This window comes from Myxocyprinus asiaticus, chromosome 21, assembly GCF_019703515.2.
Source record: "Myxocyprinus asiaticus isolate MX2 ecotype Aquarium Trade chromosome 21, UBuf_Myxa_2, whole genome shotgun sequence".
Lineage (NCBI taxonomy): Eukaryota > Metazoa > Chordata > Actinopteri > Cypriniformes > Catostomidae > Myxocyprinus > Myxocyprinus asiaticus.
In genome coordinates, this window is record NC_059364.1 from 9,494,171 (window position 1) to 9,596,555 (window position 102,385).

Below are 102,385 nucleotides of genomic sequence, written 5' to 3' on the forward strand. Positions count from 1 at the left end.
ACCTTTTTAAATGTATGTTTAATTTATGGATGAGCTCTGTATTACGATAACTAGAAGTCTCTGCTGCCACCTACCACAAGAATGTCTCTGTGGAACAATAATGGGTCTTTCCCAATCTGTGGGTGTTTTCAAAGCAATCCAATGAAAGTAGAGGATCTCAATGTCGTAATCAGTGGGCGTTTCTAAACGAGGATGGGTGTTATTAAACTATCCAATAAAAATAGAGGATCTCAATGTCGTAATCAGTGGGTGTTTCTAAACCAGGATGGGTGTTATGAAACTTTCCAATGAAAGTAGAGGAACTCAATGTAGTAATCAGTGGGCGTTTCTAAACCGGGATGGGTGTTATTAAACTATCCAATGAAAGTAGAGAATCTTAACGTAGTAGGCAAATCATGTAAAGCGGTTTAAAAAAGCCCACTGATTAAGAAACGCCCATTTTTGTTCTACAGAGACACAAGTCTCAAAAATCGGTGCATACTCCTCTTAGTGGACGAAGTCAGAATGACATGCATTTTTTTTTTCATTCTAAAACTATGAACTATTGTTATTATAGGTTATACAAATATTTAAACCAATAAACACAATATAATATAGATTTCATCCCCTGGTTAATCCAAACGAATGCAATAACTCAAATCAAATCGACTGTGGCAGTGACACATTGCCATACATAAGAGGGAAATCCTTGGGCTCATTGACCAAATTGGTTCAATGGAATTCTTTTCCTTTCTTTGCAGTTCTTTATCTTACAGGCGAGGCACAGGCAGGTCATATCTGTATCTGTTCCAATCTATCTAGATTTTCTTATTCATAAGCATGTTATCACACACAGTAAAGTCAGTTCAAGAAGCAGCTCTTAAAGACAATGGGGCTTCTGTGGCTTTGGTGTGAGATCATTTGTCTTGTAGGTTTTGTGTGTGTGTGTGTGTGTGTGTGTGTGTGTGTGTGTGTGTGTGTGTGTGTGTGTGTGTGTGTGTGTGTGTGTGTGTGTGTGTGCCTTTAGCACGAGGACACGGAAGAACAAAACGTTTTCAAATAAACTTGTTTTACCTGTATCTGGCATTATGTAAGAGTTATTACCGGACTCAAGTTTTTCCGTTAGCTACAATATTCATCCTATACTCTCAGGTACAGATTTCTAGACAAAAACAATTGAGGAAGCTATTGGTATAGATGCTCACTAAAAAAAAAAAACTTTTGTTAACTTTATGCCTGAAGTCTGGAGAGAAGACAAAATGAACTGTTAAAAAAATGTAGTCTTGTCATTTTTATGTTGAGAACCTGTAAAAAAACATGGAAAATAAATTCACCTTTTGACTATTAAACTTTGTATGAAACATACCTCTGGACCTTGATCTAACACACTCAACAAGCTGGTTATCCAGTGTCACTGTGAATAGTTAAAGCCAGACAAGCACAACAACAGGCAGTGAATAATTTCTAAAGATTTACCAGTATGGTTGATATAACATCCATTCCACCGACCTTTAAAGCACTGGTGTTTGTTACTCTGCTGTCTTTCCTGAATACTACTGATTATTAACCTGTTCTACACATTGTCAGATGCCTGAACAAATTAAGGCAAAAAAAAAAAAATTGTTTATGTGTACTAAAATGAAGCATTTTGGCATTTTAAAATGTATGATATAGTGGATGCTGATATCAAATATCAAGTGGTGATATATAAAGTATAAGCATTTAACCTTTATAAACTTATCATTATTATGAAGGAAACATTTTAGGCTCACAACCTCAGTATTTGCATACTAACATGTTTTGAAATAATGAGAACGATTGTATTTATTTATACATTTAAACATTCACTTAAAAAACTATGTTGAAAAGTATTAGAGAGAGAGAGAGAAAAAAAAGGTAAAATAAATAAATAAATTTTCTCTGTTTTTTTCCAGTCGTTTGTGATTACTGGAATATTTAAACATATTTTTTGTAGGGATTTCATTAACAAAAAGCAGTTTCTAGTCTTAATTATTATTATTTATTTATTTTTTTATTATTATTTTTTTTATTATTTTATTTTTTTTTTTTTTAGCTGAGTGTAATTTACATTCACTATAAAAATGCCTATGACCTTTTAGGATTTTATTAATTTCCATAACTTTTCCCGGCCTGAAAATACAAAAGCCTATAAAATGTCATGATATTTCCAGGTTTTCAGTGACTTTGGGGAAAAACGTGGAACAGCAATTCGCGTATTATTGCCTCATATGCATAAGTCTCTTTGGATAAAAGCATCTGCTAAATGAATAGTGTAATGTGTAATGTAAATATGGAGGGGAGTTCTTCTCAGTAGGAAAAAAAAGTAACTGGACTTGGGAGTTTTGTCGTTGAAAATTGCTCTGTTCAGGGGGAGGAGTTGTGGTTAATGGGTTGTTCAGACTCGTCATGGCTGCGGCTGTCCGGACAGTTCGAGCGCACAGAGGGTTTATTTTAGTGACACGGCGCTGCAACCACAGTACCACCCTCAAACCTCAGTATGACACCGTTTTTATCGGTGCAGGTAGGTTACAGACATTACGCACGGCCTGAATCAAAAAAATAAACTGAGCGACAGCGTTGCAAGAAACATGGGCGTGGCTTGTCGGCCGGAAGTTTTTTCAGATTGGTTAGTGGTTTCAGGTACGGTGGGTCTAAAAACCAGTAATAATTTTCATATTTGAATTCCTTATTTTTATCTATTTATTTATCATTATTATTATTATTTTGTGTGTGTGTGAATTCAATAGCTATTGAAGTTTTGTATGATCTTTATTTAGCTGTAAATTATTGAGCGGCGTTGTCATGTGGTTGCTGATACTTTTCTCAGCGCTACTGTGAATAGGCCAATCACAGTCGTTTGTGTTTACTGTTTAATGATTTTATTTTCTAAAAACAATGCCACAGAGACTTGGGTGATATTTTATTTGTATGTCAGATGTAAATTATGTAAATTAATAGATTTAAGAGATTAAAATTGTATGTGTAAAAAAATATCTCAAGTGTGTGTGTGTGTGTGTGTGTGTGTGTGTGTGAGAGAGAGAGAGAGAGAGAGAGAGAGAGAGAGAGAGAGAGAGAGAGAGAGAGACGTCTTGAGATTTGATTGGGGCTCAATCAGGGAATTCTGCTATCTGAGCCGTTTCTCGCCCCTGGAGGAAAAACATTGTGTCACATAGAAAAAAGTGATTTGTTGCTCAGTATTCAGTAAATCTACTGTGGTTGTGTTTTTCAGTCTTGGAGGAATGTTCAGTAACTGCACACAAAGCGTAGGCTACCGATTGTTGCACGTTTTTTGTGCATTCAATATCTACTTACATTATTTCTCAGAATGTTGTTGCACACTTCTGCATACTTTGAACAGCCAAATTCTGTTTCGTAATACCTTACTTTATTACATTTCAGGATTAGATCCAATAATGTTGTATATCCACCAGCTGTTAACCAGTTATTCAGCATCTAGTAAATGACTGTATCATTTTGACTACTCTGAACAGCTAAATAAACACCTTTCATACTCCTTTCCTTTCATTTAGGTCACAATGGCCTTGTTGCTGTAAGTACACACCAAACATTTTCTTATTTAATGTGGTTGGCCAATTTTTGCGCAACAGTTTTTCATGTGAATAAACTTTCTGGTGTGAACTGCAAAGGCAGCATATCTGCAGAAGGGCGGGCTGAAAACAGCAGTACTGGAGCGCAGACATGTGCTTGGAGGAGCAGCTGTATCTGAACAGATTATTCCAAGTGCAAGTTCAGGTTTATCACCCAGACCAAGGTTACTGTAATCCCTTAAAATCTGGCCAAAGATGAATTTCTCAAAGTATTCATCAGTAATTTCAAATTCAGAACTCATATCCCTGCTGAAAAACATCTTAAACCAGCCTAAGGTAGTTTGCTGGTCTTAGCTGGTCTAGCTGGTATCCGTGGTATGCTTGACCAGCTGACTAGTACAAGCTGACAAGCCCAAAACCCCTAAAACCAGCAAACTAATGCTGCCTTCACGTGCTGTTGGAATTATCATAAATACAAGTTTCCTTCTCGGAAGCTGCACATGAACGACCCCTTAAATTGTAATTATGACTAGGGATGGGCGGATCGATCCTAAAGTATCGATATTTCCGATACAGATGTAGTATCAAAAATATCGATCCTCTGGGGCCTGGGTAGTTCAGCAAGTAAAGACGCTGACTACCTCACCTGGAGTTGCAAGTTCAAATCCAGGGTGTGATGAGTGACTCCAGTCAGGCTTCCTAAGCAACCAATTTGCCCCGTTGCTAGGGTGGGTAGAGTCACGTTGGGTTAACCTCCTCGTGGTCGCTATAATGTGGTTCTCGCTCTCGGTGGGGCACGTGGTGAGTTGTGCATGGATGCAGCGGAGAATAGCGTGAAGCCTCCACAAGCGCTACATCTCAGTGGTAACGCGCTCAACAAGCCACGTGATAAGATGCGCAGATTGACGGTCTCAGACGCAGAGGCAACTGAGATTCGTCCTCCGCCACCCGGATTGGGGCGAGTCACTACGTCACCACGAAAATCAATTTAATAAAAGTATCGGTATTGGTATCAGTATCAAAGATATTGGACATTAAATTATTGGTATCGGATCAAAAAGAAAATAAGTGGTATCGCCAATCCCTAATTATGACTGGGAAAATCGGAGATAACTTTGATACCAGAGTTTCCAAATTGGGAGGCGATGTAAACTTTCAACATGGCGGAGGAGAGTGCGGTTCTGTAGTGAATGATACAACTAAATAAAAGCTAATTGTATTCTTTCTAAATACAGCTAATTGTTAGCGCTTGCCGTTTCAGTCATATACATTTACGTATATCAGCATCCATTTGATGCATATTGTAAATTTTTACTCAAAGAAAGTAGCATGTATGTGGCCAAAATACCATTATCCTCAGCAAGCTGCCTGAGTAATTACCACTTCAGAAATGGGAAATAGGATAATTCTGATAAAACATGAAGGCAGCATAAAACTGATGAGGTTAGGAGACCAGCTATGGCTAGCAAACCAACTTGACTAGTTTTAGTTTTTAATTTTTAATTTTTTTTTTTATTTTTTTTTTAACTGATTCAACATTATAGGGTGTTCAGCTTTGATGTTTAAGTTAAATTATTAAAACTCTGCTGTGATCTCTGTAGATTGCATGACATTGGAAATAAACTTTTGTTTATGTTTATTTGGGTAAGGGTTCCACTTTTCCAGGGCCTCCTATCTGCTCAGTTTACTGCGCCCACACATCTACCAGGACCTAGAGCTCAAGGTGCGTACATACATTAAGAAAATATTTAGGGTCAATTTTGATTTCATGTTGACATTAGCATTGGAATAAAACACACACTCTAAACCTTTAAATCAAACAGCTCATGCAAAGTTTTTTTAGACAGACCTGACAAGTGGCAGGATGATTCATAGCTTATTTTCTTTCTCTCAAGCTAAAATGACAGCAGTTCTCTTGTGTTTCTATGCAGAAACATGGCCTGAAGGTGTACATGAGGGACCCTTATTCATTTACCCCCATATTGGAGGAGGGTGCAGGAGGGCGGCCACCGCGCTCTTTACTGCTTGGAGCTGATATGGCAAAGAACCAGCAAGAGATCAGCAAATTCTCAGAGAAAGATGCCAAGGTTCTTTGTCAATGTCAAGAGGACTTTGATTTTCGCAAAATTACTTTTATGAACATGCATGTTACACTAGAGGCAAACTACTGTAAATCCTGCTCAAACATCCCTCAACTTTCACCTCTGATAATGAATTAGATGTTCATATGTTATTTTGTTATTTACACCAGTGGTTCTCAACATTTTTGACTCCAAGGCCCCCCACTGTCCAAGACAATATTTGAAGGCCCCCTCGCCCGAAACTAGACGTGTGATTAAAATAATTAATCATGGATAATTTTTGATTCTAGAAGTTTCAGAAAGAGTCTGTTTATAATTTGTAGACATACATCTTAAAGTATTTGTTTAGCATTTTAATTACATCCTGGGATCCTTTGAACAGTATTGAAGGAGTTCTGATGCATTATGGCCACTTGTTTGTTGCTTTTCCTTAGCTATCTAGTCCAACTCATACATTTACTTTAAAAAAAGTATTTTAAATGGTAGTTTTTATTGATTTATTTTCATCTGCAAAAGTAACTTCAAGTTTTTAAGCACAGGCCTTTAAATCAAAGGGTTTGTTATATCACGAGAAACCTAAATATCTGTCCAAACGTTTGACTAGAAGTGTATTTTCTCTGTCGTGTCTCTAAAGGTCTATCCTGATTTTCTGACCTATTTGGAAAGACTGGCCCGTGCCATCCACCCTCTTTTAGATGCTCCACCCGTAGACATCCCAGGGATGACTAAGGGTTCTTTGAGAAAGAGAATATCTGCCCTGAGGAGCTTAAAACCTTTGGTGAAATCCGGTAATGATAATGACTAGAATAACAAGAGTTGCCTCAACTTTTAAGCCTCTGAAATACTATTTTAAGCCAGAGACTCTTATAAAACTAGGATGTCTAAAACTGAAGTGTTATAAGAAAAATCCACGTGTTTCTGTGTTTAAACGGTTGAAGTTGGGAAAGAATATACTGGACTTTATCATTTCCGGTATAATTTATCATTATCATTTGTGTCAGATAATCTTGAGATTTTGTTGCTCAAAAGTTGCTTTTTGATTTATTAAATACATATGATTTTGCTAATTCAAATGAAATGGACCATGCACATGACATGAACACAGCATTTAAACTGTAATGGGAGCTTTCTTTGTTGAAATTTCTGTTTGAAAGCCTTTGTTCTTCTTGCAGGTGCTCAATCGTTGGTTTGAATCGGAGCCGTTGAGAGCCACTTTAGCCACTGATTCTGTTATTGGAGCAAACACAAGCCCAAATAACCCTGGAAGTGGGTGAGGGTACTTTGACATTAATACAGCCTAAATATTTGTATTAATCAGAATATGGTGATTGTTGTTGTGGATATGTTAAATAGTTTTTTTTTTTGCCCCATAGATATGTCCTCCTGCATCATGTCATGGGTGAGCTGGAGAAGGAGAAGGGAGCCTGGGGTTACGTAGAGGGAGGAATGGGTGGCGTTTCTCAATCAGTCGCCCGCTCTGCAGGCTCTCTTGGAGCAGATATCTTTACAGAGAGAGTTAGTACTCAGGGTGAAGATGTAACCATTTGCTTGAGCCATTGTTTCCATGTTTGTCACATTCATTGATTAGAACAATGTGTCACATTGTGTGATCTGTTGACTTCATGTGTGCTTTTAGGATGTTGGACAAGTTCTTATTGGTCAGGATGGTTCCGTCAGTGGTGTTGTGCTGCAAGATGGAACTGAAGTCTGTAGTAAATTGGTTCTGTCCAATGCCACTCCTTACATCACCTTTAAACGGCTCACCCCAAAGGTACACTAGTATGTTCCGAGGTTGTGTCAGTTCCGCTCTTTTCTAGATGTTTAAATGTGCTGATCATTAAGTGCATTTGCTTTGAAGTTGTAGATTAAGATGGTTGTGAACTCATGATTAGACTAACTGGTAAATTTCCAGGTCATTCAGTGCTGTCATCTAATGCCATCCAGTTCCAAATTGCAAATTTTTATTTGTATTTACTCAATTCTTTAACAAAATCCTATTCTGTCTGTATGCAAATGTGTTAGTTCAGTTTACAGCAGAATTATTTATAGTAAAAAAATTGGTTCAATTTTGACCAATGGACAAAATGGAATTTAAATTGTACCATAATCATAAAAAAGTGAAAAAAAAAAAAAAAATGTATCACAGTTTTGCTCAAATATTAATGACATTTATGAATAATTGATGTCTGTGTTGTAGGATGCCCTTTCAGAGTCATTCATCACAGCTCTAGATCAGATTGACTACACTTCTCCTGTTACCAAGATTAACGGTATGATTACAAATAATTTAATGCTTTATTTAATCGAAGTAGATGGAAATACCAGTGCTTGCAAGGCAACAAAAGAATAGTGTTAAAATTTCAGGTAAGCTTAGGTTTTAGGTTTTGGCTCTGTGTACAGTAAATGAAATGCCGCATCAGAGCCACTTTGTCATTGTCATAACACTAGCATGCATCTTGTTTTCATTCGGCTGTGTATGAGAGCCAACACAACGTGGCACTGTCTTTGTAATTTAAAGGCATCACTGTCAGTTATGTTTTGAATGGCAAACATTCTAAGGGGCCGTTCACACAGGAAGCATTGTGTCATACCTCTGCGCTTATTAACGTGCTAGACAGATGGTTTTGGTCGATATGACATGTTTCGCGACATCAGCGCTGCATTTTTAAGAAGTGTTAAGTTAAAAAGAAGTTTGTCTTTTAAAAACGTGTCCATTCCATTCCGTTACACTCCATCTAGCTGTTTATTGGATGCAAGAATGTATCCTGTGTGCACAGCTCCTAATAATGTATGTTAATGGGAGATTTTTAAACTTTAATTTCACATTTTTCAAAAAGTATAAAGTTTACAAAAACAAAAATATATAGCACACTCAACATAGTCTCATGACAACTAATTTGTTTGATGGCAAAATTGTACGACTTGGCTCGAACAAAAAGGTATAACTTTTAGACCAACGAATCAACAAATAGAATTTCAAACCGTTACAATACAGGCATAAAATTTTAGCTAGTCTCCCACCCAGCACTTTATTTTAACCCTCCTAGGATGTTCAATAAAGGTCGACACCTTGGCTGTTCACTGTCCTTTTTGACCAGAAACAGTACAGGTGTAACATTTTATAGAAATGATAACAGTTCTTCTTCTCTAAAGTAATACAATTATGCACTTCTTTTGGGATTTTATGCTTTTTAGATCTTATTTACCTGTAAAATTCTCAATTACATCAGTCATTTGCTTATGTAAATAACCAAATTTATGTTAACTTCCCCTCATTTCTGTGTGTGTGTTCTGCATTGTGGTTGATTTATTGATTTTATTTGACAAATGTAAAAAAAAAAAATATTATTTTTTTTCTCTGTTATAGTCTCACCAGTTCATTTGTCTGTGTGTGTTTGTGTGTGTATGTTTTGCACACTGTTTTATATTCCCACCTCTTAATTTATCTGTGTGTGTGTTCAGCATTGTGTCAGATTCTTTTATTTTATTCGACAAATCTCAAAACATTGCTCTGTTTTAGGGTCTCACCCATTTATTTCTTAAGGTCGGTCAATTTTAGATCGCAAACAGCAAAGGTGTCACTTTTGTATGACCACTTAGACTCATCGACTCAAGTGTTCAGATTGCAAGTCTAGGAAAAGTCAGAGTCACAAATTCTTGTACCACTCAGATTGAGGAAACCATATTTTGTTAAAAAAAAAAAAAACAATTCTGAAATCAGTCAAAAATGGCCGAATAGCCCAGGAAGGTTAAGAAAGGAAACATCTGTGAACAAATTTGGTTACTCATTCCATATTTCATTATGCAATATAAATGACTGATATATGTCAATAACCTGTAATATGCTTCCCTCGTCTCATTTCCAAACTCTGATATTTTCTTTCGTCACTGGTACACAAAAGTTATTTCCCTATTAAAATCATGGTTAGGTTTAGGATTTGGGTAAGGGTTTAACTTAGGAAAAATGGTAATAACATTGTTCATTTGTCCGTTTCTTTTTCTCAATGGGAGTCGTATATTTTTGTACGAGCCAACTCGTACAATTTTTTACAATTTCGCCATCTCGTACTATTATTATGATTTGTAATAGGACAGGGTTGGCACACCTAAGGCTGAAATTAACTACAAAACTAAGTTTAAATGGAGTCTGTACGTTAAACTGTTTGGCTTAAATTAATTGCAGAAGTTTTATGTGTATGATTAGGGATTAAGAACAAACCCCTAACCAGAATGTTTGAGGAATATCAATTCAGGGCTGCTTTGGAAGCACTTAAATGAATGCCATCCACGAAGAGTTTAAATTGGTCTTTTTTTCCTCTAGGTATTGATTGGGGACCCACTTTATATTAGGTGGCCTTAACTACTATGTACTTAACCATTTGATACAATGTACTTATTATGTACAAGCGTGTTGTTGCATTGTAATTACATTTAAAGTACTTGCATTTAATTACATTTGTAGTTACACTGTTAACTTCAGTTAACCCTTAACCCAACCCTTACCTCAAAACCTAACTCTAACCCCTAATCCTAACTCTACCCTTACTCCTAAACCTACCCGTACCTTAACCTCAGTAGCAGCAAATGTGGAAATTTTGCAGAACAACATGTAGTTACACAGTAAATACATAGTCTTGTATGTATTTAATGTTAGTACATAGTAGTTAAGGCCACCTAATATAAAGTGTGGCCTTGATTAGTTTTGATAATGTCTGTCTATGTCCTATGCAAATGAACAGTGGCTGTTGACAGGCTGCCTAATTTCTTGGCTGCTCCGAACAGTGGGGATGGAAAACCGGGTCCACATCATCAATGTTCATTCCATATGAACTGTGAGAGTGTGGAGCTGCTAGAAGAAGCCTATAGGGAGGGCCAGCAGGGACGCCCATCCTCCAGGTTCGTGGAACCTGCAGTGCTGCTCATAATGTACCAGCAAATATTTGCACATTGCACACACATCAAAACATCAGGACATCTACATCTGTTGCTCAGGGACAGGGTTTATGGTGATGGTTTTAGATTACCTCTTCATTCATTGCACCAAACCACACCAATTTACAGGCTCAAGATCTTAATCCTTCTGTTTTAGAGGAAATTCCAAACATATAATAACAGTTCAAGAATTAAAATTCTTACCTGCTTATCTGAAATGCCCGTCTGCTTTCATAACTCTGAAAAAAACAACTGATAATTTTTCGCTATATCGTGAAAAAAGTGTACGCTTAAAATGTTAAAGACTCTGTATACATAAGTCAGGCATATGAGGTATTTGAAAGCTTAGAATCTGAACTTTTCAGAGATAACAATCACTTATGCATTTATGTTAATAGATGGCCTCAAAACATTCACGTTGGAATTTAGCGCCCCCCAGAGGTAACTGTGTGTATATATATATATATATATATATATATATATATATATATATATATATATATATATATATATATATATATATATATACACAGTATATATATATATATATATATATATATATATATATGTATATACTGTATATGTATATATATATATATATATATATATATATATATAGTATATATATGTATAGACTGTATATATATATATATATATATATATATATATATATATATATATATATACAGTATATACATATACATATATATATATGTATACAGGTGCATCTCAATAAATTAGAATGTCGTGGAAAAGTTCATTTATTTCAGTAATTCAACTCAAATTGTGAAACTCGTGTATTAAATAAATTCAGTGCACACAGACTGAAGTAGTTTAAGTCTTTTGTTCTTTTAATTGTGATGATTTTGGTTCACATTTAACAAAAACCCACCAATTCACTATCTCAAAAAATTTGAATATGGTGACATGCCAATCAGCTAATCAACTCAAAACACCTGCAAAGGTTTCCTGAGCCTTCAAAATGGTCTCTCAGTTTGGTTCACTAGGCTACACAATCATGGGGAAGACTGCTGATCTGACAGTTGTCCAGAAGACAATCATTGACACCCTTCACAAGGAGGGTAAGCCACAAACATTCATTGCCAAAGAAGCTGGCTGTTCACAGAGTGCTGTATCCAAGCATGTTAACAGAAAGTTGAGTGGAAGGAAAAAGTGTGGAAGAAAAAGATGCACAACCAACCGAGAGAACCGCAGCCTTATGAATGTCAAGCAAAATCGATTCAAGAATTTGGGTGAACTTCACATGGAATGGACTGAGGCTGGGGTCAAGGCATCAAGAGCCACCACACACAGACATGTCAAAGAATTTGGCTACAGTTGTCGTATTCCTCTTGTTAAGCCACTCCTGAACCACAGACAACGTCAGAGGCGTCTTACCTGGGCTAAGGAGAAGAAGAACTGGACTGTTGCCCAGTGTTCCAAAGTCCTCTGTTCAGATGAGAGCAAGTTTTGTATTTCATTTGGAAACCAAGGTCCTAGAGTCTGGAGGAAGGGTGGAGAAGCTCATAGCCCAAGTTGCTTGAAGTCCAGTGTTAAGTTTCCACAGTCTGTGATGATTTGGTGTGCAATGTCATCTGCTGGTGTTGGTCCATTGTGTTTTTTGAAAACCAAAGTCACTGCACCCGTTTACCAAGAAATTTTGGAGCACTTCATGCTTCCTTCTGCTGACCAGCTTTTTAAAGATGCTGATTTCATTTTCCAGCAGGATTTGGCACCTGCCCACACTGCCAAAAGCACCAAAAGTTGGTTAAATGACCATGGTGTTGGTGTGCTTGGCTGGCCAGCAAACTCACCAGACCTGAACCCCATAGAGAATCTATGGGGTATTGTCAAGAGGAAAATGAGAAACAAGAGACCAAAAAATGCAGATGAGCTGAAGGCCACTGTCAAAGAAACCTGGGCTTCCATACCACCTCAGCAGTGCCACAAACTGATCACCTCCATGCCACGCCGAATTGAGGCAGTAATTAAAGCAAAAGGAGCCCCTACCAAGTATTGAGTACATATACAGTAAATGAACATACTTTCCAGAAGGCCAACAATTCACTAAAAATGTTTTTTTTTTTTATTGGTCTTATGATGTATTCTAATTTTTTGAGATAGTGAATTGGTGGGTTTTTGTTAAATGTGAGCCAAAATCACCACAATTAAAAGAATCAAAGACTTAAACTACTTCAGTCTGTGTGCATTGAATTTATTTAATACACGAGTTTCACAATTTGAGTTGAATTAATGAAATAAATGAACTTTTCCACGACATTCTAATTTATTGAGATGCACCTGTATACTGTATATATATATATATATATATATATATATATGTATATAGTGTATATATATATAAATAAATAAAAGTCCTTCACGTAGCACATAAATGAACAAGTCATATATCAAATGAAAGCTCTCACTCTCAGGAATGTGACTGTACAATGAATTTTGCCCTAATGCCACAGTTAGAAAGATTTTCAAATAATCACAAAGTGAAATATGATTTCTAAAGTCATCAAATTCAAATGTCTATTTTATGCTACGATAACTGCTGTTGTAAGCCCGAAATAGCAAGTTCTCTAAAAAGTGAGCCATTGTTTACTTGTCTGTGAGCTTGCTTGGCTGAATAATCCAATGTTATATCTTAGATGTCCAGAACAAAATGCCATCCAGAAGGAAAAGAATGCAAAACAAATCATCAGAAAATATGTTTTCGACTATTTATGATAAAATATCATTGCAAAGGGGAGGATCTCAGCTTTCTGTTGACACCTAGATTGAGCTTCTAGTCCACTCAGAGGCTAAGATATTTAATGAAACAACAAGGGTGGTGCTTGAACTGAAAATTAGACTGAATGTCTATGGACGAGCACATCTGTGAGGGCTAAAATGCGTTAGAGTGCCACCTACATTTCAGATCTGTATATTGTGATGGAATGTGATAGAGAAAAAAAATTTTTTTCTAGTGCTTTGTGCCACCTAGTGGAATAAAATGAGACTTTTCAAAGTGAGGTTTGGTAAACAGAACCAGAATTAAGTTTAAGTTTAAAAAAAATTCGGTTTATCATAAGATTATAAACACATACAATATTATTTATGAATAATTTGAGTATTTTTTATTTCATTTTTTTTTTTTAAATTTTATTTGGGTGGTTCTCTAAAAAATGAGACAAATTTTTTGCAATTTGTCCAAAGTATGTGTGAATGGTGAGCTTTTAAATTTGAGTGTGAAAAATTGTGGGCGGCAGCCCAAAAATGCACCAGAGTTTAAGGGGATAATCATATAATACAATATATTTACTTATTAATTTATTCATTGTTGTGGCACAATGCATTTTGACCAAATACAACATTAAGATACATTTTTTTGGACTGTTTTTAACTATTAAAATGGTCAAAAATTACTGGAACCTACAGGAGGATTAAATTTCATTTAGCTAATTCTTTTATAATTATTATTATTGTTCACTTGCATTTTGCACTTTTTTTTACCATGCAAATTCAAAAATAAATAAATAAGGCATTTTTGCTTGAAATTTTTCCTTTATTTTGATTTACATTATTTATTTATTTACTGTATGTTAATTTTAACCTAAAATATAAAGCTCATGGAAATGAAATGCATCAACTGTTCATATGTGTTTTTGTGCAGGCCTATGTTGGAAATGACTATTCCCTCTGTGCTGGATCCGACCCAGGTTGCCATGTGGTGTCTCTCTTCACCCAGTTTACACCCTTTTTGCTGGAGGGAGGCCGCGCTTGGACTGATGAGGACAGGGAGAGATTTGCAAACACAGGTATACAGTCTACATACACATAGTACCTAATTTGCATTTTGTGTGTTGTTGGCAGACACAGGCATTATTAGGCAAGAATGTATACAAAAGCTCTCAGATGGTTTGTTTAAGGGCTGTTTGGAATGGAATACCAGCTTACTACTTACTGGATTATACACAGTATACAGTATACTAAATGTACTAAAATGTATTTTAGAGTATTATGTGAAGAAATGCTTAATGTAATGATAAATGTTTCTATGGAATGTTGGCGTCCAGTTATCATCTTGTAAATAAAATTTTTATTTTAAATTTTTAATCCACTTTTGTGTAAAAATTTATTATTTGGCAGTCTGATAAAAAAATAAATAAAACATAATTTTTTTTTTTTGACAAAACCATGGCTGATATTACTTATTGTTCATTTGTCACACTGGAAATAGAAGGTCCAGTCAAGCGCATTGCATTATTCTGCATATAAGTAGGTCATCCAGGTATCCCATGAATACAGAAAATTTGCACATTTTGCACAGTATACACTAAATACAGCAGAAGAGTTGTATGCTATTCCAAACATGGTAAAGTGTAATCCAAATAGGCCTGATGAGTCCTGCGTGTCATAGATGGATACAAACTAACTACTTTTTAATGCCAGTGACACTGTCCGTGCTACTGTGCATAATGGTATCACATGCCTTGAAGTAATACGATTTTTGTTTTATTGGTTCTTTGTTTCCTGTCATGCAGTATTCGACTGGGTTGAGCGATACGCACCTGGATTTAAAAAGTCTATAGTAGGAAAAATATCTTGACCCCTTCTGATCTTGAAAGGGTCTTCGGTCTTACTGGAGGGGTATGAAAATGTAACTTTAATTAATCATGATATAAATAAAGCCATATAATAACTTTATTTTAATCCACAAAATTCCAATATTGATTTCATGGGTACTTTAATGTTAAACCCTTTTGTTCATCAATAAAAATGATGACTTTCCTGTATATTCATTCAACACTGCGTATTAATTAGTTGTTTTTATTTTAACAATCAGACAGAATCAAATCAATAATCATGTCTCTAAGTTGTATATCTGGAAGTTAATTGTTGTTTATTTGCTTTTTTATCATTGCAAATATTAATTACATGTACACTACTGGTCAAAAGTTTTGAAACACTTACTCATTCTTTATTATAATATATATATTTATATATTTATATATATATATATATATATATATATATATATATATATATATATATATATTTATATATTTTCACATTTTAAAATAATAGTAAAGTCATCAAAACTATGGAATAACATAAATGGAACTATGGGAATTATGTTGTGACTAAACAAAATCCAAAATAATTCAAAACTGTGTTATATTTTAGCATCTTCAAAGTAGTCACCCTTTGCCTAGAATTTGCAGGCATGTACTCTTGACATTTTCTTGAGGTATCACCCTGGGATGCTTTTTAAACAGTATTGAAGGAGTTCCCATCTATATTGGGCACTTATTGGCTGCTTTTCTTTATTATTTGGTCATCAATTTCAAAAACTTTTTTTTTTAATTACATTTTAGTTTTATAATGAAATAAATTAATATGGTGGCACAATTATATTTTTGTCTACAAAACTAATTTCAAACATTTAAGCAACGCCTTCAGATCGAAAGATTTTTAAGATCATGAGAAACATTTCAGTCAAGTGTTTCAAAACTTTTGACCGGTAATGTATTTTTATGCCACAGAATATATTCCATAGCTCAACATCTTTGGATCAGCTTTACCTGACGAGACCTTTGCCCTCTGTCGCAGACTATCGCTCAACAGTCAAAGGACTGTACTTATGTGGCAGTGGCAGCCATCCAGGTGTGTGCCTGAATAAATAAAAGCTAGTTTCTCTATTCATCTAGTGCGTGTGATATCACATTTCATGAATCCAGGTCAGGTGAATGTTGAGTTTGACATGCATGACGTTCTCTGTGTTCTCCCACGTTTATCTTGAGTTTGTCTTGTTCAGGTGGAGGTGTTATGGGTGCAGCTGGCTGGAATGCAGCTCTCACAGTCCTGGCAGATTTAAAGCGACAACGATCTTGCTTGACCATGTGTTTATGGCCTTCAGCTGGGAATATCACTTTTCGGTGGTCCACTGGAATATTCAAATGACAGCAGAGATCAAGCCAAATATTTAGTGATTGTTTTGTCTCACTAAGCCTTTGAAACACTCCCAAAATGTTTTCTAATTCCATATTTTGCTATTACAAAGTGCTTAAAAAATGTGGAATATAAAAACATGAAATAATAAATAATAAAACATGTTGTGTGTGATCGGCATTGAAACCACACTGAATGTTATAAAAAAAAAAAACACTGACATTATTTTGCTATAAAATAACTCCAAAATTTGGTTCTATCAAAATAGATCTGATTAGGTTGTTGGTAGTGTTGAGTGTATCTGATTACAAAGTAATTAGTTACTGTAATCTAATTTAAAGTTATGTAAGACATTACATTTTACATTTTTGTAATCAGATTACAGTTACTGACTTACAATTAAAGTAATTGCTTTTAAGTACATTACTTGCGATAAAGTAATATGTATAATACATTTATAATATGAATTCATTTGTACGTCTGTTAGCCTATATGTGACAGCTGAAGGATCTGCGACAGTGAATGAGGAGGAAATAAAAACATTTTGAATAAAAGTGGAAAACCAAAAACTTTTCTAGGAAAAGTGATTTAGAAAGTAACATAAAAGCAGTGTTAATCTCATCAGCGAAACCACTGATGAAAATGTTCATTGACAACAAAGGGTTTTTTGATTTCGTAAACGATAACAAAGACGAGATCGTCATGATGCGAAAAAGGCGCATCATGACGATAATTAAATGATTTTATTAAAGCATACTAATAATGAAAATATGACGAGATAAAAGTGAAACTGCAATATATTAACAATGCAAGATATGAAAAGGAGAAGAAACATCTATAGAATCTGTATATAGAAGAAGATATTAGATATAGATTCATTTAACCCATTAATAATTGGGGATTTCTCCACTTGAGATGCTTGAGTTGAATAAAGGCAAAAATAACCTCTTCAAAATGGGGTAAATACCTCATTCAAACGCATCCTATTTGTACAAGATTTTAATCACTAAAGTAGCCTATATCCACAACATATATGTAATTGTGACGAGGAGAAGGGCGTGGCCGGTCCATGAGGGTGCACGGCCGGCAGTGAGTTACCTAATCAGCGGGGGAGAGAGAGATAAAGGGGAGCCAGAGACGCCAGTTCGTAAGAGAGAGACACATGCGGCCGCTGTGTGTGTGCGTCTATGTGTTTTATGTTGTTTTAAGTTGAGTTTTGTAATTAAAGCTATGTTGACTGTTCTACCGGTTCCCACCTTCTCCTTGCCCATCCTTTACCCATTACATTGGTGCCGAAACCCAGGAAGGAGGAGGGATGTGCTGTCGTGGAGTCCTCGCCGCTGCCGTCTGCTAGGGGACGGAAGAGTCACTGCCAGCCGCTGGGAGTCGGAGGAACTGCTGCCATCCGCCAGGAAGGGGAGGATCCGTTGTGTCCGCCAGGGGTTGGAGGACTCCCTGCCGTCTGCCAGGGGAGGAGCGGCTGTCGTCTGCCAGAGGGTGGAGGTGTGGCTGAGGACCAGGCGCCGGTGTGTCCGGGGACCGGCGAGCAAGTTTTTTTTTCTCTCTCCTCTCTCTGTGTTCTTCCTGCTCACACTTTCCCTCTCTCCTCTCCCTCCCCTCTTCCTCCCCTTATCTCTCCCCAGGTTCCCAGGAGGCGGAGTGGACCATCGGCTGGTGGAACGGCCAAAAGGGCAGCGTCTCCCCTCCAGAGATTGGGGGGGGGGGGGGATGTGGGACTAGGCCAGTCTGGATGGTGCCCTGGCCTGAATTGGGCGTAGGAGGAGTGTGACGAAGAGGAAGGGTGCACGGCGCTGAGTCACCTAATCAGCAAGAGAGAGAGAGATAAAGGGGAGCTGGAGATGCCAGTTCAAGAGAAAGAGACACGCTGTGTGTGTGTTTTATGTTATGTTCAGTTGTTTTATGACATTAAAGTTATGTTGACTGTTCTACTGGTTCCCGCCTTCTCATTGCCCATCCTTTACCCGTTACAGTAATATAACAATTTACACCTGCACAGTGAAGCAAATTAACAGGTGAACTTGAACTAAATGATGCACTAGTCAGAATATGCGTAATTTGCATTGCGTGACTTGCGTTGTGAATACACTGTTTCCGTAAGAAACACGCTACACGCAATGTAATATCCTTTCACGGAAAATTAATAAGTCTCTGAAGCATGAAGAATTCAGAGTACAGTAGGTTAACTTCTAAAAAGTAGCTAATACTTCAGTCTATTCATTATTATTTAGAAGATCTTTATTTTTCACAAGAACAGTAGGCTGTGTATAGTTACATGTTTGATACATTTTTAAATTAGAAAATATTTACACATTTTTTCCCTAAATGTTTGAATATTTGATTAAAGTTTGGTCTGTTACAGTTTGACACACTGTTTTGTCCATTTTGCACATCGTCGTCAACTAAAAAATTTATTTTTGTTGACCAAAATTATGTCATTTTCATCAGACTAAAACTGACTAAAACTAATGAATACGAGATGACGAAATATTGACCGATTTTAATGGATATTTTTTCAAAAGACAAACTATGACTAAAACAAAAAACTGAAAAAATTAGCACTGCTTAAAATAATTAGTAATGTGTTTACTTTTTAGATTAAGTAATTAGTAAAGTAATCAGATTACATTTAAGAGAAGGAATAAGTAATTTGTAGTTGATTACTTATTTTGAGTAACTGTTGTGCTGTTTTCTTAAAACCCTTTAGATAAAAGCATCTGAATAAATGTTCTGAGGATTTGGAGGGGTAAGAGTGTGATATGGTAAAATTATTCATGACTTTTAAATGCAGAATTCAAATGGAATCTGAGAATGTCAGTTCATTATCCTTATTAAAATCTGATATGGAATATACTGGATTTTATACACATTCAACTCTGGAAAACATTTCCCATCTACAAATGAATACTGCAGATACATTTAGCCTATATTATAAACATGCATGTGCATTATTGAAATCATGATTTATTTGATACACGTAATGCTGAAAAAATGATCTAATTATTTAATAAAAGTAACAAAATATTAAGGACTTATATCATGCATATCATTTTCGTCAATTTATATATCATACAGTTCTCAAGAAAGAAACTCAAGATTATCTAGCAAAACAGAAATAATTCAAGACTAGATTTAAAAAAATATAATTTTAATTTTAATTTTTTGAAATTGAAAAAAATATTGTAATTTTTTTTTTTATTATTTAATAATAAGGATATTTATTTTTGATAGAGTAATCAAACAATTTTAAATTGGTCAGCCGCTTGGCGCTAGGGCCCTGCGGCTCTTAAAGGGGACGTTCACACCGAACACGTTCTTCAGCTACAAAAAAAACTTGACAGTGCCAAGAGCAAAACGCTGAAGTTATTTTTAACTTGACATGGCGTCTAAAACTCAGCACTCCTGCGCAAGTCGCTGAAAAATAAAACAACGAGACCTGCTCAACAGTCAAAGACGTCCGTCGAGTTTACATTGGAGAAAAACGGAAAAACAGCGCGGACGGACTCCAGTATGTTTGGCTAGCACTAGGGCCCCTACAGCCGTTTAAGTGGTCGTTCACACCGAACGCATTTTTACGTCTGTCCGCGCTGTTTTCCAACGTCTCGCGCAGGAGCGTCGCGTTTTTCAGACGCATATTAAGTGAACAAGACCGTCCAATGTTAAAAACACATCTCGAGACCCCTGTGTTCTGCTCTAGTCGTAGCATTTTGAACCGCAAAACACTTTCGGCGTGAACGGCCCCTAAGACGTTCATTCTGGGAGGTGCTTGATTGCAGCTCTGCACACTCCGCCTGACGCTCCCTTCGACGCCCAGGAAGAGCAATAGCACACATCTATCTCCATAAGTTTTAAAAGGACGATTCATTCGATGTTTTAACGCTAGTGTACGTGCAGTCTGTCGCCCATATGTTTCTGGAGTGGTATTGAGCGTAATAATGCTGGATGGTCGGACTGATGAAGTTCAGTTTGGATATCTGCCGGCTTCTGGGGCTCAGCGGTGAGTTTCATTACATGGGAACTAAGTTTCGCCCTCTCTCCGTGTTATAAAGTTACTTTCCATGAATCAGGGCCGTAAAACACACCATAATCCGCTTATCGTGCTTCAAAACGCTTTAGTGACGGAGATATAGTGTGAATCAGTTTGAATAGAGACTGATATAATAGCATAGCAAAGAAATCGCCATGTCAATTATGCAAATGCTGGTTTATAGTATAGGCTAAATAAATGTAAGTGCTGTTTTCATTTGGATAGCATTCATTTGTAGATGGCAAATGTGTTTTAAGTGCTCAATGTGTAGAAATTCCTATATAGTCAACGTAAATTCCGAATAAAAGAAGAATAATGAACTCCAGCTGTTTGCAACATTGTATCAGATTCCATATTCATTCTGCATTTGAAATTTTAAAATGAATGTAAAAGTCCCTAAAAAGAGCACATACATTAATCAGAGACTTTTAGTTAGTTTATTATTTAAAAACTGATTTAGTTGAACTTTGCTATTTTAAACTAAACCAAAAACTGAAGAAATCACTTGCAGCAGACCTGGAAATCTTAGAGACACTTTAAATGTGGATATAACAGCTGTTGAGTTTCAGTATAAATTTGTGTTATCAAGAATAAACAATTTTGTTGCCGTTTTTATACCCTCATAATAATAATAAAGGTTCTTCAATGGTTCTTTGCAGCACCTTATGTTATGTTAGGCATATAACCCTTTTCTTGACCAAAAAACATTTTTGATAAAAATAAAAAATAAAAAGTGCTTATTAAAAAGCATTAGTTTCTGGGATCTTTAAAGCTCCAGCACATAGATGAATTTCTACAAAATTAGATAATATTATGTTCTTGGTGGAACTTTAAAAGGCTCTTATGAAATTGGAACCTTTATTTTGAGGAGTGTGCTGTGGAGTGACATCTTTTAAATGTATTGTCTACTTTTTTTTTTCTTTTTTTCTACTTCTTTTGATTGGAGGGTTGGCATCATATAGTAAAATGCTGAATGCAGCTGTACATAATTTTTCTTCCAGGGTTGTTTGTGTACACACAATTCCCATGATCACGGAAAACTTGGAAATATCAGGGAATTTTTAAAGTGTGGTTTTCAGTCCTGGGAAAATCGAGCTTAATAAAATCTTGAAGTTGTGGAAATTTATAAAAAATTTTTTTTAAAAATTCTAGTTTTTACTTCTCTTAAAGTATTTCATTGGCTAGAAATGGATCTTTCTGAACTTAAAAAATCATTATCCAGTAATTACAAACAACTGGAGAACTCATGGAAATGAATCGGTCAAAAAGTGTGGGAACCTTGCGTACATCTTTGCCTATCTACTCATGCGAAAATATTCAGAGATATCTTATTCACATGGGAGGTTGAGTAGCATTCAACCTCAGTACAGCTTCATGTGTTCAGATAAACAGTTTTGTTCCCATTGTAACAGACCCCTACAATGTGCAATTGTCTTCTGTGGTTGCATTCTGTGACTCAAGTATATGCTTTGTCTTATCTGTATCATGGTTTGAGATTGTAGGCTACTGTTTTAACCAAATGGATACCGCATACTGACTCGCTGGATTGAAAACCTTAGCAGTTGGGATCATTTGCATGGAACAGTTTGCATGATCCAAGGAAGATGTGATTAGCCATGGGGCCGTGGCTGTTTCTGGACGTTACCAAGAGAAATCAGTTTTTGCGGACTGCCATTGTCACGAGATCACTAAAGTGTGAGATTAGTTATTTGAAGGGAAGTATGCTGGCCAGTGTAGCACTTACCTGGTACAACAGGACTCTAGCTCTCATCTCAGAGCACTGTCTGCTTTCTTAGCCAAAATAAAGTGTAGATTTTGCTCTAATCTGCGTATGGATGAGATTTGTGGTATTAGTTTGGCTGCGATTTATAATTCAAGACAAACTGTATGCCTCTTTGGTGTATGCGAGCTTTTGTAGGATATTAAGAGTGTTGTAATAGCTAATGGGAGTGGTTGAAGATGGGAAAACTGTGGTTTTCAGAGTGTCTAATACATCTGTCCTCCTGGAACATGGAATCCGTTAACAACCTGCTAAAGACTCAAAGTCCATTGTCTTTCTGAATCAGGAATGTCAATGTTTGGCTTAGTAACACGGAAAAAAAAGTTTCTGCAGAAGTAAGAAATTTCTCATCCCTCGCATGTTCGTTTATTAAATATTTTGCCTAGGGATACCGATTTTAGCTAAAAACCACATGCTGATACTGATATTTTGCCACTTACCTTATTTTGTCATCATGTCACTGTTTTACTTTGGAATTATGCTTTAAAAATGTACAAAGAGGCCTTTTCACTGTTCTAACAATAAATAATTTTCATTGAACATGGATTGGTTCTGTTGAACACATGACAGGCCAAATTTGAATGAGAGACACAATGAAAGATAAATAAAAGATAAAAATAAAACATTTTTGAATATGAAAGCATGATGATTGATATGAAATAAAAAGGTTATTTTGTACTTTTAAAACATTTTTGCATTTCTGTTTGTGCAGTTCAAAGCAACAGAAGTCTCATTTTACATGTATGTACTATATTTTATTATAGGACATTACAAATTCATACTGTGCATATATTGGGCAATTCCACGGAAATAATAAAAAGTTTTAACCAAAGGAACAAACCCCCCTTTTATTCTGAATTATAGTGGTATAATGGACAATTGATAATTCCATCCAGACCGTTAGAGGGCGCCGCTTGCTCACGCAACGCTGACTGAAGCGCTGAATGCAGAAACAGCTTTTTAAGGTACAGTAATCGCACAAGGCCATATTTTAATTTCAATCTTGATTCAATAAATTATGCAGCATTAATGGATATCAAACAGATATATCAAAAGTAAAAGTTTGCTGGTTTCAAAGCATTACTGGTTTCCCTCATCATGTAGCCTATAGGTGCGTGCCATTTTCACAACCGTCACGTCCATTTATGTAGTTTTTTCTGCATTAACATGAAAGAGAAAGAATAAAAATGTAATATTAAATGTTCTAAGGAGTGCCAACCCTTCTACATATCGTGGCTATTATTATTTTTAGATCATTTGAATTCAGAGTTTTTACAATATGTGTTGCTAATTACTTATAAATCAACCATAATTTTTTTTTTAAAATCTGCATTTTCATGCTTATAACCAATGGTTTTAATTTGGCCAATAACTGGCCGATAAATGTCGGCAGCCGATATATCGGTGCATCCTATTTTTGGCCAATTTGATTGTTTTTTAGCTGCCAAAGAGTGTAGTACTCTAAGCTTCATGTAACACATTTTACTGTTTAACTCCATCATGTAGAATTCTGCAGGTTTTCCTTTCAAAGTATGACAGAAAATGTATGCTCAAATGGAAAAAAATTTTGGCTGTAGGATGCAGATTTTGAAGTGTATTCGTCAAATCTCTGGGCTAAATCAAGGATAAAACTATTGCTGTGCTGTTAGGAATCAAATATAAGAAAATAAAGTTAGTCTGAAAGCTATCTGCTTAGATTAGCTGATGGCAGATCTCAAAATCACGGCTGTTGGATGATCTTCACCGAAAGTATTGCTTTACCAGGCTCATTTCTTGTGGAATGTTTTGTACGGTTTAGTTGCTGTGAGGCCCTGTAGCTTAGAGAACTGTTTGCAAGGTCTAATTTATCTGTTACATGGAAACTTTGGGCTAACTGACAATTGATTTGCAACCCTACATGGCTTTAGTTCCCATATTTGTTGACTACTGGGTGAGTGTTTCTCTTTTTAGAGATTAACTCATGTTACCCAGACTTTGGTTGGCTTGTTCGTACCAGAGATGATGTGAAATTAAAATCTTTTCACAAGTGGTCCCCATAAATGCTAGTAGCACAAAAATATGTGTCAAAGTAAAAATAAATAAATAACTATATGACACAGGCCTCAAGCTTGTGTACACGTTTCAGAATGGTATGTTTTCTGGGCCTGCTGAAGTTAATGCAATTAGATAACCAAAAATCAAGAAGATATTTCTAGAAAACAACTCAAATTTGAAGGGAGATTTTGTACATTTCTTGCACCCGGTTTTAAAAGCTGTCTAACCTGAAGTAGCCTATACAAAAACAAGGGTGCCTTTCATTCAGAAGTGATCACCCCTATGCCCTTATTCCCTTCAAAGACTTCATGATAGTGTGGCTTAAAAATAATGGTCATTCAGAACTCTAAGTGATTTTTATTGGAAATTCTGTTTGGAATGACCCTGCTACAGTATGGCTACCACAACTGTTCACCAGTTTGAATGCAGTTAGTCACAAAAAGTTATGATATTTTGTGTGTAACATCAAATCATGAACTATGGGAAATTAGAAATTTTGGGATTTGTCCACATGCTCTAACAGAAAAGTTGATTCTCATTTTTGCATTATTTAATGCAATATTCTTTACACCTAACAAAGTGTGCGGATGGTTGTACCCTGCTGGACTGCTTTAGTTGGCTTGAACTGGACTTTTTTGGACTATGTTTCTCCATCCTTCTTTCCACAGGCTCCAGTGATGAGACGCCACAGGAGATGGACGCAGGAGCCATTGCTGAGCAGAATGAAGACACACTCTCACAGGTAAAAGATCAGTGGCCATTTACCTCCACCGGCTCAAGATATCAGTGAAATTCTGAAGTTAGTTTGATATACAGTGAGGAAAGGTCGAAAGATCTTTATAAAATCTGTATTAGGGCTGGGCGATAAGACGATGTAATCGGATATTGATGATATCTTACAAATATCCCGATACCGATTGGGACATTCATTAACAGAGGTTAATCTGTATGTTCCTCTGTCTTTTTTGAACAAACTGATGAAACATGGTCAATATTTGACAGAAAACGTACACGTCTTGAAATGTGATTCATGTCAATTTACTACTATGACTTTAAGAATTGCAGGAAAACCAACTATTCCTGATTCTGCTGATCAGACTCATGTACAGTGGCCCTAAAAATATCTGGACACTTTAGCCATACAAAAATAAATTTGTTGGGTTTTAAATAATAAATATGTTGAGACAAATATTTGGACACTTTCTGGTTGTCAAACAATGGAACATGTCCATAGGTAATATGATTAATTATAACTGTGGTTACTCTGCAAGGACACCTGAGTGAACTGAGGGGGACTAACTTCATACATGCACTAAAAATGACCTTTGGACCAGTTTGTTAAAAGTAATTGGGAAAAAAAAAGTTGCTTGCAGATGCCATTTTATTTAATTTTATGGGGCCACTGTAGGTATCTTGGCTTATTTTTCTTTCCAGATCCAGTTTAGGTGTTTTATGTGATTTTCACGGGGTTTTGTTGGTGAATGAAGCTATGAACTGTATTTTATGTTCATGCCTGAACATGTCAGTCGGGTCAAGGTCAGATCGCTGTGCCCCAAACAGAGAAAGTCTGAGCACATTCTTTGCATTTATGTTTTTGTTTTTTCAAAGGAACACAGTGTTTTATGAATGTTTCTCATTCATGCAGAATGGTATAAATTTTATCTTATCTCTCCGTGATAGTGTTCATTTTTCTTTCTTCATCATACATTAGATGTCTGACATGGCTGCTATAGCTGTTACCCTGTGGTTCATTGTGAGCCTTGATTTAGATTTAGGTACTCATAGGAAGAGTAACACTGATGTTTGCTTTCATGTATTTTTGTATATTATCAGTCTGCCTGTGGATTTATGGAGGGTAAAGTCCCCTGTAATGGTTTTGTAACCCTTTTCAGCATCATACCAGCACTTACAGCTAAAGCAATCTTTCGCAAACAGGTACAGTTCACTTAGTTTAGCTTAGGATTAGTTTAGCCAAAAATAATATTTCTGTCATCATTTACTTAACCTCTTGTTGTTCCAAACCTGCATGAATGACGTTCTTTCTTCCTTGGAACATTAAAGGAATAGTTCACCCAAAAATGAAAATTCTCTCATCATTTACTCACCGTCATGTTATCCCAGATGTGTATGACTGACTTTCTTCTGCTGAACACAAACTAAAGATTTTTAGAAGAATATCTGAGCTCCGTAGGTCCTCACAATGCAAGTCAACAGGGTCCAAAACTTTAAAGCTCAAAAAGCATTTAAAGGCAGCATAAAAGTAATCAATACAACTCATGTGGTTAAATCCATGTCTTCAGAAGCAATGTGATGGGTGTGGGTGAGAAACAGATCAACATTTAAGTCCTTTTTTACCATAAATTCTCCCTGCCCAGTAGGTTGCGATATGCACAAAGAATGCGAATCGCCAAAAACAAAAGAAGAACTCTTAGGAAAGAAGAGCGCTTTGGAAGGCAGTTTGAAAGTGGAGATTTATAGAAAAAAGGACTTAAATATTGATCTGTTTCTCACCCATGCCTATCATATCTCTTCTGAAGACATGGATTTAACCACTAGAGTCTTATGGATTACTTTTATGCTGCCTTTAAATGCTCTGTGAGCTTTAAAGTTTTTACCCTGTTGACTTGCATTGTATGGACCTACAGAGCTGAAATATTCTTCTAAAAATCTTTGTGTCAAGCAGAAGAAAGTCATACATATCTGGGATGGAATGAGGGTGAGTAAATGATGAGAGAATTTGCAGTTAAAATGAATAGGGACTGTAGCTTCTAAGTTTAGGAAAGGATGAAAAAGCACCATAAATGGATCATAAAAGTGGTCCATATGACTTGTGCACTTTAGTTCAGTAAGCAAGTAAAATAAGCAAGTTTCATGCACACAAAATTGTTGAGAGAAATGAACAACTATTTTAAACAATATTTACTCAAACTCACTCAAAACCTGTTTCATTTGTGCTTGTGTGTGTGTGCTTGTGGTACAGGATGTGTTAATTGGTGAGGAAGGTCTCAGCGAGGATGAGAAAGCCAGACGGAAAGCTGAGAGGCGAAAAGCCAAGAGGAAGGTGAGCAGAGCTCTTTGACATGCAGAGATGAGCTTTAACATGCTAAACAAGAATTTTACACCTTTAATCCACAGATTACATTGAGGGCAAACTTTTGTTTTAGTTATTATTGTGCTTTATAGTGAACACACCTAAGGCAGCTGGACTTTATTAAATGCATTAAGTTGTTGCAAAACACATGAATTAATATTTGCTTTTGATTTCAGCGTCAACGGCAGCGTAAGAAACTGGAGCAGGTTAAAAAGGATGAATGCAGCGAGCAGGTAATTTTGAACTTGTTTTTTAAACTGGTATTCCATTTGAGGATGATGTAAGTGAAGTACAGGATGTTTCACCTGTTCTATTTTTAAATGTCTTGCTGTTTTTCAGTGATTATTGCATTTTTAAGAAGGCATGTCAAGTGGTAGTACTATTTTTGTTAAACAGCACATTAATGTCAGTTTTAAAGCAGTGGACTCTTTGGATTGTTCTAATGGTATGCGGTACTGAAATATTGAAAAGTATGTTTTATAGTTTCTCTGTGTAGGTTGCTCTCTACATTTTGAAACAGAGCCGCTTTGTTTATTTTGTTGCTTAACTCAAAAGCATATTTCTAGCTCGGCACTTTAACACACGTTAAAAATTTGACTTGTGTTTCGGGGAAGGAGAATGCCGGAGTTGAATCTGAACTCGAGGAGTCGGAGGAGTCTGAGCCAGAAGAGGTGGAAGAGAACGGCCTTTCAAAGGTGGAAGAGAAGCCAGTAGCTCCTCTGAGTAAAAGTCCTGCTGGACCTCCACTGGCTTCAGCGAACAAAAGCAGCCAGCAGCCGATGACCCGCTCCAGTGAGGAGGTACTGAAACTCGCACAATCAAACTGTGATAGGTGGAGGACTTCCACTATTTGACAGTTCACTCAGAAATGAAAATTCTCTCATTATTTACTCACCCTCATGCCAGCTCTTTCCATACAGTGATGGTTCATAGTGACCACAACTATAGGGCTCCAAAAAGGACAAAAACAACATCAAAGTTGTCTATATGACTACTGTGCAATTTTCCAAGTCTTCTGAGGCCTTACAATAGTTTTTTTGAAACAATTTAACGGAATATTCTGGGTTAAATACAAGTTAAGCTCAATTGACAGCATTTGAGGCATAATGTTGATTAACACAAAAAATAATTTCGACTTGTCCCTCCTTTAAAAAAAGAAAAGAAATCGAAGTTACAGTGAGGCACACACTGAAGTGAATGGGGCCAATTTTTGGAGGGTTTAAAGGCAAAAATGTGAAGCTTGTAATTTTATAATAACACTTGCATTAATTCTCTTGTTAAAACTCATGTATTATATGAGCAAATACATTTGTAAAGTTATTTAAATCATAATTTTACAGTTGTTTTAGGGTTTGTTGACATTGTCATGGCAACTAAGTTGTAAAATTGGCTATAACTTTACACAGAAAATGTTAGTGTACCAGGGTTAAGGTTGGGAAAGGAGGTGGCGGGAACTGGCTGAACAGTCAAATTAATGTTTAATTTAAACAAAAAGACAAAAACACAAATACAAACACGGCAGATGCGTGTGGTTCTCTCCCGAACTGCCGCATTCCGAGGCACTTATCCCTCTCCTTGGCTGATTAGCCCGATTGCGGGTCGGGTGTGCGTAGTCACGGCCTGGCCCCGCCCTCCTCCTTGTCACACTCCTCCCTCCTTTGCCTCAGGCCAGGGAATCCCCGGCTGCCCTTGTGGTCCCGCCTGCCGGCAGGCTTTCCCCCACCTCTCTAGGGCTGGGGAGGGGGACGAGGGGAGGGGAAAAAAAAAAAAAGAGAGGGGAGGGAAAGGGCAAAGCGGAGCGACAGCGAGAGAGAGAGGAATAACCTGGTTCGCTGGCGCCCAGCCCCTCCCCAACTTCTGGCAGACGACAGCCGCTCCTCCCTGGGCGGACCGGAGCAAGTCCTCTGAACCCTGGCGGATGGAACGCCCCTCCGAGTTTTGGCGGCCGGCAGCGAGCCCCTCCTCCCCTCGCGGACTGCGGCCGTTCCTCCGCTTCCAGGCGGCCGGCAGTGACTCTTCCGTTCCCCGGCGGACGGCCGCGTCTGCTCCTTTGGGTTGGCTGGTAGTGCCGAAGACTCCACGACAGCGCATCCCTCCTCGTTCCTGGGCTTCGGCACCAATGTAACAGGGTTACGGTTGGGAAATGAGGAGGCAGGAACCGGCTGAACAGTAAAAATAATATTTAATTTAAACAAAAAGACACAAACACAAATACACACACGGCAGCTGCGTGTGGCCCTCTCTCCCAAACTGCCGCATTTTGAGGCACTTATCCCTCTCCTCGGATGATTAGCCTGATTGGGGGCCAGGCGTAGTCACGGCCCGGCCCCACCCTCCTCCTCATCACACTTAGTAAGGGATTTTATCACACTAAAATCACGTTAACACTCACATTGTTTGTCTTGTGACTACACTTTTGAAATGGAGAGTATTTTAACGTTTACAGATTGGCTCCATTCACTTCCATTGTAAATGTCTCACTGGAACCAGATTTTTTTTTTTTTATTTTTTTAAAGGAGGGACAAGTCAAAATGTATTTTTGTGGTAATCAGTTTTTTTATCACAAATGCTGTCAATTGTGCTTAACTTGTATTGAACTCTGAATTTTCATTCGCAGAAAAGCTTCCCCTCTGCCATAGTTCTTAAATCAAATATGGCACCTGTGCTACAAATTGGAAGTCAATGACATATGAGGCATATTCATATGGTTTCAGAAGATCTTGAGTTGTATGGACTACTTTTATGGTGTTTTTTATGTTTTGTCCTGTTTGGAGCTTGACAGCCCCTGGTCACAATGAACTCTTAATGGATATGGAGCTACATGGAGATTATTAATAAATTCTCCTTTTGTGTTCCATAGAAAAAATATTTTTTGGAACAACATGAGGGTGAGCAAATAATGAGTTTTTGATCAACTATTCTTTTAAATAGCAAACATTGAATTGACAGTGTTTGCTCATTTTTATAGGACCCAGAGTGGGATGTAAACAGTGCTTTTGTTGCCAACGCTGTTAGTCACATCCGACCTAAAGCCAAGAGTAAAGGAGCTCACAAATCAAAAGAGAACAAGGAAAATGAGAGCAGGACTGGAGAAGTGACTGGAGAAGTGAGTCTTTGTTCTGTTCTCTGTTGCCACCTGTGTGAGGCTCATACTCTTGTGTTGTAAAGGTGGAGCCCATAACTGCTGAGACTGGGCGTTGGGATTCTTTGACATTATATTTGCACATAAATTCAGAGATGGAGTCACTTCCGACTTATAATAACTTTTATTCTTGCAACTTGTTGTATCACAACTAAACTGAAAAACTGCCTGTTTTACTGTAGGCTACTGTGCATTTTGCTGTCATCCAGTTCCAGATATATAATAATAAATATACACATATGGTGGTAACATGCACTTGAAGGGATAGTTCACCCAACTCTGGACACCCTCAGTCACATTTACTTTCATTGCATAGAAAAAGAAAACAATCTGCCTAGTGCTTAACATCTGCTTTGGTGTTGATGGTTCACCCAAAAATGGGAATTCTATCCCTTTAACGATTAAAGTTCAGTGTAAAGCTGCAATGACCCTGGGACCTTATATCTGGGTACTCAGTTTTGGGCACAGATTTTGAGCCAACCATCTGAGCTGCAAATGACATGTTCACTCTGGAGCCGCAGGAAATATGATTCCCTGACAATGCATATTGGCTGATGGCACCTCAATAATGTGCACAATCCCAAGTTTTTCACTAGCAACATGTGAAAAAGTTAGGTAGTGTGGTTTCGAAACAGTGCGATATTTGCATGTGTGAAATGTTTATTCATGAGGTTGCTTCAAATGTGTTTCCAATTTGCAAATTAAGGAAATAATTCAAAATAATCTAAAATAAATTAACTGGAGTGCACCAGCATGCTTCAGATGCAGAACTTAGAGGTTAAGTTGAAATTAATGAAGAATATTTCTTTAAATATCAGTGATCATTTTTTTTTTTTTTTGAACAGGTCATTGGTTTAGTTGATGCTGTAACTAAAAGAAGTGCCTTACTAGTAGGTGTGTAATTCTCTCTCTCGTCTCACACACACACACACACACACACACACACACACTATTGTGTTTCTTTTTAGATTAGAGAGTTTTTAGTTTGTTTTTAAAGGGATAGTTCACCCAAAAATTTAAATGTTCTCACTCTCATGAGTGTATGACAAACCTGTATGACTTACTTTTTTCTGTGGAACATATAAGATAAAATAAAAAAATTATATATCCTGGCCACTCTTTCCTATATAATGAAAGTGATCTGGGCCAGTGGCTTTTTATTGGTTTTTCGCCTTGCGAAACTCGCATTTATTTAGTTAAAGGAAATATTTTTTGGCTTCTCATTAATGATAATAACCTTTGTAACTGCACCGTTACTGAGACTGAGAAAAATGGCTTTAAAGGTTTTTGAATGTCCAGCCAAATGTGTTGTACATACACACATAGTAATGCTTTGATTAGACATGTACATAAATCTGATCATAGATTAGCCATTTAGTTGGTAACCAAACAAATAGTAACCATTTTGGTGATATGTGTAGTGACTTCATTTTGCCTTTGCATGGCGGTGTTCCGATTTACAGTGTTTCTTAGTAAAATGCATGCTTTCACACAGTATCACATCCACTCATGCATTTAGTCAAACAGCTGTTCTGTAACATTATTCTATACTCATACAGTCATCTAAACCTGCCTCCTCCATATCTGAGCTTTTCTTTCTCTTCACTCCAGAAAAAGGAATCCGATACGTACAGGAGGGACAGTACTCGCATGCTCTCAGTCTGTTTACAGAGGCCATCAAATGTGATCCAAAAGACTACAGGTGATGCTTTCATTCATTGTTTGATTTGAATGAAACCTGATCCATATGGGCCATTTGCTTTGTTTGTTTTACTAATTATCTTTGATTTGGGCATGGAAGGTTTTTTGGGAATCGCTCCTATTGTTACTGTTGTCTGGAGCAGTACCCTCTGGCCCTAGCGGATGCGGAGAAGTCCATTCAGATGGCTCCTGATTGGCCCAAAGGCTATTACCGTAGGGGAAGCGCACTTATGGGGCTAAAGGTACGACCCAATTAGTAATTTGTTGTTGTTGTTTTTTCTTCTGCTCCTTTATTTGTATTTAATGGTTCTGCATTCACGGGTATGTAAAGATGGGCATATAGCTAAACGTATTTTTTTTCTGGATAATTTGAGCTTTTTGACAATATTTTATATATACAGGTGCATCTCAATAAATTAGAATGCCGTGGAAAAGTTCATTTATTTCAGTAATTGAACTCAAATTGTGAAACTCGTGTATTAAATAAATTCAGTGCACACAGACTGAAGTAGTTTAAGTCTTTGGTTCTTTTATTTGTGATGATTTTGGCTCACATTTAACAAAAACCCACCAATTCACTATCTCAAAAAATTAGAATACATCATAAGACCAATAAAAAAAACATTTTTAGTGAATTGTTGGCCTTCTGGAAAGTATGTTCATTTACTGTATGTGTACTCAACACTTGGTAGGGGCTCCTTTTGCTTTAATTACTGCCTCAATTTGGCGTGGCATGGAGGTGATCAGTTTGTGGCACTGCTGAGGTGGTATGGAAGCCCAGGTTTCTTTGACAGTGGCCTTCAGCTCATCTGCATTTTTTGGTCTCTTGTTTCTCATTTTCCTCTTGACAGTACCCCATAGATTCTCTATGGGGTTCAGGTCTGGTGAGTTTACTGGCCAGTCAAGCACACCAACACCATGGTCATTTAACCAACTTTTGGTGCTTTTGGCAGTGTGGGCAGGTGCCAAATCCTGCTGGAAAATGAAATCAGCATCTTTAAAAAGCTGGTCAGCAGAAGGAAGCATGAAGTGCTCCAAAATTTCTTGGTAAACAGGTGCAGTGACTTTGGTTTTCAAAAAACACAATGGACCAACACCAGCAGATGACATTGCACCCCAAATCATCACAGACTGTGGAAACTTAACACTGGACTTCAAGCAACTTGGGCTATGAGCTTCTCCACCCTTCCTCCAGACTCTAGGACCTTGGTTTCCAAATGAAATACAAAACTTGCTCTCATCTGAAAAGAGGACTTTGGAACACTGGGCAACAGTCCAGTTCTTCTTCTCCTTAGCCCAGGTAAGATGCCTCTGACGTTGTCTGTGGTTCAGGAGTGGCTTAACAAGAGGAATACGACAACTGTAGCCAAATTCCTTGACACGTCTGTGTGTGGTGGCTCTTGATGCCTTGACCCCAGCCTCAGTCCATTCCTTGTGAAGTTCACCCAAATTCTTGAATCGATTTTGCTGGACAATCCTCATAAGGCTGCGGTTCTCTCGGTTGGTTGTGCATCTTTTTCTTCAACACTTTTTCCTTCCACTCAACTTTCTGTTAACATGCTTGGATACAGCACTCTGTGAACAGCCAGCTTCTTTGGCAATGAATGTTTGTGGCTTACCCTCCTTGTGAAGGGTGTCAATGATTGTCTTCTGGACAGCTGTCAGATCAGCAGTCTTCCCCATGATTGTGTAGCCTAGTGAACCAAACTGAGAGACCATTTTGAAGGCTCAGGAAACCTTTGCAGGTGTTTTGAGTTGATTAGCTGATTGGCATGTCAAAATATTCTAATTTTTTGAGATAGTGAATTGGTGGGTTTTGTTAAATGTGAGCCAAAATCATCACAATTAAAAGAACCAAAGACTTAAACTACTTCAGTCTGTGTGCATTGAATTTATTTAATACATGAGTTTCACAATTTGAGTTGAATTACTGAAATAAATGAACTTTTCCACGACATTCTAATTTATTGAGATGCACCTGTGTGTGTGTGTATATATATATATATATATATGTACACACACACACACACAAACAGTATAATATAATGTTTCCTCTGAAATAGCTTTACACGGTTAGTTGTTTTTTTCCCCCAATCACAGGAACCATTATTTCAACCAAACTGCCATTTGTTTGATAAAAGAATTAAAATAAAGTAAAAAATCTAGTTAAAACTAAACATTATCAGGTTTTTGTTCACTAATTGAACACAATAATAATATTTGATCTTTTTTATTGATATTCACCAAATACTGTAACGTTTTTCCAAAACATATGAAAAATTACATTTTTGATTGATGATCAAATGTATCGTTGAATCAGTGTTTTCAGTCAATTAATTGCAATGATTTGCAGAAATGAATCACATTTACCAACTCTTACAGTTTTTTTTTTTTTTTTTTTTTTTTTTTTTTTTTTTTTTTTTTTGCTACTGAAGTTTAAATCAGAGACTCTTTGTCTTAAAGGAATAGTTCACCCAAAAATGAAAATTCTCTCATCATTTACTCACCCTCATGCCATCTTAGATATATAGGACTTTCTTTTTTCTGCTGAACACAAACAAAGATTTTTAAAAGAATATCTCAGCTCTGTAGGTCCATACAATGCATGTGAATGGCGATCAGGCCTTTGAAGCTCAAAAAGGAGATAAAGTCAGCATAAAAGTAATCCATACCACTCCAGCCACTTAATCCATGTCTTCTGAAGCGTTCCAATCGATTTTGGGTGAGAACAGACCAAAATATAACTCTTTTTTCACTGTACATGTTGTCATTGCAGTCTCTTGGCACGATCATGATTCCAAGCTCGATTACACTTCCTAGTGCTTGACGCATGCGCAGAGCATTAGAAGCATTGTAGGAAGTGTAATTGAGCTTAAAATCATGATGGCCAAGGAGACTGCTGTCAAGATGTACAGTGAAAAAGGAGTTATATTTTGGTCTGTTCTCACCCAAAACCAACTGGATCGCTTCAGAAGACATGGATTAAGTGGCTGGAGTGGTATGGATTACTTTTATGCTGACTTTATCTCCTTTTTGCAGCTTTTGTAGTTCTGGTCATCATTCAATTGTATTGTACGGACCTACAGATTTGAAATATTCATCTAAAAATCTTCGTTTGTGTTCTGCAAAAGAAAGAAAGTCATACACATCTGGGATGGCATGAGGGTGAGTAAATGATGCATTTTCATTTAACATTGAACTAACCCTTTAACACTTTCATACTTGCTATGACTAGAGGTCGACCGACAGTGGATTTTGCCAATACCGATAACTAAAGACATATTGCAGCTTTTTCTATTAAAGCATAATTTTCTGTAAAGCTGCTTTGAAATGTGTGTTGTGAAAAGTGCTATACATATAAAAATGACTTTACTTAAAGTGGTGGAAAAGGTCGATAACTGATTAATCAGCCGATAGTTTACTTTAGAATGTTTAAAAAAAAGCTCTTAGTCTTTCCTTACTATGATGGGCACAGACTTAGAGGCTATAAAAGTCTAAAAGTAATCAATTCCAAGATGTCATTTATTTTGCAACCAATAATAACCCACTAATAACCAGAAAAAATAAAGATTTGGCGCATAACGCAAGCCCGAAATACACCGGAGACTCTTATTTTGAAATTATGTAGACTTGGCTTTGTTACAATGCTCCATATATGTAAGTATTTACCAAAGCTTTTTATAGCCTATATATTCACCAGATAAAGGGCTTTGTATATTTCAGCAAATGAGCTTTAATGAGGTATAAGGTTTATTATTATTATTATTCACAAGAAATTAATTTATACACACAATGTATGTGCTGACAAGACACGTTTCCATATAGTTGCATTTTTCTTTGCATACCCTCGCCTTTTCAATTTAGAACATTTGATTATCTAATCAAAATAACAAGATATAAGACAAAGGAACATGGAGGAATAAAAAAAAATATATATATATATATATATATATATATCAACATAGATTTTTGCAGATAACCAACTATCAACAACTATCGGCACCGATTAATTGGAAAAACCGATGTATCGGTCTACCTCTAATAATAAGTATCTATTCAGAAAAATTAGTGGTCTAATAAAAAGTGCATAAATATCATTGCGTACTTACACTGTTGCTTAATTTTGTATCGGCAGAGGAATCATCATGAATATTTGATATGTGTTTTTGTGTGTGATAGAGGTACAGTGAAGCTGAGAAAGCCATGGAGCAGGTGCTAAAGCTGGACAGAGATTGCGAAGAAGCCGTCAATGACCTACTTTACTGTAAAGTGCAACAGCTTACGGTAAATTATTGAACAGGATCTCTTATTAGAAAGCACATGTCTGAGACAGAGGCGCAAGATCATTATGGTACAGGACAGTGTTGCACACTCAGATGAGATCTTCAGTTTTACTTCCTAAGCAGCACATTTTTGTTTCATTATTTAAAGATTGTGATTCCACCAATTTTTCCAGCCTGGTAATTAATTAAGGCTTTTCTTTCTTTCTGTCATTCCTATATTAGGATCTGAGATATGACGAGGAGCAGAGCATCCAATTGCTGGAAAAATATAGCACCGTGCAGGCAGTTGTTGCAGCCAGGGGTAAACTCCTTCTCATTCTATCTCCTGTTTTGTTAATATCAGCCACTTGAGGTCACTATTGCTTGATTCCCATCTACTTGAGACATTTAAGAATTTTTATATATATATATATATATATATATATATATATATTACCAGATTTGTTCAATTCTTATCTCTAATTTGTCATTGCTGTTGTTTTATTGAAATGGTTCTCTTCCAGCATCAAATCAGGACTGTGCCTTCCTTCAGCCAGGGTGAGTCAATTTATAGCTGATTTGCATTTCAGGCTTTGCATTTTGCAATGTGTCTCTGAGGACAGTCTTATCTCTCTCTCATTCTGTCTCTCCATACGTCTCTTTCTCTCGCTCTCCCCCGGAAGTCCTTGCAGTTCCCTCTGGGTGGGTAACGTGTCCACAGAACTGACGGAGAAGCATTTGCGGGACCTTTTCAAAATGTGAGATCTGATTTACAAGCTACGTTAGCATATACAATTTATAGTTGGAATATTTAATACAGTTAAAATCAGTAATTTTCATGTTCTTGTGTTAACATTTGTCGTTTTTTTTTGCCAGTTATGGAGAAATCGACAGCATTCGGGTTCTGCACGAACGTTTCTGTGCCTTTGTAAACTTTAAGAATGCTAATATGGCTTCCCGTGCAATGGAGAAACTCAATGTGAGTGATTGTCTATCTGTCAGTCTGTTTATCTATCTGTATGTGTGTTTATCTATCTTTCTATCTGTCTGTCTGACCATAATATGTATTATATAATTTAACTACTTTATATACTTTATTTGTTCTTAGGGACATCTAATTGAGAATACCCGTCTAGTGGTTCGATATCCAGATCGACGGATTCAGAGAGCCCTGCCAACTCCTGCCATTCAACAGTCAGGATATGCTGGGTAATTAAATCAATGCTATTAATGAAGAACTGGGAAATAACTTACAATTAATGGTGCTTGCATCACTATCACTATTGCTCATACTTAACTTAAGGGGTTCAAATCCCTAATTGTGTGTTTTAAACTTTGGCACTTAACTTATCCTGCACCGTTTGTGGAATGGACATGAATGATGCCTCAAATCATGCGACTTGTTGAGGAGAGTATTATTTTTCTAAGCAACCAGTCTTTTCTGGTTCAGTGGATCTTTTTGGATTTTTGAATGATAAAACGGGTGGAAAAAAAATCACAGACTTGCAGTGAAAGAGAGACCCGAGCAATATCTAGGGACCACAATATCAGTCGGTACATTTACATGCAAGTTCAATTTTAGTCAGACTCCATTTCAAAATGTATGTAAACTAGGGCTGTCGGTTTAAAGGAATAGTTCCCCCCAAAATTACATTTCTCTCATCATTTACTCACTCTCATGCCATCCCAGATGTGTATGACTTTCTTTCTTCCACTGAACGCAAACATGGATTTTTAGAAGAATATCTCCGCTCTGTATGTCCATATAATTCAAGGGAATGGTTACCAAAATCTTAAAGCTCCAAAAACCACAAAGACAACAAAAAGTAATCCATATGACCCTAGTGGTTTAATCCATTTCTTCTGAAACTATCTTATCGATTTTGAGTGAGAACAGACCAAAATATAACTCCTTTTTTACTATAAATCTTGACATCAGCAGTCTCCTTGGCGATCATGATTTTAAGCTCGATTACACTTCCTAGTGCTTAACTCATGCGTGGAGCGCTAGATGGCACTAGGAAGTGTAAAAACACCAAAACACCTTAGCAACCACCCAAAACACCCAAGCATTGTGGCGGCAACTTCTGCATGAGCAAGCACTACTAATTGTCTTCAGAAAACAAAAATCTAGTTGAGATATCCTCCTCCTCAAGCAACTGTAACTATATTTAGATAGATGTATACTTTTTGTATTTCTTTCAGGCCTAGACGCAGAGGTCCTGTCAACGGAGACGAGTGTTATTTCTGGAGGACCTCTGGCTGTCATTTTGGAGATAGGTGTCGCTATAAGCACATTCCTGATCACAGAGGCAAAGACTGGCAACCTTGAGTCAACACTAGCCTCCCCTTCTGTCTCCCTCTGAACTCTGGGAGGTGCCTGCATGACTGTAGGGGAACTGTTATCTTCACTTTTATTTTCTGTAGGTCAGGACCAGTATTATAGATCAAGAGTGCAGCGTTATGTGAGTTCACTGTCAGGCTCTGAACCTCACAGGGGTATAAACGTAGAGCAGACTTATGAGGTGAGGTTTGGGTGGTGCACAGTGCCAGAGCATCGTTACACCGCATCACCGTCTGCTGAGGTTTGTGGCCTCTCATATTGTATGTTCTCTTCTCTCTTCCTGTGCCAACACCACCAAGCCAAAGAAGAGTCTGGTCTGACATTTGAGTTTCAGTCCGAATGAATGACTTTCATTCTGCATTTGGGGTTAAAAACTCAAAATCCCTTGAAATGAGGATCAGAGAGTTGTACCAAAGAATAATACTATGCCATCTGTGGATTTTATGTTAAGAGAGAGAGTTTGAAAAGGCATTGAACTTCAATCAGGGAAAATTAGCTTTTTAGTTTTGGCGTGTGTGTTTTGATTGGATCTTTTTTTTATAATTTAGCTCAAATTCCACCATCTTACACACACACTCCAGCTTTTCATTCTGTATGTTTGTTGCCATTTCAAATTTAACTTCAGCTATGATCCTAAATTCTCTTGAACTGCCCCAACTGCAAGACCTCTTAGGGCTTATCAGTATTGCAAAGGTTAGAGCTATTGTTTGAACCTTTCAAAGAATTGAAGTCCCTCTTGATCTGTTATTTTCACTTCTCCATTAGTTTTTCACAATCTTGCACTTTACCACAACATCAGACAATTAACTTGGGTACATGAAACATCAACTACAGGTAGTGTTCCTTGGCTGAAGAGCGCGGCGTTCCGCGTCAGAACAACATGTGAATGTTTTTTTGAAATAAGTTTGGTCTTTTGTTTATTTGCAGCCAGTCAGAATCATGTTGCTACATGTATTGATGACCTACATCATCAGTGGAATTTTCCTACAGCTTTTTTAAGATTTTCAATTTTGTATGTTTAAAGTATTTTCTAATGGCATGTCAGTGCCATTTAGATATAAAGTTTTTCATTCACAGATCACAAACACAGGTTTCAGCCATAAAATGTTTCATGCTGCTTTGTAAAATGAAAAAATCATTTGTTTCGATATTATGCAAGGGCTCAGACGCAGGAGGAAGCTACTGAATCTCCTGCCCTGGCTTTGACACTTCTTCCATCAGCACAAAATTGAATGAGGTTGTTTGCATCATTTTCTCCTCTTGTATTTTAAAATGCCTGTTATGGGTTTAACAGAAGAGAAGGAAATTAAGACTGGTCTTTAGTCTTCTACATCATCAATATGTAGTCTTTCTTGTAGAACAGAGTTTGTTGCTATTAGTAGTTAAGATGATGATAAGGGTTTTTGGTAAATAATGCTCTCTTGTTTAAAGGCATTTGAAAATTCTTAGATGACCTTGGTATGTTGAGAACGAAAGTCGGTTTCTGTTGTACTGTTTTATGACACACACTTAACCAAAGAAACACTAATGTTTACCTAGCGTTCCGCTGACAAACATATCTGCTATTTTTTTTACTAATGTATATTACACTATTTTGGACATGTCACTTCTCAGTTTTTAGATACAACTGCATTGGTTTTATGCAGTCATTAGTCACACTAGAGCTTTTAGTTGTATTGTTTCTCATTTAGGGCATTGAAGGTAATTTCTTATGGCTTTTTGTGACAATATAGAGTGCCTTAAAAACAATAATTTGCTATCAGATGAGTTGAGCATTAATATTTGATGCATAAATGCATTTGGTAGATGCTTTTATCCAAAGCAACTTGCAGTGCATTCAAGTTTTCAAATATTTTATTGGTATGCGTTAACTGGGAATTTAACCCATGACCTTGATTGATTCCTAGGGACAACACATGTTGATAAAATATGTACCTTGAATGCACTGTATGTAACTTTGGTAAACACATCTGCCAATTGCATACATGTAATGTTTAAATTGAGATTTTCCATTAACATGGTGGCTTTTTATTTTAGGCTACGAATTGGATGATAAACTGAATTATACAGCTAAAGTATTTTACTATAAAAGAACAGTAATGTATTCCGAGAAATGTCCCTTTTTGTGTGTGTGTGTTTGTGTGTGTGTGTGCTTAGTTGATTTGAAATTGAGGTGATTCTTCTTTTCAGCTTTAAGGAAAGAACTGCATTTTCAAATAAATTATTATTATTATTATTATTATTATTATTATTATTATTATTTTGTTCTGACAACAATAATTCCTCACTGTTGTGCTAAAGCACTTACTTAAAGCATGCATTAAATTACATTTATTGCTTATCATTTTGCTTGAATGTGTGACATTCTTAATTTTGCTTTTTGGAATATTGATTGAAGCAAACTGTACTCTGTGCTCTTTCATATTCTGTTAAAGTTTTATTTGCAACTCTTAGTACTGCATCGGGAAAACATTTTCGCAATAAATGTATGAAAGCTCAATTTTGTTGTTTTATTGTGCTTATGTCGCCTTGGAGATGTGTTTTTTTTTTTTTTTTTTTTTTTTTTTTTTTTTTTTAAACTAGCTTTCGGGTGCAATTCACAAAGGCTATGTTCACACTAAAAGGGTTTCGGTTGAAAAAGTTTTCAGTTTTTGTTGTCCAAAGTGTGCGGTACTAGAGGGCATTTTTGAAAGTCTCAATTGTGGATGAGAGATGGAAACGTAACAAAATAATTGCATTTTCAAACAAAAAAATTAGTGTGGACATGGCAGAGGATATGATTGGAATGGAATGCTAGCTTGTTTCATACTGTGCAATAAATTTTTTTTTTCTTATAGTACGTGGCACCATCTGCAATATGTAACAAAAACAAAAAAACAAAACAAAAAATGCAACTGTTGTATGCAGCATTGATGTCACATGACGTCTTTTATGCTGCTAGTTTAATTCAGCAAGTGGCATCCAGTTGTCATCCTGAGAAAAAAAAAAAAGAAAAAGGTTATTTTGCATTTAATACAATTTTGTTTAAAATTGTAACTTAATTTGATCAAAGAAAGCAGTTGAGATTGCTTCTAAAGCACAGTGTGCTCTTGTTTTATAATGCACATTTTTTTGCAAATGCAGTAGGTCATACATGTTCTTGCATAAAGAATTTGCATTCTGTGCATACTACAAAATAGTACAGGTAATATTCCAGTATGCAAAACTGAACATAGCCAGATTCCTCTTCCATTTTCGGTGGATAAGAAACTCAACATCCAATTGTATCTAGCTGCCAACACTAGAGGGAGTTCTTGCACAGGAGTCACCAATTCAAATTCTATGCCTAATAAAAGAAACTTATTGTAATGCACTGCAAATATTAGTTTCAATTATTCCTATTAAAGCTTAAGAGCATAAGTTGTTCCCTCTGCCCCAAAGATAACTGGAGAAGATCATAACATGTTGAAAGTTCTTCTCTGTCATCAATTACACATGAAAGTGATCTGTGGTTGGTGCATTCTAAAGCATGCCATATTAACAGGATGAGACGAATTGAGTTTGAAAGTCAGGGAGGGGTGGGAAAATCCTGCTTCATCAAAGAGCAACCATCCATTTTAACTGGAGAAATGACTTATGCCACCTACAGCATGTATGACCACCAGCCTGCTATTATGGCCTAGAGCCAGTGGTTTGTGGCCTCTATGTATTGTTTATAAAAGTCTATTGATAACGCAGTGGAGGCCACCGTGACTCCAGTCAGGCTGTTCCAGTAAATACTGTACTGTATGGGTGTTTTTTCTTTCTTTTTTGAAATGGGCTTGTGGGTTTATGCACTCAATTTGACACTTATTTATTAACACTTTATTCATATAAAGCAATTAAACAGCATGTATTCTAATTTACATTGAGTCAGAATCTCTTTGCTCTTACATAGCTCAAGACAACATGAAATTTAAAGTTAACATGAATAATACTGATTGACCCTATTACTATTTACTAAAATTGACCCGATTTACTATAATGCATGTTCCTGGTCTTATTGTGCATGTTTCATCAGTGTACCCCTAAAATATCATAAATCTCTAACCACCCCTCCAGCCACCTGTCACATAGAGACCACTTTTTACAATTTAATCAATCCACTATTGGTAAATCAAGTCCCACCCTACAAATGTTTCTTGTTGAATACCCATTTTTATAAAATACATCAGATTATAGAAGTAAAATGGATTGTAAATGATGTTTCATCACGACTTTAACCCTAAAAATGGCAAAAACATGAAGATACCACATTTGTTGACACATTAGGGCCCAAATAATACATTTTCATGGTGTTCTTCATAATATTGCATTTAATTTTACAGCTTGTATAAATCATGAAAAGATTGTCTGTATTAAGATAGTCTGGCTGCCTCAGGTGCAGTTGACTTCTCCCAAAATGCACCCATGTTAAAAGATTGTGTCGATGCTAGAGTTTTTATACAAAGCCACATGACCTCAGTATTTGCAGGGACCCCCCTTTCTCAGAAATTTGGCCCACTCACTGCTCCTTGCACCAGTCTCTCAAATGTTTGTTTCCCCCAGGATATAGAAAACCTTTTTAGAGTTAAGTAACTTTAACCCTAAACCCCTAAAACGTAGGTTACATAAAATCTGTCTTGGAAGTTTCTCCTTAAATTCCTTGACAATAAATAAAACTATTGAAATATCTGACTTTTCATTGCAGACATTTAAAGTAACAATCTCAGTGCTTTATGTTGTGCTTTGTCAAACCTTTTTTCAGACTGTGGTGCCCTTCTTGGACATGTAAGGCTGTTCCATAATGGCCTGCTTTATGAAACTTGCGAATCATGCAACGAGAGCGAAAACAGGAGGTGACGGTGAGGGTAAACCGGAGGAGGTGCTATAATTTGAAAAGGCAGTTGTTTATTGTTGAAGAACATGTATTTATTTCATGGCACCACAAATTGTGGCTAAGGGCAGAACCGGGTCTCAGTGGGTAATTACAGAGCTGGAGGCATCGCCCCACCACAGCAGCGTCTCTTAAGAGCCCATGCCTGCACTTTACACACACACACACACACACACACACACAGTTAGTAAGATGGCAGTTAGCCATCTACAATGTATCAGTGAGAGCACATTTCACACACTTGCTGAGGAACCATCATCAATTTCCAAGGATGCCTCTTATGTTATCAGCTATGATTTTAGTCGTTCTATACTTGTATTTCTTTTGCCTATGCTATAATTGAAGTCTGCACATGTAAACTATCAGTTTGTACACACATTAAACACTAAATGTGTTTCTCATTCTTTTGAATGGCTCATGCTTCGTTATTTGAAATTAGTTTGGTAGGCAAATATAAATTGTGCCTACATACCTGTATACACCAATCAGCCACAACATTAAAAACACCTGCCTAATATTGTGTAGGTCCCCCACTTGCCGCCAAATCAGCGCCAACCCGCATCTCAGAATAGCATACTGAGATGCTATTCTTCTCACTACAATTGTACAGAGCGGTTATCTGAGTTACCGTAGACTTTGTCAGTTCGAACCAGTCTGGCCATTCTCTGTTGACCTCTCTCATCAACAAGGCATTTCCGTCCACAGAACTGCTGCAACCAAACATTTCTTTTGCAAATAGAATAGAAGAACAGGGAGCCTTGCAACAGATGGCATGGCCCCCACAGAGCCCCCCGTTAAACACTGAGTCAGTCTGGGATTACATGAAGAGACAGAAATAATTGAGACAGCCTAAATTAGCTTTTTTTTTGTTTACTGGACTTTCTATGACGTTAATTGATAAATGAAAACTATTTATGGCATTATTTTTGAAAAAAAGTGTCTAAAACTTTTGCACAGTACTGTATATGTATGTTTTTTTTGTTGTTGTTTTTTTTTTTAGTTGGACCAGAAAATTAAAATCAGCCAACAAGTGTCTATTATACATGGGAACTCCTTTAAAGTGGTTTAAAAAAGGTGGCACCAGAGCTGTAATCTATTTTGAAGATAAAATATGGAATAGTTTTGATTAAAACATATTTTTTCACAGCATATTTCCTATACATCCATTTGTCCTCTTTCATAATTTGACCTTACTGTTATTTTTAAAACGTGGAAAAAAGTTGTAATAAAGATCGGGTTGTGAATGAGGTTTGTCCAAACCTGTACTGTATGCCACGCATGAGTCACATATTATGTATATTGTATTGTATACTGTATTACCATGGCAATCTTGTAGATTTGGGGTGCTGGATGTATATTTCTGGCTCTTTCTCTTCATGTCATCTGGCAAGATTTCTCTTTGATTACTTGACTCTAACAGGTCCCCCCATTTCCTGTCTTGGTTTACCCAATGAGAGGGACCTTCATTGAAGAAAACAGTCACACCAATCTTGACACAAAAACAACTAAATTGCTAGTTTTCAATTGAGAGCAAAAACATAAATGGGGGTTAGGCAATTAAAGAAATTGTTAAATATTTTCTCAAGCCGGTAGGACTTCAGAAAATGTTGTTTCTAAAATGGGTGCATTGGAGTTACGATAATTGTTATTGAGGTGCAACCCATCTGACACATAGTGATGGCATGTGATTGCTAAATATGTCTGCTTCTAAAAAAAAATGTGTTTTTTTTTAAGTTTGTTAAAACTAATTCTGTCACAAATTTTTCTCTCATAAAGCGCACAGATATGCAAACATTTAAAAAATGTACAAATAAAACAAATAGCTGTTCAGTGTTTGTTTTATCTATAGAATGACATAAACCAATGAAGATTTCTATATAAGACTATAGATGAGGTGAAATGTGAGTCTTGAGATGTTTAAGACAATCCTTACTGTGGTTAAAGGAGAAGGATGTCTTGCTTTTTTGGGAGTGAGGTTTGTGGTCAGCTCACTGAAGAAACATCTACTATGTGGTTATGTAGCTTCTTTTAGTTACTTGGAATTTGGACATATGGAGTTATTCAGGACACAAATCTTCCTGCATGTCACTTTAGGAGAAAATTAAGACGCAAAGGTACACTTTCAAAAAAATTAAAAATGTTCCATCTTATTTACAACTTATTTTACTTTCTTATACAAACTTTCAGTAAGTTTTATTTTTAATTGTTTTATACATACATACATATATATATATATTTTTTTTTTTTTTTTTTGTAAGAATGAATAACTAAATCAAAATTACTTTAGATGTACTTTAGCCTTCCAGATAAGCAGTTCGATAAGTGGCCCAGTGTGATTATTAATCACCGTAAAGCTATGAATTAAATAAATATATACATAGTCTGCATGTGCGGTGCACTTCAGAGTGCTCTGCTCTGTCATCTCACACACACAAGAGCGCTCATGATGTGGTGTTTTCAGAGTAAAAGTGGCCAGCTTTACACATTCATTTTGAAGCGTGCATCACTTGCAGATTATATATTTAATTAAATCAGACTTTTGTAGTTTAATCTATGATTCAGTCTGTGTTTTCCACATACTACATGTGATAACATGCGGTATAAGCAGACTCCGATCTTTGAATTTTTGAACATTAACATCTCGAAGTGTGAAGGTCAAATAACCAAGCTACCCACTGTCACTATCTGTTTTCCGTCCATCAAATGTTTTTGTGGTTAACATAACAGCAATGTTGGACTGAAAAAATAATATTTTGTTTTTAATATTAATACTTAAACTATTTCATTGGAGCAAAGCAGAGATAACAGCAGATAAGCAGAGAAAGTAGGTAACAGGGATTCCTTTATGATGTTGCAAATATTGATGTTGAAATTATTGATGTTGTTTCATAATGCGCAGCCACCGGCAGTGACAAAATTATACAAATGTGTGTATTTGACTCCTATTCCGAGTCCCAGTCATTACAATGTTTTTGTACATGTAACAAAAACCTTATTAGCAACACAGTCAAACAGTTCTATTATGCTAAAATATTTTCCAGGACAAATCATTATTTTCCAGGACATTAAGGTATTTTTCTATGTTTCAATGACTGGAAAACTGCACTGCAAAATTCCAGGTTTTCCAGGACATGGAGGAACAAAAACCTGTTTATGTCATTAAATATTTAGAAAGGTTAAACTATAATAAATATTTATTCCGGCTGTGAATGTGCAAATCTTTGTCCATAAGCAAAAAAAAAAAATAATAAAAAAAAATAATTATTACATGATTTCAGCACATTTTTGCCCATAAGCAACTTGTTTTGTTACATGTTTTAAAGTACATTTCTTACATTTTAATAACAGTGATTAGTTCCTGATTTCATCTGTTCACCCCCCCCCCCCCCCCAACAGACACACACAGTGTTTACTGATTTTATTTAACAGTTCTGTTGAAAAGTAATTGATGGGAAACACTATGAGATAAAGACATCTGTGGGAGGGATGTAGAAGTGATGGAGTAAAGGAAGGAGAGAGAGTAAGGGACAGAGTGTATGTTCAACTCTCTCCATTCATTTTCCTCCAGTCCCTGACTGACGTGACTTACGTGTGGCTGCCAGGTGAGTGACATTTGGACTTTTAACACTTTGGTGCATCTGCTTAGGTTTCTTACCATGTGATTGAATATGTACTATCTCTCCTTTTTGAAGATTTATTTATTTTTGTCTTAGTGGGTTATATTAGTGGGTTTGGCATAAGATCTGTTCGCAATTCTAATATTATATGTCTACAAGTAGTGTTGGTGACATTATAGCTCTATCGTTCTTAGTTTGTTGTTTGTATTCTTATATTATTATTAGAAAGCTCTTTCTTGTTGTTATTTATGTCCAAACACCCTAGTCTTTCTTCATTTGCATTATTTATCTTATAAACATTATTGTTCATACAGTGCGACAGTTTAATATGAGATATGGTCATACAGTATCTCTATATAATCATATCTCTTATAATTGTTTGCCTAAATGAATCCAATATGTTCAGTGTTCTGAATGAAACTGATGTATTTTCATCAGATTGGTAAAAAGCTATATTGGATAAAATGTCTTTATCTATTTTTAACTGAGCTGTTTACTGTTTTGCTCAAATGTGTCACGTTTTTATTATAGTTATGGCCATTGAAAATCCTATGGATCAGAAAACACACAACCTGCTCATTAAAAGTGTGACTGTTTAGTTGAGTTTGTACCATCTGATTATAGTAAAAGAAACGTACATTTAGACAAAAACGCGAACTTGTGTATAAATGAGTTCTTTTGGTAACAGGGTCCCTCTTGTTTTATGTTTCAGAAGCCTCACCTGTGCGCAGTCATGATTCGGACCGTCTGTTTCGGGTGCGCGCTCTTACTGCTTCTCTTCTCTCTTTGCGCGGAAGCGCGTCCCGAATCACCCCGCCGGTCAGCGCGCGCTCCCGCTGCCAAGGTGCGCCTGGCAGGTATTGGCCACAGAGAGAACGAGGGGCGCGTTGAAGTCCTGCACAACGGGACATGGGGAACCGTATGCGATGACGAGGTCGACATTAAACTCGCTAATGTGGTTTGCAGAGAACTGGGTTTCCAAAGTGGCATAACATGGGCACACAGCGCAAAGTATGGAGAGGGAGAGGGTGAGTTAATTTCTCCATTAAAACAGTGGGCTGGCCTTCAAAGTACTGTGATTTCTGAATCTCTTAAAGGTATAGTTCACCTAAAATGAACAATTTGTTATTATCTATGCTGATGTTATTATGTTTCTTTGCTGAACACAAAAGGATAATTTTTTTTTAAGTAACTTTACATAGCCGTACAAATACAGTTCATAGTGATCACGGCTGTCAAGCTCCAAAAAGGACAAAAACCCCAAAAAGTAGTCCATATGACTTGTACGTTGTATTCCACAAGTTTTGTGCGAGGAACAGACTTAAGTCATTATTCACTGATAATATTCCCCATCGCCATGTTTAGCCATCTTTCGCTTCCAGACTTTGGTTACTTATGGAAGGCCAGTGTTAAAAATTCTAACACTGCATGTTAACATTACATGTTAACCAATGCTGTTTTGGTGTCAGTGAAGTTGCCGCGCCATTTTTTAATCTGGATACGGGTTAGACTCGAGCTTTGGTGGAGGTAAAGTTTATCGGTGAATAACAACTGAAATTTTGATCTGTTCCTTACACAAAACTATCGTATGTCTTCAGAAGACTTGGAATATCCTCTAGCACACAAGTCATTTGGAGTATTTTATGGTGCTTTTGTAGATGGTTTATTTTTTTTGTCCTTTTTGGAGCTTGACAGATGTGGTCAATGTGAACGGCTTTGCACGGCAAAAGCTGCACAATTCTTAAAAAAAAAATAAAAAATAATAATCTACTTTTGTGTTCTACTGAAAACAATTACTGCATACCAGACTTGGAATGAAATGAGAGTGAGTAAATAATGACTGAATTTTCATTTTTGGGTGAACTAATCCTTTAAGTGTTTTCAACTTATTGCTGTCTGTACAGCTGAGGTTTAAGGGCTTTAATGTTTATTATTTTCACATTTAACTATGGATTATGTGACAGACTTGAGTGCACTTGTGTCTGAAGAGGCATTGCTGTTTAAATAACTGTTTCTCAGCAGTGCAAGTGCACAGAGCTACTGTTCTTTACATCGCCCAAATCCCTCCCTGTAATTTAACTTTAAGGCAGCTATAAAGACAGCCACTAACCCAAAGCATGTATAACACTTAGTTGGCAAGACAACGCTGTCATTAAAACTAAAACAAACCCTTTAGACAGCTTCACGAGAGCTCTGTAGTAATGCTTTTGATGGTGACTCTTCTTTCCTATGTCCATATTAACTCTTATTATATACATGAAGTCTGCAGAAATGTAATTTATGCCTATATATTATGTACCATTTCTTGGGAAAATAAAAATAGTTATGGTGCTGGCTGTAACTACTTTGGATTTTCTCCCTCAACACACACATATATAACTGTTTTACATAAGCCTTTATAGGAATAGTTCACACAAAAATTTTAATTCTGTTATTATTTATTCACCCACATGTTGTTTCAAACCTGTGTGACTTTCTTCTCTGGAACACAAAAGAAAATGTTACACAGGTTGCTGGGCTCAGTCACCACACTTTGGTTGTATGGAAAAAAGATGCAATGAAAGTGAACTGACATTCTGCCCAAGATCTCCTTTTGTGTTCCACAGAAGAAAGTCATATAGGTTTGGAAAAACAGAGGGTCAATTAATTATGAAAGAATTTTAATTTTTGAGTGAACTATTTTTTTAAGTGCATTTGTAATGTACAACATCTGTCACAGGCCAAATTTGGATGGATAATGTTAGGTGTGAAGGAACAGAGAAAACCCTAAAAGACTGCAAATCGAACGGGTGGGGTGTTCACGACTGTGCGCACTCTGAGGACCTGGGGGTGGTCTGTAGTCCAGAGAGAAGGTTGGACCAAGTGCATCCTGGAGTCTCCAGAAGAGGGCACACTATCGCTCTCAGACCAAACGCTGTCACCTCGAACCGTTGGCAAGACATGTACTCCAGTTCAAGGTCACCTGCACATCTCAGACAAGGCAATGGGCATTCACAGGATCAAACAAGATGGGATCAGTTCTCCAGACAGCAGTTTCATAATCCGGTAAGCAGTGGATAAGAGTGCAGAAGATCTTTTATGTGTATGGCTACCCCTACCCCTGTTTACGACTAACCCTAACCGACAACCTCTAATCTTAAAATGTTAACTCTAATTCCTGTTTTCTAACCATGATCTTTGATCTCCAACCCTTAACCTTGACCTCCACTCCATTGGTCCTGATTCCTATTCCTGATCCAAATCCCCAATTTCTGTCCCTGACCCATGCATCTTCCCATTTGAACCGGCTCCCAACTCCTGGCACTTTTCCCAATCCAAATTCCTTATCCTTATTCCCCAGTTCATATTTTGTAGAGGAAAACCATTACCAGTGCTGGCCCTAATCTTTTGATCAAAACTCTCAGTGCTAAAAACCTAACCCTTAACAGCATGTTTAATTCTTAAGAAATCATGATCTTCAGGAAAAATGAGAGCTTCTCTTCTGTCCCTCTCTGATCTGTATTTTGTTCAATTTAGTTTACAATGCATACAATGGTCAATGGATGGTACATCCTAAAATTTAGAATCATGAGTTTCCTTCCAAACATTTCTGGTATGCAATTGAAAAAACACAATCTTTCCATCCTCTTCTAGTCTGCCAGTAAGGTGAGGATTGAAGATGTCCGTCTCCGGCCAATCTTGATGGTTACAAAGAAACGCGCCCTTGTCACGGAGGGTGTGGTGGAGGTTAAGCATGCTGGAAGATGGAGAAATGTGTGTGATAAAGGCTGGAGTCTGAACAGCAGCAGAGTCATTTGTGGGATGCTTGGCTTTCCTGATGCAGAGAAGCCCAACATGAACACCTACAAGTGAGTCCTGCTCTTCTACTGAATATTGCAATGTGTACGATTGGTACCTGATCCTTGGCCTTGAAATATTGGATATTGCATTGAATCCCAACATTTTGAAATTATTATTCACAGTTCACTGTTAATGGCCAACATTAGTTTTGATTAAATCACTGTGTTAGTACAAGGTTTCATAGTCTACAGTATACAGACTATGTATACATCTATCTATCTATCTATCTATCTATCTATCTATCTATCTATCATCCATCCAACCATCCATCCATCCATCCATCCATCCATCCCACTCCATTATAATTTATGATCAATATGATTTATCGTCATTCATTTTTAATTGAAATTATTATGCAAATAGAAAGAACAGTATTTGTTCTTCAGTGGATCATCTCTTTCTTAGATTTGAATATTTGTTAAACCACACCAGATTTTTAGAGCATGACATTCCCTGCAATCATATCTTCAGCACAGTGTGTATGGAAAAGTTCATATCAAAGCACAGAAAGATGTTTGTCTCTGTATGTAGGAGAAAGTGAAAGATTAACCTCCTCTGTTTGCTGGAATAGTACTTCTATTTCCCTTATCTCTGTTCGCCAGGCACTTTTCACAAACCTGAGCACTTAAGCAAGGATTAAAAGATCTTTCAAACCTACTGATGCTATCTGTACCATAGCTTTACCAAATTGAGCAGTCTATTCTTAAACGCTTAAGTCTAAGTGAAAAGTCTAATATACCTGCTGAATGTTATTGTAAAGAGACATCAGTTTAAAGTCTTTAAAGTGCCTGTTGTTGGAGAGAGAGTTTCAGGCTTGTTTAATGGTTTTATCGGCATTGGCACCATTGACTTTGTTCTGCCTCCTCACAGAATATTGTCCCTGAAAATAGTATTCCATACCAATGGTTACTGTATTAATGTTGCCTTTATGTTATCATAATCACCCAAGGAACACTGCATAAGATACAAATATACCATTTAAATAGGTAAAGGGCAGATTCATGTCTGTCTGCCTGCCTGCCTGCCTGTCTGCCTGTCTGCCTATCTATCCATACATCCCACTCCATTATCATTTTTGATCAATATGATTTATCATCACTCATTTTTAATTGAAATTATTATGCAAATAGAAAGAAAGAACATTATTTGTCCTTCAATGGATCATCTCTTTCTTAGACTTGAATATTTGTTAAACCACACCAGATTTTTTGAGCATAACATTCCCTGCAGTCAGATCTACAGTACAGTGTTTGTGGAAAAGTTCATATCAAAGCACAGAAAGATGTTTGTCTCTATATGTAGGAGAAATTGAAAGATTAACCTCCTCTGTTTGCTGGAATAGCACTTCTATTTCCCTTATCTCTGTTCACCAGGCACCTTTCACAAACCTGAGCACTTAAGCAATGATTAAAAAATCTTTCAAACCTACCAATGCTACCTGGAACACAGCTTTACCAAATTGAGCAGTCTATTCTTAAACGCTTAAATCTAAGAGAAAAGTCTAATATACCTGCTGATTGTTATTGTAAAGAGACATCAGTTTAAAGCCTTTACAGTTTTTCTCAATCGCTTCGCTCATTTTTTTTTAAACAGTCTTAACATTATCTAAACTGTAAGCGCAACTGTCACAATGTTTTTGGGGACATCACAACTCTATTGCATGTCTGCAAAATGTAGTAACTCACCCAAAACATATAATTCATGCTTCAAAACCTAGTTATTGTGTCAGTAAATTGGCCAGTGTCACCAAAATGAAATGTTTTTTTGTCATCGTGTGAGCCGTACTGGCCAAAATGTTTAGATGTTTTTTCACCATTGCAGTCAACCCTGGAAATGTTTGTTATATACAAATTAAATTTTTGTTCTACGTTTTTGTTGACACTGACTGCTTACTGTACCATACATGAATGTCAGTTTTGTCTAGCTGAATGCTAATGTGCATCACACTGAGCTTTTTAGATACCGATTTCAACAGTAGGTAAAAGTTTACTGGGAAAAGTCAATACTGTACAATACTGTAGTACACAGAAAAAGGATATGCACATTTGTATGTATACTGTAAATTTATTTTTGTAGCAATGTGTTACATGTAAACAGTCCCATTTGCATGTCCATTTTTACACAATTCTTACATGTAAAGTCATATATATAGAACAGAAAAGTGCCACAAAATGACATCCATGCAAAAACATTCCATGTCATAGATATTTATGGAATATACATGTATGTCTGACAGATTTTGATAATTGAATGGATCATTTTGCATGTGATGGCTCACACGATGAAAGAAGATTAGAAGTTTTGAAAAGTATGACAATTTCACTGAGAATCAACTCATCAGTTTTGATCAGCAAGCCATGTGCATTTAGTTATTGTGCAAATTGTAGAAAATTGTACTTACTCTTTTGCACACATGTGCCAAAACATGTGCAAGTTGCTTAAATGAATAAGAAATTCAAATCTGGTGTGAACAAGAAAGTAATTGTTCAGAGATTTGAACTTAATGTTTTGAAAAAAAATATTCTCATTTGAGAATTGAGCCAAAGCGATTGAGGAAAACTGTAAAGTGCCTATTGTTGGAGAGAGAGTTTCAGTCTTGTTTAATGGTTTTATCGGCACTGGCACCATTGACTTTGTTCTGCATCCTCACAGAATATTGTCCCTGAAAATAGTATTCCATACCAATGGTTACTGTATTAATGTTGCCTTTATGTTATCATAATCACCCAAGGAACACTGCATAATATGCAAATATACCTTTTAAATATTGCCATATTTTGCACCTCTTAGTGGAGGCTGCTGCGGTTCAGAGGGATTTTTGAGTTAACACACTCACAGCATAACTGTTTCATTCCCACCATCTGAATGAGTTTTGGGTATGCTGGCATGTTGAATCATGTGTTTGTTATAAAAAAAAAAGCACCACATTATTCTTATAGGTCTGCGGTCACTAAGCTTTTTTAGTCATAGGTTTATACTGGGGCGTACGCTATATGTGTTATACGTGCCTCTTGCTGATTATTCTCTGCTCTGTGATCTGTGTCTGCTATACCAGAATTATGTGTCCTGGTAAACATACACATGCCTTGAGCAACATTGTTTGTGGCTGTTGGTATTTTGGCTTGATTTAAAAAAAAATGTCTCACCCAGCAGATAAGACTAATGACAGGTTTATGTTATCTAAAGGGATACACACTAATCTTGAGGCCACAAGTGCACCTATGCAAGCTTTTGTTTAAGCATAATTCAAAGACATACCACAAACAGCGACATGAAGATGCTGTTTGAACTTAAATTAGAGCTTATAGAGAGCTGGTTGCGGCTTTTGTGGCTTACTTTCCAGGGAATCTCCATTTGGCTCCTTCTCGTCAGTGAGCATGCCCAGTACCTGACCTCACCATGTCGTACGTGCATTCTGTAAAGGATCCACAGAGCACCAGACTTGACAGATGTACTTAAGAGTGATTCCTCATGAGCTGCCCCGCCAGCACACGCCCTCTGCTGGATCCTTCACTGAAGATGCTGTAATTAAATGTTGGGTCGCTCAGAAGATTTCCACGTTTCTGGCAAATAAGGGAAAGAAAGATTACAATTATAGCTGCGCCCTTTTGGCTGCTGTGTCAGCAGGACACACTCTGTCTATGTCACCGAGGAAATTTAAAGACTTAAGCCACAAAACAGGCTCAATTATTGTATTACTAACATCTAAAACATTTAGTATAATATTTTACCTACTTAGAATCTGCTTGAACTAAACAATGCTTCAATCAGACTACCAATAAAAGGAAGACTCACCTTTCATATTTGTGGATTTTGTGCTGAGATATTTGATAACCTCAGTGTCATTTAATGGCAGGGTTTAAACCTCTTATTTTCAGTCCAATGAATGTTGAGCACCATAATCAACACATTTGATCAAGTTTAGGTTGTTGGACCAACACTTAAATATTTAGTCTGGTCTGGCCTGGTGTAAGAGATTTGCTTTATTGTATCAAATAAATTGTACAGAATCAGACAAAATATTTTTTCTTCTAATCAGAGACAACAGATTTGGCTATAGTGTGAATATATGACCAGCATAGATTACAGGAAATACTAATTAATATATTTTAAATATATTGGTAACACTTTACAAAAAGGTTCCATTCATAAACATTAGTTAATGCATGAGGTATATAAAAATACTGTTGTTCATTGTTAGTTCACATTAGTTCATAGTGCACTAATGTTAACATATACAACGTTGATTTAAAAAATGTATACTATGTTGAAATTAACATTAACCAAGATTAATAAATGCTGTAAAAGTATTGTTCATTGTTAGTTCATGTTAACTAATGTTGTTAACTAATGTTAACAAATGGAAGATTATTGTAAAGTGTTACCAATATATTTTATATATAATATTATAAACAAAATTTTAGCATGAATAGTTCCGTTCCTCATTGATTATACTGAAGGTCAATACTGCGTTCCAGCCATGATAAAATATGCAACATAGAAACAGATATGACGTGAAATGGTAACCAGGATTTTGCCAAGTAAGATGTTTTCCTGGATCAAAAACGTTGTTGGTCCCCCAGTACCTGGTTGCTTAAATAAATGCTTAATAGCATGTTGTCTGAGATCTAGTGAGAGAGAAAAAGAATGTGTGTATGTATGTATAGACTAATGCTTACATTAATAACAGTGGCATGATTGTTGTCTTGAAACAGACCAGCCCTCTCTATCATTAACTTTTCTTGGTTCAGCAGTAAACTAAGGGTGGAACTCTAGGACTAATTACATGAGCAGGTGGGTAATGCAATGCCAGAGACTGTCAGAACAAATAAAAAAATAAATAAAAAACTTCAGACAGTAACATAGGGGAATGTTTAACTTTATCTTTTCTGGCCATTTTTTAAAGTCGTCTTACTTAAAGGTGGAGTATGTAAGATTCAGAAACCCGTGTTATTAATGACACCTGTGGCCGTTAAGTGAACTGCAGCCAGCGACCTGTTGCTCATGCTCGCGCTCGTGCACACACTCTATAGGGACGTGAGCATTGGCCAAAACAATGACGTAACGTACAAAGAGACAACATGATTCACCGGCATCATGCTGACAGATGAGGTAGCATAATTAAAATGACACAGTTATGACAGTTTTACTACAAACTTTGAGACTGTATTTTATATTTGACTCTCCAGTGCTGGAACAGGGCTAAAACAAAGTGTGGATATAGCTCTGGCTATGTGAGACTGTAGTTTTAAGTAATCACTTTTCTTTGCATGATACATTGACTGCATTTATATGACAGCTTATGTCGGCGTTAGCTAGCTAGCCAGCTTTATCAATAGCTGTTAGCTAAATTTGGTAGATGATGACAGTAGCTGTTTATAAAATAGACTGTACATTATAAATATGTTAACACAATTCAGTATTGATGTGATTCCATCACAACTGTCATTTTGATATTTCGATGCGCTATTGTTTTATAATAATAGAATGTATATATTTCCTGTATAAACAAGTTACGTTACACTAATGAATGGGTCTTTTTGCATTATCTTGAACATTGTCTAGCATTCATTTCATGTGTTATTGTAGTTTACCTTGCTGAATAATTACAGATTAACATTGTTTATGACAGTTACTGTGCAGGCAAGATCAAGTTAGCTAAAATTACACAGATCAATCCTTATTGCATTGTATTTCACATGCTTTGCAGTTATGTAAGCTTACCTGTCCAATAAGAAGAACCAACGTTTTGATCCCCAAAACTGAACGAAGGTCCCTCCAGGAGTCAAATCCCCTGCAGATGTTCACTCTAGTTTTCGCTCGACCACGATCACGTTCCCGGTAAGCCAGACTGGATTCAGTAGATAAATGTTTTTTTCTTTTCTGGCTTACTCGGAGTTTGTGTAGGAGTTGGTGTTGTGCTGGGAGCTGGCCGTTTGCTGGATTCCATCTCTAAGATAACGTTACCTAGTGTTGCAGTTTGTTGTCGCTGTTGAATAGCGGAAGAGAAACACTGAGTCAAGGCTCTCGGAAGCGCGCCTAAGCGTCACATACTTTGGATTTTCCCAGCAAAACCGACCCGCTCCCTTCGCATGAAAATCAGTCTACAGGCTTTAATAGGCAACCTAGGAAGTCCGGGAAGGGCTCATTTTTTAAGTTGCGTTACAAGCCGTTCACACATTGGCAAAAAAAATATTACATGAAAATTTTGCACCTTTAACCACAAAGCCTATAAAACTGATTCAAAATGCCATCTTGTTTTAAAGGTGCACTTAGAAACATTTGTCTTTGTGCCATCTTGTACTTACAATGACATCTAGCGGCTTGGATGCAGCATAAATTAAAATCAATAGTTTTCAGTTTCAGATGCCATTGTAGAAATGTATAATCATTTACTTTAATATATTAAAGTAAATGATTACTTTAATCAATGAGTGAAAGTGTCAAATAACAGGACGGTTACTGAGATTAAGCGAGTAGTATTCGGCTGGTCATGTGATTCTAACATGGCAGCCCCCATGTGCAGACCCTCTTCATGTAGAATAAAACAGCTTTTGTAAGGTTACTGATATGATAGGAGTCTTCATTTTAATGTGAGTGGTCATATTTTCCTACATTTATTGCAAAATTGCAATTCAACTTAAACTTTTGTAATAAGGAAAAAATTACTGAGTGCACCTTTAAGGATGTTAAGATATTTTTCCTGGAAAACAAAGATAAACAAAACATTTTTTCTTTAGATTGAAACTCTGTGATTAATAAAGTTTCTCCTTAACTATTCACGGTGCACAAGGTCTGTGTTGCGTATATGTTGCTGTGTATATTTAAAAAAATGATATGGTCCAAAAATTTTTTTATTTATGTTCCAAAAGTATATTTTGATATATGTTTACAAGCTATGCCATTCTGGATGTACAAATCTATGTCTTTTGGACTTTTGATTTTGTTGTATAATATTAGAATATTTACGGTAAATGCTTGTACTACAAATGACTGTAGGTGTGTCGCTTAAGGTATCTAGCACTGATGAAGGGGTAGTTCCGATAACATTTTGCAATTGCACTTGGCACTTTTTGCAAATTTTTCGCTCTGTTGGGGCCTCTGTATATTGTTTGAAGCTTGGACTGGTGTTTGGCACAGCATTGTTCGTTATGTTATGTTATATTACTTGTATCATTTTCTTCAGTGAAAAAATTATTAATGAAACAAAGATAAAAAATGATCGGTGGTATCATTCCCCTGAGCTTTGCTTGATCGATTTACTGTTTAAAATGGCTAGCTTGGAGTTAGTGTGGAGTATTCACTTTTAAGGGACAGATACACTGCAAAAAATGTTTTTTCTTGTTTTCCATTAAAAATATCTAAACATCCTTAAAAAAAAGATACATTAACTTAAGAAGCAAAATGACAAAAAATGTTTTGTTTATGAGTTTATGCTTATAACAAGTGAAAACTATTTTCCATTGGGGTAAGAAAAAATAAATGAAAAAACAAAACTTGATTCAAAGGGAAAACAATGTAATTTTTCTTACCTCTTTGGCCAAGAGTTTTTTCTTGTTTAAGCTCAAACCCCACTAAATTTTGTTAAGACTTCTCTGAAAACAAGACTTAATATCTCATCATTCTGCTTCTCAAGTATTCTTTTTTGTTTAGATATACAGGTGCATCTCAATAAATTAGAATGTCGTGGAAAAGTTCATTTATTTCAGTAATTCAACTCAAATTGTGAAACTCGTGTATTAAATAAATTCAATGCACACAGACTGAAGTAGTTTAAGTCTTCGGTTCTTTTAATTGTGATGATTTTGGCTCACATTTAACAAAAACCCACCAATTCACTATCTCAACAAATTAGAATATGGTGATATGCCAATCAGCTAATCAACTCAAAACACCTGCAAAGGTTTCCTGAGCCTTCAAAATGGTCTCTTAGTTTGGTTCACTAGGCTACACAATCATGGGGAAGACTGCTGATCTGACAGTTGTCCAGAAGACAATCATTGACACCCTTCACAAGGAGGGTAAGCCACAAACATTCATTGCCAAAGAAGCCGGCTGTTCACAGAGTGCTGTATCCAAGCATGTTAACAGAAAGTTGAGTGGAAGGAAAAAGTGTGGAAGAAAAATGCACAACCAACCGAGAGAACCGCAGCCTTATGAGGATTGTCAAGCAAAATCGATTCAAGAATGGACTGAGGCTGGGGTCAAGGCATCAAGAGCCACCACACACAGACTTGTCAAGGAATTTGGCTACAGTTGTCGTATTCCTCTTGTTAAGCCACTCCTGAACCACAGACAACGTCAGAGGCGTCTTACCTGGGCTAAGGAGAAGAAGAACTGGACTGTTGCCCAGTGTTCCAAAGTCCTCTTTTCAGATGAGAGCAAGTTTTGTATTTCATTTGGAAACCAAGGTCCTAGAGTCTGGAGGAAGGGTGGAGAAGCTCATAGCCCAAGTTGCTTGAAGTCCAGTGTTAAGTTTCCACAGTCTGTGATGATTTGGGGTGCAATGTCATCTGCTGGTGTTGGTCCATTGTGTTTTTTGAAAACCAAAGTCACTTCACCCGTTTATCAAGAAATATTGGAGCACTTCATGCTTCCTTCAGCTGACCAGCTTTTTAAAGATGCTGATTTCATTTTCCAGCAGGATTTGGCACCTGCCCACACTGCCAAAAGCACCAAAAGTTGGTTAAATGACCATGGTGTTGGTGTGCTTGACTGGCCAGCAAACTCACCAGACCTGAACCCTATAGAGAATCTATGGGGTATTGTCAAGAGGAAAATGAGAAACAAGAGACCAAAAAATGCAGATGAGCTGAAGGCCACTGTCAAAGAAACCTGGGCTTCCATACCACCTCAGCAGTGCCACAAACTGATCACCTCCATGCCACGCCGAATTGAGGCAGTAATTAAAGCAGAAGGAGCCCCTACCAAGTATTGAGTACATATAGAGTAAATGAACATACTTTCCAGAAGGCCAACAATTCACTAAAAATGTTTTTTTTATTGGTCTTATGATGTATTCTAATTTTTTGAGATAGTGAATTGGTGGGTTTTTGTTAAATGTGAGCCAAAATCATCACAATTAAAAGAACCAAAGACTTAAACTACTTCAGTCTGTGTGCATTGAATTTATTTAATACACGAGTTTCACAATTTGAGTTGAATTACTGAAATAAATGAACTTTTCCACGACATTCTAATTTATTGAGATGCACCTGTATTTACCAGAAAATAAGACAAAAATACTGGAGTTCTGTAGAGTTACTAGAAAGTTACAACAGAGTGTCATATGGTAGAAACATACTGAATATTTTATGAGGTAATTCAACTGGAAATCCCACACAGTATTTGGTTTTGGTTTCTTTTCTGTTGATTACTATACTAATTTGAATTTCATTCCTTTAGACGTATCAGAATATAATACAATGTTTATTTATTTTGCCAGTTTAATTTGCACATAATTTTTTATTTTGTCTTCTATTTTTTTCCACCAAATTGGAATTGCAAAAATAAGGATTGTTTTCAAACAGGTATCCTGAACCCTCATTAATTGGGCAAACAGATATTACCACCCCCAACTCACATCATTGGTTTAGCTGTATCATTACAGCTGTGATGGCAGCTGAGCTTAAACAAAAAGAGCAGTGTTTTGATAGCACTATACAGAGCTACAGTGTTTACACCTTTTGAGAAATCAACCTACGAATGGCTTACTTAGTTGTCCATCCACATTAAGCTGGGATATGAAAAGTTTTTTAACATCAAAATAAGTAACCCACACTTAATTTGACAAATGATGATGATAATGACAGTGATGATGTAATGTGTCACTGTGTTAACAAGTGCATTAGCAGTGGATGTTCTCATGGATGGATGGATCTTTCTCCCTCTTTTTCTTTCTCTCCCTTTTTCTTACTTAGACACTGGATAGATGTAGCTTTTGTGAGTTCAGTTTGTTTTTGGAAAGTCTTGCTGTGCCCATTCCTGGATGCCAGCACTCAGGCAAGTGGAAATATCTGTTTATAGACTCAACATTTTTGAAAGCCATTTAGTGGTAGATTAAAGTTAAAACATCTGTGTATGTGCTTAGATGGGTACTGTATGTCTGTGTGCCATTCATTTTTATTATAGTATAGTAGCAATGTTTGAACTGTTTCAGATTTAAACTCGACCAAGCAGTGTGATGCATGTTTTCAGAGTATACAGTATATACAAGTTTTGACTGTTAAATATGTAAAAAAAATTATCCTGAATGAAAGACACAATGGTAATTAAAAAGTTAAGACCAAAACCTCATGTGGTCAATGATTTGTTTTACGTGCATACATTTTTTCATATTACCAGTGTAATATAGTGTATGTATATATCTAAAAATGCTATTCACTTCTTTCCTTCACAGAAAAATATGGGATAAAAAAATCAAGGATTCAACAACTAGGTAAAATCAGTTCCACTTTCTTTCAGTTCCTTTTTTGTAATGAGACAAACAATGACATATTTAAAGTATTTGTAACATTATCTGATCAAAGAGCCACACAAGTATTACACAACTACTTTCATAATATATCTTTGTTTCAATACATCAAGAGTGTATATATTACATATATGGTATACAGTGTATTTCTAACAATGACTCCTGCTCTCTCTCTTTATCTCCTAGATTGAGTCAAATGGCTAAAAAGAAGGGATTTTGGGTTGAAAAAGTGCATTGTCTGGGCACAGAGCCCAGCCTGGCAGAGTGCCATGCCCAGCTCTCAATCCACCGAAGCCCCACCCCCTGTAAGAATGGCCGCCATGCTGTGGCCCGTTGTGTACCTGGACCCCAGTTCGCTCGTATGTCCTCTGGGCAATCCCAGGCCCCTCACCCTGTGGAGGTATCCCTTAAAACACACACAACAAAAGAGAAACATTTCATTATTTTGGATTCAATAACCATTATTAATAAAGAGATGATTTATTTTATTTTCTACATTTCATAAAAAAAAAAAAAAAAAAAAAAAAAAACTTTTTCATGCTAAGCTTACTTTTGTTACCCAATACTGAGCAACAGTCTCACGCCAGACAGTTTCTTTGAAAAGATATTTAGTCCTGTATATTTAAGTTGGCCAGCCATAAAGTGCAGTGATCAAACCATTTTAACCTTTAAAACTTGCCTGCTTGTATTTTTCATCTTCTCTCATAGCTGCCAGTGCGTTTGAAAGCAGGGCCACGTCTGGGGGATGGTAGAGTCGAGGTTCTGCGTGAGGGAAAATGGGGAACTGTGGTTGACCACCTGTGGGACCGTATCTCAGCCAGTGTGGTGTGCAGAGAGCTGGGATTTGGCACTGCCAAAGAGGCTCTTACTGGGGCATACATGGGTCAAGGTGAGAGGTAGTTTAAACTTAAAAGAAAAGTTCAACCCAAAATAAAAATTCTTCAATTATTTACTCGCAATCATGTTGCTCCAAACCAATTTACTGTTATTTATTCTGCATATTCACATTTGAGTCTGTTCATCACACAAGACTCTAAGGGTTAGTTCACCCAAAAATAAAAAATCTCTCATCATTTACTCACCCTCATGCTATCCCAGATGTGCATGACTTTTTTCTTCTGCTGAACACAAACGAAGATTTTTAGAAGAAGAGCTCAGCATTGTAGGTCCATACAATGCAAGTGAATTGTGAGCAGAACTTCGAAGGTCCAAAAAGCTTATAAAGGCAGCATAAAAGTAATCCATATTACTCCAGTGGTTAAACCCATATCTTCAGAAGCGATATAATAGGTGTGGGTGAGAAACAGATAAATATTTAAGTCCTTTTTACTATATATCTCCACTTTCACATTCTTTTTCTTTTGTTTTTGACGATTCACATTTGTTGGGCATATCGCCACCTACTGGGCAGGTAGGAGAATTTATAGTGAAAAAGGACTTAAATATTTATCTGTTTCTCGTCCACACCTATTAGATCACTTCTGAAAATATGGAATTAACCACTGGAGTCATATGGATTACTTTTATGCTGCCTACATATGCTTTTTGGACCTTCAAAGTTCTGACCGCCATTCACTTGCATTGTATGGACCTACAGAGCTGAGATATTCTTCTAAAAATCTTTGTTTGTGTTCAGCAGAAGAAAGAAAGTCATACACATCTGGAATGGCATGAGAGGGAGTAGATGATGAGAGAATTTTCATTTTTGGGAGAACTATCCCTTTAACATATGGCACATGAGACACTATAAACTGTCATTGATTCTTCAAAATTTCTCTTTTTACGTTCCACAGATGAAAATAACAACTTACAGGTTTGGATAAAACATAAGGGTAAATAGAGTCATTATAAGAGTAAATAATGACAGTATTTTCATTTTTGGGAAGAAGGTGACTCATAACTATGTAGACGATTAAGTTCATGCTGAGTTTGCCACACTGAGAAGCATTTGTAAGCCATGCTTATCTGTGGGATACGCCTGTCTGCAGCTTAATATACAAGCTGACTATGGGGTGTCACAGAGACGATGTGTTGAATGCTTATATTATATGATATTGAGCTCTCCAGGTGCAAAACATGCATTCCGTGGCTGTGATGATGCTTTCAGCTGAGGAACTTTCCCTGAACTTTCTGTGGTTCCCGGTTCAGTTCAAAGGCACACTGCATGCGAGTTTACTTTGGCTGAAAGAGACAAAGCTCTCCAGTGATCAGTATTCAGAGCTGCATAGGCCCACTCTAATGGGATGGGATAATTGCATTGCCAAAGAGAAACGATGACAGTAGCAATTTATCGAAGACTTCCCGATCTCGCTCTGATGAAACATAGCTATGATATTGCAACATAAACTAGTTTACAGTGAAAATATTTTCAAAAATAAAAGGAAGTGAGATAAGGGTGTAATTCATAGATGGTTTTTTTAAATCATGTGCCACAATTCAAAGAAGTGAAAGGATGAACTGTTGATTTATAGCTACTGATCTTACTGACTAACTGATCTGTGATCTGTTGTTGCTCTAAAGAAGCAGGCCAAGGCTGGGCCAAATACTTTTAAGCCCAAATCAGAACCAAAATTGTTTATCATATTCAGGTAAACATCCTTAAATCCAAACATTAAAATGTATTAATATTACCATGAACTGTATAGGCCCAACAATAAGCCAAATTATTAATATCACATAAGCTGAATAGGAAAATTGACTTCTTAGTGTTTGGTTTCTAAATGTCACTTGAAACACATTGTGGTCAACACTAACCTCATTGCAAGTGAACCCATATTTAATGTTGTCTGGGTCATATTTTCAGTATCATGGTTTTTGAGGATGTCATGCAAACTGTCCATGTTGGCACATGTCTAATTTTGCTACACATTAGCAAGTACCAAGTGACAGATGAATTTGCACCAAAATACCTCATAGTTAGATTTGACGCACAGCCTTTGACATTAACAACAAAACATATGGGAAGTGATTCTCCTCCCTTTTCAAAATTGATAAGCCTATTTATGTTGTTATCTTAACTATGTATGATTATATGGTTGCATTTAATTATTTGCATTTAGCATTGTTTTCTCCCTTCTGTCCACAGCCCTATCAGAACAGACTTGCAATTTTTGGGTCACAACACTCCAGTTGAGAGCCACTACTGAAGTTGTCTGTTGAGGCAAAAAAACTTTTAATGTACTGCCAAAATACATTTGGGTTTCTTCTGGTTCATATTTCAGTGTTCATATTACCGGAGACAGCTGTCAAATAGAAGGTTGCCTACTTTCGTCGTCTGAAATTACCATCCAGTTTATTAGCCAGTACTGTGTAAAGTGACTCCACTTGCTGAGTTTTAGATCCAGGAGTTTGGATGTAGAAGTGGTATGACTACTTGAGATCAAAGCTTATGATTTCCGCCCTTCCATAATGTAGAAGTCTTTAGGCATTTTATTGTCGTGTATAATTTTCCTAGTACAGCCAAGGCCACAAAAACATATATTGAGTGGAAAAAGGCATAAATTAGCATTTCGATGACAGAAAAGTGATGGACTGTTTGAGACAGACAGTTAAAATAGGAAGTCTGTTGAGATGGACTATTTGTACCCAGCTGTGGTCACCACATTTAGAAGTGATCCTAAATAATGGTGTCTGTACAGAATGCATTGCACTGCCAAAGAAAACATATGAATTCACAGGCCCGTTCAGTGAGACATAGTGTCATTTAGTGTTCAGTGTCATAGGTCAAAGAATATATGGGTCAAAGGACACCTGCATATCTAAAGAACGTACTTAATTAACGGTCTTGAAGTACGTTTTTCATCAAATTCAGTACATACTCTTAAAGTATGTGAATTCGGACGCAGCTATGGTTTATCAAGTCTGATCATGCATCTAGCACGTGGGCTGTATGATAATGCAGATCTTTTTTGAGGGACACTGCAGCGTAAAGCAACACATTCTGTTGAAGTATTCTCTAAGCCTGACCTCCCAGTAAGATGAAAGTAAGCCAATCTTTCCTGAAGTCCCTGCATGACCATGTCTTGAGATGTTATTAAATGCTTTATCACCAAGTAAATATGGCCTCAGTGAGGTTGTGTAAACAAGGGATGTCAAGTCACCCTCTTTGACACTTTACATGCACACATTCTGCATTAAGCACATTTCTATCAACATACAATATAAAGACCACAGACCAGAATAATAATGTTTCCACAGAGTTTTCCCTGTGGCTTTAAACCGACACTGACATATGCACTTGGCTGAGAGAAATATTTCTTATATAGTCATTTAATCTGCTCCTAAAATAGGGATTATGGCTACTCTATGAAAGAAAAACACCATTAATGTGGGATATATACTGTATGTTGTTTAATTTTAGAGAGAAGAAAATGTCAATTTTCCAAAAAACACAGTCTAGTGAAACTGTTCAGTGCAGACTGTCACAAAACAACTGCATTGGCCACTTCTGAACTACTTAAACTTACATTTTTCTGTTACTAACTTGCCTTTTTGAACTTGTAATAGTCATACACTCTTTTCAAGTTGATTTCTACTTATTTTACTTTACAGTGACAGCACATAATGCACATGATTAAGATTTTCTTACACTAGCAAATGACACAATGATTAAAAGTTTCCATTTTTGATTAATAACATCGTCAACATAAATTTAAAGAATTAAACCAATAGTGTATTTCCATTATATATATATATATATATATATATATATATATATATATATATATATATATATATATATATATATATATATATATAATATATATATACACACACACAGTATATGTATATATAGTGATGAGCCAAAACACTATGACCACTCACAGGTGAAGCAAATAACGTTGATAATCTCCTAAAAAGGCCACATGTCAAGGTCTGGGTAGATTAGATGGTGAGCGAACAATCAGTTCTCATAGTCAACGTGTTGAATGCAGGAGAAATGGGCAGGAGTAAAGACCTGAGCGACTTTGACAAGGGCCAAATTGTTATGGCCTGACGACTGGGTCAGAGCATCTCTGAAACAGCAAGGCTTGTAGGGTGCTCCCAGTCAGCAGTGGTGAGTACCTACCGACAGTGGTCCGAGGCCCAAGGCTCATCGATGTGCGAGGGCAGTGAAGGATATCCCGTCTGGTCTGAACCGACAGAAGGTCTACTGTGGCACAAGTCACAGAAAATTGTAATGATGGTTACAGGAGGAATGTGTCACAACCACTGATATAGATTGCTGATGCAGCGATAAACTGCCAGCAGGAGGTGAAGCCACCAGAAGTGTTCGAGCGGCCATTTTAGTATACCCAAACTGCTATAGAGCATCAATGACTGACAGGCAAAAACACCCCTGATTCACTGTCTCCGACCTGCGGATACGACAGTTGTATTTCACCCTCTACTAACAATCATGTTTAATTAGCTTGTTATGGATAATATTCGTTACGAGGGAGAAGATATATATGCGGATCACAATGTCGGAGCCATTTAAATCTATATCAGCTATATGTATCAGCTTAATTTTAACCAACTTTGCTTTGTCTCCCTCAATCTCAGCGCCCGCTTCACGCGTGATGTGATAGAGGGAGAGAGTGACTGCGAGAACAATGCACTTTTTGATAAAAACATAAAAAAGTAATTCTGAACAAACAACACTTCGATGATCAAAATAAGTTTGTATCTTACCTCAGTTTCAGTGAACTTGTTTACATTCAGCTGATCTGTTCACTGATGAAGTTTGTTAGAGGTGGATACTGTTTGATATAGTAGATACACATAACTTGCTCAGGCTTTCAAGAAACAGGAAAAATTCCCTACTTTAAATAAATAAATAATTACACGTGTGGGACGTTTGCATCTAGTGATGTACATGCCGATTTCAGATATAAAATCGGTGATTGAATGACTAATGTTTACTCACTGAAATGAGATGATTTCCTATTAAATCAATAAGGACATTGAAATGTTTGGGCATAATAATATGGCGGCGCAGTAGCTTCAATGGTATCACGTCATAAGCAGTCCAGTTCTATATATATATATATATATATATATATATATATATATATATATATATATATATATATATATATATATCCGTGGTCACAACACACAGTGCATCACACCCTGCTATGTATGGGGCTGCGTAGCCGCAGACCGGTCAGAGTGCCCATGATGACCCCTGTCCACCGTCGAAAGCGATTGAGCATCAGTGGGATGTGCTGGACCAACAAGTCCAGTCCACGGCGGCTCCACCTCGCAACGTACAGGACTTTAAGTATTTTCTGCTAATGTCTTCATGCCAGATACCACAGGACACCTTCAGGGGTCTTGTAGAGTCATGCCTCAGAAGGTTGGTGCTGTTTTGGCGGCACATGGAGGACCAACAGCATATTAGGCAGGTGGTCATAATTTTTTGGCTCATCTGTGTATATATGTACTGTATATATTGTAAATATAATAATATATATATACATTTATATTATATAAAATGTAACCACCATAGACATTAAGGGGGACACAGCCCATCCAATGTTCAGATTAGTGGTTGATCAATGGGGTTTTCAATGACTGATTCTTAAACTTTCACTTTTTGTCCCCCCTATTCTTGAATATATGCTTACATTCTTGATTATATGTAATTTTCTCTATGAGCAGGAAACATATGCACATTAACCCTCAGGGTTTTAGCCAATCTCTAGTGAACTGCTTCCCAGAACTGGGGCCAAAAAGGGAGCTGTGTTTGTATCTTGTGGCTATCATTTTTGTTTCAGAAACTAAACAGTTGGTCTAGGTTTCAGTGGCCTGTTAAGAAAATCGTTGTTTTGATCAGTAAGACTTTATGCACTAAACTTAGCCGAGCGCAGTGCAATAGCACATAATCACTGTTTTTCCACAGCATGCAGTTCATGCAGCTTTCAACTTCATTTACTCTGAATTTCCCCAGAATGTACTTCAGAGATGAAGACAAACGATATAATTAAATTTACACTAATGCTGCTCTGGTATATTTCTGCTGGGTGTAGTGGATTTCACATTCATAGCAGAATTTTTAGCACACTGCTCACGTGTTGCCGTCTGGTTTTGCAGCCAAATGAGAGTGAATTGAGCAATGTTTTTTCAGAACAAATAAACAAAGTGGGAAATGAGCTGTAACAGCTTTTAGAAAGAGCTTTTTTTCTCCTTATCTCCATTGAACTCCAAGATAGTGATGACAGTGATTTCATGCACGCAATGCACACCTTTGATTCTGATCAGATTTATATGTGGCCCACATAGGTGTATGACCTTAAGAGGAGAGGAATTCTGCTATTATATAGATTATATAGGCCTTTTATAGAGAAGTTAAACATAAAAAAGGGGTCTGCCTTGAACGTTTTCGCTGTCCGACCACCTTAAATATGGGACAAATTGAATAATTTCATCTTTAAGTACAGGACGATCCTGTATTTTACAGGACGGGTGGCAACCGTAAGCGCAATTCAATGATAGTCTACTGACAATCAGGTTTAGGGTTTGGGTTTGTGTTAGGGCATATGTTTAATCAAATATGCTTTCCTGTTAACTACATTACATTATTTACCACTCGCTTTAGAGCTTGCTTGTGGACATTTTAACTGGAAACTGGAGCTAACACATGCCCATACTGCCCATATGCTCAATAACACTTCCGTTTTCAGAGACTGGGGGCTGTAGTTTGATTAAGGTAAGTACTTAAAAACTTTAGACCTGCTGTCGCCGAATTCACAGTGAGATCAGTCTGGGACAGAACAGTTGCTAAAGCTGGATCAGACAGTAACATTTTCAAGGCTCCAGTAAGCTCAGGGTCATAAAAAAAAAAAAAAAAAAAAGAAAAGAAAATGCCTACTGTTTTTTATGGCTGAAAGTACCCAAATAAGCAGAGAATTATTATTTTATATTTTATAGTTGAAGACTTTTAACTCAGGAAACCCCAGTGACATCGACTGTTTGTTTGTTTTACAGGTACGGGGCCGATCCATATGAACTCAGTGCAGTGCACAGGCACAGAGCGGTCCATTTTAGATTGTTTCTTCCAGGAAGTTCCTCCCTGGACATTCAAACACAACAGGGATGCTTCTGTCAAATGCAATGTTCCTAAGACTGGCTTGGAGAACACGGTGAGCAAAAGACCACCTGTTATTCTGGTGTAATTGTAAATGCTGTGATGAATACATACCTGCACTTTCCAGTGTTTGGGAAGCTACTTTGAAACTGTAGCTTCCAAAGCTACAAGGTACTCATAACATCAAATATTTCACTACAGTCAAGCATTTCTTTTCAAAAAGTAGTTATCTACACTACAAGCTACTAAAAAAGTAATTAACTACATTGAAGCTAACTACATTGATCAGTTCTAATGGCAGAATTCATTAGGGTGACATTTCCTTATGGAAATTAACCATGATTGTACTACTGTACAGTTAAACCATGGTATTTGTTGTAAAACCATAGTATCCATGGTAACCAAATTTACCAAAATCATGATTACTACAATCATGGTTAGTTCAGTATTACTCCAGTAAAACCATTTTAGTAAATTTCATTAGAATTTAACAAATAGAGTGACAACATTAAAGTGAAAATAAATGTATACTTAAAGGAATATTCTTGGTTCAATACAAGTTAAGCTCAATCGACAGTATTTGTGGCATAATATTGATTACCACAAAAATGTGTTTTGACTTGCCCCTTCTTTCTTTAAAAAAAAATCTGGGTTCCAGTGAGGCTCTTACAATGGAAGTGAATGGAGCTAATCCGCAAACGTTAAAATACTCACTGTTTCAAAAGTTTAGCCACAAGACATAAACAATATGCGTTTTAACATAATTTTAGTGTGACAAAATCACTTACTAAACTTTTCTGTGTAATGTTATATCTAATTTTACAACTTCGTTGCCATGACGATGTAATGTAAACAAACCCTAAAACAGCTGTAAAAATGATGAGCTTCACAGCTCAAATAATACACAAGCTTTAACAGTAGAATTAATGTAAATGCTTTTATAAAATTATAAACTTCACATTTCTGTTTTTAAACCCTCCAAATATTGGCCCCATTCACTTCCATTTTAAGTGTCTCACTGTAACCACGGTTTTTGCTTTTTTTAAAAGAAAACAGTTTTTGCTGATTTTTGCTTTTTTAATTTTTTGTGGTAATCAACATTATGTCGCAAATGTTGTTGGTTGAGCTTAACATATATTGAAATCAGAATATTCCTTTAATATACTAGAAAACACCTTCATAAAACTGAATAGAAATATAGTGATAAACAGCAGCAATGGACTAAATATTTCACTTAAAAAAAGGCAAAGTCCCTTTAAGGCAGTGCGGGGCATAACTGAATCAGTGAATCATTTTTGTGAACTAGTTCATTAACATGAACCACCCGAAAAAACTGACTACAATGAATCAGTCTTCCCAACACAATATATAAGGACCTCATTTATTTTAACCAGTTCATTTACATGAACTGTCTGAAAGAACTGATTCACTGAAATTATTTGGCTTTCCCAGCGCTACATATGAGAGAGAAGACGATTATGTTTGATTACTCCCTCGTCACCATTGCAGCAATACAACACAGTGACAAATGTAGCATTTAGTGACGCTACAGCTCTACCTGTTTGAAAATGCAGCTTATTACTGGAAAAACGACACTCTACTGAAAAATTTAGTTAAATTAGTAGGGTCGCTACTTCTAGTTAACTACTCCTGAAAACAATGCACTTTCAACAACCCCTACAGATCCAGCATGATTCCTTTGGCATTGCTCTAATCATTCAGGCACATACTATATACAGGCCCCAAAACTATATGGAGACTTAAGACACACTTTAAAATGTATGAATGCAATTTGATTTTATAACAAAATATTAAAAGAAGTGGAAGGCTTTTTAAAGAAATATAGCATATGTGGTCTATTAGTTTATTGTGTTATTTATCTTCAGCATAAAAGGTCTAGTATCATTTGTTTGTCACCATATTTAGTTATCTAATGCAATGACATTCAGACTTAAGTGTCCAAAAGAGTCCAAATATATTTTGGGGCCATTGTGTGTTTGGTTTTCTCTTATGAAACTGTGTTTGTGTTTCAGGTGCGGTTGGCAGGGGGTAGGGATCCAGGCGAGGGTCGTGTGGAGGTGCTCATGGAGATGGGGGGCAGAAAGCGATGGGGGACGATTTGCAGTGAGAACTGGGGAATAAATGAAGCCATGGTGGTGTGCCGGCAGCTGGGCTTTGGGTTTGCCGCTCGTGCTCATCAGGTGAGACTTCTGAGGAATGTTGTGTTTTCCAGTAACCTGAATATATATCTTGTTTTATTTGCTTTGGTTGCCTCAGTCTGAGTGTGTTTGAGAGCTTCCTGTGCATGTTTTGGGCACAGGATATTTCTGGGCAACATTAGTTTTATACAGTATTTGTTTTGTAGAGGTGAAGGGGAGGGATAGGTTAACGGCAAACTGTGTATTTTCAGACAGAATTACCGGTACCTTTGGTATTTGTTGTGCACATTCTTGAACTAAAAAAGTTCAAGTACAGTATGTGCACAACAAACACCAAATGTACCTGTCAGTAGTTGAAGACATGTTTGAAGACAGTTATATTTTCTGTTCACAATACTGTACAACATGTTGTACCAATAATATAGTGCTTATTGGGTGAATCTCACAAAAAATGTCCAGGTCCTATTTCACCCGAAAATATAAGCATAAAGGATACCTATTTTTGGACCAGTAATAAAAAAAATCTATTTTTTGCATTGATTTCATGACAACTAAACATATTTCTCACCAATTCGTATTGCTGCAATGTGAAGAAAGCTCATTACCATTACTATAATGTACTGTAGTAATGAAAATAATCCTGTCTGTACACAAACTAACACAAATTACTTGTTATAATCATAAAAATCTCATCTGGACAATATGGCTCATTGCAGTTTAAAAAAGCCAGTGCTTGGTAACATATGCTTGGTCTTGTGTATAGGACACATATTATTGGCAAGGGGACCCTGCAGCAGAGGAAGTGTTATTGAGTGGGACTCACTGTGTGGGAACAGAAATCTCCATCCAGCAGTGTCGTCGTAATAGTTATGTCCACTGTCCTCGTGGAGGCGGGGCTAAAGCAGCTGGCGTCACCTGTTCAGAAAGTATGTGATTTGAACGATGACATCTGATGTATATTAAAGTTTTATCTGCACTAAATGATGAAAATGAATAAATCAACATCCTGTCTTTAGCGGCACCTGATCTTGTGTTGGATGCACAGCTTGTGCAGGAGAGCGCTTACCTGGAAGACAGACCTCTGCATTTGCTCACCTGTGCGCATGAGGAGAACTGTCTCTCCTCTTCTGCCAGACATATGAACTGGCCGTACGGTCACCGTCGTCTTCTGCGTTTCTCCTCCCGTATCATGAACCTGGGAAGAGCCGACTTCCGTCCCCGCGCCTCAAGAGAGTCCTGGACCTGGCACCAGTGCCACCGGTTAGATTTTTCTTCTGTTTTTCTTTCTGTCCATTGAGAAGTTTGAACATAATGAATATGTATTAATGTTGCTGAAAAAATATGGTCATTATGCCTTATGAAAATGTCCCATTGTTTAGGATTTGATGAATATAGAAGCACTCTAAGCAGATCCCAAAACTAACATAAGATTGGTCATTCCTTCAATGCAGTACATTTTCGGTCACACTTTATGTTAGGTGGCCTTAATTAATATGTACTAACATTAAATACATACAAGATGATGTATTTACTGTGTAACTACATGTTGTTCTGCAAAATGCCCACATTTGCTGCTACTGAGTTCGAGGTACTAGTAGGTTTAGGAGTAAGCAGTGTTGGGGAGTAACGGAATACATGTAACTGGATTATGTATTTAAAATACAAAATATAAGTAACTGTATTCCACTACAGTTACAGTTTAAATCATTAGTAATTAGAATACAGTTACATTCAAAAACATATTTTGATTACTGAAGAGATTACTTTGCATTTTATTGTCATTTTTTCATTTAATATTTAGTCTTTTCAAATGGAAAACATTTATACATATAAATGATGTGATCCAAAGTGCATTTGAACAGCGGTGAAACAATTTCTTATGATGTGTTACATTCATACAAGCAGACAGAGAAGTAAGTTTGAAGTAAGTTTGGAGCAGAAGAAATAGAAATTAAACTTGTGTAAATTGTCAGCTTTACACTAAGCTAAAATGCTATTTCTAGCCATTTTACATGCACATGTTACCAGGCACGATCATATTTTTTTATCAAGGAAATTCATGTTAGATCATAATTTCTTTTTTCTAGTAAGACTTTTGATATTAGGGCAAAAATCGTATTCTTGATAATAATTTTTGTATTGTTTTCCTGTAAAAATATCTAAAAATCCTTAAAACAAGATCAAGTAGCTTTATCATGTTTTAGAAACAACATTGCATTAGATATTTAGGTTTTTCAGAGAATGTATTTTTAACATGTGTATTTTGTCTTACTGTACTGGCAGAGTTTTTATAGTCAAAACAAGTGAAAAAATCTACCAGTGCTGACGAAGTAATCCAAAGTATTTAGAATACATTACTGACCTTGAGTAATCTAACGGAATACGTTACAAATTAAATTTTACAGCATGTATTCTGTAATCTGTAGTGGAATACATTTCAAAAGTAACCCTCCCAACCCTGGGAATAAGGGTAGGGTTAGGGTTAAGATTAGGGATTAGAGTTAGGTTTTGGGGTAAGGGTTAGGTTAAGGGTAAAGTTAACAGTGTAACTACAAATGTAATTAAATGCAAGTATTTAAATGTAATTGCAATTCAACAACATGTATGCACATAATAAGTACATTGTATAAAATGGTTAAGTACATAGTAGTTAAGGCCACCTAATATAAAGTGGGTCCCATTTTTTTGTCCCCATCATATATGTGATAATGCTGCATATTAAAGGGATAGTTCACCCAAAAATAAAAATTCTCTCAACATTTACTCATCCTCATGCCATCCCAGATATGTATGATTTTCTTATTCTGCAGAACACAAATGAAGATTTTTATAAGAATATCTCAGCTCTGTAGGTCATCACAATGCAAGTGAATTTGACACTCCAAAAAGCACATAAAGGCAGCATGAAAGTAATCCATATCACTCCAGTGGTTAAATCTATATCTTCAGAAGTGTTATGATAAGTTTGGGTGAGAAACAAATCAATATTTAAGTCCATTTTTGCTAGAAATTCTTCTCACTGCCCAGTAGAGGGCGTATGTATGAAGAATGTGAATCACCAAAAACACAAGAAGAAGAATGTGAAAGTGAAAATTAAAGTTGAGATTGACTGAGCAGGGAGGAAAATATTTGATCTGTTTCTCAACCACACCTATCAAATCGAAGACACAATTCTGAAGACATTGATTTAACCACTGGAGTCATATGGATTACTTTTATGCTGACTTATGTGATTTGTGGAGCTTCAAAATTGTGGCACCCATTCACTTGCATTGTATGGGCCAAAAGAGCTGAGAAATTCTTCCAAAAATCTTAATTTGTGTTCTGCTGAAGAAAGAAATTCACATCCAGGATGGCATAAGGTTGAATAAATCATGAGGGAATTTTCATTTTTGGGTGAACTATTCCTTTAAATTAAATATTAAAGTCACCATTTTTCTAAATTTGGAATGCCTAATTACCAATTGTCCTCGTGGCTTAGTGACTCACCTCATTCCGTGTGGCGGAGGATGAATCTCAGTTGCCTCCACATCTGAGACCATCAATCCGCGCATCTTATCACGTGGCTTGTTGAGCATGTTACCGCGGAGAATAGCGTGGGCCTCCACACGTGCTACGTCTCCGTGGTAACGTGCTCAACAAGCCACGTGACACAACTCACCACGCATACAACTCACCACGTGCCCCACTGAGAGCGAGAACCACACATTATAGCGACCACGAGGAGGTTACCCCATGTGACTCTACCCTCCCTAGCAACTGGGCCAATTTGGTTGCCTAGGGGACCTGGCTGGAGTCACTCAGCACGCCCTGGATTCAAACTCGCGACTCCAGGGGTGGTAGTCAGCATCAATACTCGCTGAGCTACCCAGACCCCTGTTCTAGGCATTTCTTAATTTTTCCTTCCTCTATTTGTAATGGTTCAAAGAAAACATGTTTTTTGGGGGTAATAGTGTTTTAATTGGTTATCCATTCATGTCCTCAATATCTATTTCCATCCTGTTAGTCTTTAGGAATATCCCTTTAATTAATAAAAGCTGGTCTCTTAATGACATCATCCTCCAGGAAGTGAAATAAAAAAAATAAAACAAATGTTGTGGGGGAAATCAACAGCACAAATATCAGTTACAAGTAATACCAATGGATTTCTGAATTCGGTAATGCTTTGTGGTATTGATTTGTCTCACTTTAAAACTTTCCATACTATTTGATAAAATTACAGAAATCGGTACAAGACTTTATCAATTACTCACTGATCAGTGGCTAAATTTAGCTTTATATTTCCATCCTGTTAGGTATCCTGTTAATACTCTTGCCATTGCATAAATACTTTATAATTTATATAAAGTTTAAGTGCCTGAGCTTCCCCAGCATATTCATTTTTTTAAAAGTTCAAAAGGTTCTGCCTAACAGAATTGACCCAGACATTCCACCTCCATTCCAAAACGTTAGGAATAAACCTGCCATACAGTATATCATTCTTTTTTTGTCTAAAATAATATTTGTGTAATTTGTTGTTACATTTCCTTAGACCCCTTCAATCCAGTCAGTCATTTCAGCATGCAAAATATGGAACATAGTCCCCTGTTAATGAAACAGGCCATGGCTTGTCAGAATGCTTGCTTTTGTCTCTCTAAATTAATTAGCTGCTTCAAACTAATTCCCTTTACATGTTTTCTGAAAATAATTGCAAAGCTGTTCTGTGGGAACAAGGCGAGCAGTTGTGGAGGAGTGTGGGCTTTGCGTGTTCAGGGGCCAAACCTGTTTTATTAATCTCTTAAAACAACACCAACGAGGTTGATATTTGAAAGCTGTCCATTCAGACGAGCTACATAAACAGTCCTGCAAGCGTAACCCTGTCAGCATAACAACAACTTCCTGTAAAGGGTGTCACCGTGGCAGCCAACACCTTTATGAAGGAGCAGTAAGTTCATAAGGCATTGGTCCATAGTGACCTTCTGTTCTCCTCATGTTCAACAGCCAGCATGAAATATGACATATCTGAACTTGATTTTTACATACTCTGAAGAAAATGTAAGTGGTGCTTGCCAGTGCAAAAATTGCCATTCCAATGCCAGGGTGTTGTGGGAGGTTGCCAGAGTGTTGCTGTGAAGTTGCTAAGGTGTTCTGAGTGGTTTTTAGCACATTGCTATGCAATTTCTAGTATGCTCTTGGTGGTTGCTTACTGGCCCAAATCAAAAGAGTCCACCCCTAAGTCCAACAATGATATTCTTGTCTCTACATATGGCTTGGTTCTAAGTCTAGGATCGGTTCAGCTAAGTAAAAATGCATAATGGCAGCATCAAAGTAATCCATATGACTCCAGTGTTTTAATCCATGTTTTCTGAAGTGATCGAAATGATTTTGGATGAGAACAGACCAAAATACAACTCCTTTTTCACTATAAATCTTGACAATCAGCATTCTGTTTGGTGATCATGATTTCAAGCTTGATTACACTTCCTAGTGCCCTCTAGCGCTCTGTTTATGGGTGCTTCTCAAACGGAAGGCTGCAGCCTAGCAAGGCTATGTCCTTCCTAGACCAGTCCTTCAGAGGCTGTAGGCTAGACTCCTCCTCAGCATTCAGCCCTAGAATGAGACGGTCTAGTAAGTGCACATGGTGAACCATAAACTTAGAATCATATGAAATTTTACTTTGTTTAGAAACCTCATATACTTGAAAAACGTGAATTATTCACAAAGCTAAAGTCACAAAAAAAAAAAAAAAAACAAAAAAGCCTTTACTTAATAATACATTCTGTAACACTGATCTTAGAATTTATATTTAAACCCTTTGAAATATGAAAAAACGGAACCCTAGACTTGTAAAAACTATAAACTTTTAAAGCTTTTCTTATTGCCCTTTTATTATTTTTGTTCCTTCTTTTTTTGTGCTTTGTATCTTCTAATTTATTGTATTGTCTAAACTATTTGCATTTTTTATTTTTCTGTATATTGTAATTTCTGCAAATGTGAATAAAAACGTTAAAAAGTAAGCTGCGTCATAAAGGTTTCTGCCTCTGCGGTCACGCGACTTGTTTTCCGCCCTTTTATAAATAATTTGGGACATGTGTAAAGGATTGTGGGCGACTGAAGGCCATGAAGGTTACACCTGATGCATCCTCCAAAATATGGCAAACGAAGGCTGCGAAACAAGGCTGCCTTCCAAGTGTCCTCACAATTGAGGCGGCCTTTGACAGTGCTTGATGACTTGGCAGCCGAGATATCCAGCCTAACAAGGCTGCAGCCTCCGATTGAGAAGCACCCAAATTGCCAATCACTAGGAAGTGTAATCGCGCTTAAAATCATAACCGTGCCAAGAGACTGCACTTTCAAGATGAAAAGTAAAAAATGAGTTGCATTTTGGTCTGTTCTCTCCCAAGACCGATTAAATCGCTTCTAAAAACATGGATTAAAACACTAGGGTCATATGGATTACTTTTATGGATGCTTTTTGGGATGGCATGAGGGTGAATAAATGATGAGAGAATTTGTCCTTTTTGGGTGAAATATTCCTTTAAACAAGCCAAAATTTGAGGTATAATTTATATCCGAAGCAAGAATGGTTCGGTGAGTTACACACTGAAGGTTAGTACTTAGGTTTACCGGTTTGTTCAAATCCCTAACCCTAAGTATGAGCAAGATTATTAGTGATGTTTGCCTTTGCAATCACTAAATATATGACTTTATTAATTAACATTAATCAATTGTAATATTGTTTATTCAGGCATTATCACAGCATTGAAGTGTTCACACATTATGATCTCCTAACCCTCAATGGAAGTCGGGTGGCTGAAGGACACAAAGCCAGTTTCTGTCTGGAGGACACCTACTGCCCTGATGGTAAATGACCAGTTACAGTATGTGAAATCTTGACATCCATGATTTAAGTTCAACCATTTTTCTTTTTCATCAGGACTTCACAAACGCTTTTCATGTTACAATTATGGAGATCAAGGGATCTCGGTGGGTTGCTGGGACACTTACCGCCATGATATCGACTGCCAGTGGATAGACATCACTGATGTGAGACCAGGAGACTACATCATGCAGGTGTGTTATTTTTTTTTTAAGTGATTCAAAATACATTATATGGCTAAAAGTATGGCATTCCTTTCTAGTAGGTTTGGATATTTCAGCTACATCCATTACTACCATGCAATCTCCTTAGATAAACATTTTCAGTAGAATGGGGCATTAAAAACTTTTAATGCGACACTGTAATAGGATGCCCCCAGTATGGTTTAAAATTAAGTGTAGTGTGGAAGAACCTGCCTGGCCAGAACCTAGAGCTGAACCCTACTGAACACCTTTGGGATAAATTGAAACATAGGAAAAATTGGAACAAATCTCCACAACCATGTTCCAACATGTATTTATTTGAAAGCCTTCCCAGAAAAGTGGAAGCAACCAAGAGAGTACCGACTCCCTCTTAGCGCACTTGAAATTAAATGGTTAATCATCACATATGGGTGTGTAGTTTTCAGGTGTCCACATACTTTTGACCATGTATTGTATCTGAACTATAGAAGATGTAAATTTTGCCACAACCTCTCATGGTAGTAAATGCACATAGCATTTTTCGCTTAAAAAACATTTAATAATGCTGTGACTCTCCTTAAAGGGCAGATTCTGCTTTCAGGATGCATTTTTAGCCATTTTCCCTCTGTTATTAAATTTGGAACGAGTTAATCTTCTAAATCACTGTGGGCACTGCAGTCTCAAGGGGCACTTCCACAGCTGAGTTTCACATGCAGAAGTAGCCAATCAAAGAGCTGCTCTGAGGGCCAATCAAGAGGCCTTTTATACATCCCAGTTGTAAAATATAGGCTGATGTGAAGCTTTGTTTTAATTACAGTGTACCTACATGCCTTGACCATTTTCAAGATTTAATGGCTCAACATGATAGATTTGCATGTATTTTAGGCATGCTTGGCAGATGCAAATTACAAAGCGGCATCAGGCTGCAGCTATGTATGGCACAGCAGGGAGTCATGGTGATACTTAAAGGTCAGAGTTCCCAGTTGATGCTCTATGTCTCCATATAGTGCGATGCCAACATGCTAGCTATCTCATGCCAACCCATCCAAGCAAAGACACAGTTCTCTCATCCAGAGCGGTGGCAGCATTCTGTGTAAATCTGTGTAAATCATTCTGTGATCCATCTACAATGGCCCTAAAAAAGTAGCCTATTTAAGATTTACACCACACTTAAAAATGTCAACAAATTATCAAACCAAGTGGCAGACCAATTCTCAAGGCTCTGACGTAGGGTCCAAGTCAAGTTTCAAATCCCTGAGGTAGAGTCCCAATTAGGGTTACCAACTGTCCTGTATTAGCCGGGACGTCCTGTATTTTGGCCGAATTTATAACATCCTGTATGGACGCCTCTAGTCCCATATTTAAGAAGCGTAACGCTTGTCCCTGGTCATTGGCGTAACATCCTGTATGGAAGGCATTGTGTCCCATATTGAAGCAGCAAAATGCTCAAGTGTCCCGTATTCATGTGACGAATAATCCAAAACCAGTCTCAAGTCTTTGAGGTAGAGTCTAAGTCAAGTCTCAAGACTCTGAGGTAGAGTCCAAGTCAAGTCTTAAAGGACAAGTTCAGTACAATCTCAAGCCTTTTAGTTTTGAAAACATTGTTGAAGTGCAATTTTATATATTTTGTTGTTCAAAAGTGTGTAATTTGTCCAAATCAAGTCTTAAGTCAATTGTTTCAAGTAAATTTCTCTGCGACTTAAGTGCAACTTGAGTTCGATTTGGAACCAACTTCACTTTTCTTTGCCATTTTTGTAATTAGCCTACTTTCAACCAACTGGTCCCAAGGTAATTTTAGTGGATCTATGAAGTCACACAGGTGACCTTGTAGAGTAACCACAATAGTATTTCATCCCATTGACTTTAGATCTGTTCCACTAGTGTTCAAATACTTTGTCTTCATTTTGAACAGTACATCTATTGTCTTATCATTTCAAACTTACATTTTGGGGCCACTATAGGGTACTTCATAATCCAGGAGAATCTGTTACCCTTTCCTTGAGCTACTTATCTTTAATTGTACAGCTCAGATACCAAAAATAACCAAATGCTGAGCATTCCCTGCTGGAAGAGTATTACGTGTTATATCCCCCTCTATTAGACATGGTCAATTAGGTTCAGAGGAATTCACTCCCACTTGTTTTACAGGCACTTTCTCACTCAAGCATATGGTTAGACAGACCCAGAACTCCACAGTCCAGAGTTATAGTCGCACACTGTCATTAAAAATGCAAAAAAAAAAAAAAAAAAAAAAAAAAGTGAGACTGATGCATACTCACATTTGAATGTGCTCAAAAAATTATTAGCTACTAAGAAAAATGCTTCTACATTATTATGGCAAAAATAAAACAACATAAATTTGTATAAGCATTTAAAAAAATCATATGCCCAATGGGCATAATCACATCTGCTCCAGCTCTCCCAGAGACACACTTTTTACCCCATATCCTAGTTAAACAGCAAATTTTTATACTGATAAACAATTATATTGCTATTATATAACTGTAATATGGGAGGCTTGTTAGGCGGACCAGTTTGTAAAATGGTTTGATGAGCAAACTGATTGCATAACTTTTCCTTATAAGCACCACATCCTTGTTGGTTTTGCATGTCTGCAAGTATGAAAGTTTTTCAAAGCTGTGATGAAATGACAGTATATGGTACTGTTTCATGTTGTCATAGTAAAAGATGCCTTTACTTAATACAGTTCATCCAGTGCATGTAATGTGCAGAACGCATTTGTAAAAAACTTCCAGTTGAAGGTGCTTTAAGTCTCTACTACCTGAAAGAAATCACTGAAATATGTGTCCTGAGAATTCACACCTGTCTTGGTGACAGCCCTAGGATCTGAAAACAGCAGACCAGAGTAAATTATTTATTTTTTTAAATCACAATTTTAGGAACCACTAGAATGGCATTTATTGATTTTTGTGTGTTTTGTCAGGTTGAGGTAAATCCGTCCCTGGACATGGCTGAATCCGACTTTATGAACAATGTCATGCGTTGTCGATGCAGATATGATGGACATAGAGTGTTTATGTATGGCTGCCATGCAGGTATGATCCTCATAACAATAAATGAATCACAACACGCATACATGCTCAAGCATTCCAGTACTCTACATTCCCTGTCTGATACACTCTGCCTTCACAGGTGACGCCTATAGTGCTGAAACTGAAGATTTGTTTGAGCATCAGCGTCAAATCAGCAATAACTTTATTTGAACCCAGTAAAAAGAGGTGGGAGGATGTTCCTAAAGCGATAGTTCATGCAAAAATGAAAATTCTGTTATCATTTACTCTCATCTTGTTCCAAACTTGTATGACTTATATACAAAAGGAGATGTTAGACACTGACAGCCTCAGTCACCATTCACTTTTATTGTATCTTTTTTCCATGCTATGACAGTGAATGGTAGGGTAAGAAAATAATGACAGAATTGTTAATTTTTGGGTGGAAATAGCTTCCAAAAATGCAGCTTTTTGGACAGTAAACTGATTGAAAGAGAAAGAGATCTACTTAACTGATCTCAGAACAGTATACCAGTAACATCACAAAGTGGAAGAGATCTGCTACAAACTATTGGCTCCACAGCATTGAATTTACATGGGTCCAAAAGGCCTGGTAAAATGACGAGAGATAAAAGCATTCTCTTCCATGTAAATCTGAGTTTGTTTTGTTTTTTAAATCTGAGTCCTAGCCAGCCATGACCACAAGCCTTCTGGCAATTGTTCTGTCAGTCATGTGGTTTCTGTTTCTGCAGCATCATACTGGGTAGCCCCGCCCACTGTGAAATCGCATTGACCCAACAGTTTTGTGTTCAGCGTGGATAGAAATTTGCTTGTTGTATCACGTCTGGTTAGGACATGGTGTTAACAGCCTAATAGCTCTATAGAGTCTAATAGGTATAGTTATAGAGTCTAATAGGTATAGTTATAGAGTCTAATAGGTCTTTGGAAATCAACTGAAAATATATAAGTTGTTATACGTTGATTTACAGTTAGGGACATTGTTTTGGTGACTTAATTATATTGCGGTAAAATGGGAATTGTTGTGATTTTATCATGTAATTGAAATTAAATAGCGTACAATATTTGTAGTTCTGGGGATCATGAAGCTAGCAATAGAAAATAAAAAAAGGTTCATACATGTACCCATATATTTATTTCCTGACAAGTTGTTATAGAACAAATGCCTCAGTATAATGTTGGTGTTTTCTGAGTGCAAAAGTCTTAGATATTACCAATATGATTATAGTAAGATCTAATTTTTTTCTGTTCAGTTTTGAGTTTTATATCTAATTTCAGTTCTTTTATATGAGTTAAGCACTTTATTGATGGACCGTCAGTATTCTGGTAGGAATGGGTCAGTCACTACCATGTATCAAAACACACTTCTGTTTGTTTGTTTGTTTATTGACATGTTCAGGAATTTGTACTTGCTTGCCTTTTTTGATAGACCTTTTCTTAATTTGTCAGTGACTTTCCTAAATCCTAAAGGATAACAAAGGATGTTGTATATGCTAAAGATTAATTTATTTAATAAATTGTTAAACAAATTTTCTGGGTGAGCGATTTATTAGTTTGATAACTGATGGTAGTATTAATAAACACTTTCTAAATGGTTGACTGCTTTAATATTCTTTAAACGTCTTGCCAATTTGATTTGTGGTTGAATGGAAATTTATGCCTTAGTTTAGCGTGCCATGTAATTTTTTTTTTTTTTTTTTTTACAATGTTGTGAAAAAGTCCTTGAAAAAATTATCTGATTTTCTTAGTGGATGCTGGGAACACTATATGGTGACTGGCATTTTATGCCACCATATACTGTACTTACTACAGCATTTTATGATGAACTCAAATCTAGCTCTAACTCAAGGGACAACATTTGGCTTGCCAGAGTATTGAATATATTCTCAAAGTAGTGAACACCTGCTGCATTCTTTGCCTATAAATAGTGAAAATAACTGTATGTGTCTAGGAATTATTTATGTTTTTAATTATTTGCACAGTATAAGACATGTATAACAGAAGTTATTGTGCATGTTATGAACTGATACATATTTCTTTTTTTCTCCTGTTTATCCCAAATCCTTATGTTAGAGTTTATTTCTCGATGTTCATCATTAATCTGTTTAAATTTTAATCCGTAGTGGAAGTGGATGACTTCATAAACACTTTTATTTGGCCAGGTTGGTCTTATGCCATTTTGCCTTACCTTTAATTTCAACAATATAATGTTATTATGCCATTTTTGAGATCACAAAGATGACTTAATCCATATTGTGTACAGTTACTCTCACCATATTACTCTTCTTGATGCATTAATTTACAGGTGCTTCTATTTATGACGCATGTTACTGTATGCTCTTAGTATTCCTGGTGCATAAATTGGTTTTAGTCATTGGTTTAGTCAGCTGGTTTTAGGTACATTGTGAACTTTTCTGGGAGTTTCTTATGGAGCAGTTGAGAGTTTAAGCTCTTACTGTTTATGTAATATGTAATTTGCTGTACTCTCAGGGATATAATATCGGTCTTCTCCAATTTGTTAAACATAACGTTTAAGATCACATTGCCAACCAGGATATATATAACTGGGAAAGTGATACTAAAATCATTCCAGCTACTGCAACATGATGTAAAACAGGTGTTACTGTTCTATAGTGGATGTTACAGTTATGTTACATTAAAGTAAACAAATGATCTCAAATGTGAATACATATCCCTCATCAGGTCTCAGTCAGCTGCCTGTACTCTTAGTTTTTCTGCTCATTGTATACAATGATCCATTGTACATTGACTTGGACTCCATTATAAATAAATGTGTGTTTGTGAAAGATTTTTGATCATGTTTATTTTTTTCAGTACCAAGAGCACAGAAAATGTGGGGGGAAAGTCTGTACATTCCGGCTGGGCCTGTCAATGACAGCTAAAAATGATGTGACCTTTATAAGAGCACAGGAACACAAAATGTAAATTCCAAAGTTAGCAAAATGTAATTGGACTGCTGAGAAATCTCAGTCAGTTATAAGGATGTTTTCTTTAAGGCTAGCTGTTGTTACAGCTTTACATGAATCAGAAGACTCAAGGGAACATCCTGTCCTTGCATTTGTTTTTCATTGGCTAAGCCACATTGTATCCATCTTGCTGTCCCTTAAGGCCAAAACAGTGAACGCCACACATGCAATGTCACCAACAGACATTCTTTTTCTGCACCTCCAGCAAAATGACATTTTGCGCATTCGGCATGCCAGTCTAATCGTAAGCGTTGCACACTCATGAGGCAAAACACAGTTCTATTGCTCATATTATTGCGTTGTCTATTCTATATGGCACAGCTAGATTGACGAATGATATGCAATCAGTGAAAGTGTGACATTTTTATGAGAGCATATGACAGTTCTATGGTCATTCTTTGTATTGGTTTGTTTTGTTTTCTGTTGCACTGCAATGAAAAGCAATAAAACAAGTGAAGGTTAAGTGAAGAATGCAATATAAGCTGTTATACATTCAGTTTCAGACTTGTTTATGAAGTCCACGCTATTTTGGATCACTCAATCATTTTATATATATATATATATATATATATAAGTGTGCGAGGAGAAGCTAAACAGACTTTAAACAAATGAGTCTAATCATTGTATAATAATTATACAATAATAGTTAGTAGTTGACCTGTGTGGATTTTTCAATGGCCCATTCCAATATAATCCTGATATATACTATGTACTGTAGGCTAATAGAATTTATTTTTAGAAATTAAGATGTACACGCTTTTGGCACCACAATCTTAATGAAAGAGACAATGATAAACTTGACATTAGTAATGATATTTTAAATCAACTTGTTTTTTATATTTACTCATTGCTAGTTCATAAAAATAAATGTTGTCTCTTTGTGATCTTCTTTTGAAAATAACAGTCTGCACACATATTAATTTGCAGCAATTTTTGTGTAACGTGTGTGCGTAAGAGTACATATCACCGGCTCCTTGCAGTTCTGCTCTAAAATTTACTGCAAACAGCAGAACATATGCATTGCTTTGGGAGTATTGCCTGACAATTACAGTTATATATACAGCAGAAAATAAGAGCTGTTAAAAGCACTGATTATAGGGTGGAATCGGGACAGAGACGTTTTCTCTGCCCATGCCACAGGGAAGAGCCAGGAGGCTTCCTCTCAGAGCTCCACAGACACACAAAGAGATTTTGAGTGACATGCAATTCACCATTCTGGATAGTCTGAAGCTAATAACCTTGTTAGTCAGGTGGACTTTGTGCTAATGTCGTTTATTATTGTTCCAATAGGGGGCGCAAGAGAGTGGAAAAGCTTTAAGGGAAGATTAGTGTTGGAAAAACACAAATCTTGTAAAATATTTAAAGGTGCACCGAGTATTGTTTTCACTTATGTTTTGCTGACCAATACGACGTGGTTTATAACTTTATACTGACATCAAGAGTGGACTCTGGATCATGCAAATGTTTTTGGTAATCAATGCCATTGTAGAAATACTCTGTTCACAAGTATATATCATCACCCATCGTTGATTTATTCCACATTCGAAAGTGTCCAATAATAGAGGGTTATAGAGATAACAGTTACAGAGAAGTGTGTAGTATTTGGTTGGTCATTTCATCTCAACCTAGTGTCCACCAGGGGAGAGGGGACCCAACCTTATGTAGAATAAAACAGTGAGTGAGTAGCTATTTTTTAAGTACTATTAATTTCCACAGACATAAAACTTTAATGTATGTTAATGGGTAAAAAGGTAGTTTACTGTAAATTGCTTTGGATACAAGCATCTGCTAAATGACTAGCCTAATTTCTGCTTACATTACAGGGTTACTAATTCATCCAGGGCAAATATCTCATTGGATATTTATTTAGGCTTTAGTCACTGTTACAGTACTTCGGAAAGCTATGCCATTAGTCAATTTCTTCTCTCCAGATGTAATAGCCGGTAATCTGATTGAGGGATAAACTGGTCAAGATTATTATACATATGCCTCCACCTAGTGGTCATGGATTCAAATTTCAAGTTTGATGAACAGCACCTCAGGGAAAACTGTTGTTTTTGGTGCACATGCCATGTACTCAGAAACAGTGAGGGATAATAAACTTAAAATTTAGATTTTTATATTTTCTGAAGAAAACGTGAGTGCCACTTGGCCACGCAAAAGAGGCCGCCACAAACCTAGGAGGTTGAGAATGGCTGCCTTGGCATTGCTATGCAGTTTCTAAGATGTTCTGGGTGATTGCTACTGCCCCAATAAAATAAAAAATAAAAAGGCGCATTTTTTTTATTGACAAATTATTGATTCCAAACATAAAACATACAATCACAACATACTGAATAACAAAAACTCCACTTTTCACGACAAAATAGTATTATATCTGTATTTCAATCGGGTCAATTCCCTGAGGTCATCAGATGACATTCGGCGCTTCAGTTCTGTCTCAGTACTTTTAATATTCCCTTCTAACTCCACAAGTTCTCATGCTTTGGGTTTTTTGATGAAAGAGGCATACTGTATGATCCAACCCCTAAGAACCGCCTTAAGTGCCTCCCAAGCCACGCCCACAGAGGAAACTGAGGACCAGTTGGTCTCCATATAAACATTGATTTCAGCCTTTAACATTTGTTGAAAATCAAGATTTTGCAAAAGGGATACATTAAAGCAGCAACTATATGATTTATTTTTCTCCATATGTTGCAACACGTCTAAACTCACCAGGTTGTGATCTGAGATTAAGATGTTTCCAACTGAGCAATCAACAACAGATGAAATGAGGGACTTAGATATATAAAAAAAAATCTATTCTAAAATAAATCTTATGGACTGATGAAAAAAATGTATAGTCCCTACCAGATGGGTTCAAAAGTCGCCAAATATCTGCAAGACCAAGATTTTTACACATCCTGTGAAGCATCAGTGTTGCTCTAGGGGGCTTACACACTTTTGCTTCACTATGATTAAGAACTGAGTCCATCAACAGATTAAAGTCTCCTCCCAATATTATATCATGAGGGGTGCCAGCCAGTAACATCCCTTCAAGTTCTATAAAAAAGCCCTGATCATCAACGTTAGGTGCATAAATATTAGCCAAAATCAACCTATGCCCCTGAGTTTCTGCTAAAACAATAATGACTCTTCCTAATTTATCTTTAATCTGTTTGAGACATTTAAATTGTAGATTTTTACTTATCAATGTAATGACTCCCCTGCTCTTACTTGAGCCAGCACTAAAGAAAACATGTGTTCCCAAATCTTTCCAAATTTTTCAGCTTCCTGCGGGGAAAGATGTGTTTCTTGAAAAAACACAATATCATATTTTTTACGTTTAAGAAAAGAAATAGCCTTCCTTCTTTTTATGGGGTGCCCCAACCCATACACATTCCACGTGGAGAGAGACAATTCACTCATATTAACAACATTTTGACATATTAGAAAAAATAAATTGTGTGTCAAAAATAAAATTATAAAGACCACATTCCAACATTAGTGCAACAATCAAACCCCGAACTTCCCCCCAAGCCAAACAAACAGAAAAAAGAAAAATGTGTGCATTAACCCCACGCACGACAGCATCAACTGGTGTCCATCCCTCTAAACTCAAAAAGTCCATGTACGCCTGCGAGAGTCCCCACGACAACTTTGCCTTCAGATTACTTAAGTCTGGTGCTTATATACAAATTTTGTGAGACAGAATTACACAACAAAAGATAGTCTATAAAACAAACTCCAGCCAATAGGCAGAATAAACACAAAGAACGTGTAGATTCATTCACAAAACTGTCTCAAAGGTATTTTCCTCCACAAAACAAATTCCAGCTGCTAGCGGAACCAGCACAAAAAAATAAAAAAATGAAAAATAAATAAAGCCGTTCTGTTACCTCAGACAGTCAAACAAATGTTCAGTGAGCCGGCTGTTTCATAAGTGCAGCAAATGACGTAATCATTGCAATGTTCTGCAAAAAATACTCCACGAAACACTCTCCATCCAATAGGAGGCATAAACACAAAGAACAAGCAGATTCGTCCACAACTGTCCCGAAGGAGTGTTATTCCACAGAACAAACTCCAGCCGCTAGGCGAAACCAGCACAAAAAGAAACAAAAAAGGCGCCCAGCTTCCTTGGATGGTCAGGAGTATATTCAGCGAGACAGTCCAATTGGAGGCACGTGAGAAACACACCATGACTTCCTCAGTCCATTGGTTTTATGAAAGACATTGCTGGCATGTAAATATTTTGCGGCCATCCTTAGTATCTGTTCTCACTTTGGCCGGGAATTTCAGTTTAAAAGCGTCCCTTCGTCGATGCAAAAGGTTTCTTGAAGGAGTGTTATTCCACAAAACATACTCCAGACATTAGGCGGAACCAACACAAAAAGAAACAAAAATGGCTCCCAGCTTCGTCAGACAGCCAAGAGTATGTACAGCGAGACAGCCTACCCGGGGGCTATATGAAAGTCACCAAAAGGTTTACTCACCCATTGACTCTAGGAAAGACAATGCTTGTTGTGGGCATGTAAATATTTTGCGGCCATCCTTAGTATCTATTCTCAGTTTGGCCGGAAACATTAGAGTGAAAGCGATCTTCCATTGATGTAAGAGTTTCTTGCATTCCTTGAATCGATCACGTTTCTCTCTTGTCGAATTCACAAAATCTGGGAACAAGAAAATGCTGTGATTCTTCCAAGAAAGCTTTCCTTTGCTCCTCACCTCACTCAATACAAGATGTTTATCGGATGATCTCAGAAATTTGGCCAGAATTGATTGGGGCCTGTCTCCCTCAGTGGATCTGCAAGCCGGGACTCTGTGAGCTCACATGATTTCCAATTTATGGCCTGTTATGTCGAGCAAACTCAGGAAGAGCTCATCTAGGAATTTCACCATATCTTGGCCTCCTTCATGCTCAGGAATTCCAACAATCCGTACGTTATTTCGCTGGCTACTATTCTCAATCTGGATGACTCCAGATAATTGATCCATTTCTCGACCTCCGACAATCTTGTAACCAACTCAGAGAATTTCGTTTCCATCACTGTAATCGATTGATGTATTACAGCGAGATCCTCCAAGTCAGCAACATCCTTCATCAGCATCACAGACATGTTGGACAGTTGACTTTGAATTTCTCCCGCCGCACCGTCCAAACTGAGTCCCTGGTCTGCAGGCCTGTCAGAGATTTCAGCTTGAGCACGTAAGTGTCTTTTAATATCTCCAGAGCCTGAGGATTTTGAATTCTTTGCCATGTTGACTTCAAAGAACAGATATGTAGCAGGGTGTATCGAATCTCACTGGATTATAACATAAAAATAATTAAAAACTAGCAAAGTACGCAGAGCTCACTGTTTACATATCCGCTCCCCGCATGGCATCACATGACTCTCCCGGCGAATTGATTTTTAACGATAACCAATACACCTTTAAAGACAGACCTACTGTGAGCTCCAACGTTGCTTAATCGATGGTATACATTTTTGTTAAAGCCATCTGTCTGCCCTATTTCATCTTTTCTTTTAAAATCATGTTTATTTGTGGAATTTAACTACCTATGTTCCAGCATATACAACCCCAATTCTGAAAAAGTTGGGACAGTATGAAAAATGTTAATAAAACAAAAAGGAGTGATTTGTAAATTATATTCACCCTTTGCTATATTGAAAGCACTACAACTACACATTATATGATGTTTTTCCTTGTGAATTTCGTTGGGACAGTCAAGTGTTTGACTGTCAAATCAATAAAGTGATTTGATTTGATTTGATTTGATTTTGATTTGATTTGTTTACCACTGTGAAACATCACCATTTCTTCTAATAACACTTAAGCATTTGGGCACTGAAGACACAAGTTTGTTAAGTTTAGAAAGTGGAATTTTCCCCAATCATCCATTAGGTAGGTCTTTAGCTGCACAATTGTATGGGGTCTTCATTGCCATATGGTGTGCTTCATAATGTGCCACACATTCTCAACTGGAGACATGTCAGGACTGCAGGCAGGCCAATCTAGCACCCACACTCTCTGTTTACACAGCCATGCACTTGAAATCCGGGCAGTATGTGGTTTGAAGTCGTCCTGCTGGAAAATACAGGGTAGTATTTTTTGCTCCAAAATTTTTATATATCTGTCTGCATTCATGGTGTTCTCACAGATGTGCGTGTTACCCATGCCATGGGCACTGACACACCCCTGGCCCATACAGACACTGGCTTTTGGACCTGATGCTAATAACAGCTTGGATGGGCCTTTTCCTCTTTGGCCCGGATAACACAACACAAAAACTTTTTGAAATGTGGGCTCTTCAGACCAAAAAAACACAGTTCCACTCTTCTACTTTCCATCTATGATGAGACCGAGCCCAGAGAAGTCGGCAGCGCTTCTGGACAGTATTGATGTAGGGCTTCTGCTTTGCATAGTAAAGTCTTAACTTGCATCTGTGGATGCAGCCGCGAATGGTGTTGACTAACAAAGGTTTACTAAAGTAATCCCAAGCCCATGTTCATGATATCCTTTACAGATGAATGCCGTTTTTAAGATGTCTGAGGGATCAGAGATTACACGCATTCAGAAATGGTTTTCATCTTGCTCTTTTTGCACCGATATCTGATGAGATTCCTTGAATCTTCTAATTATATTGTGCACTGTAGAGGGTGAAATGCCCATAATCCTTCCAATTTGTCATTGGGGATCATTGTTCTCAAAGTGTTTGATTATTTGCTGAAGCATCTGTTGGCAAATTGACAAGCCTCAAATGATCCTTACTCTTGCAGGACTTGGCTATTTTTGGAGGCTCCTTATATACTATGACCAAGGTTGGGGAGTAACGGAATACATGTAATGGGATTACGTATTTAAAATACAAAATATAAGTAACTGTATTCCACTACAGTTACAATTTAAATAATTGGTAATTAGAATACAGTTACATTCAAAAAGTATTTTAATTACTGAAGAGACTACTTTGCATTTTATTGTCATTTGTTTCATTTTATATTTAGTCCTTTCAGATGGAAAACATTTATACATATAAATGATGCGATCCAAAGTGCATTTGAACAGGGGTGAAACACTTTCTTATGATGTGTTACATTCGTATGTTCAGACAGAGAAATAAGTTTGAAGTTTGGAGCAGAAGAAACAGAAATATACCTTGTGTAAATTGTCAGCTTTATGCTAAGCTAAAATGCTATTTCTAGCCATTTTACATGCACATGTTACCAGGCACGATCATATTTTCACGTTCACATATTCACGTTGGATCATAATTTCTTTTTTTCTAGTAAGACCTTTGATATTAGGGCAAAAATTGTATTCTTGATAATAATTTTTGCATTGTTTTCCTATATAAATATCTAAAAATCCTTAAAACAAGATCAATTTGATTTATCTTGTTTTAGAAACAACACTGCACAAGATATTTAGGTTTTTCAGAGAATGTATTTTAACATGTATATTTTGTCTTACTGTACTGGCAGAGTTTTTATAGTCAAAACAAGTGAAAAAATCTACCAGTGCAGAAGAAGTAATCCAAAGTATTTAGATTACGTTATTGACCTTGAGTAATCTAACGGAATACATTACAAATTACATTTTACAGCATGTATTTTGTAATCTGTTTCAACTTTTTTGGAGTGTGTTGCAATCATCTGATTTGAAATTACTGTACATTTTCAAAAAACAATGAAATTCATCATAAGAAAAACACAATGTGTAGTTGTAGTGCTTTCAATTTAGCAAATAATATAATTCACAAATCTCTCCTTTTTGCTTTTAGTAGCATTTTTCATACTGTCCCAACTTTTTCGGAATTGGGGTTGTATCCACCAATCATTGAATCATGGCAAACAATGCGCCAAATGAGCCCAGCAGCAATCGCCGACTTCCATGACCCACTGTGAATGACACAATCAAGTCAATCTCCCCTACACTTTCAAACTACTAATATATTGGGGGCCTGGGTAGCTCAGCGACTATTGACACTGACTACCACCCCTGGAGTCGCGAGTTTGAATCCAAGGTGTGCTGAGTGACTCCAGCCAGGTCTCCCAAGCAATCAAATTGGACGGTTGCTAGGGAGGGTAGAGTCACATGGGTAACCTCCTCGTGGTCGCGATTAGTGGTTCTCACTCTCAGTGGGGCGCGTAGTAATTTGTGCATGGATTGCGGAGAGTAGCATGAACCTCCACATGCTGTGAGTCTCCATGGTGTCATGCAAAACAAGCCACGTGATAAAATGCGTGGATTGACGGTCTCAGAAGCGGAGGCAACTGAGACTTGTCCTCCGCCACCCAGATTGAGGTGTGTAACCACACCACCACAAGGACCTACTAAGTAGTGGGAATTGGGCATTCCAATTTGGGAGAAAAGGGGATAAAAAATAAATAAATACAAAAAAACTACTAATATATTTGCAGTGTTTCCTGAACCACTTATCAGCAGCGGTGCTCTGCCGCTACAGAATCTCCAGTGCCACGGCAAAAGAATGATTCCAAAGTTGTAAGCTTGCAGTCTGAATTCAATGTGATCAGATTGAAAGAGTGCATTTTGCAAAATAATGCAAAAACAACACGTCTTCCTGTTGCATTGTGTAGGGCTGAATGATCCATTGAAATACAATTGAAATCAATATATGATATGTAAATATTAAACTGCAAAGGCTGTGGTTTAATTAAACAGTCTGCATGCGCTGCTTGTGCTATAAGAAGTGTCAGTTCATAAAGAGTTTGATGAGGTCAGAGTGGAAGCATCAGAGATGTCAGGATGAAGTTAGGGAGCAGAGATGAGAAAATGTGAAAAGAGTGATGAGACAAGAAAAACATTAGAGCCCAAACAAAAAAATAAATAAAATAAAAATAAAAAATAAAATACTGTGCCGTTGCAGGGCAATACCATGGTACTAAATGACAGTGTTGGGGAAGCTACTTTGAAACTGTAGTTTGACAAGCTACAAGCTACTCATAATTTTAAGTAGTTAGCTACACTACAAGTTACTATCAAAAAGTAGCTAGCTACATTGACGCTACTTAATGAGGCAATATATTTTTTTTTCATGTTACTATCAAACCAATCATTTTAATAAATTATTTTACACTAATGACATTTATTAATTAATGTATTAATTAAATACATTTAATGTGTTTAAATATATTAAATGTATTTAATACATTTAATGAATAGTAACATTAATACAGTTAATAATGGACATCAAATAAAATAAAACAGTATAAAATAAAAACAAAAAAGATCAGACGCCATTAAAAAATCATTTCTATACTATACTTCACACTTTTCAGTCCTGCTGTGGCCAGGTGTAGCCTACTTCCCTAAAGATCAAATTTTTATGACAAACTCTCCTTGGGCTGGCATTTTTGTTCTTGTCACATAAAATTTTGTGTGGATAATATGTGAATAAAGACTCAGGGCTTGTTTCTCCCCTCACCTGGGTTCATGCTCATTATATTTTTCTGACTTTTTTTGCCATTGACATGCAAGTGCCAGCTTTACAGGTTGCTCTACAAATATTTGTTCGCTTTGTTCAGGTCCAAAAAAAAGTGGACGGATGGTCATCCTAGATTGTTGCATAATAATACATGCCATAAATGATTTCTTTTACCAATAATTTTATTTATTTTACATGAAAATAATAGTTAATTAAATGCTAAGAAATGGAGAAATCAAATAGTTCTGCATGATAGTAATTATTATAATAATATATACTTTTTATTTATAAATATAATATTAATTCACTCGCTGCTCCCAATAATGCACAGATGATGAGAAGCGAAATAAACATATTTAGAACAGAAACAAAATCCCTCAAAAGGCAATAATAACTTTTTTATTTAAAATAGTAAATGTAAATATGCTGTTGTGTGATCTATTAAGAACAAAGTGTCTGAAACATTCTTTGTTACACAGAAGAATAAAATGGTGTTCTTTTATCATTTTCAGATTTACCTGCCCCTGTACGTCGTGTAAAGGTAAACAAACTGTGGTTGCTCGCTTTACATAACCATCAGACAATCTCTTCTTATTCCAGTGAGCTGTAATAAGCTCTCAGTAGATGGCGGTAATTCACTATTTTTGTTTGTGATCTGCATTTACAAAAGAAGAAGACGACTGCCTGATTCTGATCAGCAGACAGAAATATGCTGCCAGATCGTCTGACGTTTTGCCGGTAAAAGTTTGGCTTCTACGCAATAAGGAAAACTATTAGTTATAATCTGACCAACGTGATGTAGCATTTGGTCATGCTACACCGCTACTTGCTGGAAAACGTCGTTCGCTACTGGAAAAGCTACTCTGTTTTAAAAGCAGCTGAGCTACTGTCAAGCTACTGAAAAATTTAGTTAAGTTAGTAGCGTTGCTACATGTAGTTAGCTACTCTCCAACACTACTAAATGATTACTATATTCATATTTCATAATATTGCCATGGCACTCCAAGGTACTTCAAAAATACCATGGTTTTCCTATAGCAAAACATGGCATTACCTCAGACCATGTCAGAAAAAAAGAACAAAAAGCACTGTAATACCATGGTGCTTTCTGTGAGAAAACAGAATAGGTTATTATTTGTGATAAAGTAAACAATGGAAAAATTTGGATATGTATATATAAAAAAAAAAACTGCTTGAAGGGGTCACGAGGAATCAAATTTACATACTGTATAAGACGTCATTCTGTTATAAAAATATTCTCTAAATTTCAGAAGTCAAAACTTAATGCCCAATGCAATAAAAGCATTTATTGAAGCCAAGCTGCAAAAGCACCTCGTTTTGTACTTCTGCAACTTCCCTACGTAATTTGGGGGCTCATTAATTCATGACCACCTCTACAGTGAAAAACATCATCGCCTATTTTACATCATCACATCCTCGGCCCCACCCACTGGTGCTTCAATTCATAAACTGAGAGAGAGCAGGACAGACAGGCCTAGTGTGGCCTCACTATTCCTGAACACTAAAGGGGACCCATCTGGACTATTCTGAATTATTTTTGTACATAAACATGCACTACACAGATGTTTTTGACCGCTGTCATGTATCTGGCGCTGCTTTTAAAAGACACAGTGTCAAGTTACAACTCTGAAAAGGAGAAGCCATTCAGTTTCATTCAGCTGTTGTGCTTTGGACTATGTATGTCAGTGGCGGGCCGTGCATTTACATTCTAGGCCTTCAGTATGATTCATGCCATTAAGAAAACACAGTTTCACAATGAATAAGACACCCTATGCCTTTGGGCATCATACATTATGTCGCAGCTAACTAATAATACCAATTGATATTTTAAAAACACATCCACGCACGAAAGCCAGAACTTGAAACAACACTTAATGCTCAAGCAAGCCTAATTTTAAGTGCAGCATGACTGTTTGTGAGACTGTTTGTCTCCCGAACAGACATTCAAAAATCATAATTTTCATATGAATCAACCAAGGAGGTCTATAATACCTGGAATAATCTATCTAATAATATTTGCAATTTAAATGTTGCTTGTAATACATTTCCCTTAATGCCCCTGCATCTCGGCAAAATCAGAGTTGAGAATTTCTGCACGAGCCTACAAGTTGTAATTCTGACTTCAAGTTGCATTCTGTTGCACTTTTCCTAGTAGGAAGTTGTAAAATCTGACTTTCCGAGTTGAATGGAACACAGTACTACTTTTCAAAACTTGTTCCGACACTGAATGCTCAAGCAGCCTAATTTACACTAATTTACCTAATTTAAACTCCTGATGTTGCTATAACAATGCAAAAAGCACTTACCAATTTGCTTGAAGTGAAAATCAGTCCTCCTTTCCTGTTTAATAAATTAAACAATCGCATGATAATGCAGATCATCTCATGTTTGTAAATCCATAAGGATCTCTTTCTCAACGGCAATAACAGCAGTGAAAGCCGACTCGTCAGACAGCTTGATCTTACGCTTTTCGCTCTTGAATTACTTTTCGTTTTTCTCTATTTGTTTGTAGATTAATTAAGAGTGTAAAGTGAATAAAAATAAATAGGCAAAAAGGTAAATGAGAATGAAAGAATGAAAAATATTTATTTATATGGCATGTTAGGCCAGCAGAGAAGGCTTTGCTGGCCCTGAGAATTCGCCACTGATGTATGTGCATCATGTGGATGTGTCTTCAGTGTATTTCAGCATGGATTGCATTTTTTTTAGGCTCATATCAGCGTAGATTGCTTGTGAACCAGTCATAAAACGATTCAAGCTTAGCAAAGGAACTGCTGCTGAAGGATGGGTCAGTTAAAAACACTTGGACCCAATTGCAAAACAGTAAGTAAACAGTTCCAGTCATAAATATTTCAGATGTTATAACTGTTTGATAGTTTATGGTGTTGAAACCCTATCTACACCGGGCAAGTCCATTGACACAAACTTTCTAAACTGTTTATTTGTGTTTTTGGCAGTAGTAGCAGCAGCACGAGCAGTGCTAAGTGAAATGGGACAACCGTTTACTGTCGGCGCAACGGACGCTTTCATGGTAGACAGCATCATTGATTATAGTGGGTTCTAGTGCTTTTGATGCAACTCTCGCATCCGGTGTAGATAGGGTGTGAGTGTTAACAATTGTGCTTGAGATGAACAGTTTAATATATTCGAATGCAATGAGTTGGATGTGCGTTATGTGTGAACCCTGAAATTTAGTTTTATAATACTGTGGAGCTTACTCTTTCTCTTCCGACTGAGTTTCAAACATGGCTGTATTTGAGGGGCTGTAAGATGTTAGCCAACCATAACAGTGGGCGTTTACGTTGAAGTTTTATGGAGGTGCTTGGGCCAAAACCGAGTGTTTCAGACAGAGAGCCAGAGACAGGGTGGAAAAGGATCATATATTACTAAATTATGACTGTTTTGGTCAAAAAACTTTACTAACATTATCAGGGGACCTCAGGGAAGATAATTAAACTATATAAAAAGAGCATTTCATGACCCCTTTAAATAATCTAAAAGCAAAGACATTAGTTAAGTATATAAGTAAAAATAAAAAATCAGTTCCCTGCATTGGTCTGTCTCGCCAATGCATCACTCCAACTACATATGCAATTACATAGTCTCTCTCACAGGCCTCCAAAGTTCCCGTCTTATAACCCCACTCCATCTCTACACTTCAGTAAGTCAAAGTTAATGGAAGCAGCAGTGGTGGAGAGATTTCCCCTTTAACCATCTCTCAAGTGTGAAACTGTTCCCTCTAGGGTCCTGTGGGAACACGTTTTGTATAGGCTGGGCTTAAACTTTGGAAAAGTCACACTCTGTCTCCCTCCGCTGGCTTGCATAATTGAATGCACCTATGCATGAAGATATAGCCAAGATGCCATATCGATGACAAATTAATTCAAGGGCAGATTTCTTAAAAAAGGGCTTCTCAACTTAACACTTGATGTTAAAGGTGATGTGTGTAATCTGTTCGAAGTAAAAATACTTTCTCCTTTCTCCACATAGTATGTAGAGACAACTATAAGTAAGTGTCATTATCCTGTTCAGTCTGCCCTTCAGTCTCTGTCTGTTTTCTGTTTGTGTGTGTTTGCCGTGTGTATGTGTAATTGTCTGTCTGTGCTTCCCTGTCCCCGCCTCTTCGTTACCCTTGTCACTCTCCCTCATTTAAACCTTGTTATGTTTATTGCCTTCACCTGTTCCTCATGTGCCTTGCCTATATATTTGCCATCTTCCCTCTTGTATTTGTCTGTTCCTGTCTTGTTCCTGGTTGGTCTTAGTTATTATACTTTTTTTTTTTTTTTTTTTTTTGATTTGTTTTCTTTCCACTGTGAAAATTTTGTGTTCCCTGCTCTGTTTTAATAAAATTATTTTTATTTTCACTCATTCCTGCATTTGGGCCCTCATTCCTGACTCATTATTAACACTCCTGGAAACATAATAAACAATTTGACTTTCTATAGCTTGGTATTATTTAAAATTTCACAACTTGGTTCTGCTGGCTACATATGCTGCCATAAATTTTTAGGACAACTATTTGCTGTAGATTGTTTTTGTTTCTTTTGCATGCTTATTAGGTACTACTAGATACAAATCAAAAAGGGAAATGGAAAAGGCACACAGCAGTCGAGCTCGGATCTCAGGAGGTTAATTTGAAAACAGTCCGAATTTTCAATTCTCTTTAGTGACACTATAGTGCTGTAGAAATTATGCACTTCACCTTAGAGGACCTAAAATGTTCTAAAGCCATAATTTTTTGCAATTGTGACTACAGTGGCGGTTTCTCGCACACATGCTCTCCTTTTCCTTCCCACCCCGATTTGTTTTCTGCCCTGCTGGTGGACTGACCTCTCCCACTCAAAAATAAAACTCTGCACCGCACAGCACTAAAACCCTCCATCCTTACCAACCGTATGGCTTACATCAAATATTTTATTGGCTGGATCCTGTCACCGCCACCTGCCTCAATTCACTTCTGCTGTCTCCTCTCCCTTTCATACTCTGAAAGTATATCTAATCATAATCTAACTCTGCAATTTATTGAGCATCCCAAACAAATTCCAATTACAATGACTACACTGAGCTCAAACAGTACTGTATTGACAATACCGCAATAAAAAATGGTATCAGACTTAATATGTCTTCATAATTACGACAACATTTTACTGACCTACTGAAAATGCCAGAAATATTAAATAATGTGCATGCTAAGCATATCCTTTCTCATCAATTTAATGCTCAAATAAAGATTCTTTAAGAGCTACTGCAAAATACTGAAATATATTTAATTATTAATATCTTTAAAATATGTATATATATATATATATATATATATATATATATATATATATATATATATATATAATTGATATTGGATGCAAATGGTGATAAATTAAATTATAGGCTACAGGATATCCCAAGAAATGTGGATTAGGATTTTAATGTGTTTAATGCCTAAAATTTGTAATGCCTAAAGCTTACTAAAAATAGTCTAGCTGTAGATATTGCACAGGCAGTCATCATGTTTTTTTTTTTAAAGAGAAGAATAGTGGGCAAAAGGAAACCTAAAATATAGAAAATGTTTTTAGATGAGGATGATGGTATATCTTACATCCTGCAAGGATAAGTGACCTCCCGACCAAGATAAAGTACTGTAGCCATGTGTCTCAATTCATCTTATGCACTGATAAGCCTAACTGAATGCAAACGCTAAGCGAAGTGACATATGGCTTCCTCCAGCCTGTCTATACTGCATACTAACTAAATAGTGTTAAAAAAAACACCCTCTGCAGTTTACTGTGAGCAGAGAGTTGTGGAAAACAGATCCAACAAGACAGTTCATTCTTCGGTAGGCTGCCCTTCATATAAGCGGCAAGGAGGAGTGCAAGCTGAATCACTGACGTGCACAGAATTGGGGCAGCAGGGGCGCAAGCCTGCCTCTTTCGTTCACAAATCTAAAGGTGCCCTTTTGGTCGTCCAGAAAAAGGGGAGACATTTTAATAATTAAATTAAAATAGTTAAATAAAACAAAATTAAAATCTCACAATAACAGTAAAAAAAAAAGTATTATGAGATTTCTTTGTAAATCGCAGGCGTATTAAAGAACAGCAGATCGGGGGCGGATTCCAATCGCAAGTGATCCTCCCTATGTCCTATACTCACTCCAAAGTGCAAAGCCTTTGAAGAGGGTGCTCTGAAGGAAACATGGCATTACTGTATGAATGTACCCTCCAAGAAAATATTTATTTTCTTACTTTCTTTTGAACGAGCTTTCAAGTGGCATCCCCTCCCACAGGAGTGGCCTTCAAGGAAGCAAAAAATCCAGTTTTGAAATTGCCCCAGAACATCGAACTGCCGTTACCTCAGAAGAGTATCAGGTCAGATAAAAAATCCACTCCATGTATTGTGTTGTAAGTTCATCAAAAGAATAATACTCGATTGCTACCACATTTCTGACATCGCGTACCACTAGTGTTGACAGATTTATTAATTATAATGGGATCGGTCGCATCACTTTCAGTGATATCAATTAAATTAGTCTTTTATAGAATATTGACATAAACTGAAGGAGCTGTCAGGTTCAACCAAAGCCAGATTGGTTTTGTTGGAACTAATAAGCCATTAGACTAATCATTTTCAGAAGAAGACCATTAGGCTACCACAGTACCGCAGCTCCCCATACGCATATTACGCAGTCTGCGTAGGTCACCAACTCCCTAGGTGGGCACCATCCTAACCAGAAACTCCACTGGCTGCCCTTACTCACATGTTATACATTATTCTGCCGTCGCAGGGCAAAATCGGCTGTCTAACACTGTTTAGTGTATAATGCTCACCAACGGCCGATTCATTGTCCTTACGATGATCGTAAGCCTCAGACGAATTGCTGACACTGTCAACATTTTTGGGTGGAAGTCCTGCAGTGTGACCTCCTACGATGCCCGACTAATAAAGAACCAACCACAGCATCTGATGACGCAACCAACGCGCCAACTACAATCAACAACAATGGAAGTGAAGGAACACTACTTGGAGTGTGTGTGTCACTCTTTTATTCCTGGCAAAATAGTGTATAGTAAAAAGTCTTAAAAGATGTATAAAGTACAGTCTGACATAGAAGACAGTTGATGTCGCACAGTCTGTCTTGGCATCTTCACTGGAGTGGGGTCAAATCTGTAGTCTGACATGTGGCAATCATAAAGGACAGAAAAAATCGTACATTGTGAACGAGGCTTTAGCAACCTCCAAGAACACACTTTCAACTGCATAGCAATGTACTGGCATCCATCCAAAACACCCTAGCATTAACTTTTGAATGGGCAAGCACTCATTGCTCAAGCACTCATGTTTTCTTCAGAAAATGTACAGATATAGTTGTAATTTGAATGAACAACTAATTGTAACAACAATTTCAATCTCAATTAAGCAATCATGACATTAATTTAAACTGCAGTTAATTTCCACACTTTAATGTGTTTTTAAACCAACAGACACCATCAAATCCATCAAGATCAGGGAAATGCATAATTAAAGAGGGTTTATGAGAGAGGAGAGATAGACACCAGTTCCCCTCCCTCGATAGCTTTCGTTCCTCCTGCTGTCTTATTAATCTCCTCTGTCAGACTGTTGTTCTGATTATGGATATCATACAGCAATAAAGCGAATCGAGATCAATAATCCTGAAATTAAAGCGAAAGCGAATTTCCCCAGCAGGCCACACTGCTGCCAGTACGGTGCTTAAATATTTACGTATAGGGCAGAGTGAAGCAAAATCCACATCTATAGCGAACAATTCCCTGCTGGCAGATGGAATCAGACGGCATCCTTAGTGGAAACAAAAAACATACTTGTAAAAATTTCAGTGGATCATAAGTTTATGTGCCTTAACAATATGTTTTATTGCACTACAGTATATGTAATTGTAGTGTAATTTTGACAAG

General features: G+C 36.8%; 2 protein-coding genes and 1 pseudogene across 5 annotated transcripts; all 3 read left to right on the forward strand.

Annotated features, from left to right (window-relative positions):
• The first annotated feature begins 2,406 nt into the window (after window positions 1–2,406).
• Window positions 2,407–16,665, forward strand: LOC127411686 (pyridine nucleotide-disulfide oxidoreductase domain-containing protein 2-like; annotated as a pseudogene).
• Window positions 16,666–20,313: 3,648 nt separating this feature from the next.
• On the forward strand, window positions 20,314–41,400 carry zgc:123010 (uncharacterized protein LOC641500 homolog). 4 transcript variants are annotated; one of them, XM_051648775.1, is made up of 17 exons: window positions 20,314–20,516; window positions 23,191–23,291; window positions 25,029–25,102; window positions 27,341–27,421; window positions 27,628–27,684; window positions 28,066–28,251; window positions 30,420–30,557; window positions 31,439–31,487; window positions 32,205–32,295; window positions 32,395–32,536; window positions 36,474–36,578; window positions 36,800–36,878; window positions 37,081–37,114; window positions 37,240–37,314; window positions 37,433–37,535; window positions 37,665–37,765; window positions 38,762–41,400. In XM_051648775.1, the coding sequence occupies exons 3-17, from the start codon at window positions 25,055–25,057 to the stop codon at window positions 38,886–38,888; spliced, it is 1,416 nt and encodes a 471-aa protein (XP_051504735.1). In that variant the 5' UTR covers window positions 20,314–20,516; window positions 23,191–23,291; window positions 25,029–25,054; the 3' UTR covers window positions 38,889–41,400. The 4 variants fall into 4 exon arrangements, with proteins under 4 accessions (XP_051504735.1, XP_051504732.1, XP_051504734.1 ...); XM_051648772.1 differs by lacking the exon at window positions 23,191–23,291; XM_051648774.1 differs by lacking the exon at window positions 23,191–23,291 and having other exon boundaries at window positions 37,249–37,314.
• A 5,871-nt stretch (window positions 41,401–47,271) lies between these two features.
• Window positions 47,272–84,832, forward strand: loxl4 (lysyl oxidase-like 4). The gene is made up of 15 exons (XM_051648764.1): window positions 47,272–47,396; window positions 48,124–48,439; window positions 50,131–50,456; window positions 51,045–51,259; window positions 61,651–61,689; window positions 61,912–62,125; window positions 62,434–62,614; window positions 69,697–69,851; window positions 71,830–71,997; window positions 72,719–72,881; window positions 72,972–73,215; window positions 78,683–78,798; window positions 78,872–79,008; window positions 81,941–82,052; window positions 82,150–84,832. Exons 2-15 carry the CDS (start codon window positions 48,145–48,147, stop codon window positions 82,218–82,220), a joined length of 2,436 nt encoding a protein of 811 aa, XP_051504724.1. The 5' UTR covers window positions 47,272–47,396; window positions 48,124–48,144; the 3' UTR covers window positions 82,221–84,832.
• Window positions 84,833–102,385: the final 17,553 nt, after the last annotated feature.

Excerpts from the sequence above, each read along its gene's own strand:
- loxl4 (XM_051648764.1), top strand. The coding sequence starts at position 48,145 with ATGATTCGGACCGTCTGTTTCGGGTGCGCGCTCTTACTGCTTCTCTTC. Across the intron at positions 69,852-71,829 it reads AGACTGGCTTGGAGAACACG|GTGCGGTTGGCAGGGGGTAG; the intron begins GTGAGCAAAAGA and ends TTTGTGTTTCAG. Across the intron at positions 73,216-78,682 it reads ACCTGGCACCAGTGCCACCG|GCATTATCACAGCATTGAAG; the intron begins GTTAGATTTTTC and ends TTGTTTATTCAG.
- zgc:123010 (XM_051648772.1), top strand. The coding sequence starts at position 20,462 with ATGGTCGGACTGATGAAGTTCAGTTTGGATATCTGCCGGCTTCTGGGG. Across the intron at positions 25,103-27,340 it reads ATGAAGACACACTCTCACAG|GATGTGTTAATTGGTGAGGA; the intron begins GTAAAAGATCAG and ends CTTGTGGTACAG. Across the intron at positions 32,296-32,394 it reads TGTGATCCAAAAGACTACAG|GTTTTTTGGGAATCGCTCCT; the intron begins GTGATGCTTTCA and ends TGGGCATGGAAG.